Below are 143,259 nucleotides of genomic sequence, written 5' to 3' on the forward strand. Positions count from 1 at the left end.
AAATAAACCTACTTATTGTTTTTAAACGACTTCCAATACTTGTTTGTAGACATTTTTTTTGCACTCAGTCATCGTTGCCAAATGTTTATGCTTTCTTTTCTTAGCTCTTCCATGTTGTATGAAAGTTCTTCGTGCAGCATTGTGTTTCCCATTTCTTGTAGCTGCATAGCTTGAGGTTGTGGAAGTCCATGATTATTTAGTGATGAGACAATTCTTTTTAGCAGCTTTTCTAATTCGACCAACACCCTATTAGTAGTTTCTGTCTTTGAAATATTTACTGTAGACATGCCAAGCCTGTTTCTCAATTGGTAAACAATATCTTCCCCAAGATGTGGAAGGCTTGCTTGAAATAAATCATTTGCATCCACCACTTCACAGAAGAGAATCATTGTGACAAATAAGTTTCTAAGTTGCTGTGACGTCCATGGCTTCATGTCACTCTTTATCATTTCCTATTAAGCCCATTTCATTACATGCCTCCTTGAATGTATTATAGATTTTCCCATTCACTGTCATGAGATCTATGAAATTTGTTGGACCTCTGATATGGGAAAGTACTATATGAAGATAATACACATTCCTCGCCGATAGATGAACATATGATATGCGGCCAATACACTTCCGTCTTTTCCTTTGAAACCGGAATTTGTTTGTTGGATCTCACCACCAAAAAGAAGGCAATTTTGTATAAGTGAGTTGGCACGCATCTTCAAAACTATAATTTGTGAACATCCACTCTATCAGCATTGTTTTCTCAATTCCTAGTTGTTGCAGCACCTGACTGATGTCCAAATCACCTCGAAAAACCACGTTATTCATTAAAGGCATGTGCACAGTTAAATTTTGAACTGCTGGGTGTTTGTAGTGGATGCGGAATTCATATATTCTCCATACAGATTCATAGGCTGTGACATATCTGTAATCCAAATATGTTTTGATCTCATCGACAACCTCTGATTCAGTAGCTCAGAAGCATGTTCTCTTGCAAAGCTTTGCTGCAACAATGCCCTTACCCATCTGGACCTTTATTTATGTACTTGAATAAATATTTAATTGCTCTGGAACATTGCACCACTCAAGTTGATATGCGCCTCATATTTTAGCAATAGTCCCTTATTGTATGACACAACAAATTTATTGTCAAGTTTGACTCTGGATTTAACAACATTACCATCATTTCTCCTCCAATAAATTGCAAACCCATCCTCACTAATTGTTGTTTTTGAGTAGTTTCTTCTTGGAAAATGTTCAAAACATTTTTCATTCACCATGCAAGGTGCGTTTGCAGGGACCATGCATAATAAATTTAGAGACATCGTTATACAGATAAGGATCTTTTTGTGGATCTGGAACTTGAGCACAAATAATTTCATCAATATCTTTAACAGTTGGATACTTATCATCATGGCTCAACCAAATAATGATATGCACATGTGGCAATCCCCTCTTTTGAAATTCAATTGTATAAATTGCACCGACAACATTTCCAAAATAATTTCCTCTCTTAATGTCGTCCACGAACTCATTGAGTTCCACGTGAAATACTTACGAAATTATATCAGACCTTTCTTCTTTTTTCTGTCCTGGGATCATATTAAGTGCGCTCTGGATCTCAATCCAATTAACATTGCATGTAAAAGTGATGAAGAGATCGGGGTTACCATGAGATCTACATATTGCCATAGCATCATGGTAATTTTGTAGCATATATCATCATGGTAATTTTGTAGCATATATCACGGACTACTAGTAAAATTGGACGGCAAAAGAACACACTTTCCAACTGACTTTATTGCCACATCGCCTTTTAGAAATGCATCTTGAATGCCATTGTACATGTCAGACCTATAATGATTTTGTTGGTGCTTGTAACAAACATATCTCAGCCTCTCATCTTCTATAGATGTGAAAGCATCGACAATATATTGTTGGAATAGCCTCCCCCCTTTAATCAATAAACCTCTACCATGAACTCTTTGCTACAACGTGAAGGCGTAGTACTCCCTTCTGGTAACATGTCCCCGCTTCAATTTAGCTGTGTTTGAATCCGAATGATAAGGAATGTTTAGCCTATAATCGTCTTCTCCAAATAGAAATAGGAGAGGATATTGCAAAGCCATAAATGAAGGGTGGAGATCATCTATACGATTCAGATCTTGTGCTTAGTGGTCAACAATTATGTCTCTTTCGTTCTCTGTATCCCCAATGTCTCCAACCACTAAACCAATCATTTCTTGAAAGGACGATGAATTATACTACAGTCCATCACCACGTCATGTACTAGACAACACCAATGAAATACGGCATGTTTCCCCCTCTTTAAGCCTATCTCTCTCCATCCTAAAAGCCTTCACTAAAGGATTGACATCGTCAAACATTTTTATTAGGTTAGACACAATACTCTCGTCAAACCCATTACTCATCCCTGATCTTGTCACAACTGCTATTCGATTATAAGTTTCATTGGTGATGTAGTATATATATAGTTATGCAAATTGGGGGTCTCTAACCATGAATTGGAAGAAGTGATCCCATCAAATGATGATTCTGACCATTTATTTTGAATACGTACGGTCCCTGAGATTTGTTTATGTTTCTATCAATTTTCCCTCCTGTCGATGTAAATGGAAAGACAAAGTTGTATAATCTTATCTCGTCACGGAATAACCTTGATATTCTTCCACCATCATAAGCAAACAAAATAAAAAATTGACGAACGATGCCGTTTTGCCGCCCACTCAGACAAAAAAAGAAAGTGCACGAGTATAAGAAAGATGGGGCAACTCGCCACAAAAACGTCAGAATTCATCCGACTTTATATAAACTTTATATAAAAGTAATAGAAGATACTAAGAACAATGTTTCTATTTATATTGTATCTTTCAATTTATGGCATAATCGTTTGGCACATATAATTTTTAAATTATTGAAATATATGTCTCATCATGATTTAATTTCTTATAATAATGATGTTAAAGAGAAATGTGAGATATGCGTACAAGCCAAAATGACTAAGAAACCATCTCCAAAAGTAGAAAGAAATTTTGAAATACTTGAACTCATACATTCTGATATTTGTGAACTTAATAGTGTTTTAACAAGAGGAGGCAATAGGTATTTTATTATTTTCATTGATGATCTGTCAAGATATATGTATGTTTATTTGATGAAAACCAAGGATCAAGTATTTGATATGTTTAATTATTATAAAGCTATTGTTGAAAATCATAAGAAAAGGAAATCAAAGTCTTTCTTATTGATAAAGGTGGTGAGCACTTCCCAAATGAATTTTCTTCTTTTTGTGAAGAAAATGAAATGTGCATCAAACAAGTGCACCTTATACCCCACCATAAAATGGATTGGCATAAAGAAAAAATATAATTGTAGTTGATATGGTGAATGTCATGCTACTAAATGCAAAACTACCAATAAATTTATGGGGTGAAACGTTACTTACAGCTTGTCATATGCATAATAGAATACCTTTTAGGAAAAAAAAAAAAGTTTTGTCCATATGAAGTATGGAGAGGAAGGAAGCATAACCTTAGTTACATAAGAGTATGGGGCTATTTAGCTTTTAAAGAGTTCCTAATCCTAAAAGAACAAAGTTACGACTAAGAGCTTTAAAAAGTGTTTTTGTAAGGTATGCTGAAAATTCTAAAGCATACAGATTGTTAGATCTTGATTCAAATGTCATTATTGAATTAAGGAATGTTGAATTCATCGAGAATAGATTTCTTAATAATTCTAACATTGTTTCGAAATCTACAAGAACACAAGAAGCAAAATCCACTTCCACTAATATTTCTAATCATAAAAGAAAATCATCAAATCCTTTTAGTGTACCTAGGAGAAGTCAAAAAGGGTTAGAGAAGAAAAAAGTTTAGATTCTGATTTTGTATTTTCTCAAGCTATTGTCTTTCTTGTAGAATAAAATAGAAGTGAAGTGTTTAACTAAATACCCATTTTGTTACAAATAAAAGATGATCCTAAGATATTCTCTAAAACAATGGCTTCAAGAGATGCTGCATTCTGGAAGGAGACAATCAATGATGAAATGGAATCCATTTTATCAAATAATTAATACTTGGGCTTTAGTTGATTTGTCTTCTGGTTGTAAGCCTATAAAATGCAAATGGGTATTTAAAAGAAAATACAATACATATGGATCTGTACAAACTTTTAAGGCAAGGTTAGTGGCTAAGGGGTTTAAATAAAAGCAAGGTATTGATTACTTTGATATATATGCACCAGTTGCTAGAATAATATCCATTCATGTATTATTTGCTTTAGCTTCAATCTATAAGCTTTTTATACATCAAATGAACGTTAAAACAACCTTCTTAAATGGTTATTTGGATGAAGAGGTGTATGTGGATTAACCAGAGGGTTTCATTTTGCTAGGAAATGTGGAAAAGGTTTGCAGATTACTTAAGTCCTTATATGGACTGAAACAAGCACTAAAACAATGACATGAAAAGTTTGATTTTGTGATTTTATTTTGTGGTTTTCAGTATAATAATGCTGATAAATACATTTATATTAAGTTTAATAATGAATATGGTGTGATTATATGTCTCTATGTATATGATATGCTCATTATTGGTACTAATATGCAAGGCATAAATGAAATTAAGAAGTATCTAATTTCACACTATAAAAATGAAGGATTTAGGTAAAGTAGAGGTGTCAAAATAAAGAAGCATGGTGGGGTTACACCTTTTGTCAATGTCATTTTATAGAGAAGGTGCTTCAGAAATTCAAACATTTGAAATTCAAGGAAGCAAATATCTCATATGATGTATCATTTAAATTGATTGAAAATTCAGGAAGATCGATAGCCCAAATTGAGTATGCTAGTGCCATACGAAGCTTAATGTATGCAATGTATTGCACTAGACTAGATATTGTATTTGCGATTTGTAAACTTTCCAGATATACTAGTAATCTCGACATTGACCATTGGAAATGAATTAGTAAAGTTCTTGGATATATCCAAAGAACTATATATGAACGTTGATCTCTTTTATAATTCTTTTAATGCCGTGTTGTAATGATATACTGATGGTAGTTGGATAACTAGTGCTAACGACAACAAGTCTATACATCTGGTTAGGTGTTTATCTTGATTGGAGAGGCTATCTCTTAGGCTTCCAAAAAAACATGCATAACTCATTCCAACATGGAATCTGAGTCCATTGCTTTGGCAACAACAAGCAAAGAGGATGAATGGCTTAGAAATTTATTATTGGATATAACGTTGTGGCCATAACCAATGCCTGCAATCTCTTTACATTGTGAAATCGGTTGTAAAATCAGTTTTACTGGTATTGAATCGTTGTTAAATCAATAAATAAAATTAATATTTAATTTATAGATAAATAAAAAATTTAACTAATACCCGAAATCTCCAAAATGAGTACTCAAGTTAATTTTTTAATAGCGACTTTTATGAGAACCTAAGGTCTTATACTCAAGTTAATTTTTAACTAGTGGCTTTTATGAGAACCTAAGACCTTATTTCTAAGAGTCATGGTTGCAAAGTTCTTTCAATTTTTTTATGTGGGATGTTTGTGTGGGTTGAGAAATATTTTAAAAATACTATTAACGACCATTGAATTGGGACGCTGAAGTAAAAAATCATAACTTTTAACAGGGATAAGGGGGCCTGCAATGCATGGTTCTCGGAATTCCGAAAATAATTTTGATCACAACCCTTCATTTCAATCGTGTGATGAAGCAATGGACAACTCAACATAATAAAATTACTTTTTTGTCCACTGTTTTCACATTTTTTACATTTTTACTTTGTCCTTTTGACTTTTCTTCGACCTTTTTCGTGCTCCTCCAGTTCTCTTTTTTGTCCATGAGCTTAAGTTGATCTGCGCAGCATGGCTGTGACAACTTTGGCGACAAACACAATAACCATTCGATCTCAGACGAAATCAAGCTATAGAGATCTAAAACAGATGAAATCAAACTACAGAGATCAGGAGACGAGGTGTATCCGTTCGATCTCAGACGAAATAAAACTACAGAGATCTAAAACATACGAAATAAAACTACAGAGATCGGATATCTTAGCCTTCTTTTCTTATACTTGTATTTCCAGTCTCCACCATCGCCGCCAATCTAATGACCAGTCTTGGAGGGTGCAACTGGATACAAGAAAATTTTCAGAAGAGACGAGGGTAAGCGTGGAATGCCAAAACACCATATGATTGAATGAATGGATGAGATTTAAAACATTTTAAGAATTTTAGGAACCATGCATTGCAGGCCCCCTATCCCCTTTTACCAATGTGACTGATGCCATTGTTAAGTTTGTTTTAACCAGTTCAAATGTATGTGTGTGGAGTTCACCTTTTGAGCCTTCTTGGCTTACGGAATCTATAATGATAGATATTTTGTTGATGATTTGATAATAAATTACAGATTTTCTTTTTAAAAAAATCAAAACTTTTAACCAATAAAGCAACATGTATTTTGTTACTGTTATATTAAGTCGCCTAATCAGTATAATTTGGATACTGATTTAAATTTTAACATTGCCTTAAGGCCCTAAAAGCTAAAACTGTTCCTAAAAAGCTCTATAAAAAAAAAAAAATGTTCCTAAAAAGCATTTCCGTCAATTGAGCATCGTCACATTTTTCTCTTCACCCATATATGGATAAGAAAAATGTCAAGAGGAAAAAATCATTCCGAATGGGGTTTTAGGATGCTGCATCTTAGGGCACCCATCCCCATCGCAAAACCCTAATACCAGCATCAGTCTCGCAAAGTAGCTCAAGCAAAGCAGGTAATTCTCCTACAGCTCTCTCCCTCTCTCTCTCTCGCGAAGCTTAGCATATAAATTTTCTCAAATATGGAAGCCAAACTCTTGTTTTCTTCGCAAAAACCGCCATTGTTCACTTATAAACCTCTCTTTGTCTCATACCGTTCTCCTTTCGTTGACAAGCCCCAATCTTTTTTGAAATCCAATCTTTCGCTGGCAACAATTCACACCGAGAAGTCTGAATTTTGGGGCTCAAGTTTGGTTTCAAATCAGAAAACTGGTTTTGTGGAAAAATGGAGAAAATCCCATGTGCGTTTTGCTCCAATAAGAGCTGTTGTGAAGAGAAGGAAAGAGCTTCCATTCGACAACGTTATTCAAAGAGAAAAGAAGCTCAAATTGGTAATGAAGATAAGGAAGATTCTTTTAAGTCAACCCGATAAAATCATGACTCTCAGGCAGTTGGGTAGGTTCAGAAGGGAACTGGGTCTCACCAAAAAGCGTAGATTCATTGCTTTGTTGAGAAAATTCCCAGCTGTGTTTGAGATTGTAGAAGACGGTGCTTATTCATTGAAGTTTAAATTAACTCCCGAAGCAGAGGGGCTTTACTTGGAGGAGTTGAGAATTAGCAATGAACTAGAGGATTTGTTGGTTGTTAAGCTGAGGAAGTTGTTGATGATGTCAGAGGAGAAGCGGATTCTCTTGGAGAAAATTGCTCATCTCAAAACTGATTTTGGGCTTCCTTTTGAATTTCGTGATACAATCTGCAATAGGTACCCACAGTACTTTAGAGTTGTTCCAACAGGTCGTGGTCCGGCATTAGAACTAACTCACTGGGATCCTGAGCTTGCTATATCAGCAGCTGAGTTAGTGGAGGAGGATAATCGTGTTAAAGAGCTTGAAGAGAAAAACTTGATTATTGATAGACCATTGAAGTTCAATAGGGTGAAGTTACCTAAGGGTCTCAATCTTTCGAAGGGGGAGATGAGAAGGATTTGTGAGTTTAGAGACATGCCCTTTATATCCCCTTATTCAGATTTCTCAGGATTTAGATCAGGTACAAGGGAGAAGGAAAAACATGCTTGTGCTGTGATTCATGAGATTTTGAGCCTCACCATTGAGAAGAGGACCCTTGTGGATCATCTCACCCATTTTCGAGAGGAGTTCAGATTTTCTCAACAATTGAGGGGGATGGTTATACGACATCCTGATATGTTTTATGTGTCTTTGAAAGGGACCAGGAACTCAGTCTTCCTTAGGGAAGCTTATCGTGACGGCCAATTAATTGATAAGGATCGAATGTTGATTATCAAAGAGAAGCTTCGTTCTCTTGTTTCTGTTCCTAAATTCCCAAGGAGGGGTGTTCCAAGGATCGAATCTGATGCAGCTGATAGGACTGATGAGCAGGAGGATGAAAGTGGCGAGGAGGGAGAAGAATGGTCTGATATCGATAATTATGTGACTGGCGAGGATGACGACGACGATGATGAAGACGGGGATGATTGGAGTGATGAAGATGATGATTTGCCCCCAGATTTTAATGATGACGATGATAGAACTGTGAAGATAGGACTGAGCCAATCGACCAACAAGGCAGGTAGCACTGTGACAAAGGAAGAAAAGGTGCTTGTTCCTATGTATCCTGATGGTCGGCCTAGGGATCGTTGGTGAAACAGCTGATTTGCCTTACATTTGAAGGCTTCTATATGAGGATATCAACCCTGGAGGATTACAGAATTCTGATTTTCTTGGGTGGAAGAATGTACTTATTTACTTGCACGATTGGGCAGCCTTTTAGTAATGTCAGGTTCATACTTCTCCCAGAGTCCCAGAAGTGCTTGCCCCAAGTGTCAAAGATCAATCACACATTCTCTGTTGTCCTCACCTTTGTGTACAAGGTTTGGAAACTGGTTTCTCAAAATTATGAATCACTAAGCTGACAATAAGGGTGTGATGTATGCTTGTAGTCTGCTTGATGGCTTTGTTAATTATGAATCTTTTTTGGTAATGATTTATGCAACTATATATCATGTTCTTGACTGTTTTTCAACTGTCAAATGATTAGCCACATAAAAATATCTCCATATCCACTTGTGTTAAATCTGTTTGAAACTAGTTGTGAATATTATTTGTGAGAAGGTAAAGCCTGAAAAGAAAAAGGATTTGTAGTGGAATGATTTGGCTTACCTGATCCATCCATCCAGTCACAAGTGGCATTGTAGATCACATGCTTCAACTTGTGAGATATAGGAATATAGGAGATTAGGAATAATTGATGTTGCTTGGACAATGGGGGATATGGATATTGTTGAAATGCTGAACTTGTTTTGTTCCTCTGTTCTCTGTTGCTTGGATTTGGAAAACAACTTTCCAGGAATGTGAAGGGATCTGATAATGTGCCTAATGTCAAGTGCCACAGATATGAATCACTCTCTCTTTTTCACAAGTCCTTCACCCCTGCCTCTGCTTAATGGAAACGTACTTTTCTTGTTTATTACAATAACAAAAGGTTATTAAGCATAGGTGTTTTGGTCAGAGTCGGTCTATTTGTATTTTGATTCATTGTGATAATTCTGATCACCTTCTTTTTGTAATGCTTTAGGCTCTGGTTTAGTGAATACCACTACAGGCTTAAAGCTTAAATGTTGGGGCTCGATTTGAACATATTTTGGCCAACTTCAATTTGGTTCAATTGCACTGAAAATGTATTCTAACTCAATTCATTATTAATTTATTAAAACAATCAAATAATTTAAACAATAAGTCATAAATTCTTTGTTAGTAAATATTAGGGTATGGGGATTTCAACCCAGGACCTCCAAAACTAATTCGGACAAAGCAATTGAGCCAACCATGAATATGTGGTGGCAAAATATAATATTTGGTTTCTTAAGTATACCCCTAGTTTCATTTTCGTCTTTAAATTTTTTGTGCTCTTAATTTCGTCCTTCAACTATTGAAAGGTATCTATTTCGACCTTCAAGTGAGAGAGTAGTTGGAAAAATCCAATGTGACATCTATTTGGCATATCGGAGTAATCTTAGTTGGCAAACTTTGACAAACATGAATGATATTATTCCTAAAGTGCTTAAACTATACAACAAAATAGTTTAGAAATTTTGAAGAGTTAGATATTTTTTGGAGATTTTGTGACATGACTAGTCTAAAATTTAAGCCAAATGGAATGATATATATAAAACTTATGCCAACTGGGATGTCACATAAGATTTTTCTCATGTCGGAATCATTTGAGGAATGATTAGAGTACCTTTGAATAGTTGAAGGATGATTTTAAAGTAAAAAAAAAATTTAAGGACAAAAATGAAATCAATGGTATAATTGAGGGACCAAGTGTATATTTTTGCCAATATGTAGTGGATCCGGGCTTCGGGTCCTATTAGTACTAAGAGCACTCACAATGGTGAGTTTTTATTGGCCCATGGATGATAAAATTTTTAAATTTATTGAGGCATAGATCACATTTGGGATACAACAAAAACATTTTATTATCTCTTTTTTAGGAAAAATGACATAGATCCATAAAATTTGGTCTCCATAAGTTTCATAATCTATGTGGCATGCCAACTAAACATGCCACATAGATTTTTTTATTAAAACCCTAAAGATGAGGAGAGGTTTCTCGTCTCTTTATCATGATATTTTTTAGATTGTACTTTTTACTTTTACGATTTTTACTTTTTTGCTTCTCTCCTCCACACATTTTACTTTCTGACTCTATATTTTCATCCAGTGGTTATTACACTGTGTATTTGACAGTGGGCTCATAGTGTATTTAGCGCAATAGGTTATTACACTACGATTTTGATAGTGTATTTTTTCTTCGTTGGTTAATACACTATGCATTTGACAATGTATTTACCTCAGACAAGTATTACAGAGCGCAATTGACAATATATTTATACCAACAATATATTGTTTACCAAAGAAATCTTGTATTTTATGTCATTTTCACAACGTAATAAGCTTGATAAAGGATTACCATTATCACCAGAATTATAATTACATTGATAGTCATGATAATGCAATAATACACTGCAATGTTACATAACAAAAAGAGCACCCTCAAGCAAAGAAGCAAGATTGACACCCAAATCAAGACCCCAAAACTAGTCACCATCAAAAACCAACAAAAGAGCAACCAAATCACCCACTAAAAAATCAAGGACCAAACAAATAGAGGGAGCAAAACATGAAGCCCAACTCTTGAGATAAAATGAAAATCAAACCGACATCGGAACTAGTTGCTCCTCACCTAGGGGAGTCTGTTGGTGGTGTCGAATTGCCACACCGACACCGAAATTAGTTGGATCGGTGTTTTTTTTTCGAGGTTACTTGCGGCTTCACAATGGATTTCGGACAAAACTAGCGATGGTTGACAACGAATGGTGGCTAGGCTTTGCTCCTGGTAGCTGAACGCTTCTTTTGGCAAGAGCGGTGGTTCGATTGGTGACTGGACGAAGGAGATCCGTTGTTGCCGTGAGAGACGGAGAGAGGATGTTCTGGAGAGAGAGAAAGAGATAAGAGAGTAGATTTGTAGAAAGAGAAGATTAGGTTTTGTTTTAATATTTGATTTTTTGAAATTTGAAAATTTTGTTTATTTGAATTTTTGTTTTGTCATCACTCGACATGGCATGCCATGTCATTATGGAGAGTTTTTGGATACTAATTCTATGAATGACTATCACTACCGCTTTTTTAATGACTCAAGCAAGAGGGCATGGTATTTAGAATGCCCACTTGTTGGCTTTATAGGGCATCTCCAACCATAAGTTGGAAATTGGGGATGCAATTTAAATTTTGCATCCATGAATAGTTGTGTTTTAGGGGTTGGAAATTTTTTTGATTGCAATGGGGAGTTGTATAATGGAGATGCAATTTAATATTTAAGACTAAAGCCTAAATTGAAGGCCCATTGTAATTCCGGCCCAATACTATTTATACTTGTTAAATATATATATGAATTGTCTAAAAAATAATATCAAAAAATTACTTATTTAATATTTTCAATTTTTTCCGCTTAAATGAATTGGAATGTATGAAAATTTTATTTTCATCCCGTCCATTTTGTATCCCGGCTAAAAAATTTTCGCCTTGTTTATACTATTTCGCATGACTATTTCGCGGAGGTCTAGTATTTCCTCCTCATCTTTTTCGAAGACATTTTCGGATGAACCGACATCTCTTCTATCGTATTGTGGACGATGTTGTCGCTCGTAACGATTATTTTCATCAGAAAAGAGATGCTCTGGGGGTTCTTGGCTTGTCATCACTCCAAAAGGTCACAGCTACAATTTTTACTCCTTTGGCTTTTTCTTTCTCGCGGAGGCATAAGGACAATATTAGGAGCATTAACCTCCTCTGAAAATTGATGTTCACCAGTGAACTCCAAAGGAGGATCATCATTGAGTAGGAGGCTCTGGAAAGATTCATCATACCTAACCGGATCCATCTGCAATAGAATGTTGTTTCACAGAATCTTAAATATGTCAAACTCTCATACACCCAAATGTGGGTTTCAAATTTTTAATACAAACTCCAATAATCAATTACTCTCACTAATTATTCCAAAGAGATGTTTAGTAATTAGTAGCAGAGCAATATAATCAAGCATTCTACAACAATAATTCAATTGGTCACAACTACAAAACAAAGAAAATAAGAGGTTGGTTGAATTCAACAATAACAGTCAAACAACACAAGAAAAGGTACATAATTTAGTGAAACCAACACCAGATTGAAGTCAAACCAATCCAAACGACACAATTAACTACTTAAAATCCTACTCATCCGTCAATCCATCAACAAAACTAGAAACCCATCAATCAAAACTGATCTAATCATGGACATGGAGCAAGTGAAACCCTAATCCCTCAAATATTCATTGAGCCACTCCCAGTCCCAGTTCAGCAAAGAAAGATGTAAACAAATGCCTAAAAACTCAGCATATCCTAAGCCCTATTTCGCAAACTAACTTTTAATCAACAAAATCTTGAACAAAACCTGAAAGAACTAGTATACAATGATCGATTCATACCTGATTCGAAGCTTGAGTTTGGTGAAAATCGCAAGCTAAAACCCCGAATGCCCATCGCAGTGTAGTTGAGGATTTTCAGAGAAAAGAAGGTAATAGATCGATTACAATCTCAAATACAAGACGATTAAACATAGAAAACTTGAAATCCATACCGAAATCGAGGCAAACCAACTTGGAATGGAAGCTTCAAGACGGTGACGACAGATATGTGTTCAACGGAGAAGAGACAAAGAAACGGTTGAAGACAACCCGCGTATTTTCCATCTCAGGGAAAAGAGGTGGAAATTTGGCACCTGAAGCCCGCGAATTGCATAATGCAACCCCATTTACAACCTGGGTTGGAGCCCTATTTTTTGGGATTGGGTTTGTATAATGGTAGTTGAGCCTTTTACAACCCCATTTGCAACCTAAGGCTCCTCAATTTGGATAGATAAACCTTATCCACAGAAATCCACAATGCACAGCACTTTCTTCCTCTGGCATGTTGTTTTTGAGAGCAGAAAAAAATGGTACCCGCTATTTCTTCAAGGCTTCACCTTCTTCACTTGATCTCCAAACTGTCATAATTCATCAATGGACAAACTGTGTCCTCTTCTTCTTCAAACTCCACTAACCCTTCACCCAAAACCAAGAACCACTTCCCCCACTTGTTCTTTCTCTCTTAATCTCACTCATGCCTCTCTTGACAATATCCCAGTCTCCATTGACATACCAGCCTCTTCCTCTCCTCTTCCCTCTTCAATACATGGGTTTTATGAGATTAAGACTCTGGATTCACTGAAAGCAAAGCATGCCCAAATGGTCAAGGTGTCCAAATCAGCTTCCATGGCCAAGGATTTGATCACTTATTACTTACAATTTGGCGATGTCAAATCTGCTGGGGTTGTTTTCTTGGTAGGTTTAGTGAGGAATTATGCTGTGTGGAGTTCTTTCTTGGAGGAGCTTGAGAGTACTGGGGGTGACCCACATGATGTTCTCGAGGTTTTCGGTGAGTTAAATAGTAAAGGAGTGGTGTTTGATAGTAAAGTGATTACAGTGATCTTGAAAATTTGTACAGTTGTGATGGATTTGTGGTTGGGATTGGAAATTCATGCTATGCTGATGAAGAGAGGATTTGATATGGATGTCTATTTGAAGTCTGCATTGATATATTTCTATTGGAGGTGTCGGGGTGTGGAGTGTGCCAATAAGGTATTTCATGAAATGCCACATCCAGAGGATCTCTTGTGGAATGAGACAATCATGTTAAACTTGAAGAGTGAGAGATGGGTGAAGGCTTTTGAACTCTTTCGAGGAATGCAGTTTTCATACGCGAAACCCAACGGTGGGACAATTGTGAAAATGCTACAGGCTTGTGGGAAAGTGCAAGCTCTCAAAGAAGGAAAGCAGATACATGGGTATGTTTTAAAAGTTGGATTGGAATCAAATACAAGGGTATGTAGTTCCTTGATTAGCATGTACTCTAGAAATGACAAAATTGAACTATCCAGGAGAGTTTTTGATTCAATGAATGATTGTAACTTATCTTCATGGAACTCAATTATCACAAGTTATGCTGCGCTTGGTTATCTGAATGATGCTTGGAATCTCTTCCAGCAAATGGAATTTTCCGATGCAAAACCTGACATAATAACTTGGAATTGCCTATTGTCAGGCCATGCTCTTCTTGGCTTGTACAAAGAGGTCTTGATCCTATTCCATAGAATGCAATCTATCGGCTTTAGTCCAAATTCAAGCTCTATTACCAGCGCTCTTCAAGCTGTCATCGAATTGGGGCTCTCAAACTATGGGAAAGAAATTCACGGGTATGTGATAAGGAAGGGGCTTGACTATGATGTATATGTTGGAACATCTTTGGTGGACATGTATGTGAAGAACAATGTTTTGGAGAATGCCCGTTCATATTTTGATTCGATGCCGAATAGGAACATATTTGCTTGGAATTCCTTAATATCAGGGTATGTGATTAAAGGCCTTTTTGATGATGCTAAAGTTTTATTGAATCAGATGGAAGAGAAAGGAATTGAACCTGATTCAGTGACATGGAATGTTCTTGTTTCGGGGTATTCAGTATGGGGCCATACCGAGGAAGCTTTGGCTGTGATTGATCACATGAAAATTGTAGGATGTACCCCTAGCGTGATCTCATGGACCGCTCTAATATCAGGCTGTTCACAGAGAGGAAAATACAAGGATTCTCTTGAGTTTTTCATTCAAATGCAACAGGAAGGTGTAAAGCCTAACTGTGCCACAATATCCAGCTTACTTCAAACTTGTGGTGGTTTATCATTGCTACGAAAAGGTGAGGAGATACACTGCCTCAGCCTGAAAAGTGCTTTCCTTGAAGATGTATATGTTTCCACTGCAGTTGTTGACATGTACATTAACTCGGGCAATTTAGGAAGTGCCCTCAAGGTTTTCGAGCAGACTAGGAACAAGACAGTAGCCTCTTGGAACTGTATGATCATGGGGTTTGCCACTTATAATCTCGGGAAAGAGTCCATTTCTCTTTTTGATGAAATGCTTGAAACAGGTATCTTTCCTGATACTATAACCTTCACTGCTGTTCTCTCTGGCTGCAAGAACTCAGGTTTAGTAGAGGAGGGATGGAAATACTTTGACAGTATGAGCAGACAGTACAATATAAGGCCAACAATTCAGCATTACACTTGCATGGTCGATCTTCTCGGAAGAGCTGGTTATCTTGATGAAGCATGGGATTTCATTCAAAAAATGCCAATAAATCCAGATTCTACCATTTGGAGTTCTTTCCTTGGATCCTGCAAAACACACCAGAATGTGGATTTAGGGGAGATTGCTGCAAAGAAGCTTTTTGAATTAGAACCATATGATTCTTCCAATTATGTTTTGATGATGAACTTATACGCCATGTCAAACAGATGGGAAGACAGAGAGCGTCTAAAAGATATTATGGATGTTCGAGGGGTGAAAGTCGGACATGTGTGGAGCTGGATAGAAATTGGTCAGACGGTTCATTTGTTCTCTGGAGAAGAGAAACCCCATCAAGATGAAGCGGAGGTATTTTTTGAGTTATACCAGTTGGTATCTGAGATGAAAAAACTCGGTTATGTTCCTCATATCAAGTGTGTATATCAAAATATTGATGACATAGAGAAGGAGAAGTTTTTACTGAGCCACACTGAGAAACTAGCGATTACTTATGGACTGATCAAGACAAAAAGTAGCGAGCCTATCAGAGTGATCAAGAACACAAGAATGTGTTCTGACTGTCACACAGCAGCAAAATACATGTCCCTAGTGCGAAGCCGTGAGATTTTCGTAAGGGATGGCGCTCGGTTTCATCATTTCAAGGATGGGAAGTGTTCCTGCAATGACTACTGGTAATGGCATTGAGTCTTGTCTTTTTTATTAGTAGTGTCCTCAAAAATCTCGCGAAGATGAGTATAAGAAAGTCCGCAGAGGGAAGACTGCAGCAGTCAGCAGAGTGAATTTTCGTCAGCATTGAAAAAGAATTTGCAAAGATGACTAAGAAAGCATGACCAAGAAAGTCCGGTACATTGAGATTTTATAGTTAACATACCCCATTTGCAGGAGTTGATATTATGAACAGGTTTTTGTTTCTCCGCACAGTTATAATTGGTCAGGGGCATGAGTATTTGCGGAAAATTTGTTAACAGTTCATCCGGGCTCACTACGTGCTTCAGACATTTTAGAGCCTGTGTTGCCACGGCTTAGGTACTGGACATTCATCTAAACGGATTTATATTCCTGATCCAAATCTGGCTCCTGATTGTCAATTTTTGGTTATGTAATTCAGGTCTCTCACAAATTCTTCCAACTTAGCTTAAAACGATAAAATTTCGAACAAAATTTGATCTTTTGACATCATTTTTCTACGAAACGCTAAATCGGCTTTACCCTAATGCCTCAAGGGACACACAAGATTTTATAATTGCATGACCAAGAAAGTCCGGTACACACGAGATTTTATAGTTAACATACCCCATTTGCAGGAGCTGAGATTATGAACAGGTTTTTGTTTCTCCGCACAGTTATAATTGATCGGGCATGAGTATTTGCGGAAAATTTGTTAACAGTTCATGCAGGCTCACTACGTGCTTCAGATTCCTAGCCAGAAAGGACATTTTAGAGCCTGTGTTGCCACGGCTTGGGTACTGGACATTCATCTAAACGGATTTATATTCCTGATCCAAATCTGGCTCCTGATTGTCATTTTTTGGTTACGTAAGCTCTCTCACAAATTCTTCCAACTTAGCTTAATGATATCATTTTTCTACGAAGCGCTTCGTAAATCTTCTTTACCCTAATGCCTCAAGGGCCACACAATATAAACTTTCACAGGAAATAATAAACGCGTCATCCAACAAGTATTGTCACTTCACATCATCCTCATTATCCTTGCATATAGATACAAGCAACAACTATAACTACGAGAAGAAATTCTTGAGTACAAAGTCAACCGCTCATTGAAATTAATATTTACAGAGACATGACCATGACTGAATACATTATACCAGGACCGGCAACCCAGCAATGTAACAATAAGAGAGGAGCAATGTACCAATAAGAGAAGTACGATCGTTTTTGTGTAGATTAAAACTTCACAGAACTATGTCTAACAACCCCATCTCCCGGATACAGGATACAGAAAACAAGGGAATCCAAGCAATATTGACGAGGGGCAAAACAAACATGAAAAAGCAGAAAGGAAGAGAGAGGGCCTCCATGATGAAGAAAAGCAAGGCCTACACCATATCCAAAACTCCTGAGACTATGAAGGGCTTCTCCTACAAAACTCTACACAGATTCTGGAATCTAGAATATTAGATGATATAACCCTAGTACACATACACCCATCCCTAATCAGTATCCAGTGATGGGTTCGGTCTGATCCTGCACTGCCATCCTCTCCGATACATCAGCCAACGATTTGAGATTGCACCTGATGAGAGCTTCAACAAAGGAACATGTCTCATCCTTGGTGTTTCCATCTGGTATATCCACCACAAATGATTCAACTACTAGGGTTCCTGGTCTTCCATCAATAACCTCAGGATGGACAGTGATAATGGAAGAATAGTTCTGCCAAATCAATAAACAAACAAAAAAGATTGGGATTAGTGACTGTAAAAGTTATCAACATGACAAAGTAAAATATGTCTGGCATATCCTCTTTTGATAGAACAACCTTTTAGGGCACAACTGAACTCCAGTATGAGGAAGCCAACACATGTATGTTTTAATTATTCTTATAAATATTGATAAATCTTCTATTTCCTTCAATATGTCTAATCAAGATATAGGTATAAATCCCATAAGACCTCAACTGTACTTACTGCTGCCCTTAACAGGTCAAGGTTCAATGATCCCAAACGAAACTCAAACACCAAACTAAGGGAGGAAAGAGGAGCATTGCAACATTATCACTCAACAGATCAAGATTATAGAAATAAGAAAAACAAAAGTTAAAAAACAAAAACCCGAGGACACACAAGATGTCATCATACTTTAAACATTTTCCCACACTGCCAAAAATTTTATAACATACGACTGTCGAGGAACTTTCAACATACACAAACACTAAACAAAAAGCATATGGAAACATGCTAAAATACTTGCCAACTTCAATGCAACTCATCACTTAAAAAAATTTCCAAATTTGGATACAAATTCTTATATGTATATCCAATGGTTGGATCAAACAAACCATGAAACAAGTGATCTGGCAAACTTCTATTTTTATCTATGCATCTATACAAAGGAAACACATGGAATCAAAACAAGGTTAGAGAACAATTATACAGTAAATTTGTTCCACGGTAGAAGCTCATCATTCCATGAGAAATCATATTAGAAGGGCAGATGTATGCCAATGTGGCCCGTGTTTATGCAAAAGCAGTCTCCTGTGCCAGTTCATGATAACATATACAAGCACAGTACATAATGCAGTGATTGCAAATTTGCAATCATATATCAGCATTCAGAAGCCAAGATAGAATCATACCCTTAGCCTGTGATCCCCGCCTACTATTTTGATACCAAGAATATGTTCTTCATCATTGAGAAGTTCCAATCTCTCTGTGCTCGTTGTAGCGGGAAGTCCTGACTTGACATTGACTTCTCTAACACTCCCAATTCCAAGGTCGCCCTGCATAACACATCTGCTAACAAATGGCTTGTACTTCTGTGGCTGATCAAATCGCCTTACCAATGACCAAACCTGACCCAAGAAATGGAAACAGACACAAATATTAAGATAACTCGAGGCAAAACTCACAACAATTTTTTTAAGCTGTTAAAGAGAATTTCTGCTAATAATTGTTCACCCTCAGGTGTTCATGGAATTAGAGCTTTCATGTGCCATATAAAGTTACAAAATCAAAATTGCTATTCGCTTTTGCTTCCTTCTCCATCATTTCCCCAGAAATTAAACAGAGGATAGGTTACAGAAAAAGATAAGCCAAATTTGAGACAAATCAAATACTTCATGCCTCTAGAATCATCTTCACCCTTGCCTAAAGGAGGGATGAAGATGATGATTACATATCATACTGCAATACAAAAAGCCGATCTATAGTTGTATATTACTGTACCTTCTTTTGATAACCAATTGCTTTCGTATCGCCAAATTTCACTAGAATCAACCATCAAAACTTCAAATTTATGAGAACCCACAAAGCAATTCCCAAAAAGGTCAAAAAAATTATCGAAATTCGATTCGAAATAAACAAGAAAATTAAGAAAAAACACAAGTCAAACGAAAAGATCAGATCGAGCTGAAATACAGATCGGTAAACAAATTGATCGGCCGGGTCGACCACAGAAATAGAGGAAAAGAAAACGGACTCACCAGATGAACAGGAGCCTTAACATGCTTGACCAGAACCGAAGTGCACTGATTGTTGTCTCTGAGCTGGTGACTGTGGTGGCTCCGTATGTACTGAGACTCCATTGCAGCGTACGTATCAGCAGTGTTCATTTCAAGGCGATTTCTCTCTCTCTCTCTCGCTCTCTCTCTCTTGTTCGTCTGGAAAAGGCAGGTAATGGATAAGCTCTGGTTTTTACTGAAGCAAAGTATGACCTTACCTTTAATAAAGAATCCATGAAACAACCGACAATTCCATTTTTATATTCTGTTAAAAGTAGGATCAGACGGACCTTGTCTTCCAAAATTCGATAATAATTAAGCTTCTTAACCTTGTTTATGGAGATTAATGTAAAAGTTACACGTGGTTGTGATTCCTTATTGTCACCGTCCACTTACTGGTGTTGATGTTTTTGTCTCTGCAACAGCGGCAGCCCAATGGCCTTTTTCTTGCCTAAGTCAAAGCATGTTAAAGGTCCAAGTGGGGTTGGATGATAAGATACTCTAGCAATTCAATTAATTTGGCCCGCGGGCCCGGTCCGAGCCTAAAATTACATCAGGCCTAGGTTCTATTTCTAGGACCGGATTCGACCCGAAACCGGACACCTCAGGTCAATTTTGGGTTGATTCGAGCCCGAGACCCGACCAACTGCATCATACATTATCTATATATACATATGTCTACTGTGTGTTACACACATTGTGTACTGCATGTATATATATGTGTGTATGTATATATATGCGGTGATGCTAAACATACATAACACATGTGGCACCCACACTTGATAAGGCAATTTCAAATATAATTAAAAAAGAAAAAAAAAGAAAAAAGGGCATGTACTTTTCTCTCACATATTTTTGTTTTTGTTTTTCTTAACCGAAACTTCAAAACATTTTATCTCTCAAAATACATATTAGATTCCAAAAACATTACATATTCGGAATGAACATGTAAAACCTTTTTCAATAAGATCCATTGTCGATATGTTTCGCTTGATGATTCTTAATTACATTGTTCTCGTGAACAATGTAATAAGATCTGGAACAATTAAAACATGAACATTTATTACATTGTTTCAATCTCTTCTTACATTGTTTCAGCTTCTCAATATATTGCTTAAACATTTTATTACATTATTTCAATCTTGTATCACACCGTTCATTCTTAATTACATTATTTTCGTGAACTGTGTAAGGATCTAGAACAACCCAAAATTGACCCTTTTGTAAGGATCTAGAACAACCCTTTTGTAAACTTTTTCCATACATAGTGGATTGTTTCAAAAGTTTGTCGCTATATAGACTCGAGGTTTTCTCCCTTTTGGGTTTTCTTGTAATAATTGTGGTGTTCTATTATTGTTTGTTATTCTGCACATTTTCTTATTATTGATTAACAATCTTTGTGAGCACACAAACTTTCAATAATAAAATCATCTTTTTTATTTATCAATCATCAAGTCACTCAAGACTAGCAATACAAATAACCGTTATAAAAAAACTATCATAGCATTAAGAGCATTCCCAACATCTCCTTATTATACTTTCTATCCTTATATCTAAAGAACATATCAAAAAATAATGATGCAATAGTTTCCCTATCATTATTTAACTCTCTACTTTATTCCCTATATCTTATTTCCTTCCTTAGGTTGAGCAAGTCAAAAAAGCGCTCTTTATATGTGTCAAATTACATTTTACACCTCATAAAATTGACACGTTAGCCCTTAGCAGGGGTAGAGAACGCGTGAAATCATTTGCAAGATACGAGAACTCTTCTTCTCTAGAGCTTTTGTCTACTCTCTATGGGTGTCGAATTGAAGAAATCAACACCTACAGCTCTCCTCCACTAGTTTCTTGCCTTTGTCTCATATCTAAGACTCTTGAAATCATCTGATTTAAAGGTATTTTGTCGAAACATAATATCTAGGGTTCAATGTTCTTGATTTGGTTTTGATTTTGGCTGAATTATTTTGATTTTACAGAGATATAAATTTTCAATTTTGACAAATGTTCAATCTGATAGAAAATATAAGAAATCTTTAGAGAAATCTTCAGATGATTATCACCAAGTTCATCATTTTATTCATATAATGTCCCTTTTATAGGAACCAAATAGTATGTGAAGAGTCATCTACATTTATGATATAATTTAATACATGTAATGTATAAATACATCCACATTCTTTGTATCTATCACGTACATTCATCATAACACTCCCCCTTGGATGTCTGTGTGATAATGACAAGGTGCCTTGTTAAAACCTTGCTTAGGAAAAACCCAGTGGGAAAAAACCTAGGCGAAGGAAAAAGAGTACAACTATTTTATAAATCATAATTCACACATTGAACATCCTACCTTGTCAATCTTATTAGGAGAGACATGTAGGATATAAATTGATCAAGGAAGAAACACGTTGATGCAATGCGCTCCCCCTGATGGAAAAATCATTCTGATCTTTTGTTGAGGTGTCTCATCCCTATGCCATGGACTAACTTCTGAAAAGTTGATTTTGGTAGAGCCTTAGTGAAAAGATCTGCTAGGTTGTCTTGGGAACGAATTTGCTTGACTTGGACTTGTCGACTTTCTTGGAGTTCATGCGTGTAGAAGAATTTTGGTGATATGCGCTTAATGTTGTCGCCCTTGATGAATCCATCATTAATTTGTGCTATACAGGCGGCATTATCATCATACAAGATTGTCGGTTCCTTCATTGTTGAAGTAAGACTACATGTGCTGCGGATATGATGGATTAATGATCTTAACCATACACATTCTCTACTGGCTTCATGGAGGGCAAGAATCTCTGCATGGTTGGAAGAAGTTGCAACCATAGTCTGCTTATTTCCATGAGATAGCAGCATTACAACAAGTGAATACATATCCAGTTTGTGAACGACCTTGGTGTGGATCAGAAAGATATCTAGAGTCTGCATATCCAATAAGATTTGGATCATTCATGGAATCTCTTGAATAAAATAAACCCATATCTGTTGTCCCACGGAGATATCGCAATATATGTTTTACTCCATTCCAATGTCGGCGTGTTGGCGCTGAACTATATCTTGCCAATAAATTTACTGAGAATGCGATATCTGGCCTAGTACATTGAGCTAAATAGAGTAAAGCGCCAAAGGCACTAAGATATGGTACTTCAGGACCAAGGATCTCTTCGTTATCTTCTCTAGGACGGTATGGATCTTTCTTAATATCCAAAGAACGTACTACCATTGGAGTGCTCAATGGGTATGCCTTATCCATAAAGAATCGTTTTAGAATTTTTTCGGTATAGTTTGATTGATGAACCAGAATGCCATCGGGATAATGCTCAAGTTGTAAGCCAAGACAATATCTGGTTTTCCCGAGATCCTTCATTTCAAATTCACTTTTTAGATATGCAGCGGTCTTGATGATCTCTTCACGAGTTCCAATTAAGTTCATGTCATCAACATACACTGCCACTATCGCGAAGCCGAAATTCGACTTCTTTATGAAAACACATGGGCATTTAGCATCATTAATATAACCTTCCCTAGTTAAACACTTACTAAGACGATTGTACCACATTCGCCTAGACTGCTTTAGTCCATATAAAGAGCGTCTTAACTTGATGGAATACAAATTTTGTGATTGTGCAACTGTTGTTGGCACATCAAGCCCTTCTGGGACATTCATATAGATGTCAGCATCTAACATTCCATATAAGTATGTAGTAACAACATCCATAAGACGTATGTCGAGCTTTTTCGAAACTGCAAGACTTATCAAATAACGAAATGTAATCACATCCATTACGGGGGAATATGTTTCTTCATAATCAATTCCAAGTCTTTGAGAAAAACCTTGAGCAACAAGACGCGCCTTATATCTTTCAATTTCATTTTTCTCGTTGTGTTTTCTTGTGAATACCCATTTGTAACCAATGGGTTTTACATCACGTGGTGTTTGAACAATGGGTCCAAACACCCCCCGTTTTTCTAAAGAGCTTAATTCAGCTTGGATTGCGTCTTTCCACTTTGGCCAATCAATTCTCTGTTTACATTCTTTAACAGAGCGTGGATCAAATTTTTCATCACTCTTCACAATTTCTGCAGCTACTGCGAAGGAAAAAAATATCATCGATGATTATCTCACTACGTTCCCACAATTCAGCCGCGTATGCGAAATTGATTGAAATTTCCACGTTTTTAGGTACCTTCGCCTCTTCAGGGGCATTATTATTTTCATGGTGAATTGTGGGTTGGGAGTGAATTTCGTTTTCAATTGTCTCACCAAGAGCATTTATAGAACATGCTTTTATTTTTCGCTTCCTAGGAGTTGAATCCTTTGAACCGAGAGGTCTACCACGCTTAAGTCGTGCAACCGAGGATTCATTGGCTGCAACACTGGTTGATCCAACAGGTATATCAATCTTTGCGGGTGTATTTTCAACAGGTATATATGACCTTGTCACTTTAGTTGTATCAGCAAATGCATCCGACATCTGATTCGCAATTTGTTGAAGCTGGACAATCCTTTGTACTTTAATTTCTCTCTGTTTTGTGGGTGGATCAAGATAAGACATAGTGGATGTATTCCACGATAATTCATGTCGTTCAATAGAAACACTTTTTTCTCCCCCTAATGACGGGAAAATTGTCTCATCAAAGTGACAATCCGCAAAACGAGCGGTAAAAAATCACCCGTTAAAGGTTTAAGATATCGAATAATCATTGGTGAATTAAAACCAATGTAAATCCCTAATCGATGTTGTGGCCCCATTTTTGTACGTTGTGGAGGTGTAATGGGTACATAAACACCACAACCGTACACTCATAAATGTGAAAGATTGGGTGGACGACCAAATACCAGTTGTATGGGGGAGTACTGGTTATTTGTAATGGGTCGAAATCGAACTAATGATGATGCATGTAAGATGGCATGCCCCCAAGCAGAAACAGGTAACTTAGTACGCATTAAAAGAGTACGAGTGATGTATTGAAGACGCTTAATAAAAGCTTCTGCTAACCCATTTTGGGTATGTACATAGGGTACCGGGTGCTCGACAGTGATCCCAAGGGACATGCAGTAGTCATCAAAAGTTGGAGAAGTGAATTCACCAGCATTATCAATGCGTATTGATTTAATGGGATGATCTTGGAAATGTGCACGCAATTGGATAATTTGAGTAAGAAGTCGTGCGAATACAACATTTCGAGTTGATAATAGGCAAACATGGGACCATCTTGTAGATGCATCTACTAGCACCATAAAATATCGAAATGGGCCACTAGCAGGTTGGATCGGTCCACAAATGTCCCCTTGTATTCTTTGTAAAAAAATAGGGGATTCAAAATCTATTTTTTGGTGAGAAGGTCTCACGACTAATTTCCCTTGTGAGCAAGCAGAGCAGGGATACTTGTTGGTTAAGCTGGAATGTTGAGGTTGCAAAGGATGTCCAAATGAGTTGGAAATGATGCGATGCATCATAGTAGGCCCTGGATGGCGAAGACGGTCATGCCAAAGCATGAAAGTAGTCGAGTCAACTTGCTTTTTATGTAAAATGGCATGTGTTTCGACTATTTGGATTGTTGTATAATACAACCGGGAAGATAAAGCATGAAGCTTTTCTAATATATGTCTGTGGGCATTAATATCAGATGTAATGCAAAGAAACTCCACATGATTTACGTCTCGAGTTTCGAGGTGGTATCCATTTCGACGAATATCGCGGAAGCTTAATAGGTTCCTTTTGGATTTTGGTGCAAACAATGCATCAGGAATGGATAGTTGAGTCCCATTAGGCAATAGTAAGAAAGCTTTGCCACAGCCTTCAATAAGATTGCCAGAACCCAAAATGGTGTCGATCTTTGTGTTGGTATGAACAAGGTCTACAAAATATTTTGGGGTCTTGAAGGATTGTGTGTGTAGTAGCACTGTCGACAAGGCAAATGTCTACACCAAATTTATCGAGACGGAGACTTGTGGGAGATACGTCCATACCTTCTAAAACATAAAATAAGACTAATTAAGCAATAACAAAGGACAATAAGAAAGTTGAAGGAAAGATAGGTTTAATTTGTAGAAATGAGAACAAATAAATGAAAATAATTTGTAAAGTAAGAATATAGTAAATATGAAAATATTAATAATTTATTAAGATCTTTGAATACATCAGTTATTCATAAGATTTATTAAATATTAAAGGCCTTGGATATGATAGAAATTCAAAATTAGTCAAATTCATTGCACATAGCATCAGTGTCCTCAAAATAGGTGAGTGCATCAAACTGAGGTGCATTCACAGGACCAATAGAAGTGGTAGTAGCTGGGGGCATGCATTGACCAAATCCATGGGACCCAAAGGAGTATTGTCTATTGGGAATTTGTTTCAACAACTTTCTTTTTGCTTCGGAGAGAGGCTTGGTAAAGATCCACCAAGTGCTTGGGTGTGCGGCAAACACGTCCCCAATGCCCAGTTGATCCACAACGATAACAAGTATTGTTGGCATGTCCAGTAGGAGCCTTTTTCTTGGAAATTTGTCCCTTGTTGTGTTTGAGGAATTTCCCTTTCCGGGGGCACATGGGATGATTTTTGTTGTAAGTGCGTCGACCCTTTAGTCGAGCTTTGTCGGAGCCCTTTCTAGGAACTGTTGCAGCATTTGCTTCTGGAATCGGTGTGGTTCCAGTTGGGCGAGATTCATGGTTGCGTATGAGGAGCTCATTGTTTTGTTCAGCCAAGAGGAGGCAGGAGATGAGTTCAGAATATTTCTTGAAACCACGCTCTCGATATTGTTGTGACAAAATGGCATTGATGCATGAAAAGTGCTGAATGTTTTTTACAATTTATCTGCCTCAGTGATCTTTTCTCCACAAAGTAGCAAGGTGGAGGTTATCTTGTGGAGAGCAGAATTATACTCATGAACGGATTTGAAATCCTGCAGGCGCAAGTGAATCCAGTCATGGCGGGCCTTTGGAAGAGTGACGGTTTTCTGATGATCATATCTTTCTTTGAGATTGTTCCAAAATATCAACGGGTCTTTCACCGTGAGATATTCAGTTTTGAGCCCTTCATCGACATGACATCGTAGGAAAATCAAAGCCTTTGCCCGGTCCATTGTAGATGCATTGTTTGCATCTGTAATGGTCTCAGCGAGACCCATAGCCTCCAAGTTGATTTCAGCATCACTAACCCAAGAAAGGTAGTTTTTTTCGGAGATGTCAAGAGCGACAAATTCAAGCTTCGTAAGGTTTGCCATTTTCTTGAAAAAAAATAGGCATATTTGAGCTCATGAAAATTTGTCAAATATGATGAGAGGTAGAGGGACTTCAGGTCCTTATCTCATAAACAAACATATATTATAATAAAAAGAAAGAACAGAGTTGCATATGATAATCAAAAGAGTTCCAATTGATGTGGGCACAACAGCATTCAACAAACGAAAGTGGATAGGATAAAAAAATAAAAAAATAAAAAAACCTAAGGCTTACCTATTTCTGAACGCATCCATTTGTAATTTAATTGTTTATTTATGCACAAAAAAAAATCTTGTAAAGAGTTCCTATGCAAACGAGAATAATCCAGTCTCTGCTAACACAATAACTCAAGTATGTAGTAGACGAAGATTGAAGCATATATATATAAGCAATATCTAATGACAATTTCTGGGTACATTATTTGGTGAAACAGAGACCTTTACTAGTCTATTGTCTCCTTCTCTTTAGGTTGTTTTCGGGTCCTAAAATTTTTGATTACTTGGACTTGTGAAACATTTTTTGAATTTAATTTTTTATGCATTTGTTCATCGCTACCACGAATTGGTTTGCGAATAGGTGTGGCTTTAGCTGTATAAATGTTTATTGTTTGAGTTAATTGTTAGAAGTACCTTGGCTTTAACAAACTGATGTTTATTTTCAATAATTTTATAGACAATTACAACTCCATGCAATTTTCAAAGGTGACATGTTCGGTTAAGTAGGAGTGTTATGTTGAGGAAGCTCGTCTCATTCACTTGATTAGTAGGTGGATGTTCAACAATATGCATCTTTTAAATATTATATTTTCGTTTAAGTAGTCAAGAATCTATTGTCTATTTGACATGATTATTAAATCGATATTCAACAATATTTAACACATTGCAGACCTGTGTCTGTGTCAAGCTTGACACACTAGCTTCATTAATAACATTTGAACTAAGTAGACTTCTGAACAAGCACAAACAAAGTGTATGAATTGTAGTTTTGTGGACAAATTGAGCCTAAAGCTTTCATTATTTAATGTTATGTATTCAACTCTGTAGCTACAAAAATAGTATGGACTACAGTTTCTTAAAGAGCTTAGGAGTGGCAGTTTTTTAATGAATTGAAGAAAATTTTCCTTATGAACTTTTGTGTAGATTGTCTGACTATATCAATGTGACATTTTATGTTCGCGTGTCTATATTTATTTCTTTTTGTTTGCAAGGGACATCAATATAGATACTCAAATGCATGACAAAAGCATGGAAAAGCCAAAAATAATAAATGCATAAAATTATACAGTAGCGGAAGACCTTATTCTAATCTTGGTTGGGGAGAATACTAGTGAAGATGTCGTGATTGGAACTGATCAAGCAAAAGAACAGTATTGAAAAGGCCAATTGGTAAGAAGGCTGGAAATGAGCGACTAAAGAACAAAAAAATAAATGTGGAAGATAACAGAGAGTCTCAAATGAGCATTAATTTTGAGAAGTCACAAGAATTGATGTAGAAGTTTCATGATCAGAAGATGGATGTCATCATTCAGGATAGCCAAAAAATGGATGAGTATCTACAATTGAAGAGAGAAAAGCTTGAGCTTGATCGGGAGCATAAAGAGGAGAAGGTTATGACTATTGACATGTCTAACTTGAATGAGATGCAGCGCAAATACATTGAAATGAAGAAATGAAAGATCTTCGAAAAAACATTACAAGTAGTTGCTACTTGCCGCCGGACCTGCAATTTGGACTTGTATTAATTTAAGTTTTATGTACACTTATTTTAAATTTCTATGGACAAGTAGATGCCCTTCTTTTAGGATTTTGTTTGAAACATTTTGTTTATATCTAGATTAACTATATATTGTTGACTTGTGTTCATGAATGGCTTTGCATTTATTTGGACAAGTTTTATTTTTGTTTTTATAATTTTTCTTTGGGATTTTAAGTTCATATAGGATGGGTTTGGCATATGTGGTGGAAGAGGCACATGAGCCATATGTTATTGGAGTAGGTGAAGTAGAAACTACAAGTGCATTATGATCGAAACTTACCTAAATTCGAGATATGTAGATACAAGGACAACAAAATGATAATGCAGTGGGAAATACAAATACGATGTCATTTCATTGAAACGAAATTCAAGATAACACTAATTAAATATATCCATCATATGACACCCTTAATCTAGTACTCAACATTTTCATGCCTCCCCCATAGATGCTCAATTAAGTCTGCCTGAAGACAACGATGTTGAGTCTTATCTATTAACTTCTAATGTCCCTTAATGAACTGGTCATAATCAAAATCTTTATGCTCACAAGCCAATGATATATCAGAAACTTTTCAAATAAATAATAGCTACCTTTCTTTAGTGACTTGTATAGACCACACTCGTCTTCTATAATCATTTTATGTATTATAACACATGCCTTCATGATATTCTTCATTGTTGCTATCTTGAAAAACCTGCAAGGTTGACGAATGATATGAAAATGTGCTTGGAGAACTCTGAAAGCACATTCGACATCTTTTCTTGTAGACTCTTGAGCTTTTGCATAATTTTGTGTCTTTTGAGTTGGTGGCAAATGGATTAATTTTACAATTGTTGACCATTGAGGGTAGATACCATCTGTCAGATAATAGCTCATATCATATTGATGATAAAATTCACTGACAGAGCACGACCATTATTAAGATCTGTAAAGACAGGAGAACGTTTATGTCATTGAGTAAGCCTAGAAGGCCAAACAAAGAATGTCATATCCAAAGTTCATGTGAAGCTACTGCCTCTAATATCACTGTTGCATCACCACAATGGTTGGAATAGTGACCTTTCCGTCCACTTGGACAATTATTCCATGTCTAGTGCATACAATCGATGCTGCCAAGCATTCCTTGGAATCCACGCTCCTCATGTAGTTGAAGTAACCTAGCTATATCGTTGGAAGTAGGCGATCTTAAGTATTGATCATCGAAAAATAATAATCATTGCCTTAACAAATTTTTTTCATGGCCTCATTTGCTATGCTCTCTGCAAGCCGAATATATTAATCCATCGTATCACTAGAAACTCCATAGCAAAACATTTTGAGCGCTGCAATAACTTTTTGTAATGAAGATAAGTCATCTGTGCGTGTAGCATTTCGAGATTGCACAAAGTAGTCATCATAAGACCCAACAACATCATGGATGCGAAGAAATAATTTCCGACTCATGTGAAATCGTCTTCGAAATAGCCTGTGAGGAAATGTTGGAGTTGGGGAGAAATAATCACGCACCAAGTTTTCATAGCCCATCTTACAATCACGATCAATGTATTCATGATCGATAACATAACCTCGACGTGCTTTAACGAGTAAACCATTTTGAAGAACCGCCTCTTGTTCAGTACAGTCAAGCAATAGATATTGATGTCTTCTTTGAAAAATTAAAACATTGTGATATTAGAATAAGAATAGGAGATGGAATGAAGTATGTTGTAATCCGATGAAATGAATATGAAAAACAACATCATCTTACGTAGAGACAAATGCACTTTTGAATTTTGAAATTTAAAAATTGGAAATTTGAAAATAAAGTTTAAACCTATCAATATAAATTTTTATTTTCAATTTATTTTCATATAATAGAATAGTCCTATGCACTATAGAATAGGGATAGAGATGAAAAAACTGCTGGGAATGCTAGGGGTGTGCATCGGTCGGTCGGTTTGGTTATTGACATGTTTTTAACCTAACCAAATTTTTTCGGTTAATTTCATCCATTTAACCGAACCAATATTTTTTAGAGGGTTAACCATCGGTTCGGTTAACCTAAAATTTTGGTTTGGATTTCGGTCGGTTCGGTTAATTCCAAATATTTTGAGCCAAAGTCATGTTACTAATTTAGCATATAATATGATTTATAATGTCAAGAGTTTAGGATTTATAATTTTAGGGTTTAAATTTATAACTATATTATAGTTAATAGGGTTTAGGGTTTACATTCATAAGGTTTTGTAGGGTTTAGGGTTCCCATTTAAAAAAAACAAAAGGTTTAAGGTTTTATAGTGTTAAGAGTCTAGGGTTTATATTATTAGAGTATGATTTTATAGGTTTAGTGTTTTATTGGTTAAGGTTTAAGTTTATAACATGACTATAGTTATATAGTTAATAGGATTTACATTCATAAGGTTTTATAGGGTTTAGGGTTCCCATTTAAAAAAAAACAAAAGGTTTAAGGTTTTATAGTGTTAGAGTTTAGGGTTTATATTATTAGAGTATAATTTTATAGGTTTAGTGTTTTATCGGTTAGGGTTTAAGTTTATAACATGACTATAGTTATATAGTTAATAGGGTTTAGGGTTTACATTCACAAGGTTTTATATGGTTTAGGGTTCCCATTTTAAAAAAACAAAAGGTTTAATGTTTTATAGTGTTAGAGTTTAGGGTTTATATTATTAGAGTATAGTTTTACAGGTTTAGTGTTTTATTAGTTAGGGTTTAAGTTTATAATATGACTATAGTTATATAGTTAATAGGGTTTAGGGTTTACATTCATAAGGTTTTATAGGGTTTAGGGTTCCCGTTTAAAAAAAAAACAAAAGGTTTAAGGTTTTATATTGTTGGGACCTTTAACCTTAGAATTTAGGGTTTAATGGTTTTTATAGTATTTGTTTTGTCATATTATTAATTTCATTATCATATTTAATCTTGATAAATATAAATATATAATATATTGAAGGTGTTACATTACATGGTAAGTTACTAAGTTGGTACTTGGTAACATGAATTAATACTTATTAATTGATGGATATTATATTTATTTTGAATTTTTTATATAAGTATTAATAGATTTTTTTAGAAGAATACAAGTATTAAATTATTAATATGTGGAAAATTAATAACATAATTATATATATTATATATTTATATAATATGCTATATTTTCGGTTCGGTTCGGTTAATTTGGTTAATTTTTTATGTTAACCGAACCATTAACCGAAAACCGAAACACTCACAAACCTTTAACCGAACCGTCCGATTGGTTAACATTAACCGGTAAATTTGATTAACGGTCGGTCGATCCGGTTCGGTTAATCGGTTAAAACCGAATTGTGCACAGCCCTAGGGAATGCTCTCAGCAGCGCCATATAGAAAGTGTGTTGAATCTGTACCTTATCATAGACAAATAAAATTAAAAGGATTTGTCTAGTAGTAAAAGTAATGGACCCGAAGGCAGGCCCAACAAATTGAAGTGGGCTGTATGAATCCATCCCATGATTGACACTGCCGAGTGGGCAAGTGACACATTGCGTTGCGGCAGAGACAAGAGTGCATTCGGTTTCGGTGGTGGGTGGCGTAAACTTTTATGGAGAATCTTTGTTGTGGGCAGGGGCTGAGGGGCGTGTCGTGTGTTTTGAATTGGCGGCAAACAGGACGCAATGTGGAGATTGCTGGCACTCTTTCCTTCATGCAACCACACATTTGGCTTCAGACTTCGCAGCTTCTCCCTAATCACCGAAACACCTTTAACCACCCTCACCCCCACCCCGTCATTTTTCAATAAAATTAAAAAAGATAGGCTGCAGGGGCAATTAGTAATTCACAATATGCATAGCTCATTCTCCACGTGAAGAGATTCCCTGGTGCCTGCTGGTGATTCCCATTTCCCACTCGTATAAATTCACCAAAACCCAGATCCCATTCCAACCCCACACACACAAACACACAGATCAGCTCTCTCTCTCACTCAAACTGCAAGCTCATTTCTTTTTGCTGTTTGTATGATCGATCGGAGAATGAGAGTTTTTCCTGCTACCAGCGCAAGCTGTGTGAAGAGATTTACATCCAGGATTATGTCTTTTCGAAGATTTTAAGGTATTTTTTTTAATATGATTTCAAGCTTCTCCCTTTCACATTTCATTTTCATTTTTTGTGTTTCTTCTTGATGTCTCTGTTAAGTCCACCTGGGGCACATGCCTCAATCTCGATATATGCTACTAAATAATAAAAATTTTATATAGTTTTACATTTTTATTAATTCAAAATTAAAATTTAAAATAATAGATGCTGATCTTGTCACTGTGTGTGTTCTCTAATTTGTTTTCCTCCGACGAGAGAATTTTCTAGGATTAAAAGCATTGATACTAACGTTTCAGTTAACAGAGTTCATATAGCTTTCAATCTCTTAACAATGTTTGTACGGAAATTCCAAGATTAAACAGTTTAATTCTTCTTGTTTTTATCTTTTTTCTGTTTTCTTTCTTTGGTATCTTTTGATGATTCCAACGGTTGTTTGCTCATGAAAAGTCAAACCATACAGAAGCTCAATCTAGACCTTGAAAGTAGAAACCAAGGCTTCTTTTGGCAATTAGTCACCATATTTTATAGTTTTTTTTTTTAAAATGGGAGAGGGGATTCGAACCTTAGTCACCAAGGTGATACACACCATCCTTATCACTCTAATTAGTGACTCGGGTGTTGTCATTTTACAGTGAAACGTTGATTCTAATGGGATCACAAGATCAAGTGTTTCAGAACATTATTATATTTCTCACTTGAAACAATCAAACTCCAATATTAAGTACCAAATACTCATCTAATTTCACAACTAATCAACTAGGTTTTTCAATAATTACACACTAATGGAAACTATGAGGCATGATGGCAAAAAACCTAACCATAGGAGAACCCTGCCAATGAGGCCTCTACGTACTAAAACAAAAGGTACCAAGACAAACTTTCTGATTTTCCAAGGACATACTTAGAAGGAAGTTTGTTAAATGCTGCAATTTCCCAAGAAAATTTGGGGAGATGACAATTTTCTGAGTTGGTTCTCATCGCCAACACTTTATCTGTCTTTATACTAGTATGAAGACAATTTCATGGTCTTGAGCCATAGATACGGAAGACATATTCCCCAACATTACAATGCAGATTTGTCTGCAAATGAAATTAAAATGTCCCAAACACCCTTAACAGTTCAAAGAGACCGGATAGAAATGGCATCCCAATGTTCTCTACGTTGTTATCTAACAAGAACAGCATTGTTAACTCCACACAGTAGCTTTATAAAATCCGTCACCATGCCTTCTTTTTGGTTTCAAGAGATCAAACACACACACACACAACCACCCCAACACAGTTTTAGCACTATATTTCTGCATTTCAAGAGATGTATTACAACTAACCCAGTTCGTCTTGTCATCCCATCCAAGGTGGTCCAGAGTCGGCTCTAACGAATTCCCTTGCATTTTGTTGGTGTGCGTCGATGGCATGCACTTCGGTGACCATTCCAACATCTCCTCTTGCCTCGACAGCGAAAGATTTCTTCAAAGAGCACAACAATGGCCTTCACCGATCAAACTCTGCCAAAGACTTGCTCAACAAAGCCAGTCTCCGAAGGTCTTATTCAGATAACCACCTCTGCTATTCCGTTAACCGCATAAGAGCTACATCAACACAGCCAAAGCTAAAGAATAGCCGATCAGTTGGGATTTTCCCCTTCCAAATATCCGACTCCATAATCCCAACATCACTTCGGTCGTTCTTGTTTGACCCCAAAGAAAGCAAAGACATGATTGTAGTAGAAAAGGATGATAGGAATATGGTCGATGACTCTGTGGAAAGCAATGAAGAGGAAGAAGAGCTAAAGAGAGCAAACTGGGTAGAGAGACTAATGGAGATTAGAAGGCACTGGAGGAATAGGAAGCAGAAAGAGATTGTTCATGGAGAGACGTATTGTGACGACGAGGAAAGTGTTGATCGCTGTGATTTTTCTAATGATGACGAGGGTTGTCAATTGGATTATAACTCAGACGAAGAAGAAGAAGAAGAAGTGACATATGATCGCGAATCATTTTCAAAATTTTTGGTTGAAGTACCATGGTCTGATACGAAGCTCTTCTCTAAGCTGGCCTTCCTGTGCAACATGGCTTACGTTATCCCAGAGATCAAGGTACGCCTTTTAGATGCAGTATAATTTCCTGGCCAAAGATCCATTTCTTTTGATTGTCATATGACGTCCCTCACTGGCACAAGTGCCTCACTGCAATAAAATTGACAGAAAAAAAATGAGAAAACACAAAAGATTATAATCTGCAGACACAAATGGTTAGCTATAGTTCTAGTTTAGATATAAATGGTTAGCTATAGTTTTCTTCTTGATCTTTTTTTAGTTTTCAACTGAAAAAAAAATACTAGAAATGAAAAAGTAATTAGGTCAAACAATATGCAGGAAGAGGATTTGAGGAGATACTATGGCCTACAATTTATAACATCTTCATTGGAAAAGAAAGCAGAGGCGGCAGCTATCAAGGCCAAACTCGAGCAAGACTCTACACATGTACCTGTTACTTCCACACAACATGCAGAATCCAGCTCAGGAAAAAATGACTCTGGACAGAAGCATGTAATCCATCCAACTTTGGCATATGAGATTGCTGCTTCAGCTGCATCTTATGTCCAGACACATAAGAAAGACCTTAAGGAGGATGAGAGCACAGATTCATGTAGAAACAGAGGCCAACTGGAAGAGAGAGAGGGCTCACGAGCTTATAAGAATTCAGAGGTGGCTGCTTATATGGCGGCATCAACAATGACAGCAGTGGTTGCAGCAGGGGAGAAGGAAAAGCAGAAAGCAGCAAAGGACCTTCAATCTCTTCACTCTTCGCCTTGTGAATGGTTTATTTGTGATGATTCAAGCACATATACTCGCTGCTTTGTGATCCAGGTTATTTCTTGGTCCTTCATTCCTGATAGAATTTTCCCTCTCTGATAATTTGATGCCGATAGAGATATTTGACACCCTTAATGTTCATGGCATTAGGGATCAGACTCGCTCGCGTCCTGGCAGGCAAACCTCTTCTTTGAACCCACTAAATTCGAGGTAAGCATTATTGCATTCTAATTGATACTTCATTACCTGACAAAGATATGTACCAGACCTTGGAAGTTAAAAGAAAGACCAGAACCATTGAGGATCAAACATATGTCTTTCTGCAGGAAACAGATGTGCTTGTCCATAGAGGAATCTACGAAGCCGCAAAGGGAATATATGAGCAGTTCATGCCAGCAATAGTTGACCATGTTAAAAGATATGGGGAACGAGCCAAGCTCCAATTTACTGGTCATTCTCTGGGCGGTAGTCTTTCACTTCTAGTCAATTTGATGCTACTGACCAGAAAAGCAGTGAAGCCCTCCACTCTTAGGCCGGTGGTCACTTTTGGGTCGCCGTTTGTGTTTTGTGGAGGCCGCAAGATACTGAATGATTTGGGGTTGGATGAGAGCCATATTCATTGTGTGACGCTGCATCGGGACATCGTGCCCAGAGCTTTCTCCTGCAATTACCACAACCATGTTGCCACACTACTTAAACGCTTGAATGGGCCCTTCCGGTCACACCCTTGCCTAGTTAAACATGTGAGTATCGTCATGATCACAATCTTATTTTCTACCATCTGAACCATCAATTTACTGTTGACATATATACGTTTGCAGAAAATGTTGTATACTCCACTGGGGAAAATATTCATTCTACAACCGGATGAGAGATCATCTCCTCCACACCCTCTACTCCCTCGAGGGACTGCTTTCTATGCATTAGATAAGGCCTCTCCATCAGTACTAAAGGCATTCCTCAATTGTCCGCATCCGCTGGAAACCCTGAGCAATCCAACAGCTTATGGTTCAGAAGGAACAATTCTTAGAGACCATGACTCAAGTAATTATCTGAAGGCAATGAATGGAGTTCTAAGGCAATACACAAAGCCGGTAGCATCAAGGGCAAGAAAACAGCGCAACCAGTTGTGGCCATTGTTAACTTCGCCTTCGCCGCATTCATGGAGTCATGAGAATAACATAGAGAACAGCACATTACAAAACAAGGAGGTAATGACTGGCGTGTGAAATCCCATCGAAATACAAAGGATGTATATAATATAAGAGATGGAAATCAATGATTTTATTTCATTTCATTTCTTTTGTTCCCTACCTCTCTAGTACGAAAAGTAAATGCAAAAGTTTTCACTCATTTCTGTACCTGTGTTTTCTTATCACAGACCAATCTTACTAATAAAATATCAATTGTGCAAAAAGATTTCACCATGTTTGAACCATACCCTCAAGAGCATGCCGAAGTATTCCTGTTACTAGATTTGGTTCTAACTTCACATAAATAAATAGACCTTTTGTAAGCACCTAGCTACGTAGGACGGTAGAAGTCGTCTAGAACTAGACTTGACTTACTTCTAAAGGCTATGTGCTAATTGCACCAAGAGCCCTTTACTAGTCAGTTGTCCGGTGGACAGCTGAGTCTGGTTCACCTTACCTCTAAAAGCTTGTACATACATCCACTAGATCGCTTACAAAAGCCAGTACTAAGAAAAGTAGCGGACATCATGACATAAGTAGAGCACCGGTGAATCCAGATCCTGAACAAATTCAGGAGTTCTAATACTGATTGTAGATGATGGACATAGACTTGTGCTAAATGTGGCATTTAAAGGAAAAATTTCAGTAACAGGCAGGCAATGGAGTTTGCCAATGGGTAGAATCGGGCGTTAGCAACTGCAAATGTCCTTAGGGTGACCAATAATCAAATAAGGAAGAAACTTAGGACAGAGGAGATGCCACGATGAGCCAGAATCCTAGAACCTGTTGGTTAATAATTATATTCTCCCCATTGAACCCAACCAACCACTGCAATTTAGTTGCTGAAAGCAAGGTTTGGCTGGTGGGTTGTAGAATAAGGAAAATGTATGCAGTTTTAAGATAACCAGTTTACGTAAATTAACATGAGCATGTCTTTGTGTAGTTTTAGGATCTGTTGGGAGGAGGAAAAGGCTTGGAAGTTCAATCAAAATTCTAAAGACCAGAGATGGATAGTTGACTCAATTCCATCATTTGTTTTTTGGTTAACTTGGAAGAGAGAGAATCAATAGACAATAGTTACCCTCCACAGCCAAATTCTTGTGTATTTTATGTGCTGTATTGAAGATTCTAAGAGTAGGCGGGTTGCATAAAAAGCACTTCTTGTTTTTTGCATGATGCTGTCCCAGAAATTAGATATGGAGAAAACCAATGAAAGAAATGCAGCACAATAATAAGAAAAACATGAGTCAAAATGCAAAATTTTAAAAAAAAAAAAAAAGAGATAAAAAAAAGGTTGAGATGACAACATGTACGTTGCTTCAATCGTTGTTGTAAACAAGAAAAGGTAAGAAAGTAGAATCTGAAGCTCAATCAAGAACAGAGGGGAAATGAGGAAAATAAACCAGGTGTTCATATTACAGAGTTATAAACAATAATGACATATCAGTAGTTCAGAGAGAAACCTTAAGTATCAATGAGTGGATCAATTTGGTATGAGAGTAAATGTGCGTTCCCTGAAATGATATAATCATTTCATCCTCAGTCAAAAAAAATACTTTCATCCTCAGTCAAACCTACATTTTTCCCTGAAATGACATAATCATCCCCCACAAAGTCCAGGCATATGAGAGTAAATGTGCGTGGATGCGCAGAAGTGCATGGACATGAAAATATGAGTGTACAAGAGAGAAAAAGAAGAGGGGAGAGCATGGGGATTACAGCAGTGGAGTAAAACCTATGTCAAGGCTTATGGATTAAGAAGACTAGCTCAAAAACCAACTCATGTGCTCAGGAACATTAATCCTTAATTCCTCACCCCCAAACTCCCGGCTCCAACTATATTATTCCCCTGTTAAGAACAAAATAGCTTCCAAACCAAAACCCTCATATCTGCGTCACAATACCAGCTACTTCTCTTTTTGTAAAAAAAAAAAAAACAGAATGAGAGAGAATGTAATAAAGGGCTCCAAGGGGATGCAACCTACACATCACACACGGATTTCCGATACTTAAAAACAACAAGGTCAAAGCTGGTCAGGGTTACCTTTAATGTACAATGCTAACAAAACTAGTGCTTGCACTTAGCGCAACAGGAAAGGTTGCCTGCCTACAAATGGGACAAGCAAAAGGCAACGGATCATCATTGTTCTACATCCCGCCATCCTCATCATCCCCTTCCATAGCCAAATTTCTCTTCCTTGCCTTCTCTGCTTCCTCCCACGCGTTCTCCAACTTACATCAAGACTCGTATTCCCCTCAATCAAGCATAAACTTGCATGAATAACCAGTATTTTCTTACAAATGTTTGGATGATAATCAATACTAGCTGGCACTCTAATGTAGCTGAAGCTCTGAGAGGACCATGTGTCCCACCAAAATTTTCACGAGCAATCATTTGCTCTATTAAAAACCAGCCTTGTGATATCAGTATACCCATAAATCCATTTACACAACGTTTCATCGTCAGAGTTTTGGAATTTCTCTTTCAAAGACTCCTCCGCATTTTTGAGAGCTCTTTCTCACATAGTCCGGGCATCTCTTGAGAAATCAGTCTTAATTTCAAGAGTTGCAGTATCTCTGATATCATGTTGACCTCAATATCCTTCAAAGATTCAAATAGGAAGATTGACTTGTCAGATTTTTCATTTGCATCTGTGGATGTAAAGCTCTTAGACGGTCCGCTGGAAAAGTATAGTCTGTTGTCAGGTTTTGGAGGCGTTTTTTGAGTGTGCAACAGGGTGCTTTCAAATTTTGAATACTCTTCGTCTCCGTCTTCATCAAAAGTTGTTTTTCTGATGTTCTTGTTTTTTGATTTCTTCTTAAAAAAAGCTGCAAACTGCAAATAGAATGAAGTAAACATATTGTTGCAAATTGCAATAAAAAGGCCAATGGATATATACTCAAACATTCAGGTTTATCTTTTCTTTTGCCTAAGGTTATGAGAAATCACAAAAACTAATGAAAGTTTACAAACCCATCATGCTAGCTATATATTTCTAACCTTCTCATTATACGCACAGATTTCAATTGAAAAACTTTCCTACATTGAAACCAAGCCAAAAACCAATCATAAATCATGTTAACATAATTTGAAGATGATAGAGCTGTGATTCTAAAGAAGTATGCAACAAAGGCTGCACGTGGCAACACCTGAATGGAGACACTCGTCTTATTTTTATTGATTGTTACTTTTTTCTGTTGAGTGTCATGTGTGTGGTTTTTAGGGAGGTGGCTGGCAGAGCAGGAGCTATTCTAGACTTTTGTGGATTTCTCTGGACAGAGATTGGGAGGTTCCTAGTTCCCTCGAAGAAACTAGGGTTTATCTATCTTGCTTTGTTATTTCTCTTGTTGCTACTTTCTTGGGCTACTTTGTATTAGACTATTGTAACAGACAGTTTATTGAAGAAATACTATCAGTAGACTTACATTCTCTAAATCTATTCAGTTGATTGGGTGAGATTGTGCTTGTATCTATCATTGGTATCAGAGCAATCGTTCCTGGCTATGGTAAAGTCGAGGATGGAGGGGCGAACAGACGAATTAGAAAAAGACGTTGGTGGGTTGAAAACCACTGTGGTGGAGCTCAAATCTGGTATGGAAACTTTGAAGTCTTACATGGCAGAGATGAAAGATTTGTTGAAGGTAAGGGTCCGGGAGGACAGAGGAAAGGCGCCGATGGACGGTGACTCATCTCACGCTCCTGTTGAAGTTACCCAACCTGACAGAAACGTTTCCGTGGAAGGAGACCCATATCGACGCCGCTTAGAACTTCCAGTCTTTAACGGGGAGGATCCCTTAGGTTGGCTTTTTCGCTAGATGCTTGATGAGGAGAAGGTCGCAGCAGCGGTGGTGTGTCTTGAAGGAAAAGCTTTGGGATGGTTTCAGTGGATGGAAGTGAGGTCTCCGGTCAGTCGGCTTTTCGTACCACAGTGTTATGGCGATTTCAAAACTCTCAGGTGGGCAGTGACCACGAACATTTGGCTGCCCAGAAGTAGATTACAATGGTGGCGGAGTTCAGGGAAAGGTTCGAGCAAATTGCAGCCCCTTTACATGATATCTGTGAGGAGATGCTCGATGGGCTTTTCATGAATGGGCTCAAAGAGGATATCAAGGCCGAAGTGAAGTTAAGCCCACCTCTCACATTTTTTGGACTGATGGAATTGGCCCAAAGGGTTGAGGAAAGGAATGAGGCCCTTTTTCGAGCCCACAAAATCTCTTCCACATCCATTATTTCGCGGTCCACTTCTCTGTCTGGCTCTCGATCTATCTCCACCCCTAGTAGTTTTGGTCGTCCACCTGATGTGGCTTGCTCTCTCTCTGACCCCAGGGTACTATCACGTGAAACCAAATCCTTACCTCCTTCTACAGTGGGAGTTAAATGCAACACTTACCGCCGTTTGTCAGATACAAAAGCTCAACATCGCCGTGAGAAGGGATTTTTCTTCCGATGTGACGAAAAATTTTACCAGGACATGTTTGTAAGAACAAGGTCCTCCAAGTGCTTATTGTAGCGGATGAATCTAAAGATCTTGATGATCCGGCGGGGGACACCACTCCAGAGGTGGCGCATAACCAGGATGAGAATGTTGGAAAGAGTAATATTGAGATTTCGATGAACTCCATTATAGGAGTAGCGGCCAACAACAACACCTTGAAAGTCCATGGAATTCTCACCGGTCGGGAGGTGATTGTGCAAATTGATAGTGGCTCATCACACAGTTTTATCTCATCCGATGTGGTACAGCTATTGGGAATGCAGGTAGACATTTGGAGGAAATTTACAATGCAGGTTGGGAATGGAGTTTCTGTAAAAGAGGCAGGGGTCTGTCAAAGTGATTTATTAGAAATACAGGGAGTTCGGTTGAGAGAGTCCTTTCATGTGTTGGATCTGGGAAGTGCTGATTTGGTCTTGGGTGTGGCTTGGCTACAGAAGTTGGGGGACTTTGCTTCTAATTCTCAGACATTGACAATGAAATTTATTCTGAATGGACAGCTAGTGACTTGGCAGGGAGACCCGACATTGTCAAAGATTGTAATCTCGTTAAAATCCATGTTGAAGCTGCTGAAAAGTAAGGATGTACGTTTTCTTATTGAATTTGGTAGGGCTGTTACTGGTACGGTTACCGTTACCAAACACGGAATACCGTTACCATACCAATTCTTTCGGTAACTCAAAAAATGTTACCGTTACCGTTACCGGAAGAGTCGGTATACCGATGGTCGGTATACCGATGGTCGGTATACCGATCGATCGGTAATGGTAAGTCGGTAATTGGTAAATTTACCAATTCTTAAACTTATTTAAAAAAGAGAAAGAAAAAAAAATGCATCAAGTAGCATTGTGCTTAATAGTCATTGTATGAAACTACAACACTTTCATCTTGCCTACAATACCAATAATAAAAAAGATAAATTAATGAGAAGGATCATTGTGCTACATGTGAATAAGAGAAAATACCTATCAATCGGAGAAAAAAAGAAAGGAAAATTCACATAACATTATTCCAACAATCTATAACGGAAAATCTTTCATTTCATTAATTTATAATATTTTTAGTATCCGAAGTGTTTTAAACTCCATAGCATGAAAGCTAGAAGAAACAAGATAAATAAAGATAAAAGACCATAATGGAAATGGAGAAGAAAAGCATGTAATCAATACCAACAAAGCATTTTGTTATGTAGCAAACGCTGCTTTAAAGTTAATGAAATTGCTACGAGTGATATATAAATGATAACCCTAAAAATAATCAATGGTCTAGATTAAATTAGATCAATCTAATGGTCATAATTAAATAAATCTAAAACTAAAAATAATATTAATATATATTTAATATATATGTCGGTAATCGGGAAATTTACCGGTTTTGAACTTTGCTTACCGTTACCGTTACCGAAATCATCGGTAAATTTACCGTACCGAACAATTGGTAACGGTATACCAATCTTCTGCTATTTTCGGTAACCAATTGATCGGTAATGGTATACCAATGGATAATTTACCATACCAGTAACAACCCTAGAATTTGGGGCTTGTTATCTGCAACCCCAGCAGGATGTTGCAACCCAAATGGATCAATTCAATCCGAGCTTGCCTCCCATCATGGAAGATTTGTTGACTGAATTTTCAGCTGTTTTCACACCTCGCCCAGATTTACCCATTCAGAGGCCACAAGATCACGCTATTCGCCTTCGAGAAGGTGCTAACCCACCCAACATTCGCCCTTATAGATATCCGTATTATCAAAAGACAGAAATCGAGAATATTGTTAAAGAGATGTGATAACACATATTTATGCACATTTTGCATCCCTTATTCCTATACTTTGCACTAGTTTCCTTTGTGAAATTGGTTATTTTGATGTGTTTTGTGTAAGTTTTGAAGGAATACATCCCTAACGGTGATTGAGAGCTAAAGAGACAAAAATATGGTGAAATGAGAAAAGATGAATATGTTCATAATTTTGAAGCCAAGTCAGGTTCCAAAACAGATTCGTCAACTTCACTTGACATACCAATTAAGAGAGAGCAATAAGATAAAATCAACATGCCATTGTTTTATCTTAGACATCGTCATTTGAGAATTAAGAAGTACAGATGAAGGTTGCAGCAATACATGATTGTTAGTGGTGGATAGCTTTCCCTTGACTCTTTCTCTTATAAGAATCAAAAAACGTTTTCTACTTCTTACTGATTATTCTGAGTTCGTCATTTAGCTCGAGTCAAAATACTGTTTAGCTCGAGTCACAACTAGATTTGATTTGCAATTATATTCCAATCCTCTGCGGGAGATACCCTTGCTTCTCACTATACTCAACAACCTTTTTCTTTAGTTGCAAGGATTAAATTGAGTTATTTTTCAGCACCTATTTTGGTGTTCAAGAATAGCTAAACAAGATGTTGGCAGCAGGTATAATTAAGCCCAGTATCAGTCCATACTCGAGTCCAGTGCTGTTGGTGAAAAATAAAGACGGGGGTTGGCACATGTGTGTTGATTATAGAGCGCTGAACAAGCTGATCATACTCGATAAGTTCCCCATTCCTGTCATCGATGAGCTTTTGGATGAACTCAATGGTGCAGCTGTTTTCTCAAAGTTGGACCTAAAATCCGAATATCACCAAATACGTGTTCGAGATAAGGATACAAAAAAGACAGCTTTCCGAACCCATGAAGGCCACTACGAATTTTTAGTCATGCCATTCAGCTTGACCAATGCACCATCCACTTTCCAATCTTTGATGAACGAGATATTCAAGCCTTTTTTGCGCAAGTTTACTCTTGTTTTTTTTTTATGATATTCTGCAAGGATTTCAAGACACATATTCAGCACCTTCGCAGCACTTTTGAAGTTCTTGATCAGAATGCTTTAGTGGTGAACCACAAAAAAATGTGCCCTTGCTCAACGTCGAGTCGAATACTTGGGAAATTTCATTTCGGCTAAGGGTGTTGAAGCAGACCCTTCTAAGATCCACAGTATGCTCACTTGGCCCGTGCCTACTACTATTAAATCCTTGAGGGGGTTTCTCGATTTAATTGGCTATTACCGACGTTTTGTTTGCAACTATGGACATTTGGCAGCTCCATTAACAGCATTACTGAAGAAGAATTCTTTTAGTTGGAATCACTTGGCCCAGTCAGCTTTTAAGACTCCCAAGAAAGCCATGGTAAGTGTCCCTGTACTAGCCTTACCTGATTTTACTAAGTCTTTCATTATCGAAATAGATGCCTCTGGAACAGGTGTAGGGGCGGTCCTTATGCAGAAAGGACATCCTATAGCATTCTTCAGTCAAGTTCTTTCACCTCGAGCTCAAGCTAAATCAGTTGACGAACGCGAGCTCATGGCGATTGTGTTTGCGACTCTTATATGGTGCCACTACCTCCTAGGGCGTCGTTTCACTGTATGCACTGATCAAAGGAGTCTTAAATTTTTGTTGGATCAGCGATTGGTGCATGAGTGTCAGTAAAAATGAATTACTAAATTGATTGGATTTGCTTTTGACATACAATATCGCACGGGCGCTGGGAACAAGGTGGCAGATGCTTTATCTCGTCGGGATGAGGTCCATTCAAGTCGATCCAGCGGAGGTTCTGGTTCTTCTTCTTCATTGAATTATCCCACTCAGTTGGTAGCCCTTTCAATTACTTCATGCCCTGCCTTAAACGATCTGCAAGAAGAAGTACTCAATGATCCTAGGTTGCGAGAGATTATACAGTGCCTCACTTTAGATCCCAGCAGCAAATTTCCTTATTCATGGAAAGGTGGTTGTTTATTGTTTCACGGTAGGTTTGTGATTCTCAAATCGTCCCCACGTATTCCAGTCTTGTTAAAGGAATTTCACTCTACTCCTATGGCGGGTCATTCTGGTTTCTTGCGCACTTTAAAAAGGTTATCACATGTTTTCTACTAGTCAGGGATGAATGCTGATGTCAAATAGTTTGTGGCCTACTGTGAAACGTGCTAGCGGCACAAATACTCCACCCTTTGTCCACAAGGATTACTGCAGCCTCTACCGATCCCAAAGGCTTTAAGTGAGGACTTGTCTATGGATTTTGTTGGAGGGCTGCCACGAGTTTAAGGCCTGGATACCGTTCTGGTTGTGGTAGATCGCTTTACCAAATATGCCCATTTTTTGTTGGGTCATCCGTATTCAGCCAAAGAGGTAGCCACATTATTTTTACAAGAAGTGGTGCATTTGCATGGTTTCCCTCATACTATTGTATCTGACAAAGATCGTGTTTTTGTGAGCCAATTTTGGTTTGAGTTACTCAAACTATCTGGCACTACTCTTAAAATGAGCACGGCATATCATCCGGAGACTGATGGGCAAACTGAGGTAGTTAATCGTTGTATGGAGGAATATTTGAGATGTTTTGCAAGTAGCCATCCATGGCAATGGACTAAGTGGGTACCTTGGGCTGAGTTTTGGTACAATACCACCTTTCACCGTTCTGCGGGTATGACACCCTTTTAGGCCCTTTATGGTCGCCCACCTCCCACTCTCCTCAAGGCTACTAATGAACCCTCACTGGTGGAGGAAGTAAATGTGTTATTTCGTGATAGGGATGCAATGCTGGATCAACTACATAGCAATTTGTCCAAAGCCCAAAATAGGATGAAGCAATATATGGATGGAAAGCGACGCGATGTATCTTTCCAGGTTGGTGAGCAAGTATTTCTGAAGCTACAACCCTATAAATTTCGCTCCTTGGCACAATATCCATACCACAAACTTAGCCCAAGATTCTATGGCCCTTTCATTATTCTGAAGAAAATTGGTGAGGTGGCCTATCACCTTGACCTGCCTGCCCACTCGGCTATACACCCTGTTTTCCATGTCTCTCAGTTACGGCGTGTTTTATCTCCAGGAGTCATCAGCCAACCTTTACCCACATCTCTGACTGTCGAGCTAGAATTACCTTTGGTTCCATCATCTATTAAACAGGTCCGCAGGTTAATTAATGGTTAGAGTGAGGTTCTCATCCAGTGGCAGGACACTCCTGATTGTGATAGTACATGGGAATCTTATGCTACTATTGAATCCTAGTTTCCGTCTTTCAACCTTGAGGACAAGGTTGCCCATTTGGGAGGGAGTAATGATAGAGCTGTGATTCTAAAGAAGTATGCAACAAAGACTGCACGTGGCAACACCTGAATAGAGGCACTTGTCTTATTTTTATTGATTGTTACTTTTTTCTGTTGAGTGTCGCGTGTGTGGTTTTTAGGGAGGTGGCTGGCAAAGCAGGAGCTATTCTGGACTTTTGTGGATTTCTCTGGACAGAGATTGGGAGGTTCCTAGTTCCCTTGAAGAAACTAGGGTTTTATCCTTCTTGCTTTGTTATTTCTCTTGTTGCTACTTTCTTGGGCTGCTTTGTATTAGACTATTGTAACAGACAGTTTATTGAAGAAATACTATCAATAGTCTTACATTCTCTGAATCTATTCTGTTGATTGGGTGAGAATGTGCTTGTATCTATCAGAAGATAATACTTGCAAACTATTATTGTTTGGTGGCACCCTTTGGAAAAAAATTCCCCAATGTTTTCTTCTTTTTTTTTTTGAATTTCTGGGAAAGGGATTTGAAGCTTGAGCTAACAGGTCAATGGTAACAACACCCTTTTCTTTCTTCATAATGCTAGCTAGCCCATAGATCAGGTTACAAATTGATTTTTCTTGATAACGTGGAACCCAACCAGCTGCCCACCGGATAACTGGCTGATAAACCCTAGGCCACATGGAAGACCCCGTAACCCCATGGATGAGTTAAGACGTGGGCCGAGATACAGATCAGCCAGGCCCTTGACAAATGTGCATAAGGGTCAAAAGTCAGAGCATGACCTAGATAATTTGACCAGCTCCTCACCAACAGCAGTTGAGCGCACAACACCAAGAAAGTACCAGTAGTGATTTAGTAGTTCCAGTGTTCATTAGTAGTACCGGTGTTCACGTTTTCTTTCATTAATATATATTAGGGGGAAACTTATGTATTTTTGGGGCATCTAGAATTAAAAACCTAGTTATTTTCCCTGTTTTAATTTTTGTTTGTAAAGTACTCATTTATGAAGCTTCAGTAGAAAGAAAGACAACGTATGCTAACCTTTATCCCATAAGGGCTTTCCATGAAACTAAGTTTGTATGTATTTGTACAAAAACTGTGAAGTAGGCAACCTTGGCCAGGAAACTGAGGAACTCCAAGGTTTCCTTTCTTTGCACTGCAACAAAAAGAAAAGGTTGATTAAAACAAATGAAATGCAACAACTACAACAGAAGGCTCACTCCAACATTTTCATGTTTCCCTTAATCACTAAATACTGTTCAAAGCAAAAGACCGTAGTTATCAAAATGCATGACATTAACCTTTCACTTGACAAAGTACTTAGTAAAAACATATTCACTTGCTTATCAAAAAAAAGCATATTCACTTCAAAATTAATAATGTGTTCTTAATTATGCATATAACAATCTACTTTCAAGAACGGTTAATATAATGTCAATGTATATAAGAATCTACTTCGTTAGATTGATATGCACCGTTTTGCTATTCACTCCTTCACGACATCGTTTTGGTCTTACTAAACGTTACTGTTTCTATTCTTTTATTACCGTTATTAGTTACATCTTTTCATTATTTTATTAATTCTTTGAATCAAGATAACCGTTGGTCATCTTTCAACTTAAGGCTCCTCTTGCCTTGTACGCTGTAATGTATGTTTTCATGAATACGAAGATATCTCTTCTTCCCATCTCTGTATTTCTCTCTTCCTCAATCTTTCTTGATTCAAAGAACTAATAAAATAATGAAATGATGTAACTAATAACGGTAATAAAAGAATAGAAACAGTAACGTTTAGTAAGACCAAAACGATGTCGTGAAGGAGTGAATAGCAAAACGGTGGGTATCAATCTAACACCATGGTCACCAAAAGCCAAGTATAAGACAAATAAAAACATTCTTACCTTCAGAGAGAAGAGCAGAACGAACATGAGTTTATGATCCTGCTGCGGAGGAAGAGAGTGGAGAGGGAAGATTACATTGCCTATGTAGAAAGCAAACACCGTCCCGGTTGAAAATGTAAATCATGCGAGCATTGCTCCGGGGCGATGAACTGATCTATGATCCTCCAAACAACTGTATTCTTTTTTGAATTTTCACGAATCAAATTCAATATGAATATCACGAAACCTGAGATGCAAAAATTGGAAAACTATCAAAATCATGAAGAAAAGGATTTTCAAAGTACGGAACCAAATCGAGTGATCGGAGGATTGATATTGTAAAAGAGTACACTTTGGCTGCTGAGAAAATACACAGATTGAATAGAGAATGATAACTTGAAGGGGTTTCTACGATACGTAGCACAAAATAAAGGAGTAAAGAGCGCACCACAATTTTTCCTGAGCTTTCTGGGCAACCAAACAAAGGATGGAAGGTTGGTTAATCGAAATGCGTTCATCATCTATGGGATTTTGGGAGAGAAAAACAAGTTACGACGTCGTGTTAGAGGGGGTCTGAACTTACATGTAAAATTCTATAAGTTTTTTTTATTTTTTATTATTACTTTTTTTTCGGGCTGACAAGTATTTTAAATTTTCTTTTAAAAAATCCTATCTAAAATTCATATCAGAATAAAAATAAGGTTTAATTGGTGATAAGTGTTAAAAGAAAAGTTCACAACCCTAAAATAAACATCTAATGGACATCTTATAAGCTCATGGGTTTTCTTGACGAGGGTAAAACACATTTTTAAGTTGTGAGTATTGAAAGGCTGTGGCGGAAGCACGCCTAACTAAGAGGGTCAGTTGATCTACATCAAAAAGTGTAAGAAAAATAGAGCAAGTCGAATAACAAGAGATCCACCGGTGGAATTAATCTTCTTGTATAATAGGATCGCCCAGGTCTCGGATACGGTACTAGACTGGATCCAAAATATCCATAGCACAACTACCTCAATAATTCGCAAGAGTAAGCTTCCGTATCACCAAGATTAGAATATTCGTAAGAGAAGAGAAAAAGACCAAGAGTAGTCGATTTTTCGGTGTATCTCTCTATCTCCCTACACCCCCTATTCATAGTGGAGAGATTGAGAGTCCTACTAGAACTCTTAGAAGAGTTCTAGTTTATTCAGAACTGAGTTTCCAATATCTATAAGAATTGGAGTAGTCTAAATTAACCTTACTAGCAAGTGTATTAGTCGGCGACTACAGCACAATGATAAGCAAGGGTCGAATCCACAGGGACGGTGTTATATCTAATCCAAATGTATATTTGTATGTACGTATGGACAATGCAAACAAAAGTAAAGTTCAACTCAAGATTGTTTGGTTGGGTAATTAAACTAAGACAAGCAAATAGCAAAGTGTTTTTGGTATTTTCTTAGAATAAGGATGCAACTAATGCAAATGAGATGAATGAGATGAACACCAAGGTTTTGGAATCCCCCTTGGGAAATGACTTGCAATGACACAAATTCACACACATATTTGCTAATTCGGGCATAACGAATCCGTACCTAAGTCGGTTTTAGCGCACTTAAGCCAAATCTCCCTAAAATCGATTATTAGCCATCTTATTGGTCTAGGTCAGATATTCCTAAATACATTCTAGCCATCTTATTGGTCTAAACATGCATAGGAATTCATGGAGTTCTATGGAGATTAGAATTCATACAAATTGTCACCTAATTAAAGGGAGACACATTCATAATCAAGTGTTTCAAGAAGCATAATCTACTTGACATATTATTGTCTAAGCAAATTCTCCAAACAATTTCATCCAAAAACCTAAAGTGTTGGGCAAACACCACAAGCATGAAGAAATTGCAATCAAACATAGATGACGGATCGAGTTTAACACAAGAGGGGGGGTGAATTGTGTCCCCAAATTCCAATTGGAATCCCTTTTTCAATTTAAACAAATTAATGGCAATTAACAAGTAGCACACAAATTTGGACTCTAATGATTTTCCTAATCAATATTCAATCCAATGCAAAATGTGATACAATATAGTGAATGACCAAATATCAAATAATCAAGAATTGCACAAAACAGATTTTCAAGCAACACACTGCACACAGATTTTTCAACTCAGATTTTACCTATCAAATGATGTCGAAATGCAACGAAATTTTATATGCAATGTCACAACACCTTAATAAATTTCAGATCAAAATTCAAAGTTTAAGGCAGTCTGCTAATCTCGGACAGATTAGGGTTTTGAAAATCCTGCAGTTTGAAACAAGTAGTAAATATAAACAAGTAAACAAAGAAATCAACACAGCGATTTATAGTAGTTCGGAGACCCTTCTCCTACGTCTACTACCTAGATTCACCAACCTAGGATTTTCCCAACTCCACTAAGGTGTGGTTTTAAGAGACCCACAAAACTCCTTACACCAAGGGTTTCTAAGAACTCCCTCAAACTTCAATGTTTACAATTTCCCCTAACAAAGGGAATTTCTCAATGGGATTTTCAGCCAAGGTTCTCACAGGTTACCTCAAAGGTATTTGGTGTGGAACTCTCAAGATTACAGCAACACTCTCAAAGATAGGATTTTAAGAACAAGAGAGGTTTAGATTGTAAGTAAACAAAGCCTAAAGGATATAGGAACTTCCCTTTTGCAAAAGCAAGAGTAGTGAGAAGTCCTTGATTGTAGAGGCTTGTATTGGAGAAGATTGTTGTAGCAAATAGCAAGAAAGCTTGATGATTGATGAACTTGATAGCAAGAGGTTTCTCTCAAGGATAATTTTCAATTTGCTTCTCCAAGTTGTATGAAAGGGAAGATCCTCTTTTAAAGACAATTCTCTCCTATGCTTGCAGCCATTGGATCAAACTTCAAGAGTTGATCTCTACCATCCATTGCAGCTCCTAATCTTGGTCATTGATGATTTGAGCAAACAAATCTCCACCATAGAGCATATAGACGTTGGAAGCTTGAGAGAAGTCAAGTTGTACCTTTCTTCCATAAGTGTTGTCACAAGCACAACCCTTTGATCAATGTATGTCTTCAAATCTTGACCATTCAAACTCTCTTTAATTCTCAACCATGGATGTAGATTGTACTATGCCATCTTGTCCCTTCATTTTGAATCAAAGACTTCAAAAGTGATCTCTTAGTCAAGGATCTTGTTTGATTGCACCAACCTAACTTTCTTGGTAGCACATGTCTTGAGTGAAAATGTCAAGGATCTTGTTTGATTGCACCAATCCTAACTTTCTTGGTAGCACATGTCTTGAGTGAAAATGTCAAGAATCTTGTTTGATTGCACCAATCCTAACTTTCTTGGTAGCACATGTCTTGAGTGAAAATGTCAAACAAGAATATATCACTAATGATAGAGAGGACAAGGTTTGTTCCACATGTTTGAAAAGAGTTGTATCTCCATGAAGACCACAACCAATAGCCTCAATGTTGGATTCATTCAACTTGATTAAATGCCTTAGTGGAAAGTTGGCAAATATAGGATTTTTCATAGTTTCCTAGAGCTCCAAGCTCATTCTTAGAAACAGGACTTCGACCACTCTTGAACATACTGAATTCTGAGTCATATGAGACCACAATGATGATTAACCTACAAGGAAATAGGAGGTAGAACTCCCCAATTGCATGTAAGCTCAAAGAGCTTCATATAGAGCGCATAGGTTAATTACATTAAAAAACAACCCAGAAAATTCATATTACTGCATGATAAATCATTTTATATGTATTAGAATGTTCATGTAAAATTTCATAACAATCGGAAATCGTTTGGTCACTCAACCAAGCAATTAGATCACTAATAGTGAAACCGATAAATTCTAAGTGTAAATTCAAAGTCATTTTGCAAACTCAGTGTAAATGACCTTTTCTCTTGAACTTTACTAAATCAAATATGTTCATAGTGATGAAACTAAGATGCACACGAAATTTCATTTAAATCGGAGTTCATTTGGTTCACCACGTTCACAAAGAACACATATGCACAAAATTAGGTAAAACCTAGTTTTGGCGGAATTTAAGCATATGACCAAATATATATGTGATGCACTTAATTTCTCATGATTATAGTCCTAGAACATCTATTAAGCCTTCATGTGCATGTGGTTCAAGTTTCAAGTCATTTGGACCTAAGTTGTTTAAGATATGATAATTGGAAAATTGATGCTCTAACTTAGTCCATGTATGTTTGTTTTCAAAACTTAATTTCCAGCACTATCTCAAAAATATATAGTCATTTAAATTCAATTCATATAAATCAAATATTGCTTTAATGTTTCATTATCATTTATAATTGATTTAATATCATCAAAATTAGACATATAGGACCATAGGTCCAACAATAGAAACACAATATTTATACCAAAATCAACTCATATATATGTAAATCAAGTCATAAACAAAGTCATCAAACCCAAGGCTTCAACCTAGCCTTGGCAAAAGAGGTTTAGTTACACATAATGAGAGAAAAACACAAGAGGAGAGATGAGAAAATCATGAATAAACGCAATTAGTTGAGTAAATCCAAGTTGAGCTGAAGAATCTCTCCTCCTAGCTCCAAGAGTAGCCTTCCCCCTCTGGTTTCGCTCTCCAGAAAATCAGTTTTCGGTCCAAAAGTTCCCTGCGGCTCGGGCAATTCGCGAATTAAAACATCCCAGAAAATTGCTTTGTACGCCTAGGCGCGTTGAATTCACGCCTAGGCGCACCATGCCTAGGAGCACGCCTAGGCGCACCATGCCTAGGAGCACGCCTAGGCGCAATCCTAGGCGTGCACCACTTCAATTTCAAGTCCATCTCTCTGGACTGGGCGTGCAGGAGTGATTCTGGGCGTGCACAAATATTGCGCCCAGGCGTGGAATGATTCCAAAATCTTCATACGACATCCGATTTGCACAATTTTAGTGTCTACGGAAAGCTTGAGATGTCTAGTTTTCAATGCCTTTTATTTCGCCCGATTCCGATAACGTGACAAAAAGTTATAAGTATTTGAACACACGAAGGTCGGTGGATATTTTCTTCAATTCAGCCCTTTTTCCGTCGCTTTTCATCCAAACCGCAATCAACCAATCAAAATACAAATCAACGCATAAATACACTCATTATTTATCAAAAGGAAGCTTAAGAGGGGGAGATTTCTACCAAAAACAATAGATATTATCATACCTATCAAATACCCCACACTTAAACCTTACTTGTCCTCAAGTAAAACTAAACTAAGTACATCTACCAACTAACATCCTAACTCACTAATGCAGGAATCGCGATTGCATTTAGCGTATGCAACAAGCCTTTAAACCCCTAGGTGTCCCTAGTGGAGGAGTTTTGTCTCCTGAGGGCTTACAAGAACGACACCCACAAACGTTTCAAGATAACTCAAATCAAACATATGGGAGGGAAATCTCTAGAATCGAAACAACATACATCAATGCCATCCAATCAAAAAGATGTGGAGACCCCACACTTCATCCAAACCATATACTCAGTGAAGATTATCCTTCTACTCTATTCCTTCATCTACATTAAGTGCGTGCAAAGAAGAAATGTATAAATATTTGGCTTCCACGAGTTCATAGGCGCCAAACATAGTCACATTCCAAGAATTCCAAGAACAGTCAAGTAGTAATACCAAGGCACTTTTATTTATATACATACTTCTCTTCTTCTTCTTCTTCTTTTTTATATGTTTTTTTTTATTTTCATCTTACTAGGACTGTGCAATGCTCACTCCTTTAAGCTTTCTAGTCAACCCATGTAATGAGTTCTCAACCAATGACTCCCAACCAGTTGGTTTAGGGCATTATGTGATAAAGCACACCTTGGATCAATCACTCGAGTTGAAAAGGCTTCGAAGTTAAGCTAGCCTAGTATGTTCATCATGATTGCCTCACCTTTTTACACGAAACTCGAGTTGGTTAGACAAGAGCCCCGGTTACTCAGCAAGATCACAAGAGCGGAACATGCTTTTAATCATCATCATTCTATTATTATTATTATTTTTTTTAACATGCATGTAATTAACTAGTGCCAAGAATATCACTAACATGGTGTTCTAGATCATCTTAGAGAAAGTCCACATTCAACATCTATTCACCCAAGTCATACCCCACAGGCACACATTCTCGTGCAAGTGAATTCAAGTGATTATCCAATAGAGTAGACGTCAAGCATATAGAAGGATAAGATGGGTTCCACAAACCAAGATCAGTTGCATTTCAGTATAGCTCTCAATTCAACAGAAAACTCCCATAAATATGCAAGATTCAAGCACTGAAAATTTTCAATTTTTTCAAATTTTTTTTTTTTTTAAAAAAAAAAATTCAGCTACTACAAAAATCATGAGAAATTTCACACAAGATAATCCATATGCAGTCCACCACCCCATACTTTAAAGAATGCATTGTCCTCAATGCAAAACATAACAATGTAATAATGCACTAAAAAGAGGACAAGCTGAAACAATACAACCTGGGGGTTGGAGTCATGCATCGCGTGGACTGGTGTACTGGCCTAGCCACAATTCTTCAATGACTTCATGAACCCTTTCTTGCATATGAACCCTTTTTTTTTTTTAAACACACACACACGCCTAGGCGTGTATAATGTGCGCCTAGGCGTGCACAATACGCGCCTAGGCGTGGTCTGGCTGTAAACATAATGCCCAGAAATTTAAACTTTCCTGCAGCCAGATTCCAACACATTCAAACTAACATCCACACAAGATTTTGTCAATAAAAATGGAATAATGAAGAACAAAAGGATACACAAAAGGATATACTTCATTGGGTTGCCTCCCAAGTAGCGCTAAGTTTAATGTCTTCAGCCAGACGTAGTTGTACCTACAAAATCAACCATATATGCATCAACACTTAACAATTTAAGCAAACTCTCACCCCAAACTTTAAGAACATGCATGGTCATCAATGCAAATAAATAAAGGGAGGGAGAAAGCCTAAACACAACACTTGTTTTAGATAAGGAGAGAGACAACCTGATTTGGAGAAATCACCACAAGCCTCAACACCTTCACAACAATTCTTGGGAAACAAATCAAGGAGGATGGTGCACAGGATACTTTCCATTCAGAATCCCCGAAACATTTGACCCACAGAATTCAAGTTGGCGAGCCACAAATTTCCACCCTTTTTCTATCTTAGAATTCGCTATCATGAAAGTACCATGGATAGACAATTTCAATGTCTCAAAAGGAGCACTCACTTTACCTCTCAACATTGTTTTGGATCGTGCCTTTTTCAACTTCCTTGCTCTTGTCCGCACGCCTTTCAAGGTTGGAGATAGTTTGCTAGTAACAAGGGAAGTAGCCACGAGCTCGTTGGATATTGGCGATGATGGGGTCTTTTTGCCTTCATTGCTATCACCAACCACATATTCCACAACCTCATCACTTGAAGCCGTTTTTGTCAATAAATTCACTCTCTCATGGCCTACCATATCAACATGAAGGCATTCTCTAATGACATCCGGACTCTTCATAGCCTTAAAGATTTTGAACTCAATGGTCTTGTCAAAGACTGTCATTGTGAGCATGCCCTTTTCCACATCTATAATGGTCTTTGTGGTAGCCATAAAACCGCGGCCTAGAATGAGTGGTACATCTCTTCTCGGATTAGGTTCACCCTCCATATCAAGCACCAGAAAATCCACCGGAATAACAAACTCACCCACCTTTACCAAAACATCTTCAACTAACCCAAAAGGATGCACTAAAGAGCGATCAGCTAGTTGGAGAGTGACTGAAGTTGGTTTCAACTCACCTATCTTCAAAGTAGTGTAGACAGAATAAGGCATGATATTTACACTTGCACCAAGATCCATCAAGACCTTTTCAATTTCTTTCTCTCCAATAATACAAGGAATGGTAAAGCTACCCGGATCTTTTAATTTGGGCGGGAGCTTCTTTTGTAAAATAGCACTCGTTTCTTCGGAGAGAAATACTTCTTCATGATCACCTATCTTCCTTTTGTTAGTGCACAACTCCTTCAAAAATTTTGCATATGCGGGAATAGACTTAATTGCCTCCATGAGTGGAATATTAATCTCCACTTTCTTCAAAACTTCAAAAATATCCCGATTATACTTGCTTTTCTTAGCCGGTGCAAGACGAGATGGAAAAGGCACTCTTGGAACAACCTCTTCTACTTCCGGCGTTTCCTTCTCAACATGAGGTATGGTGGGAGCACTCGATTCCACCACTATAGGCTCATCATGACTCTCACCTTCAAGCCCTTGATATTCAATCTTGTTATCCACCTTTTTCCCACTTCGCAAAACAGTAATAGCATTAACATCTTCATGCTGCTTAGGATTTACCTCAGGTTGACTTGGAAGCTTTCCCGGCTGTCTTTCACTCAAGGCATGAGCAAGTTGTCCTACTTGCATTTCAAGCTTTGCGATGGACTGAGTATTACTAGAAACAGTTTGTTGCAACTGAGTCATTGAATTGCTCATCTCCGCTTGGGAATGCTGCATTGTGACTTGTGATTGAGCAAGTTGGGTGATAAGGTCCTCCATAGCAGACTTCTTTCCATCTTGAGAAGAAAGTGCATGTGATGGAGTTTGCCAAGGTCTAGGCCTTTGGTTGAAATTGTGGGGTGAAGCATAGGAGAAATTGGGGTGATTCTTCCATCCTGGGTTATATGTGTGAGAGAATGGATCATTCTGCTGCCTATGAAAAGATTGAACTGCATTAGCCTCAGCTTCAGGAAATGTTCCACTTCTAGAACATACACGAGTAGGATGATCGGTTCCTCCACAAATGCCACAAGGCTCCAAATTTCTGCTCAGTAAAGTCACTACTGCATCCAATTTCCTAGCCACAGATGCCATCTCTGAATTTGAAGCACTAGCCTCATAAACCATATGTCTAGGAGCATCAAGATCACGATTATCCCATTGTGAGGAATTTGCCACCACAGTCTCAATAATTTCATTGGCCTCAGTCGGTTCCTTAGCCATAATATTTCCTCCAGCAGCAGCATCTAACCTATGGCGGCATTCATCAGCCAGATATTGGTAAAAGTATGATATAATCTGCCATGGCAAGAATTAATGATGTGGGCAACCAATCAATAGAGTTTTATATCGTTCCCAAGCCTGAAAGAGTGGTTCTCCCTTGTTCTGCCTGAAATGGAAAATCTGATCTCTAAGCCTCTGTGTCCTTGACTGAGTATCGAACTTCTGAATAAACTTAGCAGAGAGTTGATCCCAAGAAGTGATAGAATTTGGTGGCAAAGTCTTGAACCAGATCTTAGCACTTTCCTTAAGAGAAAAAGGAAATAGCTTCAACCGTATGAACTCTTCAGATATGCCCTGGATTTTTTGAGTGCCACAAATCTCCAGAAAATCATCAATGTGATCGCTAGCATCTTGATTTTCCGCTCCTGAAAAAGATGGAAGCATGTTAATCACGTGGCATTTAAGCTCATAAGAGAGGTTTGGCGGAATGGTAGGAAAGACGATGCACGATTGTCTAGTAGAGAATTGTGGCATAGAGTAATCCATGATGGTGACAGGAGCATTTGCATTGTTGGCATTATTGCCAACTTCCTCACGATTTTCAGCCATGCTCGCCTGTTCAGAATGTTCTCCCAAAGTATTGTCACTAGATGAACTAGAGCTGGATGTAGGAGAGATAGACCGAGTGGAAGATTGCTTCTCAAGGGGGTCCTTGTCTCTCTTGTTCCTTCGTGCACGTTCCAAGTCTAGATCAACAGGAAGAATTTTTGTATCTTGAGAACGCCTTCCTTGCATGAACTACAAACAAGAAGGAATAGTATAAGGATCACTAATTGTCTAGTAAGTAAGAACTAAACTAAGTATGTAAGTATCTATGTATATAAACAAGAATGGATCAAATATAAGCAACCGTCCCCGGCAACGGCGCCATAAACTTGTTGGGTCTAAATTAACCTTACTAGCAAGTGTACTAGTCGGCGACTACAGCACAATGATAAGCAAGGGTCGAATCCACAGGGGCGGTGTTATATCTAATCCAAATGTATATTTGTATGTACGTATGGACAATGCAAACAAAAGTAAAGTTCAACTCAAGATTGTTTGGTTGGGTAATTAAACTAAGACAAGCAAATAGCAAAGTGTTTTTTGTATTTTCTTAGAATAAGGATGCAACTAATGCAAATGAGATGAATGAGATGAACACCAAGGCTTTGGAATCCCCCTTGGGAAATGACTTGCAATGACACAAATTCACACATATATTTGCTAATTCGGGCATAACGAATCCGTACCTAAGTCGGTTTTAGCGCACTTAAGCCAAATCTCCCTAAAATCGATTACTAGCCATCTTATTGGTCTAGGTCAGATATTCCTAAATACATTCTAGCCATCTTATTGGTCTAAACATGCATAGGAATTCATGGAGTTCTATGGAGATTAGAATTCATACAAATTGTCACCTAATTAAAGGGAGACACATTCATAATCAAGTGTTTCAAGAAGCATAATCTACTTGACATATTATTGTCTAAGCAAATTCTCCAAACAATTTCATCCAAAAACCTAAAGTGTTGGCCAAACACCACAAGCATGAAGAAATTGCAATCAAACATAGAAACACAAGATTTATACCCAAATCAACTCATATATATGTAAATCAAGTCATCAACAAAGTCATCAAACCCAAGGCTTCAACCTAGCCTTGGCAAAAGAGGTTTAGTTACACATAATGAGAGAAAAACACAAGAGGAGAGATGAGAAAATCATGAATAAACCCAATTAGTTGAGTAAATCCAAGTTGAGCTGAAGAATCTCTCCTCCTAGCTCCAAGAGTAGCCTTCCCCCTCTGGTTTCGCTCTCCAGAAAATCAGTTTTCGGTCCAAAAGTTCCCTGCGGCTCGGGCAATTCGCGAATTAAAACATCCTAGAAAATTGCTTTGTGCGGCTAGGCGCGTTGAATTCATGCCTAGGCGCACCATGCCTAGGCGCACGCCTAGGCGCTATCCTAGGTGTGCACCACTTCAATTTCAAGTCCATCTCTCTGGACTGGGCGTGCAGGAGTGATTCTGGGCGTGCACAAATATTGCGCATAGGCGTGGAATGATTCCAAAATCTCCATACGATGTCCGATTTGCACGATTTTAGCGTCTACGGAAAGCTTGAGATGTCTAGTTTCCAATGCCTTTTATTTCGCTCGATTCCGATAACGTGACAAAAAGTTATAAGTATTTGAACACATGAAGGTCGGTGGATATTTTCTTCAATTCAGCCCTTTTTCCGTCGCTTTTCATCCAAACCACAATCAACCTATCAAAATACAAATCAACGCATAAATACACTCATTATTTATCAAAAGGAAGCTTAAGAGGGGGAGATTTCTACCAAAAACAATAGATATTATCATACCTATCAGTCATGTCGGTGATGAGAGTTTTATTTGGCTTCATTTTTTGTCGCCTGGAAGCCTCATCTGATGGACTATTGGAGGATGCTTCCTTCCAGAGAGATTAATACCACTCTGAGGCCACTATCTTTGTAGTCACTGTAACTGTCCATCAAGAGAGTCCGAGATGCTAGTACCTGATTGGTCATACACAGCAACTCTTTCCTCGGCTCCCTCGAGTGCTACACGAGTGAAATATGCAAACACTTGCGACTTGATAGCAGTATGTCATCGATACGAGATGTCATATTTGTTCACTTCAATATCCTATTTGGTCAGGTGACTAGAGAGTTCAAGCTTGTTTAGTATACTTCACATTGGGAAAGTAGTCACGACCAAATAGAATGACCCTGAAAGTGGGTCGTAACTTTTGAGCAGTAGTTACCAAGGCTAGGGTAAACTTTTCCAACTGACTGTAGCATGTTTCAGCATCGAGTAGGCTTTTGCTAACATAATATATTGAATGTTGTTTTCTTTTCTTTTCTCTTACCAAAACTACGCTTATGGCAGTTTTGGAGGTCGCCAAGTAGATAAACATTACCGCTCCTTCTTTGGGTTTGGAAAGAAGTGGGGGTGAAGTCAAATAGCTCTTTAGTTGTTATAAAGTAGCTTCACACTCAAGAGTCCAGTTGAAGTTTTTCGTCTTCCTTATTGTGTTGAAGAATAGTGCGCATTTGTTAGATGATAGCGAGATAAACTGACTGAGAGCTGCCACTCATTCCGTTAGTCGCTGGACGTCCTTTATGCAAGTTGGCGAAGGGCTATCGAGAATGGATCCTTTTAGTCTGGATCGGCTTTTATCCCATGTTGTGTCACATATAACCCAAGAATTTCTTTGAGGCTACTCCAAAAGACATTTGGTGGGGTTCAACTTCATGTTGTATTTGATTATTAAGTCAAACGCTTGTTGTAGGTGTTTCAAATGTTGCTCGACGATAAGAGATCTATGAGCATATAGTTGATGTAGACTTCCATCGTGTCCCCTAATAAGTCGGAGAACATTTTGTTGACTAATCATTGATAGGTAGCTCTTGCATTTTTTAAACCGAAAGACATTAATTTATAACCAAAAATATCTCTCTCGGATATAAAGGTCATCTTCTCCTGATCATCTGGATGCATGAGGATCTGGTTGTAATCGAAGAAGACATCCATCAAGCTGAGTAGTTCGTGTCCCGCAGTGGCGTCGACCATCAAGTCGATGTGCAGGGGAGGGAAAGAATCTTTGGGGCAAGCTTTGTTATCTATGTAGATATGCCGCTTGTCATTTTTCTTCTTTACTACAAGAACGTTGGTCAGTCAGTTTAGGTAATGAACTTCTCGGACTAACCTGTCGGCGAGTAACCTCTGAACTTCTTTGTTCACGAGTCAATTGCTTTCCGGAGCAAACTTCCTCCTTTTTCTGTTTGACTGGTTGATAGGGTTTAGGGTTTATTTGATACTGTTTGACCGTATTTATTTATAGCTCACAACAAATCAACATTGAATCTTCATCCAACCAGTTCAACATTGAAAACCTCGACTCTTTGTAGGTGCTCAAACTACAATGATGAAAATGGTGAGGTAGGCCATCAGCAATTTGCAAGACATGTAGGCAAAAGACAATCGATAAAACCTTAGCGTCGGTTGGGTGCCAGCCAAAACAACTCCGACGGTCAAGTCAGTAAAGGCGGAAGCCAAAAAGAAAGCTATAATGGATGCAAATGTGTGTAAGTGTGACTATGGAAGGAGGTATAGCGGAGAGTGTTTAGAAAGAAAGAATGGAGAAGAATTCAATAGGCTGAAGAGAGTGTAGTATTTGAGTGTATTTAAATCGACCACATTCTTTTGGGAGAAGAGAGAGTTTATATAGATAATGAACGTCACGCCACGTGAAGTCAGATCTCAAGGATGGTGTGTAATGAATATTTTGAGAGTGGCGTGTGTTAGAAATGTGAACTGATAAGATTGGTAACAAACCAAGGTTTAATACCGAAGAAAAGTCAATGATTGGTCAAACACTAAGGTTGACTCTAATAATTGTGGCTAAGGCGAATGATTAAGGCGAGTTGAAAAGACAAGTTTGGGCGACAAGTTGCTTGATATGAGAATGATGCAGACAGGTGTCGAGTCATGCACGTGATGCAAACAGTAAAAGTATAGGGCACAATTGTCATACATGTGGCGGTCCATGGGTCCACTCTTGAATAATATTGTTTTTTTTTTTTTTTGAAAAGGTCAAAAGACCCAGACTCTTGAATAACTTGAGATGATCATAATGCACTTGATACATAAAGCATGGGCCTTGGACCATATTAGTCAAAGAGTCAGATAGGCTTAAGAGTCATACCTACAAAAAATGGGTCTGAAAATTTTTGACCACTACTCTTAAACCTGGACAACTTAATAACGCTACGGTTTTAAAAACTATACCTTTTCAACATTTTACACCAGTTGTCTATATGTGCATTATGGCATTTACAATAGGAGAGTGACAATTTTTATCTTTTTAATTGGATCTTATTTTCCTTTTACTAACAACATAAAAAGTGAAAAATCAGGATGTGTGATAATTAGCATCCCTATTTGGATTGACCTCAAAATAAAAGATTTTACTTTGAAATCTAGAGAAATTGAATCTCACTCAGTTAGATTTTTATCTTCCACTTACAGCATACATTTAAAACATAAATAATAAATTGATTAAAAAAAATAAAAGTATAACCAAAAGACATGATCTGTGATGATGGGTGTGTAAATCTAGTTTACTTCAAGTGCCTTCTTTTTCTCGAGAGCAATCATTTTCAACCCCAGAAAAACAACACTCAGCATACTCGCATTATCACTTGAAACAAATAGCAAAACATTAAATTCAATAATGACATTACATTCAAATCCAAGAAAAAAAAGGTTAAATAGAAGTCACATGAAGGGAGTTGTTCCAAACCTGCCGAAGTATACACATCATCGCAACAAAATAAAGACTGAAAATGTACTTGCTAACTAACATTAACATTAACCCGCGATTTCAGTACTCGAGGATATACCCAACATGAAACGACACCACAAGCCAGAAGATAAATTACAAAATGTCCATGAAGCAAAATCTCATTAGGAAGAAATACATCCACAGATTGATTAGCGAGCTTAGTACTCCCATTTCCGCATCTCCATTCCATCAGGAGGGCTTCCCTCTACCTTCTTCGCCCCAACTTCTTTCCAATTAGTTGACAGCACCGTCCCATTGGACTCCACCTGCAATACATAACACAAGCAAAAAGATTTAGCATGTAGAGATAATATATGATCCTACATTCTACCCAATTTGTGCACTTGTCATCCATTCGATATTGAGATCAAGTATCATCTAGAAACCTAATTAATTACATCTGGATTGTGGCAGAACGTATGGGCATTTAACATCCAGATGAAGATAGAAGTCTTACAAAAGATTTTCTCATTGCTTTTCTAGTGTCCTCGTCAGCATCTTGATATATGTCACGGAAAAATTTGTTCAAGGCAGCATCACCATCTAGTTTTTCTTCCTTTTCCTGAAACTCAAAATGACAATTATGTAAATCAACAATTAAAAGCCCAAGATATGTAGGTACATACAGTAATAACGATAAGAGATGATATGCACCTCCTTCTTCACTTCAGCCTCAAGTTTATCCCAATCTGTTTGCTTTGGCTTTGAGGATGGGTATGTAGGCCTTTGAGATACATCAACTGTCAAATGTCACCAGAATCAAGAATATCAAAAAAAGAAACAAAGGAGCAAACAAACCAGATTATTCAATAAGTAGTGACGTCAGCTACCAATTGTTCGTGCAGGCCCACAACATACAACTAGTTTCGAGTGAATTGTATATTCCCGATCCCAAAATGACACAGATGACAGATCCCCAGAATAATTTTTGTTGCTTAAAATAAAAGGCTAAAAGCATATCATGCTATCAAATACACAAATCTTGGACAGCACATATAGACCAGAAGTTTCAGAACACAAAACGTGCACTTTAACTACTGAAAGTGCATCCCACATTCAAGCTAAACAATGGTAAAGTACTCAGCTCGCCAATCTCTGAGACAAACAATTCAACAAACAACCGAGCCTTTTAAAGGTGCATTTGACTAAATGACCTTTTTTGAGTGGCTCCAATGAATCAATTACTTTTTCTAAGCAACTCATTTCAAGTCTCAACTATCAATTACTTTTTAATGATTATATAGAGAGATGGAGTATATGAAAGATATAGATAGATAGCAGGAGTAGAACCCCAATGTTAGTAAACCACACAAATATAGTAAACCACACAAATAAGAAGCACATCAACCCACCTGATGATACATTTACTTTTCGCGCAACTGTGCTTTCCTTGGTGAATTCAAGTGATGACCAGTGTATGGGCTCAGCTTTTGCAAGGCGGATTTCAATTTTGGTAGACAATACTTCAAACTTGCACTTGTCAGGAATTATCTGTTTGCAAACAAGGAAACACCAATATTAAAAACAGACATTTAGAAAAACTGTAAGGAATAACATATGCATGTGTTCTAAAGAATAAATATAACTAATCATCATGATCAAAAGCCGTACTACCAAATACTTTGACAAAAGGAACTACACAAGCTTAAGCAAAAGGACATTCACACTTTTACTCAAAACTCACCTTATTAATTTTTATTTTTGTTTTCTGTGAAAGTTCTAAAACTTAAATGTTAAACAACGCCCATGCAAAAAACTTCAGCAGCGGAGCCGGGGTAAAGAGTACATATGCAGCCTCAGTCTCCATTGAAGAGAGGCTGCTTCTGTGGTTTAAACCTGTGACCTAATTGTGGTACAGTGAAGCCGGGTTGACCCTTCAAATCTAAACATGCATAAATCCTACTTTTCGCAATGCCTAACTAGCAATTCAATTTGTAATATTTTCAAAATAGAGTTATTCGAAAAGAAGAATCTCATGCAACACCTTTCCAAATAAACGGGGTTGAAAATGGTAAGCATCTTCACCAGGGATCTCAATGCTAACACTTAACTGCAGTACAACAACATAGAAATTAATTAATAATTCATATGAAAATTGAAGTAAATAAGATTTACAAATGAATAAAGAAGGCATTTGATTCGTGTGCATCATACTATTTGCTCCCCATAGTCAATAGTAACACAATTGGCAGGTACTTTCTTTGCAAATATGGTCACAACCACTTCCTCTGCTTTCTGGTAGAATTCATGCCTGCATTTTTTTTCCCGACAGATTAGTTACATGCTAAGGGCATACTCTACATTCAATAACAAATTCTTAAGAGGCCAAAGAATGACGCTTGAACCTATCACCTACAGTGCCAAAAACTAAAACCTCCATATTAGACTACTAATTCAGACATTGCAAAGACCTGGAAACGGAGAAGTTCCACTAACCTGTATTTTGGCTTAGCAGGTGCTACCACCGAGTGATTGGGAAAGTCATCTGCTGTCTGAACATCTTTTGGAGATACGACATGTTTCGTGGCTTTCTCCAGTAACTGGTTTGGTAGAGTACCTATTTCCTCTGAACAAATATGCCAAATCCAATATTAATGATACTCTAGATGAAATTTCTTATAAAATTCATAAACAACACAGAGTTCTGCCCTAATGGAGATAAATAACTAAATAAATCACCTCACTACTAAAAAGGTTTAAATTATTAAATAACAACCTTATTAAGACAGTGGAGGCAAACATACAAAATTTGCATACATACCAGCAATTCGTTTATCACACTCTTTGATCAGATTAGTGAATCTTGAATCTTCAGGAGACAAAGTAGCACCTGCTTCCAATGCAGCTTTAGCGGTCTGATACTCCTCAAGCTTCATGCATGCATTGCTGCAACCATAAGGGGAAAATATGCAGCAAACCAAACACAATAAAGATCAAGTCGTGTTTTGAGAAACTGGAAAAGAAATAGCTTTCTGATAAAGTTACACAATTCAAAAGAAAAGAGCTATGCATAGCACTGCAACAAATAATCCACAGAAAAGACACGGCCTTAAAAGAACATTTACCACACAAATCCTTTTCTAATACAAGTAAATCCTCCTGTACAGAGGATATGTAGAGTGACTTGAAGAAAAAAGATTCAGGAACTGGAAAAGCAGAGTTCCCATTACTCCACACGTAGAGTGCACCAAAATTTTCTCCGTCTGGGTATTTACAAGGAATGTAAAAGTATTTAGAAAATATAGCATCCTATTGCAGAAACAAAGTTCTTAAAATTTGTTTTGTAACAAAAGGAATAACACAACCATGTTTTCTAGCGCTAGCCATGGTTGTGCATAACTCTTCCTTCTATTAAAGGAGAGGTAACGTCCACCGGAAAAGCATTATAAGATGTTCTGCAGATTGGGTAACACAACAACATAGTATTAACAATTTCAATCAGAATTGATAGATATGATGAACCATTAGTTCGAATGCTGCTGTTGTATCCATGTGAAGTTGATTTAAAACAAAAAATAGACATCCACATCTTCTTATATGAATCAGAACAAAAGAATATGCAGTGCCTTATACTCACCCTTTCCTCAAGTAAGCTTTGGCCATGGAAGGGTCCAATTCTATAGCTCTGTTAGCATCAGCAACAGCCTCTACATATCAGAAAAAAGAAAGATCATCAGCCTCAATTTCTATATAATCAGAAGAACAAATTACAATGAAATATCTCGCAAAAACAAAAACCAAACGAAGAAAACACAATAAAAGAGTCCAATTGAAGTCATAATATATCAAATAATTAGATATCCAAAAAACGCCCAAATAATGTCCAGAACACCAAACTAGCCCAAATTACTGATGTACTAATGATCACAGTCACAGTATTTTTCACAACAAAAAAAATTCATATAATCGTCATTATATGATAATAAAATCAGTAAAAGACGTGATTTCTTTATTTTTTATTTTTTTGCTTTTAGACTAGATTTTTCTCTAACAGGCATTCATGCGAATCCTCAAAAAAAAAAATTATGTTTTCCTTTGTAATTACCTTACTCAAAATTCTCCAAAAACAAACAACAAAAGAGAAACCAAGAAGTAACGCTAAGCTAAGCACGAAAAAGAATAAGATAAATAAACGGAGAAAGACGCAAACCAGTAAAATTGTTGAGTTTGATATTGGCCTGAGCACGGTCGGCGAAGAGCTCGGCGCTATTAGGGTTGATATCGATGGCCTGTGAGTAGATTTCGACGGCAAGCTCGAAGTGGTCGTCGATGAAGGCCTCCTTCGCTTTCTTCTCAAGATCAGACGCCATCGGAGAAGACGCAACCAAGGGAGAGAAGTCTCTAGAAATTACAAAGAAGGAACTCAAAAAGGAGATAAAAATAATTGTGAGAAACCCGAGCTAATACAGTTGACTTGACTTGTTTCGGGTTTTATACAACACATAGAGGTATACCGACCAATGCCAAATCCGAATTCCATTATGCTGAAGTTGAATAAACTATTTAGTTTCGAGAATTTTAAAAAAAAAAATTCTAATTTTGAGAGGCAATTCCGAGTTTTCCGACCTTTTGCATATTCTTTCCTTCCCATTGTTGGGAAAGAAATAAGAAAAAAAAGGGAATAGTAAGAAAAAGAATCAAATCTCACACTTTGCTTCACTTGGGACTCTACCATAATTAGAACTTTATGTTGATACTATTCAATAAAAACCTCAATTAGTAAATGTTGAGTTGTGAAGAATTCAATGGTTCGTATGAATCTTGTGTAATTGTATTGATGATATGAGTCAATCATATATACATGTACATGTGAAGAGTTTCCTTAACACACATGGAAACTAAATCACGGTAATGAAGGAATAATTACAATGAATATTACATAGAATAAATCAAGAGATATCCGTATCAAGGTGTGATAACTGCACCACCTTGATTGTCTCTGTTAACAATAGAATTGTCTCTATCATGCCCCCGCAAGCGTAGCGGTCTTGGTAGGACACGAAGCTTGAACCGATGATCAAGAAAAAGTTTGCGAGCAAGTGGCTTGGTAAGAGAATCAATAAGTTGATCCGCAGAATGCACATGAGAAACCCGAAGAGTGCGTTGGGCCACCTGGTCTCGTACAAAATGAAAATCAAGTGCTATATGCTTCATACGAGAGTGAAACACTGGATTAGAACACAAATAAGCGGCGCCAACATTGTCACAATAAACTATAGGCGGCTTGGGCAGAGAAAGATCAAGTTCAGTGAGCAGATGAGTGAGCCGGTTAAGTTCAGCTGTTGCGGAGGCTATGGCCCGATATTCAGCTTTAGTGGAGGACCGGGCAACAGTAGTTTGTTTCTTGGAGCTCCAACTGATCGGGTGAGTCCCAAATGCTTGAAGGGCTAGAGAGTTGGTTTTGGAGAGAAACAACCCATAGTGAGGAGTACCTTGAAGATAACATAGTACCCGTTTTACCGCAATCCAATGTTGAGCAGTGGGTCGATGCATGAACCGTGCCAATTTGTTGACTGCATATGAGATATCCGGGCGGGTGAGTGACAAATATTGAAGAGAGCCGAGGACCCGACGATATTCAATAGGATCGTGAGGAGAGGATCCATCAGTTAGACACAAAGACTCAGATGAGGACATAGGAGTAGAGACTACTTTAGCTTGATGCATGTGAGCTTTGGCAAGAATATCCAGTGTGTATTTTTGTTGCGTGAGGAGCAGACCGTGAGAAGTTCTTTGTGCTTCAATGCCCAAGAAATAATGAAGGTCTCCAAGGTCTTAAGAGAGAACCTGTGGGAGAGGAGCTTGATAACAGCTTGAATCGCAGTTGGACTAGTGCCTGTGAGGATGATATCATCCACATAAACAAGTAAATACAGGATGTAGGTGGACTTGTGGCAAATAAAGAGGGATGCATCACACTAGGAATTCGTAAAGCCGTTGGCAAGCAAGAATGTCCGAAGTTCAGTATACCAAGCACGAGGCGCTTGTTTGAGTCCATAAATGGCCTTGTGTAATTTGCAGACACGGTGTGGAAACTGAGAACTAATAAATCCTTGGGGTTGCTGCGTATAAACATCATCAGTAAGAGTGCCCTGCAAAAAGGCATTGTTAACATCTAATTGCTTCAAGGACCAACCATGTGATACTGCAATACTAAGGACTAAACGTATGGTGGCAGGTTTAACAACCGGGCTAAAAGTTTCATGGAAATCAATGCCTGGACGTTGATGAAAACCCTTGGCCACAAGCCGAGCCTTGTAGCGGGCAATTGAACCATCAAGGTTCTTCTTAACTTTGTACACCTATTTATTACCAACAATATTTTTTGTGTGTGTAGGTGGGACGAGGGACCAAGTCTTATTTCGGATGAGGGCTTGAAATTCATCAGACATGGCATTGCGCCAGCTGGCAGACTTGGCAGCTTGATTGAAAGTGGTAGGTTCTGAATCAGTAGGGACAGTAGAGCTAGTGAGAGAGGTTTGGAGAGAGAAAGGTTTTTTTGGTTTGTAAATATTATTCTGAGCTCGAGTTACCATACGTGGTGGTGAGAGTTGGGGTGATGGTTGAGTAGAGATGATGGGTTCAAGACGGTGTGGTGTGGGTGTAGGTGAGGTGTTGGAAGTTAGGAAAGTGCTTACCTGTGGAGTGTCCGAGCTGGCAGCATCCTGGTGCATGTGAGGAGTAGGAGAATCCATAGAGAATGACGAACTACGAGTGAGTGGCACGGTAGATGAATTGGGCAGAAGCGGATCAAGAGGAGAGGAGGAATTAATATTGTGAGGAACTAGAATTGGAGATGTATCATTGGATATGGTAGTAGGAGTGGTGATGGAGTCTGAGGTCGGATGACGTGGAAAGAATTGGTGAAGGTGTGGTGAAGACTTGTGGTGTACGGTAGAGGATTGTTTGGTAAATGGAAATATGCTTTCTACAAAGACAACATGCCTAGAGATAAAGACTTGGTTCTTGGATGGGTCATAGCAGTAGTAAGCATGATTAGGAATAGAGTACCCAAGGAATATGCATGGTCTTGAACGGGGTTCGAGTTTGTGTTTGGTGTAGGGACGAAGCCATGGGTAGCATAAACAACCAAAAACTTTTAAATTCCCATAGCTTGGATGATGATTGAAAAGCCTGTGATAGGGTGTATCAAAATGAAGAACAGAGCTGGGCATCCTATTGATGAGATAGGTGGCAGTCTGAAAGGCACAAAGCCAAAATTGCAAGGGTATGAATGCTTGGTGGAGAAGGGTAAGACCAGTTTCAACAATATGACGATGTTTTCGCTCAGCGGAACCCACATGTTCAGGCGTGTATGGAGGTGATGTGAGATGTTGAATTCCATATTTACTGAGAATGGGAGTGAGACCTTGATATTCTCCACCACCATCTGTATAGACAGTCTTTATCTGAGTGGAGAAAAAAATTTCAATTAAGGTTTTGAATTTGTCAAAAATTGTGGAAACATCCAATTTCAACTTAAGAGGGTAAAACCAAGTGTATTTTGTAAAATAATCTACAAAGATAATATAATACCAAAATCCACCAAATGAAGACACAGGCGCAGGACCCCAAACATCCGAATAAATAAATTGAAAAGGCTTTTCACATTTAATTGAAGAAGTTGTGAATGAAAGCTTGTGGCTTTTATTACAAAGACAAGAATTGCAACTAGATGAATGTAGATCAGAAAACGGAATCAAGTAATGGGAAGACAATTTTTTTTGAATTAAAGTAGATGGATGTCCGAGACGTTGATGCCATAGTTGGGATGTTGTAGCAAGATGAACAGATGGGGTGAACGATGTGGAATTGGAATTGGACCATTCATACAAATTGTTCCTACTCCGGCCGGGCGCCAAGGATGCCCCCGTACTCAAGTCCTTCACAAGAAAGTAATCAGGAAAAAATTCAATAAAGGTATGATTTTGGCGACAAAATTGAGAAACAGAAACAAGATTTCTTTTGATGTACGGTGCACACAAAATATTGTTGAGTGTAAATGTAGTTGCGGGTGACTGAAGTGTTGAAGAACCAATATGAGAGATAGGGATACTGTTACCATTGCCAACCATTACGCTTTCGTCACCAGTATAGTCAGACGGCATGGTAAGATTTTGAAGATCAGATGTTATGTGATGAGTAGCCCCAGAATCAGGAACCCCAATTGTTTGATGATGAATTCTGGTCGCCATCTAGATAGTTGGCTTGGGGCTGCCAGCTTGAGTGAGCAGACGACTTTGGCTTGGATCGACAAGTTTTTGCTGTATGTCCCGGTTTGTCACACAACTGGCATACCACTCGGGATTGGCCAGAATAACTGTTTGGGCGCCGTGGAGAGGAAAAAGATTGATTAGTAGATGAACCCGAGTAAGACTGATTACCTTGTGTATGGTTGCCTTTCTAAGGATTTTGTCCATAGCGAGAAGGTTCTGGTGGCCAGAAAAATATTGGAAATTGCCACCATGGTAGCCACCTCGATTGTTCCTCCCACCACGAGGCTTAAAGTTGCCTCTTTTGGATGCGAAATTGGCTGTCACTTGAATATCATCACTAGCCTTGTCATTGGGCTTTTGAACAAGTTCCTCATCTATCATCTTGTCAAACAAATCTTCAAATGTGATTGGAGTGTCACGAATGCGAACCGCAGTCGTTAGTTCCTTGAACTCACCACTCAGACCATTGACAGTGTGAGCCATTATTTCACCATCACTTAAAGAGTGGCCAATTTGAGCTAAGTCTTCAACTAAGCCTTTGATGCGATTCATATATTCAGGCACCGTATTTGCATACCTAGTAGTACCAGTCGATCTTGGCGAAGCCATAGTTGGCAATTTGGTTAAGAGTCTGGACACACCAGGGATCCATCAACATATCCGATGAGACAGTATCCAAATAGGAGATTGGTCATCTGAGACTTCCAGGAGGAATAGTTTCCACCATCTTTGTTAAGCTTGAATTGTATTTGAGATGAAGCATTGAGGGAGATTAAGTTTCCAATAAGAGGAGTAGAGAGTCCGGACATTGAAGAGTTGGTGATTATAGTAGGAATACCAGTATTGCTGTGAGAAGTTTCTGACCCAGACTTGGGTGAGGAAGGGCTGGACATCTTGAAGGTGAGATAGAAAGAGTTAAAGGAGGTAGAGAAGAAAAAAAAAGGAAGAAGATAGGATGGGCTGTTCTAGACAGCAACCTCTGATACCATGAAGAATTCAATGGTTCGTATGAATCTTGTGTAATTGTATTGATGATATGAGTCAATCATATATACATGTACATGTGAAGAGTTTCATTAACACTAACACACATAGAAACTAAATCACGGTAATGAAGGAATAATTACAATGAATATTACATAGAATAAATCAAGAGATATTCGTATCAAGGTGTGATAACTGCACCACCTTGATTGTCTCTGTTAACAACAGAATTGTCTCTATCAAGTTAAATTTTGTCTTAATTGGGATGGCAGTTTCGTAAAGTTATTCGATATATAAATAAATATTGTGTTTTAGGTCTTTTGTAACATAATCTCATATTGTTTTATCTCTTGTGAATGGCTACCAAGTCGTAGAGAGAACATTTTAAATTTCCAATTGTACTTTGATTCTCCTTGAAAGTAGTAAAATCTCTGCAGCTTCATTGATGCAGACACATTGCCGAATTACGTAAATTTTGTGTCTGTTAATTTCCGCGCTCTTAATTCTATTGTTTGCATCATTCTAACCATAACAACTAGTATCAAAGCTTGGTAAAAGCTTGCTTGGGAGATATGGCTGGAGAAGATGTAAAGGTTTTTGAGGATGAAAAATTTGATAGCACATATTTTGGGTATTGGAGAATGCAGATAGATGATTACTTGTATATGAAGAAGCTACACCTTCCTATATTGGGGAAGAAGCCTGTTGACATGAAAGAGGAAGAAATGGGTACTACTGGATCAATAGGTGCTGGGTGTTACTAGATTAACACTATCAAGGTCAGTTGCACACACGTAGCGAAGGAAAAATCAACCACGGAGTTGATAGAGGCTTTGTTTGGTATGTACAAAAAGCTTTCAGCTAACAATAAAGTGCATTTGATAAAAAATTATTCAACTGGAAAATGGCAAAAGGTATGTCTATCACGAAGTATCTAAACTAATTTAATACTATCGTAATGAATGGTCATCAGTTGAGATGAGATTCGTGTGTTGATCTTGTTGGCTTCATTTGTGTTGATCTTGTTGGCTTCATTGCCAAATTCTTGAGAAGGCATTAGAACTGCGATTAGTAATTTCACAGGAAAGTCCAACTTAAAAAATGATGATATTATGGATCTAATCCTTGATGAAAATGTGCGCATAAAAGATTTTTGTGAGACTTGCAATTCAGGTTCAATTCTGCCTACAGTCTTGATAATCGAAGGAGAGAACAATACAAGAACACTAGCCAGGATAGATCAAATTCCAAAGGTAGAGGCAGAAATAAGTCCAAAAATATGCAACAAGCTACTTGTTGGAACAGTGGTAAGTCATGCCACTTCAAAATAAATAGCAAAGCGATAAAGAAAGCTAATGATGATTTAGCTAATGTTGTAGCTGATGAACAGCAAGATACTATGTTTCTTGCTGTATTCATTTTATCTGGTGAATGAGTTTTGGATTCTGGTGCCTCTTTTCATACCACTTCGCACCGTTAATTGAGGAAAAATTATGTAGCAAGAAACTACGACAAGGTGTATTTGACTGATGAGGGAGCTTTGAATGTGGTGAGCGTTAGGGATGTGTGTATTTCATTGTCGAACAAGTCGGTGTGGACTTTACAAAAAGTTAGACATATTCCTGAGCTGGAGAAAGATATGATCTATGTGAGACAACTTAATGATAGTGGTCATTCGATAGTGTTCTTGGTTACCACCTAGAAGGTTACAAGAGGAACAATGGTCTTAGCACTTGGCCATAAGATCGGGACATTAAAACATGATTACAAGGTCAAATAATATGGTTGCTATTGTTGAAGCTGACAAAAAAGTACAGTTATGGCATCGTAGGGTTTGGCATATGAGTTAGAGAGGTATGAAAGTACTCTTAATGGAGAAGTTACTAGATTTGAAATCAGTAGAATTTGATTTGTGCCAGATTTCCACAAGCACAAAAGCTAGAACTTGTGCACACAGATGTGTAGGGTCCCATGCCAGTTGCATCTCTTAGGGCTCAAAGTACTACGTGGCTTTCATCGATGACTCCAGCAGAAAGGTTTGAATTTACTGTGTGAAGAAAAATAAGATGTGTTTATAATGTTCAAGAAGTGGAAGGGCATGGTAGAGACTAAAATAGATTTGAAGTTGAATGCGTGAATTCTGACATTGGAGGAGAGTATATTGATGGTTACTTCAATGAATATTGTGCAGCAAACAGTGTCATGGCGGAGAAGACCATCTCAGCAACATTGAAACAAAATGATGTTGTATAACAAATGAACCAAACCATCAATGAACGAGCCAAAAGCATAAGATTGCACACCAGGCTACCAAAGACAGTTTGGGCATATGCAATCATGCTACAGTTTACTTCATTAACTACGTACCGTCAGTTCATTTGAAAAGCAAACTGGAAGAGGAGATTTTTAGCTAAAAGGAGATAAACTTTCTCACCTTAAGGTATTTGGATATTTATCTTACATTCACATTGATTCTGATGCACGTAGCAAGCTGGATGCCAAGCCAAAAAATTATTTATTCGCTGGTTATGGGAATGGGTGATTTGGATACCGTTTTATGGGATGAGCAAAATAGAAAGGTGATCAGAAGCAGGAATGTGATATTTTAATGAGAAAGTGATGTATTTAGAAGAGTGTGTGTGATGGTTGAGGCAAAGACAAAACCACTATACCAGGCTGAAACTATTGATTTGGATGAATTTGCTACTATTTCAGGGTAGAGCATTAGGCAAAATCGCTGGTGAGAGTTGAAGTATGTTTTAATTGGGAGGGCAATTTCATAAATCACTTGGGATATAAATAGATGTTGTGTTTTAGGTCTTTTATAACCTAATCTCATGTTGTTCTCTCTCTTTTGAACGACTACCAATTCGTAAAGAGAGCATTTAATCGTGTCCTAAAAGTAGTAAAATCTCTGCAGCTCCATAGACGTAGACACATTGTTGAACCACATAAATCTTCTGTCTGTTAATTTTCACGCTTTTAATTCTGTTGTTTGCATTTTTCTAAACATAACTATAAAATATTAATGGCGAGATATAAATTGACTATTATTATCTAAAAATTATCATTGATGAACATAAAAATCAATTTACCAAGTTATAGGTAAATCAATCATATTTTTTCTCCAATGCCATGTAAAGATTTTTATTTCAATTAATTCATGTACTAATATATTTTAGCGGTCAAAATCGATACTTACAAAATTTTTTGTACCAAAATTGACTTACACATGTTAGTTGACATGTTGCCAAACGAGCTCCATAATTCGCAAAAGATGGTCAATCTCCTGGTGACACGTGGCGGGGGGCAGGGAATTTTTATAGTAACGTTTATTCATTTCATAGGTTTTTGATTGGTTGCTGACCTAAAATTAGGAATTAGTTCCTAAAAATTAGGGTTGACCAAGATTTAGTGTCCAAAAGGCTTCAAATTAGGGAATTGTGGTCTTAATGAATAATTTCTTTTTAAAAAGTGGTTTGTTGAGTTACAACCAATATTTTAGCAAGATTATGTTATAGAGTGTCCTGGAGAAACGAGAGTCCGATAGCTGAACATTCCTGATTTCTCTTAAATTTGTTTCTAGCTAAAACATGGCGCCATGAAACTCAAGCATGATGCCGAAGACTAGCAAAGTGAAGACTGTCATGACTTCCAAGAGAGCCTATATCCTCCTTGAAGAAGAAGCATGATCAGTGAGATGTCCCCATTATCTCTATTTTTAGGAAAAGGTTGTGGTTATGAAGCCCACTAACCCAGTCACTCCAACAAGCAACGAGAAAGTGGTTTTACCACGATCCACATGATATCCCTGTAGGACCTAAGCCACATAAGAGGGAGTGAATTGTGTCCCCAATCCCAAATAGGAATCCTCTTTTCAAAAACGTCACACAAAATAAAAATAGACAAGATTTGGTCTCTAACGGTGTACCCTCATTGGATTCATGTACTTGATCTCACGACAATATGTATAAAAGAATAAGAATACACGTATGAATAAAGATAGTCAATTGGACCAGATTATATCAAGAGAGCAAATAATTAATCTTAATGATGTATAACAAATAAGAATCAATGCAAATATATATATGGACAGAGAACGTAAATATAAACAATGGCACCAATCTGGTCTCTCTAAGACAAAATAGTGTTCAGCAATCAATCCCTAGTAACAAATATAGTTATAGTATACAATTCAATTTGAACAAATATGAAGTATGTTTATAGTATACAATTCAATTTGAACTAGTATGTGCAGTTCAACCAAACAATAAGACAATTAAATATGTAAAGTTATAAAAGGTTGAAGGAAAGAGAGATTCAAACAGTGTTTAGAGTGGTTTGGATACTTCCCTACGCCCTCCTACTCCACTACCCAGACAACACCTGTCTAGGCTTTCAAATCCACTATATCACATGCTTTCCAAACTCGGCACAAACTTGTACACCAAGGGAGTTTCCCGAATAAGGTTACAATTTTAGACTCAAAGCTTCCTGATGTAGGTGCAGATAGTTGTGGCATTATTGATGCTATTAATGATATTGGTTTGTCTTACATGGAGGCATTGAATAGTAAGAAATAGGACAAAAAGGGATGTTGGACGTGAAGTGTTGATGGATGTGATGATACTGGGCTGTAAGGAGTTTTTTTTATTTTTTCTATTATTTAGTTTATTTTCTTATTTTTGAGACTTGGATATTTATGTCTTTTATTGGGGTTTTTAGGGTTATTACAACGACCTATTTAATGTTTTGGATTTAGTCATTGAAAGATTATTATTGAGTTTATGATATAAAATAACGGCTGCTTAATGCGTGAGCTGAATACCTATAATTCTGGCTTGTTGTGTAAGCTAGGCTTATAGAAGAGTTGATTTCTTGTTTGTATATTGGAATTCTGTGTTAATAATCTCACGCTACATCAGTTCCACTCAAGTGTATAGATATAAGATAGTGTAATGGAACTCTCAATCTTTTTCTCTATCACTCACGGGTTGGATAGGTAGAATGAAGTGTAGGAGTTTTTCAAGAAAATAATAAATAAGAAAAAATATTACAAGTGCTCATAAATAGAGATAAGAAAGATAATAAGGCTTTTGCTTTGCAAAGAATTCAACTAGCTCTTTTCTTGTATCTTTTCTTGTGTCGAGCAGCTCCTTATATAGGCCAAGAAAAATCACATATTCCAATCACGTTGCCATGATTTTAGGAGTTAAAAAGTTGGCACATGCTAGACTTGATGAAGGGTCATGAAGGGTCGCCCTCTCCATTTGTTCTTGTAGGTGTTAGGAGGTTCGCCGTTGCGTCACATAAAGAGGATGTTACTAAAGCCCAACAAGTAAATACTCATTAAGTCCATAGAAGCCCATATTGACTTACCAAGTACAACTCGTTGCAATATAGCTCATTATCTTCTGAGTAGTCCTAGCCTATAACAGCTATATGTATAGACACCGATTAGTGTCTGATATGTCACTTCTATGTTTCCAACCGTTGTAACTTTACCTTCTTAGTTGTATATATTACACGTTGTAATTGCTATTCAAGTAATGAAAATCAATTCATCAAAATATCTTATGGTATCGGAGTTACTTGACTCAGACGAGTTAGCTTCCGATTCGACCATGTCGACTAATATTTCCGTTGACATAGTTACTATTATTGGTACTGGGTCAAGCACCGCTGTTCATGCCATATCAACAATTTCACTAAAACTGCTTTTTACAAATTTTCTTCTTGACGTCTTCATTTTTCCCCTTTGCTGCTTGCATATGGTCTTCTGGGTCATGTTGATGGCTCAAAACCATCCCCACCTAAACCAAGTGATACCAGTTCTAGCAGTTCTACTGGTACTACAGATCTTGCCTATGAAACATGGCAGTTTCAAGATCAATTCATTCTCTATGCACTTGTTGCCTTTATTGATGGCACGGTTCTTCCTTTTATTGGTGAAGTTACCACTAGCAAAGCTGCGTGGGACAGAGCTCATCAGTTATATGTAAATAGTTCTCAGTCTCGAGTTCTTCAGTTGAAATCTCAACTATCTCGATGTCAAAAAGGGGCAAATTTATCTCTGAATACCTACAAGATGTTAAGGTTCTTGCAGATGAGTTGGCTTTGGTCGATCATCCTGTATCCTCTGATGATGTTACTTTGTATATTCTTGATGGCCTAGGTGAAGATTTCATCGGTATTGTTGGGTCTATCAAAACTAGATAAACATCATTTTCCTATGAGGAGCTCAAGGATGTTCTTGTTGCCTAGGAGGGGTTTATAAATCGTTTTGCTATGGTTCAGTCTCCAACTGTTGCCATTGCAAACTACCATCAGAAAAATCCTGGTTCTTCAAATTCTTCTTCTGGTAGGGGTAATTCCTCTGCTTCATGGCATGACAATAGATAATCACCGCACTGGAATGGCTCCACACCACCTCACTCTAGAGGTCGTGGCCATGGTCCGTCGCGTGCTATATGTCAGTTGTGCGATAAATCAGGCCATCCAGCTAACAAATGTAGAAAGTTTAAAGTTTTTGCAAACCATTATACTCCTCCTCCTAACTACACTCCCACTACCAACTATGCTGCTTCTACTGCACATTCCTCACAAGCCTCTACACGATCAACTCAGTCGTGGCTGCTAGATTTTGGGGCAAGTCACAACATGACCCGTGACCTTGAAATTTATCTATTATTTTCGAATATGATGGCGGGGATGCAGTTCATGTTGGCGATGGCACAAGTTTGAGAATCACACACATTGGTACCACTCACTTACACACAAAAACACGTCCACTCACCATTATGAATACTTTGTATATTCCTCTTCTTTAAAAAAATCTCGTATCTATACATGAACTTACTAAAACTAATAATGTCACTGTTGAATTTTACTCTTTTTATTGTGTGATTAAGGATCGATCTTTGGGACAAGTGATGGCTTTTGATTGATTCATTGATGGGCTCTACCACTTTGAACCACAACAGATATCATGTTTTGCTACCAACACTTCTTAGCAAGGCCTTAAAACTACTGTATTTGGGTGGCATCAACGCCTTGGGCGCCCTTCATTAAAGTTTTTTACGACTCTTTTCAATTCTATCTCTATACCGTGTACTCAAACACTGTCTACTTCATCTTTATAGTGTTATTCTTGTCCAGTAAATAAAATGCACAAACAACCTTTTGGTCCTCTACTATTATGAGTGATTCACCTTTACATATTATTTACAGTGATGTTTGGGGACCAGCCCCAACTACCTCCATCGATGGTTATTGCGATTATGTTGTGTTTGTTGATGATACACGTTATTCTTGGTTTTTCCTACTGGTTCAAAAATCTAATATCTACTCTGTTTTTCTATAGTTCAAGAAACTTGTGGAGACTGTTTCAAGATCACATTAGAACCTTATATGCTGATAATAGAGGTGAGTTTTAGAAGCTCAAATCTTTCTTCTCCAAACATGAATTAGCTGGATGTAGTCACCCCTACATACCCCCAACATATTGCTTTGGTAGAATGCAGGTATCGACATCTTGGTGAAACTACCCATACTCTCTTACATTCTGCACAATTACCTCATACCTTTTGGTCGTTTGCATACCAAACTGCCTATTACCTTATCAATCGTCTACCCATTCATCCCAATTCTTCTATTTCTCCTTTCTAATTACTATTCAAACAAGTCCCTAATTATCTTAAGCTTCGTGTGTTTTGTTGTAGCTGCTTTCCTTGGTTGCGTCCATATACCACAAACAAACTTGAACCCCGTTTTACACCTTGTATTTTTGTTGGCTATTCCACCTCTCAAAGCTCTTATAAATGCTTTGAACCCCGAACATCTCGTGTCTATCTTTCTCGTTATGTTCTTTTTGATCAACTCACGTTTCCTTCACATACAGAACCTACCTCGTTACTCCCTAGTACCCCTTCTACTTCTTCTCACACTTCCACCTCTGCTTTACAATAATTTTATGTTCGGCCTCCTCCCACTGCTCCTTTACCAATACTTTCCACCATTGATCCTTCTCCTTCTCTAGTAGTCTTTGCTGCCTCTTTTGACCCATCTCATGTTTCACCTCCTGAGGTTCTTGCCTCTTCTCTTTCATCATCCTTGCCACGTTCGCGCATGGTAACTCGTTCCATGAATAATATTTTTAAACCAAAATCCTTTCATCTGAGCACAGTTCATCCTCTCCCTTCTTCCACTGCGCCCCATTATGTTATAACTACATTAAAACATCCCCTCTGGAAAACAGCCATGCAACAAGAGTATGATGCCTTACTACATCATAATACTTGGACCTTAGTCCCTCCATCTCCCACAGCTAGACCTATTGGGTCTAAATGGGTGTTCAAACTCAAACAGAATGTTGATGGTTCAGTGGCACGATACAAAGCCCGTTTGGTTGCACAAGGCTTTGCTCAACGGCCTAATATTGACTATGCGAACACTTTTAGTCTTGTTATCAAACCTGTTACGATTCAAGCAGTGCTTACGATTGTTGTTGCTCACGGTTGGTATTTACACCAACTCGATGTTAACAACGCTTTTCTTTATGGTACCTTATAAGAAACTATTTATATGCGTCAACCTAAAGGTTTTGAGGATAAGACTCATCCTGACTATGTTTGCAAGCTTCACAAGTCTCTTTATGGCCTTAAACAGGCCCGTAGAGCCTAGTACAACGCTCTCAGTGCTTGTCTGAAGACACTCAGGTTCAAAAATTCCTTAGTCGATCCTTCTCTTTTTATTCTTTGTGAAGATGTTCATATAATGTATTTGCTTATTTATGTTGATGACTTAATCTTTACTTGTTCTAATAATCTGCTTCTTCACATGATTACTACTACGTTGGCATCAAAATTTTCTCAAAGATCTTATTGACTTAACTTAGTTTCTGGGTATTGAAGTTTCTTCTTGTGCTAATGGGTTATTCTTGTCTCAATGCAAGTACATTCGAGATATCCTGGACCGTGCTGACATGACTGGTGCTAAAGCTGTCCATACTCCTCTACCTTCTCGCCTTATCGTTAGTGTCTCTGATGGCGCTCCCCTTCCTGATCCCACTTTCTACCGTCAACTAATAGGAAGTCTGCAGTACTTAAAGCTTCACACGCCCGGATATTTGCTTTGTTGTTAACAAGTTAGCTCAATTTATGAGTAAACCTACTAACATCCATTGGGCCTTACTCAAACATGTCCTCCGCTATCTCAAAGGGACATTTGATATTGGTCTTACGATATCCAAATCCACCAATTTTTATTGTCATGCCTACACTGACTCTGACTGGGCTGGAGACCCAGTTGATAGTTCTTCCACTTCTGCATATATTGTGTTTCTTGGCTCCAACCCTATTTCCTGGCGGTCTCAAAAACAGCGTGCCATTGCTCGATCTTCTACTGAGGCGAAATACTGCACACGCCCTTGCTTCCACGGCTTCTGAGGTCATATGAATCAAACATATGCTGCGTGATCTCTATGTACCTATGTCTGATATACCCCTTATACACTGTGATAATCAAGGTGCTACCAATCTCAACTTAAACCCAATTCTGCATTCCCATGTGAAGCACATTAAGGTTGATTTGCACTTTGTTGGCTCGATTGTGCATGCTAGTGTGATTCGTGTCCAATACATCTCTACCAATGCTCAACTGGCTAATCTTTTAACCAAGTCCTTACCTCGTTCGAAGTTTCATTTTCTGCGTTCCAAGATTGGTCTCGCCACTGGGCTCTCCATCTTGAGGGAGAGTAATGAGGATGTTACTAAAGCCCAACAAGTAAATACTCATAAAGCCTATAGAAGCCCAGATTGACTTATCAAGTACAACTTGTTGCAATATAGCTTATTATATTTTGAGTAGTCCTAGCCTATAACAGCTATATGTACAGACACTGATCAATGTCTGATAGGTCACTTCTATGTTTCCAATCGTTGTAGCTTTACCTTCTTAGTTGCATATATTACATGTTGTAATTGTTATTCAAATAAAGAAAATCAATTCATCAAAATCTCTTTTCACAGCCCTATCTGCTTCTGACGTGTAGATCGTCTAGAAAATTATAACCACAATTTTATACCTCTTTCTTAGCAATCGTTTTCCGTTGTTTTTGTTTACTTTTCAGTTAATTAGACCTTAGAAATTGTTTTGAAGTAAATGGTGATTTTTAATCCAAAAAAGATCAAAATGGGAGCCAAAATTTAATGTTCAAGTCAGTTCATTTTCGAAGAACACTAGAATTTCACAAACTGAACTGGGTGTTCTGCCATATACCATTGAAAAGATAAGTAAGTCTAGTTTTGGGAACAATTTTTGGTTTGTGATTATGAGTTCTCTATGAAAAGTTATTATAATTTGAATATTAGCTGCTCAGTCTAGAAAATAAAAAATTACGGGTTCATACTTGGCGATAGTGATGTGAGATATTTAGAAGTGCATGGACGAATTTTCAAGTGAAATCTTATGGGATAAAAGATAATAAGCTTAAGTGTATTTTGTCAAATTTCAAGTAAAATATTTTAAAGGTTACAAATTAAATAAATATATTTTGAAAAATATTTTAAAGGTTATAAATTTGATTTATTATTTATTATGTATGATTCTAAATAGAAAATATTTAAAAGGAGTTTAAATCAAATAAAAATATTATAGTTTGATTAAAGTTTTCGTAGAGTTGTGTAAATAAAAATAAACTAGTTTTTGGAACATTTGGAATCATGCGAAATTGGTAAATTTATGCATCAAATTATTTGTCGGATTGATCGCCTGGTTGATTGGTTTGTTGGATCGGTATCGCTTTTGTTGTCAGTTGTTTTTTTATATTAGCCAAATGTTGTGGTTGAATTACTTTGCAATGGTCGTATTAGCTATACACTACCATGAGACATCATGATTGTTTGTTTTTCACCCTCTTATTTCATTCATACCCACATGATGATACGAGATATTTTTAGATTCGTTGTCCCTCTTTACAATGCATAATAGGTGGCATAGCCTCTAATAAGTATTTTTAGACTATTATGTGCATGTGTTTGTGATGATTGATTGTAACATATATATGTATACTTATATATGCATTGCTAGTAGTTGTTGTGCGGCATGATCATATGTATGTATTTTTTTTGGCTCATACTTATCATTGTTGATTCGATAGGTTTTCGTCTTATTTCAGTATAATTATTCTACGTATTATAGTATCTTGTTTTGTTATTTGCTCAATAGATATCCAAGCTCTTGTCGGGTATGTATCTATAATGGGCTTTGTAGCTCATCTCTTTCTTGTTTACAACCAACACACTATGGAGAGATCGTGATGGACATGGATACTAGGATCCAGTAAGGTTAGGGTTCGCTTAGCATTAGGATTTGTTTCGAGTTTTCGTTAGACTTATTTATGATTTGTCTTCATTTTGAATAAAAAATTCAACAGTTTGAAGATTTTTGCGTGATAAATGTAATTGAGGTTATTTTAGATATTTTGATGATCTCTTTTGGGACGGGGTGTTATAGGAATGGTGTAGATAATAGAAATAAACTCTATAGGGAGATTTCTCTTATAAAATAGTTTCATTCCAAAAAAAACAGAAAATATTTCCTATATTATATTTTAGAAAAGTTTCCTTTCAACAATTTTCAGAACATGTCTTGATTAAATTGAGGGTAAATTTTGTTACATACATACATATGATTGGTGATTCTTATTCCTAATGAAAGCTAAGATCTATGGCTACAATTCATATGCTGACTAATTTTTCTCAGTAAATCATTTAATGAGAAACAGTACATGTGTCAATTCAAGATTGAAAAAGCTTCCTTCAAAAAAGGAAACAGGCTTTTAGGTTAAAAAATGAGATTTTGATTCATATATAAGGAGAACGCTTGCACCAAGGAAGGGGGACTTGAGAGAAGAAAAGGAAAAGAGGGTCCGCCATAAGATAGATTCAAACCAAGGAGAGATGAGTTTAAGGGAAGAAAGACTACTACCACAGTTTCTTTTGAGGATTCCCTCCAAAAACTTCATCCTTAGATCAAAGAAAGTAAACCCTGACTATAATTATCTATGAATGTAACAAAGTACTTGTAATGAGCATGCGAAACAAAATGATAGATCTCACAAGTATCACAATGAATAAGCTCAAAATAGTGTGTTGTTCGAGTTCATGAGTTGGAAAATACAAATTTTATTTTAAAATGTTTGCAAGTGGTACAATCAAATTGAAGATCATCAAGAGAATATAAGTTTTGGTCACGTAGAAAACAAGAATTTAACAAAATACCTAAGAATTGGTGGCCAAGACACCTATGCACCCTTGATTGTTGTCTAACAACATTACAAGCAACAAAAATAGATAGAAAAATAAGGAGCGATGATAGAAGTGTTGTGTAGAGGAAGATTCATCCCTTTTTAGGTCACTTCAAGAACAATCGTCCCATTTTAGGCTCTTTTCACCATCTTCTTAGACTATTGATTCTTCACAACACATCAAATATGAGAAAAATAAATATTACAATTATTTTTAACTAATTGACCAAGAAAAAAAAAGATTGGTAAACAAGCGAAAAACACATAAACACATCAATTAACCGGGGGACTCCAAAGCAATTACAGCTTAGGTGGATTCCTATTGTATCGAAGCATATGCTGAATCTAGGATGTATAGAAGTGTTGACTGAGGTTGGGTAAATTCTTTGTAATCTTCATTCATTATAGTAGATTGTTTCGAAGGTTTACGTATACTCGAGTTTTTTCCCATAAAAATTATGGTGTTTGATCTTTGTTTATTATTTTATAATTTTTCCTAAAATATTGATTAACTAGTGTGTAAGTACATGTTTTCAAAATGTATCAGGCAATTAAGTTGCAATAACTTATAAATGAATGATCTTTTGAACTTCAAATTCACATTATCTCGTGTGAGGACCGAAGTGGGATTGTTTTGCAATGTTCCAATTCATTTTCTTCATTTTGTATGCTTGTGAACAAACTCTTGCTAATGAAGGAAAAAATGTTTCATCAAATTGATAATATGCAAACATAACTTTGAAAATATCACCAGTTAATGGCTCAAGATATGAAATGATGGAAAGTGAATCAAAACAGATTTCAATGCCAATGTAGTATTGTGGTCCCATTTTTTTGTGCATTTAAGAGGTGAAATAGATACATAAACAATACAACTAAAAACACATAAGATACTTGGTTTATAACCAAGTACCATTTGCAAAATGTGAATATTCATGACCAGCAAATGTGCAACTGGGTGCTCAACATCAATTCCTAATGACAAACAATATAATCATTAAATGTCTAGGAAGTAAATTCACCAACATTATTCATTCGAATTGAATTATTGGGATAGTTTGAAAATTGTGCATGTAGACAAATGATTTGAGCTATTATTCTAGTAAAAACGACATTAATAGTAGAGAGAAAGCGTACATGCGACGACCTAGATAACACATCAATTAAGACCACAAAAGTAACGAGATGGTCCAAATGCGGAATGAATAGGACCACGTATGTCCCCATGTATACACTATAAGACACTTGCCGATTCTACATTAACTTTTAATCTAGAAGGTCTTGAGATTAGTTTTTCGATCCATTTTATATTTGTACGACATAAATTCGAAGATAGTAAATTTCTTAGTACAAATTTTTGGCTTGAAAGTCAAAAAGTAATGTACATACAATCCACATAATTTTCACCTTAATATGGTATCAATTTTTGCAAATATCCTTAACACTAAGTAAATTTCTTTTTAAGTTGAGAGAAACAATACGTCCTCATTGGAGATTTTTATTCCTCTAGAAAAATATTACTAATTCTTTCAGAGCCTTTAATTAATTTGGAGGTGCCAGAAATAATATCATCATTAGCTTCAAGTAATGTTAAGTGTAAAAAAAAAAAATCTTAATTTTAAGGGTATGTTGTTTTATTCCCAAACAATCATCTTCCACATTTATATTGTTCAATACAACAGTGTGATCCATAATTCTACGACATTAAAAAGTAAATTTAAATTAAATAAATTATTTAATAGTATGCTCAATTCAGTAGATCATGCATATTATAAACTAAAAACTCTTAATATTTATTTCAAAACAAGATTATGATATTCATAATTACTTAATAATCAAAGCATTCAACTTGCTAAATTCAAGTTTTAAGTTATTTCAAACAAACAAATTAAAATACAACTTGCAAATGTAAATATTTATTGCATTGCATGCACACTAAGGTGATGGTGATCACTCATTATTTTCCTTAAAATTTTATTTTTAATTGGACATCAAGTGCATAAAACATTGTCGCTACCTGGGCCTCCATGATAGAAGCCAGGAAAATTGTTATTGCCGCGAATACCACTAGGATTGATATCAATGTCGTAGCATTCAGATTTGGTCACTTTGGGAGTAAGGTTTGCAGGAGAAGTCCAAGTAGAACAACGACGATAATCTCCAAGAATCTTTAGTTCATCGAAGTAACTTGCTTTGCGATAACCCTCTCGTGGAAAGTGTCGAGAGCCCATCCCCAATGTGGGCTTATTGTGGGATCTTTCGTTGCTTACAACGCCACCCCATTCCACATGAGTGCCTCCTCCTTTCAAATGTGTAAATAATTCTTCTCACCAAAACCCCACCTTTATGCCATCAACTTCAAGCCACCAATGTCCTGAATAGCCATTCTTTTTTTAAAAAAAAAAAAAAAAACATTGCATTAATCCTGCTATTGTTTCATAAAAAAAAATTTTACCCCAAAACAAAATTTATTTATTTAATTACCATCCAGATACTCGCAAGCATATCATATTGTTCACCACCATAAGATGATACTTCATCGAAGGTAGTTCCGGGGGCTATACCACCACCGTACAACATAAATCCATCACATTGTTCTGAACGATAGTAGCATGTTTTTCGACAAGAACTATTCTATAAATGAGATTAAAAGTCAAATTAATAACTACAAATAAAATTTAATGTACAAAACAAGTTCAATAGCATCTACTAGCTAGAACTGTATAGAATAACCAACAAGAGGTGACTTGGTTGTCAATCGGTTGGGTTAGGTATTTGTGTGCCCAAGACTCGATTCCAATGAGAAGCATATTTCTCAGTGGTATTTCAAAACCAAAAAAAAAAAAAAAACTATATAGAGTAGAAAGTTGAGCATGAACTTACAGTCCAAGAAATAAAAAATTTAGTATCTTGATCTTTATCATAAAGCCATGGATACACCTAATTTGAAGACAATGAAATATTTTATAAATTTTTGTTGGATAACTTATGATAATAGAATAAATTAATTTATTAGGGGGAGGAAAAAAAACTAACATGCCATCCAACTTCAATGGCGTCAAAATCCACAGGTGATCTTGATATGATACGAATGCGAGCCGTGCTATACCCAATGGTGTCCCTGTCGATGGATGGCTTCCACACGTTTATACGTGCCTCTGCCACGTATATCTTACTTTATGCTTGATAAGTGGCGATGGCAACCTATAGGCTATAACCATGGATGCAAAACAAAAATAGTGAAAATATTATTTAACTAATATATCTAAATTTTATTAGAAGTATAAATTAAATGACCTAAAGTACCTTATAATATGTTGTTGAATCAAGTTGATCATAAAAAAATTGTCCCTTCCTTTTGGATTCGGACAAAAAATTTGCTCTGGTAATATCAACAACTGTGGTTTGCTTTATGGGAACAGTTTCTTTGGGGCATTTAGTATGATTTTTCAGCCAAATTTGTGTCGATTTGTCAGTGCCTCTTTTCAATTGATCTTTCTGTATTTTTTCAAATTGTGTAGGCGTCCTCTGCGAATTAGATAAACAAATAATGGTAAGTAATATCTAGATACTCAAAAAATAAAATAAAAAATAAAAAAACTGATAATTAAAGAAGGATGATATCTTTTGAGCTTTTTGTGTTATGATCAAGCTTTCAATTAATCAATACTATCAAAATATGGATCATACTTGAGACCCTCAAAATATCCCTATTTAATGTGGAATATTAGATGTGAACTGTGCCCTACTCACACATATTTGAGGGTTTTTTGGGGGTCACAAAATGAGATGTAGCATTGTCCATCAAATATTGAAATCAAAAGGCAAAAAAATAATAATAATATATATATAAGAACATAAATTACCTCTACAATCAGAGGTTTGTTGATCTTCTTTACTGCCGTAGCTATATCTTCATAGTTTAGAGCTGAAACAAGAGTATTAGTAAGAAGGATGAATGCCAACAAAGAAAAAACTAGAAACCTCATTGCTTGCAGGGTCATGAAATTAGAGGTAAGTAATTAAGGTGAGGATAGTTAACATTGATTATATTGTCTATATATATATGTAATCTTTTAAAACCAAGAAAAAGTTAAGAGAGCTGCATAAAAAAGTGTCGAATGTGAGACAAAAATATGAAATTAAAACTTCGAATACATCTACAGATGATAATTCATTAATTTAAATGACTTGTCTCCACCTCCACATACTTATTATCCAAATTTTAATTTTCTCAGGGAACTTTGCTCTGGTGTCTTTACTTTATTTTTGTGTCTTTTTTTGCTTGTATATATATCATTCATTGCATTCAAAAAATATATATATATATATATATTATGGTTCTAATACGAACTTCTAGTATTCTCCTGACTTGTCTCCACCTCCAAATATTTTTCTTGATGTCAAAACGTGAAGTATTGGTGTAATTGTCCACTTTTGTGTCTTATTTTATTCTAACTGTCTAGTATTTATTGGACATAAAAGAGAGTAATACCAAATTCTATCAACACGCATCATATGATGCATACGTGAGTCGTGACGCCATTACAAGATATGAGTCTTTTAGCTTTTTCTTTGTTGATATTTTCCACCAAATTCTATCAACACACATCATATGATGCATGCATGACGCCATTACAAGATACGAGACTTTTAGGTCATGTTTGGTATCACTCTTACTTTTAGTTCTTTTTTTTAATTTTCAAAAAATAAAAAATAAAAATAAAAAACAGTGTTTGTTTGTATTTTTTGTTTTGGTTTTTATGGAAACTACAATAGGTTTTCCAAAATTTTAGAAACAAAAAAAAAAAAATTTCAAACGTTTTTAAAACAACATACATACACGACGACTATCTTTCTCTATCGCACGACATCGTGCCGACCTTTTTCTCTCATTTTTCTCGTTCTAGGGAACATATTTAGGCCTTGACATTGGGCCGAGCCGAAAATTTAGGGCCCAAGCCCGGATTGACCATTCAGACTTCTGGCCGAGCTTGAGACAAAAAAGGCAACCCAACCTGGGCAAGGCCAAGATAAATTGGGCTTATCGGACGGGCTTCGAACACATGTCAATCCAGGTTCGGGCTTCGTCAATCTTGGGTTGGGCTTCGGTTTCTGGTCATTGTTCGGGCCTGGCTCAATCTCGGGCCAGGTTTTGATCTTGAGCAAGGTTTCTATCCTGGGCCTGACATCAGTGCCAAGTTAGTCCAGGCGGGGCTCAGTCCTGGGTTAGGCTTCGGTCCTAGGTCAGTTCCATGCCGGGCTTCGGTCCCGGGTTAGTGTCGGGTTAGGCTTCAGTCTTGGGTCAATTTTGGGTTCGAGTTTTTTCTAGCCCTGTCCCTGGCCATGTTTCTGTTTCGGACCAGTCTCAAGATAGGCATTAGTCTCAAGTTGGGACTCAATCTCGAGTTAATTCGATCTCGGGTCAGCCCGATCATTGTTTGGACTTCAGGCCTGCGCCATTGTTCGTGGCTTCGAGCTAGGGCTGTGCAAATGAAACAGAATCCGGACCAAAACCAAAAACCGGGCCGATCAATTCGGTTTCGTTCGATTAATTGACTTATTTAGTCAAACAATCTAAATAACCGTTTCAAACCAAGTTTTGGCGGTCTGGTCCGCGGTTTGGGAAATTCATAACCAGATATTAATCGGACCATACTGTAGACATATATATAAAATTATAATTATGAATTATTTTGTTTAATATTTAATATATTAATATATATGTCTATTAATGTATATTATTAATATCACTTATCAACCGTTGATTTGAATAGTTATGTATTGAGTATTCCATTTCCACCATTAGATTAAACACTTAAAACATAACCTAAAAACCTCAAAATCAAAATCTTTTTCATTTTCTGGATTTCACTCACTCAACCGGCAACCCTAATTTTAGAATTCGGACTTTCAGTTCATCACTTCATCGTAGCCCTGCAGGAGACTAACTCACTCAATCCAAGTTTAAGACTTTCCAAGATTTTGTTCATCGCAACCTCGCAAGAGTGCATGACTGCCATCTTCGAGTGACATACTTCTAGTATTCAGCACGCAGGACTATCTTCTTCGAGTCTTCCATCAAGAATGCCCTTCCATAGTTCTAGTGTTCCACTTCTAGTATTCAGCCAGCACAGCCCTTCATTGTCAGTCTCTACACTCTTAAGCCCGAGTTTTGACTTCTAAGTTCTGACCTCTCCCTCTCTAGCAATTAGGTATAGTACTCTTAGTGATGTTGATTTCGAACCTTAGGCTTAGATTTTGCTTAATTCTAATTTCAAAGTGCTTTTGTTTTATTATGCAATGTTTTATGCACTGGTAGTGTTGTAGTAGTTTTATGGAGTGTTTGAAATACTTTTATGCACTGACATTAGTTTTATTATGTAGTGTTTTATGCACTGGCAGTACTGCAGTAGTTTTATGCAGTGTTTGAAATACTTTTATGCACTGGCAGTAGTTTTATGTAGTGTTTGATGCAATGTTTCATGATGACTAGTATGGGGGAGAATCAAGAGATTAGTTCCCAAACTCCATCCACTCCAACTTTGTGATTTTCATGAATTTTTATGCAAGGATCAGCAATGTATTGTAGTTAGTAAGTAATTTTATAGTTATACTATTGGATAAAAATCAAGGATCAGGGATCAATATAATTCTTGATTTTGGCATCCTTGATCCTTCCCCCCTCTCCAAATCATGTGCCTCATATTACTGATTTTGTTACAATGGCTTGTTATAGTTGAAATGGAAAGAAAAAACATCTTTAGCAGGTTGCAAACTGTAGAGTTAGAGTTGCTTGTTCACAGAGATGAGAATTGCTTGCCCTAAACCAGTAACTGAACCGAAACCGATCCGGATAGTTTGGTTAATCGTAGTTAACGGTTTTGAACTGATTTTGGATTCATAAAATACAAAACTATACTTTTAAGATTGGTTATGCTTTGACCCTAATGGTCCGGTTAACCGGACCGTGCACAACCCTAGTTCGGGCTTCGGGCTTGGGTCATTGTTCGGGCTTCGAGCCCGGGTCGGTCTTAGGTCAAGCTTCGAGCCTAGGTCATTGTTCGGGCGTCGAGGGCCATTTGGTGTCCCCTACTCATAAATAGTTGAAGAGCACTGACTATTTCTGTGAATCAAGAGCAGATGTTCATGACATCTCACATGATAATCTCATCTTGAAACAAATTTATGTCTTCATTTCTGTTTCAGATATGCAACCAAACAAGTTCTCAAATTTCATCTTGAATCAAATTTAATTTTATGCTTCTTTCTTAGCAATCGTTTTACGCTGTTTTTGTTTGATTTTCAGATAATTAGACCTTAGAAATTATTTTGAAGTAAATGATGATTTTTAATCCAAAAAAGATCAAGTTGGGAGCCGAAATTTAATGTTAACGTCAATTCATTTTTGAAGAACACCAACAATTTCATAAACTGAACTGGGTGTTGTGTCATATACCATTGAAAAGATAAGTAAGTCTTCAGGAACTTTTTTTGGTTTGTGATTATGAGCTCTTTATGAAAAGTTATTGTAATTTGAATATCAGCTGAGCAAATCAATAATTACGATATCATAATTGGCGATGTTGATGTGAGATATTTAGCAGCGCATGAACAAATTTTCAAGTCAAATCTTCTGGGATAAAAGATAATAAGCTTAAGTGTATTGCGTCAAAATTCCGAGTAAAAATTTTGAGGCAATCGTCCTATGTGCCGTGAAGTCAACCCAAATTCCAGACTTGGACAAATTTGACCTTCAAGGCTTATTGTTAAGGAAACACAATTCTAGAAGTCTTTTGGAAGGAAACTTTCTTCTTGACTTTGAAGCTGATATACAGATCTTTCCAACGCCATATTGCTCGTTCAATTCAGAGAAGACTTGGCTAACAAATTTGTACAGAGAGTACAAGAATTCCAATTTGATTAGGAATATTCCTTACGAGGAAGACTATTGCGATTTCGAGTTTGTATTTAATAAGAAAACCTAAGGTTTCCATGACAGCAATTGTAAAACTAAAACACCAAATTTTAGTAAGGGGGCATAATTGAGTGGAGGAAACTAATAATTTAAGGAACCGGAGGGATAAATTGAAATTTCTTAAAAATACCTAAATATCTAAATACTAGTTTTATACCCATTCTTACCAAAATCTCTCGTACGCTCTTTACAGACCCTAAAATAATCGACCTTCCTTTATTGAAGAATCAACATCATGTAAACGGCATAGGGACACCATTGGAAGGGCACGGAGAACCATTTATTGCCACCGACCATAGAGAGGTAAACTAGTTTCATCTTTCTCTCTCTAGGGTTGATAAGAAGGGTAGTTTTCTTATGGGAATTTTGATTCTATTGGCAAGTCAGGAACACCTAGAAGACTAGTGGGGTCACCGGAGTTGTTAATATGAGGGTTAGTATCACCAGAGACTTGAACTAGGTAAGCCCTCTTCTTCGTTTTCTCTCTCTATATGTACGGTCAACAATGGCCTTTTTGATTTGTGTTGTTGTGAGCTTGCCAGTGATTTCAGATGCAAGAAAGATGATCAGAGTTGGATGGAATAGGGCTTGTCGGTCGCACGACCCCAAAGGCTGTGCACACCTCACGGTGGTTAGAGTGGAACTTAGGCCACGCTGCCAACTTTTGGGAGGTTGCCGGCTGCTCCCGTGCTCGAGCTGTGTCAATCTTTTTCGATATTTCTGACAGTTTCACAACATAAGCAACAGCTTTCTGCTGCTCTCCCAAATCTCTGTAGCAATTCGGTTTTGTTGCTCATCACAAAGTGTTATAGCCATCCCTATGTGTTTCGAATTTCCCAGCTAGAACATGTTATCAATGGTGTCCACATGGGGCCATGGGCTGGCACGAATTTATTTTTCATGTGTTGTTGTCATTGTTTCTTAGACACATGAAAATGCGTATACAATGTGAGAAGAGCTAAACCTTGCTTATAAGCCACTTCACCGGATACAAAGTTTTTAGTCTTGAAATGGTGAGCTCTGCATCTTTGATGAAATCCCACATCGATAAAGAAAGGAAGGAGCGGCTAGCAAATAAGAAGTTCCCACAACCTAACACAATATGACCGGTTTTTTGAGCCTAAGCGAGGACATTGGGATTGTGCAAACTGGTGCAAGGAAATCACGTGTGTTTAGTAGATGCTTTAATCATACTTATTGTCATCTTTAATGCTTTAATGATGTGGTTCTCTAAATTTTTTCTAAGCTTTTGATAGTATTTCTAAGGAGATATCGATAAACTTAATGATTTTCTGATCGGTACGAATATACAAGGATCGATTTCTGACTTGATTACTAGAACCAAGAACAATTCCACAGTACGAACACCTTTTTGTGTTTGCTTGTAAACTTGAGTTCTCCAAATCAAAAGTATGAAATCAACATAGAGTTCTCTCTGTATCGTTTTCTTCTTTTTTTAAGAGAAAAGGACGTCAGTTGCTATTTTGTAATTGACGCAAGGAGGTTACCAGCAATTGTCTCCAAGACAACTACTCAATAACCCATCTATGGGCCTATGTGTTGGGTTGGGTCAAGCCCTCATGTGCGGCCCATATCCAAGTCCCAATTTCTAACATCTCCCACTCGCCTATGTAGGGCTGGACCCCTTTTAATGTAAATTTCAAATTTGTACAAGCAAATTCATACAAATGAATGGACCGTGCGACCTGAAGTACACGAACAATGGGAGCTCCAATATAGATACCTTCCATAGGCCATAGAGGAGAGATCAACCTCTTTGAGAAATTATTAATCTTGAATATGTACTTACATATATACCCCAAGTATTTTCAGTTACACATGATTGAGTATTATCCAATCCCTCACGAATTCTATACGCAATCCATCCTTACAATTATAAGTATTCTAAATCAAATCAAACTCTTTCGAATGAGATGATTGTGGCCGGTGAATACTAGTAACCAGTGTAAAGTCAACAAATACTTTTTCTTTTCGTCCTCATATCAATCAAATTTGAATCAACATGCTTTCCTAGGAGTGTTCTTTTATGTCGAATCTTTCCGTGACTATAGGTCACACTCTTAAAGTAACAAACATTAATTCATCACATCTTGATGTAGGCTATTGGACAGTTTCATGTATATTGATGTAGGCTATACTAGTTGTGCTTCTGGATCAGAACAAACACGGTCTAGGTATTCCACCTCGATAGTGACGTGGATTAGAATATTTTATATATTTTGGAATATTGCGTCTATTTATTAAAATACTAGAATAGAGATGTCTTTAATTAAAACTCTTTGTCTAGGTTTTTGATTAAGGGAATACTTGTGTTTAAAGTTTCCTAATTTCAGGTTTTAAGGAAGCTCCTTAAAATTAGGTTGTGTGATTGAAGTCTACTTAGGAAACTTGGATATGAGAAGATTTGAAGTCTAAGACGACTAGGATTCCTTGAAACATAGCACCGAAGTTAGTGCACAAATACATAGCAGATTCTTTCAAGCTTCAAAGTTTCTTTTCATATGTTTTTCTGGTTGAAGAAGAGCCTTGGCGTGAGACAGCTCTTGGTGGAGTGGATTACTTGTTGGTGGAGTACAAGACAACCTCTTCTCAACTTGAAGGCTTTGGTGGTGGCCAAAGTTTGAGCAGCTAACGGACTTACTGCGTCTAGGAAACATACGCTGAATAGTTGATGTACTAAGGTATCTTAGGGTTAGATCCTTTGTAATCTTTATTCACATGTGGATTATTTCCGAGGTTGGTCGCTTGATAGACTCGAGATTTTTTTCCTGTTGGGTTTTCCTTGTGATTACTGTGTATTGATTATTGTTTACTTATTTTGCACGTTCCATAATATTTGACTAACGATTCTTGAACAAGAACATACTCAACAGGTTGAAGACTATATAAGGAAAGACTTGCTACTAGCTAGGGTTTTGCTTAACATGTTGAAGACTACATATAGTTTATACAAGACTGATTGTTATAAGAAGCTTGAGCACAAATATAGAGTCGATTTCCTTTGGTTATTTGAAGTTGTCTTTCATATGTTTTCTCGTTAGAGAAGAGTGTTGGTGTGAGACAATTCTTGGTGGAGTGAATCACTTATTGGTGGACAATCAAACAACGTCTTCTCACTGAAGTCTTTGGAAGTTGCCAAAGCACGTGCATCTAATAGACTTGCTACTATTGTTGAAACATACACTGAATAATTGATGTACTAAGGTGTTTTCGTTTTAAAACCATTGCAATATTTATCCTCATGGTGGATTGTTACCAAGATTGGTCGCTTGATAGATTCGAGATTTTTCTCTGTTGGGTTTTCTTCGTTATTTTCGTATGTTGTTGATTATTTTTTTTATTCCGCACGTTTTCGTATTACTTGACTAACAGTTCTTGGATTATATCATACTCTTAGACTTGACAACACCATATCGGAATAAACACAAATTATATGTGCATGCTCATGTAGGGTGTCAATTCCAAATAATATGTTATTGTTTATGTAAAGTACTCTATCTTGGATAAGAGGTGAAAATAGGACTCGGCCCTATAATTTGAAAGAAGAAAGGAAGTAATCAGCCAATATGAGACTTCCTAAACTTTCTTGCTTTGTAACTTTGAAATAGTCTTAAAATGAGATCTGAAAATGATTCAAACGATAAGGATTTGTATATTTGTGTAAAATGCATGAGAGGTTTGTTTTCATTTGATTGATTCTTGAAATAAAAAAAATTTGAGCTCGGAAAAATATTCAATTATATATGTTCTAAATGTGAGGTACTGAGTCCCGCAATTTGATAGTCTGATCCAACAATTGAGATTTTGAATCTCGTTAAAATTTATGGGCGGCATATCAAAAAACTCATATATATATATATATATATATTTTGAGGGTTGTTGAAAGACTTTTAATAAGTTATTACGAACAAAATTTTGTCAAGTAAAGAGATAAATCTTACTTTTAATAAGTTATTATTGCATTGCCTGAACAGTTGGGCGGCCACACTCTTTATTTCATCATACGGTCAAAAGTTGAATAAGTTCTTAATGGACCATATCAAAGGATGCTTTTTGATCCAATGACTATGGTGGTGACAAGACATTATTTGCAAGAGACATTTTGGAGGCCAAGATAAAGAAACGACTACATTTTTTAAGGTTCTTGATTTGTTTGTATCTTTGATCAAATGGACACAATTGGGAGATGCAATGAATGATCAAGATCAGATTTTAGAAGATCCAACTGTGGAGATTAGAAGAGAATTGTGAATCAAAAGAGGAGTTCTTCCTCTTTCAACATTTGGGGAAGTCAAATTATATTGAAGAAATCCTTTGCTCTCAGCTTTCAAGTTACTTTTTGCCATTGAATAGAAGCTACTTTGATCATATTGATATGTATATTGTGTTTGTCTAGCTTGCTAAGTTAGAATTTGAATGATTAAATTGATTAGCATAATCACATAGAGACCAAATTTTGATTGTGTTGTGATATTTAGTGTATACATGTGTTTAATTTAAAAAGTGGTTCCTATTAGAATTCAGAGACATAATTCATCTCCCCTCTTGTGTGAGCCTAGGTTCCTCAATTGATATCAGAGGAAGGTAAGCTAAAATTAAGTTTAACCACCTTATCTATGGCTTATACAAGTTTGCATGTTGAGGCCGAATGCCTCTCTATAGATAGTCCACCTATTTTTTATGGTGACTAACCATTTTGGAATAATAGGATGAGAACATTCATTAAATCTAAAGGCATAGATGTATGGAAGATAGTAAGGGATGGTCCTCATTGTCCTAGTAGGGGTAGAGATGAATGGACAAATAAGGACATGGAATTAAAGTGCTTAAATACTTATGCTATTAATCTCTTTCACATTGCTTTTAGCAGGTACGGAGTTGACCACATTTTCGGATGTACAACTGTAAAACAAATTTAGGAAATGATAGAAAGAAAGTATTAAGGGTCAAATGGTGATATGTGCCTAGTGACGAAAGTGGAGAAGACCTGTAATGATGAAGAGATAGAAATCAAGGCCAAAATTTGTTTGGTGGCAAAGGAAGAAGAGTCGTCATCCACTCCGGATGATATGGTAAATAATTCTACACCTCCCCACTTATGATGAATTGAGTAATATGTATGATGAATTATGTGATGCTCATTGCGCTTTAATTTCTAAATACAAGAACGTTGAAAAATAAATATCTAGGCTTGTTAAAAGCAAGAAATCACATGTGAATGAGATTAGTGACTTGAATGCCAAGTATATTGATCTTAATACTAAACATGATCACATGTGATGTTCAATTGATGTATTGGTGAAGAAAATGAAGATCTTAGAAAGAAATTGAGTATGCATGCCTCTAGCACTGAAAGAAAAATATAGGATATTAGAAATTCAACTTTCTAAGTTTTCTGTGAGTTTTATAGAGCTTGATGAGTTGCTTGCCTCTCAAAGGCACTATCTTGACAAGAATAGACTTGGATTTGTGTTGGAGTTTTTACCCTTTCTTATAGTGATAGGTTGAGTGCTCAAGTGTTGCAGATTAATTGCTTGTTTTATCTGTGTGAATGTGCTTTCTATGTGCAGTGATGTATCCTGAGATAGCCTACTATACTGGATAGTTTCAAGTAACTTGATGTAGGTTTGGATAAGATTTCACACGGGTCAAGTATTCCAGCTCATCGGTAATGGATTATTTATTACATGGGCTTTTGCGACTTTTGTTGAAGACTAGTTTCGAGTTGTCTTTTATTAGAAACTCTTTGTCTAGGTTTGGTTTGAAGGAATACTTGTCTTTTATGTTTTCTAGTTTCTGGTTTAAGGAAACTTCTTTTAATTAGGTTGGGCGATTGATTCCAACTTAGGAAAGTAGAATCATGAGAGATTTGAAGTCTTAGGCAATTATGGTTCCTGAAAAGATATATATACTTGTTGTCCAAGACTCTCAAGACTACCGATGTGTGTGCTCAAAATACAAGACAACTTCCTTCAAAGCTTTGGAGTTTATTCATTTCATGAGTTTGTAATTGTTGAAGAAGAGGCCTGGCATGAGACAGCTCTTGGTGGAATGTGTTACTTGTTGGTGGTGTACCTGACAGCATCTTCTCAACATTGATACTTTGGTTGTGACCAGAGTTTGTCTAGCTAACGTACTTGCTGGGTTTTAGAAAACGTACACTGAATAGTTGATGTACCAAGGTATCTTAGGATAGATCCTGTGTAATCTTTATTCACATAGTGGATTATTTTCATGGTTGGTCACTTGATAGACTCAAGATTTTTCCCTGCTGGGTTTTTCTCGTTATTCTGGTGTGTTTTGATTGTTGTTTATTTATTTTGCAAGTTCCATTAGTTTGACTAACTGTTCTTGAACAAGAATGAACTTTCAATATGATCCAAGGAAACTTTGAGTGGTGTAGGTACCATGGCCAAGCCTTCAAAAGGCAAGGCCAAGCGACCTCACCCCACAAGTGAGACTAGTACCTCTAGGGAAACAGATGCTAGACCAAGGAGAATTCACCTTAGGAGGTTATGGGTGTCAAAGGGTTTGTGTGATTTGGATGTGAAAGCATATGTGAAGAATTCTTTCAATATTAATGCATATGCAATTGTGACCACGAACCCTAAAGGATCCAAGATTTGGATACCTAAAGTGTCATGGTAACACTTTGATTAGATATGCTTAAACTCAAATCCAAGTCATACACATGGCATTTGTATAGTAAGTGCTCAAGACATATAATTGGAGATGTTTCTTGCTTATACACTCTTGTAAAAGAAGATTGGTGGAATGTCATCTTAGGGGACGATTTGAAAAGGTATGATCCTAGACATGGATCCAAAGGAAAATCTTTATCTGTTTATTGAAAATGTTGATGCCTTGTATTTCAAAGTGTTGAATGTTATTTAAATGATAATGTTTTTGAAGATGCTAAATATTTAATTAAACTTGTCCTGTGATAATGTTACCATGATAGGTCTTAGGAATGAATATGCATACATGATTGATATTGAATTCATAAATCGATCAAGAATTTCCTTGTCTCCATCATAAGATAGCTCATGGGAGAATTAAAAAATGTGAGGAGAGGAATCCCGAAGTTGGTTCGAAAAGGGATATGTTCCCCAGGCTAGATTGGAGCCTTAACAAAAAAGTAGTCATTTTTCCAGTCTTTTATGGAAGGCTCAGAGGGAGGAGCCTCAAATGGCTATTAGTACTGAAAGTAATAAAGTCTGAACTTTTGTGGATGATCAAGAATTTTGGGTCAAAAAAGCAGAAAAAATGCCAAAAATGCCAAAGAAAATATTGATTGTCGGAGGATAAGGAATCTAACCCTGGGCTTTAAGGAATGGAGAAAAACAACAAACTTCCCCTAATTCGATCGGAGAGGATGTTCGTCGGTCTGAATACAACGACAAGGCCAGGTGATATCATACTCCCTTTGAATATTCTTGATCCTGTGGTCATCTAGACCGTAGCCCAAAAGACAATCCGACTCGATATCCTTTTCTCGATAGGACCCCCAACTTGTTTATTGGAAGGAACCCAGTTTGAAGAAGTTATTTCGAGATGGGCAACCCAAAGAGCAGCAGCACCACTAATATCGTCCCATGGAGAGTCAATAATGTTCACCTCGCAACTAGTACCAGATATAGTTCTTTTATGAGAAGAGGAGGTTGAACCCGGGGATCCACCTCAGAAAGTGGTTGAGGTGAAAGAATCAGAATCTGAAGACATAATTAAAGAAGTGAAGAAAAAACTGACGTGAAGAATGAGGAAGAGTGGCTTGGATTGAAAAGAGGATGGCTCGCTCGGAATAAGAGTAGCTCGCTCAGGAATTTGAGAGGTGAAAGACAAGTGAAAATGTGTAGTATTACCGACCCTCTATTTATGCTTGGAGAATCAGAAAAAATTAACGGTCCAAGATAAAGCAACTCTTCATGTTCCCCCCATTTGGATGGTGAATACGAATCGAGGGGGGCTATTATACGTGAGAAGAAGCCTTGATACGATTTTTGGGGGACATATGATATTACCAAACTAACCCCACCAATTATACATGAACACATGACACTTCGAAACAAGCCAGGCAAAGGTGAAGAGGTACCTCGGGACCAACTGAGGTGCCTTCCCCGGTACTATAAAGAAAAGTATACCTAAACTGAATAGCTCGGTACTGACCGAGGTACATCATCAATACCCCATCGATGTAGGTTTGCTTTATCCTACCGAGATGGGTTCAACCTATTCGATCGAGGTAAACACGACTCTGATGAATTAATGTCCCAATAGGACATTAACTCTTGACAGAGTTTGACTCCATTTGGGGAGGAATGTGGGTGGGATATACCCTCCAGAGAATTCTCATAGAAGCCAATGCGAAAGAGTCTTATGAAAGACTCTAGGTAACACAAGAGGGGGGGTGAATTGTTTTACCCTTTAAAAATATGTCAAATTTGAGTTTAAACCTGCTGATTTCAGATTACTTTAAATCTTATAGAAACTTGATATTAGTGAATATAAGCTTGAGGTCTAGGTTAGTTCAAGTAGGAATCAAGTACTAGAATTAAATACAACAAGCACACACACAAATAAATTAGTAAAGAGTAGGGTAAGAGAGTGCAAACAGATTTATAGTGGTTCGGCTTTGTATAGTCCTACATCCACTCCTCAAGGCTCCTCCATGAGATTTTGAATCCACTATTATTTGCTTGTTGAAGAGCCAAGCCTCTGTCTTTACACCAGCTGTTGTTTAAAGTGCCAACTTCACTTTACAATGACTGTTTTGGCTTACCAAGTGCCAGCCTCACTTTCTTGTGATTTTGTAAGCTAACCACAAACACTTAGACTCTTAATTGTGTGTACAAAGTGACCCTATAATGATCAAGGAGTGTACAATGAAGCTTGAGTATTTTCTGAGTAAGAATGAAGGCTTGAATGCTTGTAAAACTCTCAGAGAATTGGAATGAAGTTCTGTATTTTTCTATGAAGTATGTATGAGCATTTATATGCACTAGAATTCCTAAATATGTCCGTTGCATTGAGCTATACCTTTTTGACCTTTAAAGCTTTGTGATATGAAAGATTTCAGCTCCCATTTATTTCTTTTGCAGCTGTCTTTTACTTCTTGTCTTCTCCATTTATTTCTTCTTCTTATCTCTTCAATAATTTAAACAACTTATGTCATCTCTTTTATTTCTTTTACAGCCAACTTTGACTTCTTATCTCTTTCACCTACTTCATTGCTTTTCTTTTCAACAATTGCAGCTATCTTTAACTCTTTGATCATGTGATGTCTGTAGGTGCAAGAAAAGTCTTCATAATTTAATTTTTAGCATGCTTTGCTAGCTGTTATTTCAAATCAGCTGCTAATCTTTCTTTTCTGCATTCATTCATTGAATTTCAGCAAGCTTTGACTTTATAGGATGACAACTTGTGATATGCTAACTTGTGTAAGAGTAGCAAAGGTCAAAACAACAAGACAATTCATAGTGAAATCTGGAACCTGAAACTTAGTGACTTGTAAGCTTGATTAAAAGCTTCATGTCTTGATCTTTGTTAGCCTTGAAAATTAAAGCATTAAAGGATAGAAACAAGTTCAGAATATAATTAAGAATGCATAGCAAACATAGAACACATATTTTGATCAACATATAGAATGCACACTTCATCATCAAAACTCATATCATAACATTCTCCCCCTTTTCATTTTGCAATTTCTTTACTAGTTTTGAAAATTCAGTTAAGGCCTCATTTTTATGTGCTAAAAATAGAACCCATGTAAATCTTGTATAGTCATCAACTAGAACAAAAGCATAAGATTTTCCACCAAGACTTTTTACTCTACTAGGACCAAAAAGGTCCAAATGCAATAGTTGTAATGGCCTTGAAGTAGAAACTACATCTTTAGGTTTAAAAGAGCTTTTCACTTGCTTGCCTCTTGTGCAAGTATCACAGACACCATTATTGACAAAATTCAGATTTGGAACTCCTTTAACTAGCCCTTTTTTAGTCAATTTAGCTAAGGTGCTCATACCTATATGTCCAAGTCTTCTATGCCAATTTTCAATTACTAATTCAGATGCAACTAAGCATTTTACAGAACTTGCATGTAACATTTCCAAGTCAATTTTATAAACGTTACCTTTTCTGAAACCAGTTAGGGCAGTGACATTTTCAACACTTGTTATAAGACATTTTTTCTTAGAAAAACACACATTAAGATCTCTATCTGTTAATTTACTAATACTTAATAGATTGTAAGATAAACCATCTACCAAGAGCACATTTTCAATGCAAAATGAAGAGAGATTACCTATAGACCCTATACCTAGGATCTTACCCTTTGCATTGTCTCCAAAAGTTACATATCCTCCATTTTCTTTCATTGTGAAGGATGAAAACAATTTTGGATTTCCAGTCATATGTCTAGAACACCCGCTGTCCAGAAACCATTCACAAGCTTTAAGGCTTGATTTTAGACAAACCTGCAGAGAATTTGTGTTCATTTAGGTACCCACACTTCGTGGGGTCCTTGTTGGTTAGTATCAACAACATATGTTCCTTTAGGAACCCAAATTTGGACAATTTTTTTATTTGTAGTTCTTGACCTGAATCTGGAATTTTTAATTACTGAGCTGGTGGAGGCATTAAAATCAAATTTGCTTCTTTCTAATAATGTTTCCTTCAATTTAGTAGGATTGTATCCTATCCCTGTTTTATCTAGGTATGGTTTTTGCATAGATAGGATGTTATCAAGCTTGTCTGAACTAGCATAGAATTTTTTAAAAGATTCTTCTAAGCATTTGTTCTTTTCTTTTAGACATCTAAGTTCTTCTAGCAAATCTGAATTATCAGGCATAATAATGTCCTTAAAATTTTTCAGCTCCTCTAGTTCTATATTTAAGTTGTTAAGCTTGCTTTGTAATTTACTTATTTCTTCTAGACATGCTTTCTCTTTATCTTTCAAGCTAGCATTTTCCTTTTTCAAATTCTTGTTTACAAAGATAAGTTTTTCATTCTGATTGCACATTTCCTGGAAAGATTTAAATAATTCATCAACAGAAATATCATCATAATCAGAGTCCAAATCAGATTCACTAACCTCTGCAGCAGAATGAACTTCTTCCTTAGCCACTAGGCAAAAGTTTGCCCTGATATCTTCATTATCAGATTGGTCTGACTCTGAAGAATCTGGATCCCAAGTAGATTTAAGTGCTTTCTTATCTTCTTTCTTCTTATCTCTGTAGTGTGCTCTTTTCTTCCTTGGACATTCATTTTTAACATGTCCTGCTTTGCCACAATTAAAGCAAACAACTTCATCAATTGTTTTACCTTTTTCATTTCTTTTGCTTCTGTTAGGAAACTTCTTCCTGTACTTCATAAATTTTTTGAAATTTTTAACCAACAAAGCTGTATCAGTATCACTATCATCTTCACTATCTTCGTGGGAACTTTGTACAACAAGTGCAGTAGTTCTTTTCTTACTGTCCTCTTCTTCCTCCACTTCTCTATCCTTCAATTTTAGCTCATGAGTCATTAGAGAACCAATGAGTTCCTCAAGAGGTAATGTCTTCAAGTTCTTTGATTCTTGAATTGCTGTCACCTTGGCATCCCACTTTTTAGGTAGAGATCTTAGGATCTTTTGTACTTGATCTGCATCTGAAAACACTTTACCAAGAGCAGTTAAATCATTTACTAAACCAGTAAGCCTTCCATACATATCAGATATTGACTCATGAGGTTTCATTTTGAACAACTCATACTTATGAACAAGAATATTTATTTTAGAGTCCTTAACTTGACTTGTCCCTTCATGCTTAATTTCAAATTTCTTCCATATATCTCTTGCTGTTACACATGTAGAAATATGATTATATTCTTGTCTACTTAGTCCACAGTGTAATATGTTTTTAGCTTTTGCATTATAGGACACTAAATTCTTGTCATTTTCACTCCATTCACTTCTAGGTTTATCAATCTCTGATTCTTCTTCACCTTTCTTGATCTGCTTTGTTGGTTTATATGGTCCATTTGCTACAATTTCCCATAACTCAATGTCATTTGATTGTAGAAAAATCTTCATTCTATTTTTCCAAAAAGCATAGTCTTTTCCTTTAAAGAATGGTGGTTTATTGATTGACATTCCAAACTCTTCAGCCATCTAATTCTCTAGAATGTTAGTTCTTATGAGAATTTAAAACCTTGCTCCGATACCAATTGAAAGACTCTAGGTAACACAAGAGGGGGGTGAATTGTTTTACCCTTTAAAAATATGTCAAATTTGAGTTTAAACCTGCTGATTTCATATTACTTTAAATCTTATAGAAACTTGATATTAGTGAATATAAGCTTGAGGTCTAGGTTAGTTCAAGTAGGAATCAAGTACTAGAATTAAATACAACAAGCACACACACAAAAAAATTAGTAAAGAGTAGGGTAAGAGAGTGCAAACAGATTTATAGTGGTTCGGCTTTGTATAGTCCTACATCCACTCCTCAAGGCTCCTCCTTGAGATTTTGAATCCATTATTATTTGCTTGTTGAAGAGCCAAGCCTCTCTCTTTACACCAGCTGTTGTTTAAAGTGCCAACTTCACTTTACAATGGCTGTTTTGGCTTACCAAGTGCCAGCCTCACTTTCTTGTGATTTTGTAAGCTAACCACAAACACTTAGACTCTTAATTGTGTGTACAAAGTGACCCTATAATGATCAAGGAGTGTACAATGAAGCTTGAGTATTTTCTAAGTAAGAATGAAGGCTTGAATGCTTGTAAAACTCTCAGAGAATTGGAATGAAGTTCTGTGTTTTTATATGAAGTATGTATGAGCATTTATATGCACTAGAATTCCTAAATATGTCCGTTGCATTGAGCTATACCTTTTTGACCTTTAAAGCTTTGTGATATGAAAGATTTCAGCTCCCATTTATTTCTTTTGCAGCTGTCTTTTACTTCTTGTCTTCTCCATTTATTTCTTCTTCTTATCTCTTCAATAATTCAAACAACTTATGTCATCTCTTTTATTTCTTTTACAGCCACCTTTGACTTCTTATCTCTTTCACCTACTTCATTGCTTTTCTTTTCAACAATTGCAGCTATCTTTAACTCTTTGATCATGTGATGTCTGTAGGTGCAAGAAAAGTCTTCATAATTTAATTTTTAGCATGCTTTGCTAGCTGTTATTTCAAATCAGCTGCTAATCTTTCTTTTCTGCATTCATTCATTGAATTTCAGCAAGCTTTGACTTTATAGGATGACAACTTGTGATATGCTAACTTGTGTAAGAGTAGCAAAGGTCAAAACAACAAGACAATTCATAGTGAAATCTGGAACCTGAAACTTAGTGACTTGTAAGCTTGATTAAAAGCTTCATGTCTTGATCTTTGTTAGCCTTGAAAATTAAAGCATTAAATGATAGAAACAAGTTCAGAATATAATTAAGAATGCATAGCAAACATAGAAACATATTTTGATCAACATATAGAATGCACACTTCATCATCAAAACTCATATCATAACATCTTATTCCTACTACAAAAAGAACACTTCAACTCATATAAAAGGGGGACCTCAAGCATCAGGTAAACATGCTAATTCCTACACTCAAAATTATTTAGTGAGCAAGGAGCAGAGCCACGAGCAATGAGCCTTCCTCCCTAGTTAAGTTCAACACTGACTTGAGCATCAGAGAGATCCCCCAAGTACACTCTCGAAGCCCTACCATAACTTATGTTTGCTCCCCGTGCTGGAAATAAGGAAAATACTTACCAATAAGGAAGGAATTCAACTACTCCAACTCAGTTGACTTGGGTGATCCGTTTGACAAGTACGCCCTATTTTCGACATCATCAACACAGAATTTACCCTAATTCGGACTCAATTTGAGATCTTACATCCATCAATATTCCACTATGATTTTTCTTAATGCTTACAAGTAGAGTTTACAAGAGTATTTTTTCTCTCTCTCGTGCCTTTCCTTCACCATCTTTTACAACTCTTTCAAGAATAACGTAAACCTATTTTTTTGTTTTGTTTTGTTTTACAACTTAAATCACGACAGATTGTAATACCGCTCAAGTGGTGTGCATCCCACTCTAACATTCACCCTCTCGAGTTCAAATGGAGTTTTCGACATCTCCCGCTGCTTGAGCGGTGTCCTGTTCTGCTCTGGCGGTTTGTTTTTGGACAACTTCATGAATCAGACCAGCGCCACACCGCTCAAGCGTCTATTGTGGAGTCTTATATTGCCTACCACAACACCTCATTTCATATAGATTTGTCTATTTCTTAAATGAGAAAATAACTTATGGAGTGGCCCAAAGAAATATTATTATTATTTTATTTTTAGTTTAAAGCTGACACAGGAATTGTAATGGCGTCATGGCGCGCGTCATACAATGTGTAGATAGAATTTAGTAGGACTTCTTTTTCACTCATTATTTTCTTAATTTTTTTTTTATTTTTGATACTATTAATTGAACATCAAATGCATGAAATATGGTCACCGGGGCCTCCATAATAGAAGCCAGGAAAATTGTCATTGCCAGAAAAGATTTCAATGTCGTAACATTGAGGATTGGTCACGTCTTTTGTAAGGTTATTCCCTGGAGAAGTCCAAATATTTTCATCGTCATTATCTAGACGGATTTTTAGTCCATCGAAGTAACTTGCTTTTGTATAACCTTCTGTAGGAAAGTGTCCGGACCCCATTTCGATTCTCGAGTGCCTATTGCTATTGTCGGATTTGCTTACGAGGCCACCCCAATCCACAACACTACCCCCATCTTCCAGATGTGGGAAAAAGTCTTTTCGCCAAAAACCCACCCTCTTTCCTTCAACTTCAAGCCACCAATTTTTTGTCCTTTTATTCTTATTACAAAAGTAAAATAAGTGCATTAAATATTTTACTGTTGTATAAAAAAAAATACCTAAAACAAAATTATTAATTTAATTAATTACCTTCGAGATACTCGCGATCATATCATATTGGTGACTGCCATAAGTTGATACATGATCAAATGGGGCTCCTGGGACTTTACCATCACCGTAAATCTTAAATCCCTCACGACCTCCAACTGAACGATAGTAGTGTTTTGTTCGATACGCATCATTCTGTATATATATATATGAGAATAAAATATTAAGATAAAATTTACAAATAAAAAAGTATAGATGAATTGTCACATACGCATCAACTTTACGCATTCGAAATCAATGATTCTAATAAACCACAACAAAAGTAGGGGCCGTACATTTATTGTGGGACCCGTCACATCTATGATTGAGAAACATATGCGTAAAGTTTGTGCGTATGTGAGAATTCCTCGTATATTAGCATCTAATAGAACTTTATGGAGTACGAGTGAAGCATGAACTTACAGTCCAAGAAACAAAAAATCTAGTAGTTTGATCTTCACCATTAAGCGATGAGTTTACCTTATTTGAAAAGAATGAAATATTTTAGAAATTTTTGCTAGATAACTTATCATAATTTAATAAATTAATTTACTAGGGTCGTCAGGGAAAAACTAACAAGCCATCCAACTTCAATGGCGTCAAAATTATCTACTGATGGTCCTGATATGATACGAATACGAGCTGTGCTATATCCAATAATGTTCCTCTCGACCGATGGATTCCATAGGTTTATACGTGCTTGTGCTCCATATATCTTATTTTCTGGTTGATAAATGGCGAGTGCAACCTATAACGATAAATGCAAAACTTAAACAGTAAAAATATTATTTAAATAATTTTTTAAAACTTTATTTAAAATATAAACTAATTGTCTGAAAGTACCTTATAACCATCTGAATTTAGTTGATTAAAATGAAAGTGTGGTTTCCTTTCAAATTCGGACACAAAATTTGCTCTCATAGAATCAGCAACTGTGGTCTCCGTAATGGGAATAGTTTCTTTGGGAAACTTTGTCCGGTTTCTCAGCGAAGTTTGCGACTCTTTGTCACTTCTTTTTAATTGATCTTTCTGTATTTTTTGTAATTGTATAGGCACCCTCTTGAGAATTAGATAAACAAATATTGTTAGGTAATATCTAGATACTTAAAAATTATTATCAAAAAAGAGAGTGAATAAGCATTAACTTATCGAAAATGACATGTAGCCCATGGGGAGCTCAACAGATTTATTCTATTGATTGAATCAATTGAATTATTTTATTTTCACTCTTTTATCTCAGAATTCATTGTCCAAAATTTATTGTTTTAATATAGATTCTATTGTTTTTTAAAGCACAGTATAGAATTTATTGTTTTAGTTCTAAATTCATTTGTTATTGAAATTCCATTGAAAAAAATAATGGGATTAAGAAATTCCATTGAAAAAAACAATGGAATTAAGATTTATCTGATAAAAATTATCTACAATAGATCTTATTAGAAAGAATTTTATGTGTTGATTCTGAATATGCAATTTTTTTTAAATCTAACATGTATTTTGAGAGTTAAAACATTTAAAATTTCGTTTAAGAGACGTGGGCTACCTAGCATTACTGTTAACTTATTAGTTTTTTTCTCTAATATATAAATTCAGTGTTTACTTAGAAGAATGAATAAAAAAATGGTAACTTTTTTCATCAATACAGTGGATGATATCTCGATCTATTTGAGCCTTTTGTGTTATGCTCAAACTTTCAATTAATTAGTACAATCAAATTTTGAAATCGAAAAGAAAATGATAAAGAACCTTAATTACCTCTACAATCAGAGGTTTGTTGATCTTCTTTACTGCCATAGCCATATCTTCATAGTTTAGAGCTGAAACAAGAATATTAGTAAGAAGGATGAATGCAAACAAAGAAAAAATTAGGAACCTCATCGCTTGCAGTGTCATGAATTAGAGGTAAACAATTAAGGAGAAGATAATTAACCTTAATTATATTGTCTATATATATATATATAGTATTTCAAAACTAAGAAAAAGTTAAGAGAGTTGCATAAAAAAAAGTGTCAATTGTTAGACAAAAAATGAGCTTAGAATACACCCACAGATGGATAATTCATTATAATCCATAGACACCGTATTATCGTACCATCCAAAAGGCAAAACGATAAAATAAAAAAAAAAAAGTTTGGTAAATGTCGAGGAGGGTTTGGAAAAATTAGTTACAACTATTCTATGCAAAATGCCTTGTCTCCACCTCTACACACTTATTATCTATATTTCAATTTTTTTAGGTAACTTTACTTTTGTGTCTTTACATGTGATGGATTTTCAGTTATGTTCTCATAGACTTATGTAACAGATCTTAAACTTTTGAGGTAAAGACTCGAATGATGATAATGATGATTTTGTTCATTGGATACAAAAACAACAATACTTTAGTTCCACTAAGAACTTCTATCATATTTTTCTTGTTGTCAACAAGTGAAACTCTTGGTGCAATTGTCCACTTTTGTGTGTTGTTTTAATATTTCAATTGTCTAGCATTGATTGGACAAAAAGGGAGTACTATTAAATACTATCTAAACACCATATGATGTTACCATGAAGCCAATATGCCATCATAGGCTATGAGGCTTAACAGTTTTATGTTGGGATTATTTCCTAAAAATATGATGTATACGATGATAGTTAATGATAGGTCATGGACAGATTTCTAAATAAAATCTCGATATAAGAAAAGTGCATATCTTAGCTAGAGTGCATCTATTTGAAATTGCATCCATAGTTCATATTGTATCATATGAATATTAGATTGAATATTATTTTTAGTCATAGAGTGGCGATAAAGAATAATATTTCAGGAGTCTCAACATATTTCTTGTGGAGTCTTCTTAGTAGTCTATTAAAAACATCTTTTCCTATCTTAAGGAAGTTTGACAAAATTCTCCATATCACAATGATTAATGGGAATGACTCACAAGAATAGGATTTGTATAACAAATATTATAGGTGATGATTATTTACACTCCTCATTTTCCCATTGACACCCCATTTCCCCCAACCACCAAACATGCCCTTATCCCATTTGTCCCCTCACTGCCATCTTCTTCTTCACCATCGATCACAGAATGGAACAACACTAGCAGAGATTACACTCCCAGGTACGCGATCGACCATCACCACCATCATTGCTTTTCAGTTCATGTTTGCCATGAGAGGTCATGAAGTGAAGCTTTTGTGAGAGAGAGTGGAGTATGATTGTGATTATGTCGAAGTTGTCTTTCGTCATTCTGTTGCTGCGCTTCTATTTGATTTTTGAGTTTTTTGTTTGGGGTTTCCTTCAGTTACTGGTGGAGGATTTGATCTGTATGCCTTGCCTTTCGGCCTTCCCCTCTCAAATTGTAATGCCCTTACCTCACTTACAGTGAAAGAAGGCTACACAGTAGGCTAAGAGAAGCGAAGCAACTAGTTTACTTGCTTGAAAAGGTGCGGCTAGTCAGGAGTCGAACAGAAGCATGAGTTGAGTGGTGAGCTAAAGAAGGGTAGCGAAACTAGGAACGGAGTTGGCTTGTTAGAACGGTGGTGGTGCAAGGGCGTGTTTGGTGATTGGAGGAAATGGGGTGTCAATGGGAAAATGAGGAGTGTAAATAGTCCCCATCATATTATATAGTTTTAAGGTTTAAGTTTACCAAAGACAAACCTAGGGTAAATTTTTTTTGTTAAGATATACGTAAGCCTTGTAAGATGATGAATGGAAAAACAATAAATCTCGGGGTTTTGATTTAGATGATAAGAATAATATTTTACATAATCAAAATTAACGATAGAGTTGTCTTAGGTCCAAAATCCTAAAAAGGCTTTGGAACTCTTAGTGGTATGGGCCGCGGGGTCTTGAGAGGCAAGGAAAGGCCACGGTCCCCTTGCCATAGAATAGGAGTCTTAATCCTAATTAGAGTAGGAGTTCTAAATTGAATCGGCGTATGAGTTCTCATTGGAATTAGAGTAGGAATACTCAACCAGATTGGAGTATGAGTTCTTGATAACTCTAAGAGTGCATACATTTTATACCTCTATTTCTTAGTTTTTTTTTTACATTTTTTTGGAGTAAAACTTGTTCATTTTATGTTTCTTTTATTTAATTGGATCCTAGAGATGGATACGGAGTAGATTGATAGTCTTTATTCCAAAAATATCATAATTAGAACAGGAATTTACTGTTCAAGTCAGTCCGCTTTCGAAGAGTACCAAAAATTCTACAGACTGGACTAGGTTTCGTGCTATATATCATTGGAAATATAAGGAATTTTAGTTTCTGAAACATTTTGCGATATTGATGTAAGAAATTTGGAAGCCCCGCAGAGGAATTTTCAAGTGAAAAAATTGATGGCATGTATGTTGTAAATTTCAAGTGAATAATTGTCGTACATTATATTGTTTCAAAATTACAGTCAAAATGCCGAGCCAATCGTCCTATGTGTACCAGTGAAGGATACGTGATGAGGAGAGAAGGAAGTAGGAGGCTGGCTAGCTTGACTTTTGGTTGTAAAAGGAAAGAAAAGATGTGAATGAAAGTAGGAAACATAGCTGGAAATTGGAGTTGGCTGCAAGTTCTTAAATTAAAGGAAGTTTTTGTGGACAATATTAAAGGGAGTCCTATAGCATAATTGAAGGGTAGTTGGAGAGCCATATTCTCTCTACCTTTTATTTTTGTTCTTGTTTCATGGATATTTCATTCTTAATCTTCTTGTGTTCTAATAACATGAGTAGCTAAACTTTTTAACTAGGATGTGATCGATGTAGCCTAGCATGATAATTGCAAGTTGATTCAATTTTAAAAGTATTCAATTATAGTTTATTGATTCTTGTTTTTCTATCTCCATGATTATAAGTTTATTGTATGTTTGATTGCTTGCTTGATTACTATTCAAACTTGTATATAAACTAATTCAGTGAAGGCCAAGGAACACACCATAGTCACATGTCTTAGTGAAATTGAAATTGAAAAAAAATTAATTGTCAAAGACTTGGGCCACGATTTAGAAGATTCGTTGGTTGTGATGTTCTTATGATTTTAATGGATCATTAATTTTGGGTTAACAATTGCGATCAAGCAGTATTAATATATTTCTTAGTGATACGTGTTTGCATTGTGACCGAACAAACCAATATAATCGAGAAAGAATCAACCCTTGAATTGGAACTGATATTGTATGATTGATATTTGTTGCTTGTAGTTAGATTGTGTGGTGAAATTACTACTCTAGTTTCAGCTGCATACATTCATATCCTAATTTCAAAATATGAGAAGTTAGGTGACTGAGGAAAGAAGTATATCTTCATAAGATACTCTAAGACTTTCAAAGGATTTGTCTAGGGAACAATGAAGATGGAGGAGTTAATGAAATTGAGTCACAAAATGTCGCTTTTCTACAAAAAGAGTATTCTAGCCGAGGAGAGGTTTTGAAGGATTTTCACTATTATAAAGTTTAAAACCTTAATGATGGCGCAATTGATTATCTAATTGAGGATATTGATGATACATCTCATCCTCTATCTTAGAGACAATGGGAGTGACAGGGGCGGATCTAAAAAATGAATTTAAGGGCGCTTGATTAGTGGTGGATTTAGACATTTATAAGAGGGGCGCCGAAGGTTAAAAGAGGTTCAGGAGCAGTGCTCTTGAAATTTTTTTATGACATTTACTGATAAGTGACCGAAAATAAGAAAATATCGATATAGTTATCAAATTAAGTAAATAGCTATATAATTATTAAATTACATATCAAAATCTATATATTAAAAAGCGATCGGGAATAAACTATCATTTAAGTTGTGTTAGAAGATTTTTCATTAAATACAAATAATCTATCATCTATCATTAGTAGCAATTGATATATGTTCTCTTTATAAGTGTGTATCAATCAACACGTATAATTTCTAAATTAACCATACGTATTATATAGTTATTAAAATATAAATAAATGGATTTAATTTGAGATTTGGGTATTTAGTAGCTAGTATACATGGTCATTTTTTTTTTCCACAATTTGAGGGTCGGCTTGAGCCCACCCTCCTAGCGACACATTAGATGAATTTACTCTAATGGAGTAAAACCATTTGGAATCTATACCTCCAAAGAGTGTACATGAACTTGATTCTTAAGCGTCGTTTTGAGATTAAATGAGAGACATTCATGATCTCTCCATTGGATTATGAGAGGACAATATCAGTTCAAATGATTCTTTCTGGTCCAAATCCAATGGTTGGAACTTTGGAGCAAAAAAATTGAGGCTATGAACGCAAACCATGTTGGGAATTTGGTTGAGCTTCCCAAACCAAAAAGCTATTGAGAACACATTGATTCTCAAAATCAAGAGATTTCCTATGGAACCATAGAACAATACAAGATACGATTGGTGGCAAGAGGCCAAGCACAAGCATCACTACCACCACAAAGCAGTAAGAAGATGGTCCTAACAAAGAAATTGAACAAAGAAGTTTTGCTCATGTGCGTTTTCCTTTCCTTAAGCTCTCCCGACCAGCCGGGAGAAATCTTGGGTGAAATCCTAGAACAGTACTTGAAACATGTTAAAATTAACCTTTCTTAATTTGTTACATGTGATCAGACAGATACCAACATGCGCAAAGTTCATTAAGGATTTGTCCGCCATGAAAGGGAAGCACCATGACTGCATTCATTCTTCACTCATGAAGCTTTCCCTAAACTTACGCATATCAATTCAAAACAAGTGAAACAGTCGCACACGTATTCAAGGTTACATACAAGCTCTTCCTACATATATATATATTACATACACTTTTTGGTCCACATAGGAGAATTCTTGTATATATATATATATATATATATTCAAAGTTGAAAACCATATGTATGTCCTTTTATTTTATAAATGCATTTAAAGGATATTCAATGCATCTTTGGCAAAGCTTATAACCTACTTATAAGCTTGCTTATAAGTTGAGAGCATAAGCTCTAAGCTCCAAAAAAATAAGCTCCAACTTAAAATTTATTTTGGAGTTTATATTTGTTTTCTTTTTTCTTCTTCTTTTTTATTAAGATAACATTATATATGATATATAAATTAATTTTTTTTATATAAAGATATCTTGTAATTTGTATCCAAATATAAAAGTATATTAATAATAAAAAAATTACCAAAAAATTACCAAGAAAGTAAAAAATCATAAAATAACAACCACAAAGAGTTATTAGTTCTTAATGTGTTGTGTAGTTTTTATTTTATTTTTTTTACACCTTATAAGCTAACGTTAGTCCACCAAATACCTAACAGTTTAGTACACAGCTTATAAGGTAGCTTTTTTTTATACAGGCAATGTTTGGTGCAGCGGGCTGCACAGCGGACTCGCTACACCAAACAGCCTATAACCGTTAGGTGGTACCGCCCTCCCAGAATAAGCTCTCTTCTGGGCTTTTATTTTTTTAATGTGAGACCAACATGGGAAGTATTTTTTATTTTTCATGTGGGATCCACGTGGATCCCACATGTTTAAAATTAATTTTTTATTTTAAAATGGTGGGACCCACTTGCATTATATTTAAATTATATTTATATTAAATTCTTAAATTAAGTACAAAATGTACTAATATTGTATTTAATTCTTAATAAATATTAAAATAAATCAATAACAATAATAAATTACTAATTCTTATAATATTTTATATTTATCCATTTATAATTATTATAATTATCTATATTAAATTACATTTATTCATTTATATATTCATACTATATATATTATATTACAATTTAAATATTAAGTTAAAGTAATTATAATTTTTACTTAATAAATTATACTTATAAATTAATAATAATACAACTAAATATATTTTATACAACCTAACTGCTAACAACCGTTAACAACTTCACCATACACCTCGAACTTTATTTCAGAAATTTAAGCTCAATTTTTTTTTCACAGCTTAACAATTAGCGTTGAAAATCAACACAACCACTCTACCAAACACACACCTTATAAACTAGCTTTGTTTTTTTAGCAAATAAGCTCTACCAAAAGGAGCTTCATAGTAGTAATGCATATATAATCATCCATTTCACTTCAAAACAATTCAAGGAGGCATAGAAGCAAGTAAAACAATTCAGTTTTAAACCTCTGAAACTTGTGCTCCCCATTCTTCAGTTGGTCGGAAGCAACAGCCCGATTGGATTGCACTTCTGAGCCGCTGCCAAAATGGCACATCTCTTACACGAAGAATGGGGGGTTCTTCTTCCAATAATTATTATATGCACAAAAAAGTCTGACTCGGATTATTTTTGGATAAGAAGAAAAAATTGATGTTGGGATTATTTAACAAAATTGATAGTGGATAATAATTGTGATATTTAACAAAATTGATGCGTTTGGTATATATTTAATCACTCTGGTTACTTTAGAGTCTACATTTGATGTTAGAGAAAAAAAATATTGATCTTGTTTCATTGCTTCTGAAAATTATTTTGAGTAATAATAAGTGGAAAGAACAATTAACAAGCTATTTGCACTAGAAATGATACTCACACCTAGTGATGCAAGGTAATTTGGGTCCCATACTTTGCAAAGAACAACCAATCTCCAACTGATAAGTGGCAAGGGAATGAAATTTTTATTTCTAATATTTGTTTATTTTATAGATTTTTGATCGATACTTGTTATTGCAAGAAATACTTGCAACTCAATACCGACGGGTTTATCCCAATCGCAAGTGTACGTGCCGACTGACAGTAAAATAGTTAATGAGGTCGAATCCACGAGAACTGTATTAATTACCAACTATAACTACTAACAATAGGGTAAATTAAATATCAGACACTTCTAATATTAACTAGCAATAAAATTGAACTAAATATCAATGGATGAAAAACCTAGCTTGGGTTTGGCTTGCCAACTACCTCCACCTATACACACAGATTAATATGCAATCACACAATTTAAAAGTTTAACAATGTTAATTGAAAGGCCTCGGTCCAGCTGCAGTCAATTAGATTTCCCTAAACAACGATCCTAACTTTGGTCCAGTTGCAAGATCTTTTCTTATCAACGGAGTCTTGGTTGGTCTATCCTAAAAATTTCCTTAGACAAGCATAAGCACTAGGAAATCGACAGTTGCACAATCTAGGATAATGGTCTATTACCCAATCAATTATGTCCTATGTTCCCAAAACTTGGATCTTACGCAAGTTCTTGTTACTTTGTCAAACACCGGGTCATGGTCAGCCGAATATGTTTAACTAACAATTCCTAAAATTATAATGTTGATCAGGCATGCATAACAATAGGAAATAAGCAATCAATCCAGAGAACAAAGAATTAAACTTAGTCTGATTATCAATCAAATCTGTACACAAGGTTTGTGGTAAAAGAATTACCAAACCCTAGCTAGAAAAGAGTTTAGCTGCACATGCTCATAATTAAAATCATATAACTACTCATAGACAATGTTCAAATTAATAGAAGAATTGAAATCTGCCGAAGGAATTGAACTGTCAAGCGTGATGTCTTCTCTCTTCTCCTTCTTGCCGTCAAACTCTCTCCAATATTCAGTCTGTAATCGTGCAGCCAAAAAGTTGTCTTCAACTAGGCATATCACTGCTTATATAGTGCTTAGCAAGCCCTAAACTGGCCCAATTGTCCTTGTCACATCAGCAACTTAATCACACAAGTCTGATTCCCGTGATCCGCGGCAGCAACAGGTTACAAAACAGGTCACAATTCCCGTCCAATGCCAGCTTTATCCTCTAGTAATACCTGTTCATAAAAATAACAATGTGGGCAGTATTTTTGCACTAAACATTATAGAAAAATAGTAATTTTAAGCACATAAAACTAGGTGTATTTTACACCCAACAAAATCCCCCAAACTTCAACCTTGCTTGTCCTCAAGCAAGCAATCAAGAAAAAGTTTAAACTATTTAAGCATCAATTGAAAAACTGCAATCAAGAATTGGCAGCACAAGTACTGTCTCATTATTTCAATGCAACGTTGATGTCTTGTAGAAAATTGCACCACCTTAACTCTGCTCACAACCACCTTAGTTTACACAATTATTCTCACACACCCTCACCAAGGTACACACATAATATATAGAAGAAAATTTTCACTCAAGTGTATAAGGGTGGTGTTTACTCTCTTATGAATTCATAACCTGCAGCCATATGCTCACATGTCCACCATTCTTACTTCACACTAAACTTTTCATTCAATGAATCAGAAGGACTTTATTGGGGGCAAGAAATTTGGCTAAGGAAGGCTAAAAAATGCACAAAATAAATATAAATTGGATTCAAACTAAAGTCATTATAATCCAATCACAATTAAGTTCAATGCAACAAGGATAAACTGCAGGGAATAGCATAGGATAGATAAAGGTCTGGTTTAACAAAATATGTGATGATCATGCCATATATCACAGTCTCAAAAATAGGCATCCATCATAAGACTAATCCTAACTCCATCTAACCATCCCAACATAATTAAGTACTAAAAAAAACTCCCCTACTCCGAAACAACAAGTCAGTATGTCAGCAAACTAGCCTGAACATCAGCACACAACCACAGAACATCAGGGTAGGCTCCCATCATGAATCAAATCAAACATCTTCCTCTGTTGAGCTTCAAATCGCTGCAGTGCCTCCTTCATCTCATGCATATGGGTTCCAATACTCATTTGAAGTGACTCAACTGTTGATTCAAGATGCTTCAACCGGGTTATCACCTGCCCCTGCAAGCTCCCAACTTGCTCAACCTCGACACCCAAATCAGTCACTTTCTCCTCAACAGCTTCCAACCTTTCGTCTAAACTACCACAACCTTCACCATCATTCCCTTCTTCAGTATTATGCACCCGAGACTCCTCAGCTGTCCCAGAAGTTTTCGGTGCTGCCTAGCAAGCTGCACCTCACTTCTATCAAACCAAAACCTGTTAAGAGGTGCTTTCCTTTTCTCCTGAACATCACCCAACTCCTTTTCCACACTTTCAGCAAGACACAAAGTAGTAATCAGCACCCTAAATGGCAGCACCTGACCAGGTTTATTATCCTCTTTCACTATAACAATGTGATCATATATAGTACTTGCCATGCAAAAATCCAAATCACAGATAATGGCATACATCAAATAGCAAGATTTTGCATTGACAGTGGAAAGATGAGTCACAGGTATCACATTCCTGGTCACTATATGAGCTAACAATCTATAAGGCTGCATCAAATCTACAAATAAAATAACATTTTTATTCGGCTCATCACTACTGTTCCCAGTCAAAGTTTCCACCACAATTCTCCAATCAGGCCACACAGTATCAACATTCGAGGTTCCAAAATCCCTAAATTTAAAGCTAGGTTTCTTCAATGGTTTTGGTAAGCTCAAAACAGATGAAACCCTCCTTGGGTTGAAAAAGAATTGCTTACCTCGGACATATGCCATACAATGGTTATCATTGACTATTAAATTGACGTAAAACTCATATACCAGTTGTCGAATAGCCACACCTGGAACACTGGTGATGCCTAGCCATCCCCTCTCCTTCAATTTGTAATACCAGTTAACCCGCTGGAAGTGCTCCACCACAACATGGCGTTCCACATGCAAAGCCCTCTTCGACCACACTTCCTCACACTCGATCTGCACCTCAGGGGATATGAATCGGTCAAAACTTTCTTCTTCTTCCACAGGGACATCCGCACTCTCAACCACCCTTCCCTTCTTCTTGCTTGCTAACTCCTTCTTCCTCTTTGCACTTCTTGTAGCCATAGGTGAACTCGGTATTGTTGCCAAAGTAAAAAAAAACAACCCAAATTTATTTTTTTCTGTGCGGTAATCTACCCCTCTTTTGGGTGAAAAAGGTAAAAAGCTAGGGATTTGCGGTTGTAGGCAATGGACACCAACCTTACTCCGTATATATTTATCTCTTTTTTTTTTTTTTTTGGGACATGGGTCACCGCTTATTCGTATACGCCTCAAGCCACACTTAGGACTCAAAGAGGCTGCAAAGTCCCCAGAACTCTACTTATACACCTCTCCCTATGTTCAAACCTGCCTCCTTTCAACACCACACTCCAACTCCTCACCTCATCAACAGCCTTCCAAACACCTCAAACAACTATCCCATGATGGATTCTATTTTTATGACTTATGACACAAGCATAATACATCACAAAGATGGGAAGGTCTACTGCAAAAGAAGAATATTCATTCAAAGGAATGGGAACAGAGGTAAGGTTCAAGGTAGGCCAAAATTGACAAATAATGCCTTCATCACTTTCAAAGAACAAAAACATAGTATTTACTTCAGATGGTCTAATGCAAGTTCTAGCTATACAAAGTCATAAAATTCATAGCACACAAAATTTCTGCAGGCTCCTCACAAGCTAATTGGTGATGCAAATAATATGTAAACTAAGCAGACATTTATTGCAAAAGATCATGCAAAGAATCACACCATCAGTCTCAAAAGCACTTCATAACAATTAAGCACAAGTACGCCAATTCTTTTCTCAAAATAATTTCAAAAACTTTTTCAAAAATTTTCAAAAAATTTTCAGCATAAGCAAATTCCCTCTCCCCCAAACTTGAAGTTGACATTGCTCTCAATGTTTAAAAAGAAAACAAAAAGAAAATTTGCTATGACAAAAAGAAAGAACAAAATTAAGTGATGGGAAGGAAGAGAGACTTAGCTGATTTAAGTGGTCAAAATTGTGCTCCTCTTCCATATGGGTTACCTCCCATGAAGTGCTAAATTTATTGTCTTCAGCTAGACATAGCCTTATATTCGGTCAGAGAGCAATAGAGTGGAGATATACCACTTCATCCACAGGAACTTGTACATTCTCCCAATAAGGCGTCACTCGATGGCCATTAACCTTGAATGTTTGATCAGAGTCTTGATATTTTGACTTTAATGGACCATGAGGTAACACAGCTTGTATCACATACGAACCATGCCACTTTGATTTGAGCTTTCCCATAAAAAGTTTCAAACGAGATTTATACACTAACACCTTCTGCCCACCAGAAATTTGTTTTCGCACAAGCTTCTTGTCATAGTACCTCTTGGCTCGCTCCTTAGATAACTTTGCATTCTTATAGGCCTCATGCCGCAATTCTTCAAGCTCATTTAGTTGCAAGCGACACCTATCTCCAGCTTTGACAACATCTTTCATATGCGGATTCAATCGCCTTTGTGCCTCTCCAGTGGGCTTTGCATCATTCTCCAATAAAATCTGGTGCATACACCTAGTTGGGCTAATCCCCTTTTATGTCAGCGATGGTCCACCCAAGAGTTGTCTTATGCTTCCTCAAAATTCGGATAAACTTTTCTTCCTCCCTCAAACTTAGATTGGCAGCTACTATCACCGGTACAGTGTTGTTATCACCCAAGTAAATGTAGTTCAAGTGACTAGGTAACTACTTCAGCTCCAAATTAGGTGCTTTAGTTGTTGAGGGAACAAGAGATGCATTAGTAGGCATCAGTTGCTCAAAAGGATGAGTAGTCTTACCACCATAGGACCGGTTCAATTGGAATGCTTGGATAGCCTCATCTATTCGGTCATCATTCTCCAAGACTCCTTCAGAAATTGTGTTCTCATTCAAACCATACGCCACCACTACTTCAACTGGATCAATACTGGTAACCTGAAACACCCCACTCGCAAGATCATGTGTAGTATCAATATTAAAACAATCACTATGATCATTATGAGATTTAAGTGCATCAAACACAGGAAATTTCAATTCTTTGTCATTCACCTGCATAGTTACAGTCCCCTTTTTCACACTAATATTCATGTCAGCAGTAACCATAAAAGGTCGTCCAAGAATGATAGGTAAAGATGAGGATCTAGGACTATCCTCCATATCCAGCACAACAAAATCAGCAGGCAAGATTAAATCATTCACAGTTACCAAGACATCTTCTAAAATCCCTTTAGGTCTTTTGACACTACAGTCAGCCAACTGCAAAATTATAGAAGTCTCTTGGAGCTCTCCCAACCCAAGTTTTTCATAGACAGAATAAGGCAACAAATTAATACTTGCCCCTAAGTCTAACAGTGCCTTTTCAAAAAATTGATTTCCCACTTTACATGGAATGGTAAAATTACCAGGATCTTTAAGCTTTGGTGGGAGTTTATTTAACAACACAGCACTAACTTCTTCTTTCAAAGCAATTTTTTCATGTGCAGCAAATTTTCTCTTTTGAGTACAACATTCTTTAAGAAATTTAGCATAAGAAGGAATTTGTTTAATAGCATCAAGCAATGGAATATTAATTTCCACCTTACGTAATTTCTCAAAAATATCTAATGCTTTAGAATCAGTTTTCTTTTTGGCAAACCTTTGTGAGAAAGGTGGAGGATCTCTTTCCCATTCCTGTGTCTCCACTGGTGTAGTTTTGCGGCCTATTTGTACCCTGTCTGGAGCTTTGCTGCAATTTGTAGACTCTGTTCGTAGCTGCTCTGTCATGAGAATTTGCTTGCCACTTCGGAGAGTTGTTACAGCTTTCAATTGCTCTGGTTGCCCAGCTGGGTTATTCAAGGGCTGTGAAGGTAACTCTCCCTTCTTTCTTTCACTCATCTCCTTAGCCATTTGTCCCACTTGGGTCTCTAACTTTTGAATGGCTTGAGTTGTTTGTTGCATGAATTGCATCATTGTGGTCTCTAAGTCACTCCTCTTTGCTGGTTGCTGTGCAGGAGCTGTTGTTTCAGCTGTAGTTTGTTCATTCCTCCATGAGAAATTTGGGTGAGTACGCCATGGGTAAGCTTGATTTCTCATGTTGAAATTTCCTTGCCCCAAGTAATTGGCTTGTTCTTGGTCCGTCATAGAAGTCAATAGACAGGCTTCAGTCACATGATCATTATTTGAACAGATAGCACACACAGTAACTGGCTTTGTTGGCACCGAAGCTTTCATATTCATTCCCTTCATGGCTTCAACAATCATGTCAATTTTTCGATTGATATTTCTCATCTCAGCTTGTACCATAGTGTCAGCACTTATTTCGTACATGCCTTACTTCCTTGTTGAGCTTCTACCCCGTGTAGAAAATTGTTGAGAATCTTCGCTCAATTCTTCGAATAGCTCCATCGCTTCCTCACTACTTTTCCGCATCAACACTCCATTACAAGCTGAATCAACCTTCATCCTATTAATCTCATTCAACCCTTCATAAAAGTGTAGCACAACATCATCCTTATGCAGATTATGAGTTGGGCAACGAGTTAAGCGGCTCTTGAAATCTTTCCAAGCCTCATAGAATAAATCACCATCTTTTTGCGGAAAATTTTGAACTTCTCGCACCAGCTGCTTGGTTCTATGAGCTGGAAAAAATTCCCTTAAGAACTTAGTTGCCATCTGCTCCTATGTGCCAATAGTTCCTGCTTCAATAGAGTTGTACCACATCTTGGCTCCTCCTCTAAGAGTGAAAGGGAAGAGTACCAGTTTCAGATTATCAGTAGATATCCCTGTCATGTGTTGAGTACGACAAAGATTGGTAAAATCCTTCAGATGTTGGTGTGGATCTTCATTAAACCGCCCCTCATAATGTGGTACAGAATTCCGCAATTGAGGTGATAGGCTGACATTAGCTGCTCCCGTAGGTTGATATGTAATACATGATGGCTGGGCAATGTTCTGCGGGATGTATCTGTTCATCATGGGTATCCGTGCTTTACCCTCTGCATTTCCAGTGCCACCAGCAACTTGAATCTCTCGATTAGGTGGATTTGCAGCCATGTTGTTTCTTTGTCTTAATGCTCTAGCTGTTCTCTCAATCTCTGGGTCAAATTCTTCTAATGTCTGATTTTGAGAACGAGTGTTGACCATGTAATTTAAAATACAATTCTGGACCTGCACAAGAAAATTATTTATTATTATTTTTTTTAAGTGAGTTTCAGTAGGCAAAATAAACTAAATAAATACACACTATTGTCGTAAGAAACAACTGATAATAAACTTAACAGTCCCCGACAACGGCGCCAAAAACTTTATCGATACTTTTTATTGCAAGAAATACTTGCAACTCAATACCGACGGGTTTATCCCAATCGCAAGTGTACGTGCCGACTGACAGTAAAATAGTGAATGGGGTCGAATCCACGAGAACTGTATTAATTAGCAACTATAACTACTAACAATAGAGTAAATTAAATATCAGACACTTCTAATATTAACTAGCAATAAAATTGAACTAAATATCAATGGATGAAAAACCTAGCTTGGGTTTGGCTTGCCAACTACCTCCACCTATGCACACAGATTAATATGCAATCACACAATTTAAAAGTTTAACAATGTCAATTGAAAGGCCTTGGTCCAGCTGCAGTCAATTAGAGTTCCCTAAACAACGATCCTGACTTTGGTCCAGTTGCAAGATCTTTTCTTATCAAATGAGTCTTGGTTGGTCTATCCTAAGAATTTCCTTAGACAAGCATAAGCACTAGGAAATCGACAGTTGCAAAATCTAGGATAATGGTCTATGACCCAATCAATTATGTCCTATGTTCCCAAAACTTGGATCTTACGCAAGTTCTTGTTACTTTGTCAAACACCGGGTCATGGTCAGCCGAATATGTTTAACTAACAATTCCTAAAATTATGATGTTGATCAGGCATGCATAACAATAGGAAATAAGCAATCAATCCAGAGAACAAAGAATTAAACTTAGTCTGATTATCAATCAAATCTGTGCACAAGGTTTATGGTAGAAGAATTACCAAACCCTAGCTAGAAAAGAGTTTAGCTGCACATGCTCATAATTAAAAATCATATAACTTCTCATAGACAATGTTCAAATTAATAGAGGAATTGAAATCTGCCGAAGGAATTGAACTGTCAAGCGTGATGTCTTCTCTCTTCTCCTTCTTGCCGTCAAACTCTCTCCAATATTTAGTCTGTAATCGTGCAGCCAAAAAGTTGTCTTCAACTAGGCATATCGATGCTTATATAGTGCTTAGCAAGCCCTAAACTGGCCCAATTGTCCTTGCCACATCAGCAACTTAATCACACAAGTCTGGTTCCCGCGGCCGCAACAGGTTGCGAAACTGGTCACAAATCCCATCCAATGCCAGCTTTATCCTCCAGTAATACATGTTCATAAAAATAACAATATGAGCAATATTTTTGCACTAAACATCATAGAAAAATAGTAATTTTAAGCCCATAAAACTAGGCGTATTTTACACCCAACAATTTTCTGGTGATTATTGACCTAAAATCCAGGGATTAGTTGCTGGAGATCAAGAGTGTCTGGAAAAATCAATCCCAAAGGTTACAATTGAGCAAATTATTGTTATTCTCTTTCAAATTAGTTTGTTAAAGGAGAACAGGGATTGCAGCATTATTATCTCAAAGGAAGTCCAGGAGAAGTAGGAGTTTGTTAGCCTATGTCCCTGAGCTCTCTCAAACACGTTTCCAACTGCTATACGACACTAAGAGACCAAGATCATGTTCGTTCTATACCCCGAAGAAGAAGGAATTGTTCCCACAACCTTTCGTGCATGAGTATCAACAAAATGGCGACTGTTAGTCATGTTTCCACAATTTCAAGCATGAAGCCTGAAAACCAAGAAAGTGGAGCGTACCACAGCCTCCTAGAGTGCCCACATCCACCCAAAAGAATTAGCAAGACTAGAGAGATGTTGTCATCATCCCCATTTCTAGGAGTTGGTTGCGGATATTGAGAATTCTGACCCAACAACCTAAGCAATAAGAAAATTAGCAGTTCCCCGTGACTTCCCATATTTTTTCATGTCAAGAACATGCCTAAAGAACAAGAGTTGAAGACTATCATGGTCACCATGAAGACTATAAAAAAAAGAGCAGTCTACAATCACCTTACATCAAACACAGACTCTACGTCTACATAACTTTAATATTTTCTTAGGCAATGACTCCGATCACTTATATTTTCAATTAGCATGGCTCCGACCAACTAGTTTCTAGCATAGCCCTATACTTTTCAGAGCCCTCGTGGCAGTAACCCTTGCGACTATGTTTAGTTTTAACTTGTAAAACACACCAAACACATTCTAGGATGTATTCCTAATTCAAAGAAATTCCTAACGCATTTCAAAAATGTGTTGTGTTTCGTTTCGTTTCGTTTCAATAGGAGCTCCATCACTTTGGTCTTAGTATTCTATCTCTTATTTTTCTCACTTGAGACATTTCAAATTTTAAGTGTTTTTCTCGGAAGACAACCTTAAACCAACAGCCCTGTGTTCTTAATCTGCACATAGCTTGTTTGGTGAACATGTCAGATTTGGTGCAAACCCTTATCAAAAATCTTTGAATTGATAGCAAATCTTGACACACATGAACACACACCCTATCCATAACGCAAAAACTTCTATCCCCAACTACCATAATCATGACATCTTCTGTCCAACATAGAAGATCGCCAGCACAAGCACATCAAACTTTACGAGAAAAATCCTAAAACCCCTACTAGATAATATTAATCGAGCAACAAACTTTCAAAGTAAATATACTAATCACCGAAGTTACAAGGACGTTACCATGTGCATATAATTATCCCCTTAGACATTGTACCCCTAACTTTTTACTCGAATTCACGACCATCTAATCCTAGCAGAGCCTTCCCGTGCCTCAAAATCCACCAAGTCTTCAACCCTCATATCCATAAGATCCCCTTGCTCATAATCTACAAAATCTTTACTGATATAAGGGTGTGTTTGGTTGAGCGTGTGCCTACTTGCATCGATAGTGGCACACGCTCAACCTCGTCAAGCCACCAAACACAGAAGATACGGTGGCGATTTCAGCTGAAATGCTCACAATTTGAGAGTATTTTTCATCCGCTATGTCATATTCCCATCCCTACCCTTCCGACCATCTCCGTTTGCTACAATTTCTCCTCATACGGCAGATTAAGAAACAAGCAAAAAATTTACAAAATAGATAATTTCTCCACGAACCTTTCCATTTCCCAAAAGCTTTTTCATTCTCATCATACGAACAAACCCCTGTCGAAGATCCCTATCAAATTGTAGAAAGAAAAGAGGAAAAAAGAATAACCTACCCATGCTCTCTATTCCTCATCTGAATGAAGATCGGACCAGTTGGATTCCTGCAAATTGTATAAGAAAAGGAGGAAAAATAGAAGAATCCACCCACGATATCTGTTCCTCATCTGTTGAAGATCTGACATCCCTGTCAAATTCTAGAAAGAAAAGATAACCTACCCAATACCCAAAAACTCTATCCTATTTCCATTTTCTTAATTGTAGAAATTAAAGAAAATAAGGTAAAAAGTGCTTATTAATTGTAGAGTTTATATCGGGTTGGGTTTATATTAGGCTTTCTTTTTCTTTAGGCTTTTATTAGATTATGTAATGAAAACCCAATATAAACTCTGCATACAATTATTTTATTTTAATTTTATGATTATTGAAAAATAAAATTAACGTATGAGAGTTTGTATTTTACTGCACCAAATATCAATTTAGAAATTTAAGGTGCAATTATTAGAGGTTGAGAATTACAATATGGAAATAAGTTAAAATATTTTTTTCTAACATTTAATCATGAATTTTAGTATTAGAAGGACAAAATTTAGGTAATTTGTTAAATATGCGTAATGCCCTTATAGGTAATTTTACATCATATACTCTATGTCTAATTAGCATATTTTATAGTTGCACCAAACGTCTGATCAGCGTATACTCTAGCATATATTGATAGCGTATACTCTAACATACACTCTGTCATCCATACTCTCTATCAAACGCACCCTAAGTATGTAGATATTACCGTAAAGTTGTCCTCTTGACCTCGTTTATTGATTGAGAATATCTGAAATACGAGTTGTCAAACATGTGCCTTCCTCGCATTTTACCCGCGGCATGCCAACAACTCTAAACTTATCGTAGCTATGATTACTTCATAATGTCTCAACACTCAAGCTAAAATCAATAACTACATGATACAAAAGGAGCTATAGTTGTTGCTTACAAACTCCACACTTGGGGTCATTTAGTACGTCATGTATTTACAGTGTAATCTAAATCGCATTATATTATGTCATATGGTCCATACTTAGTGGTAATTGGATTACTAGTAAAGTGGGTGTACTTAAAAATAGGTAATATGAATTTTTTGAATATAGGGGAAGGGGATGGGGGAGGCTCGAACTCGAGACCTCTATGAGCTTCCACCCACATGAGTGTCATCTGAGCTACTCATGTTTCTCGATTTAATTTGATATTTTGGTTACATTTGTTTGAATCATTACACAAAAAGAAAAGTATCGTACAAACACTCTAATCGAATCTATAGCTGCTACCTTCCCGAGCAATATTATATTCATCTTCATGCTTCCAAACTATATGTGATGACGAGCAGAATCAGATAATTTGACTTCTCAATTCGTGCGTGCGTGTTAATCAGACAAAGGATCAAGTAAGTTGTTCTTCTCTACACGTGTAACAAAAGTGAGCTAAAGTTTCCCCGAGGTGTTTCTTATGGGAGCCACTCCGATGCTCAAGTTAGTTCTGTAATGAAGCGAATTTAGAGAGATTGCTCGGGATACAAAGCTTTCTGTTTTTAAGTGAGTAGAAAAATTAAGTTTTTTTTACCTAAATGAGAGTTCCCCTTTTATATATTCCTTGAATAACTGCTACTTTGCGGTTATAACCGCTCTTTGAAGATCATGGGAGCTATAAGCACGCTCCGTATTTATAGTCAGGGTGATTTACCAATCAACCTATCGTAACTCCTCAGGTACCGAGGAGACATGAACCGAGGTGACACCAACTATAGCCCAGGTGGTCCCCAGTATAGCTTCATGTGTTCTAGACACTTATTGATATTTTATTTGAGGGTATTTTGGTATCATCACATGCCCCTACTCTTTTTACTCGAGACGTTGAAACGGCTAAAGTGAGAGAGTATTACTGTCTATCGTTAAATGTTGGCGGCTCATTGCCGGAGACAAGATCTGGGGCCCAAATTGGGTGATTTGAAGGGTCTTGTTTCTCTGGCATTAGATATGATTTCCTCTCCTAGTATAAATAGCAAAGTAAAATTTCATTCTTTACTTCTTACTGTTGAAGATATCTTCCCGAGCAACTTATCTTTTTCTATATCGATCAAGATTTTCCTTATGTTTCCGAGTTAGTTTTTAAAATGTCTTCCTCGTTGTCTGACTCTAGTTCTTCCTCGTAAAATTCTGATAATTCTGCCGCCACGTCTTCAAACATTGAAATCACTCACCCTCATGGGGGTGATAGATTTTTTGTCAATGCTGAACCGATACGAGTGCAGTTCCATGTGGAACTCACTCCTCGGGATCTTCCTCCCCCTAATGCTCGAGTAGATGATGTAGATTCCGGGGAGAGTGAACCGACTTATCTCTCTTGTACTCACTCTCAAGAGCAAGTGGATGCCACTAGGGAGAAATATAAAATCCCTTGGCCATGTCTTCCTGTCGGTGCCAATGAATCCCCATTCAACCCAGGTTCCGGTGAATTTGCTATTTTTTACCGAGTATTACAAGCTGGTACTCGTGTTCCATTTCCTACTGTTTTAACATCATTTTTCCACAAGTTCAATTTGTCCCCAGCTATTATCACTCCTAATTCATGGAGATTTCTCGGGACTATTCTTTGTCTTATTAAGACTCATCATCTCGGTATCTCTTCTTTGGTTCTCCATCATCTTGGTAACTCGTCTATCAAATAGTGGAAATCAACTTATATGTTTGTCAAAGTACCGATAAAGGAAGGAGAACACCTTCCTTTTAGGACAACCTGGTCGGTACCCCTACTTGCATTCTTCAATTCTCCTCCAAAATTTTCAAAAACAAAAAAGAAACTTCTAGATGTCTAGATAGCTCTTCTTGGTCCTAATTCCAAGAAATCTTTGAAATTTTACCCTGATAACTTTTCTACTGCTTTCTTTTCATTGGAGTCACGTCGAGGTGTGCCTTGTTCTTTTCTCATCCATTTGTGTATGGTTATACTAATTAGTCTTATTTTGACTTGTGTTTCTCCATATGCATACATGGTCGAGTTTGACGAGTACCTATCTATGAACATGGAGGCGGATCCTAAGCCTCAAAGGAAAAGGAAAGCAAAGGCAACTACTGGCCCGAGGAAACAAGCTTGACCTAAAGATGGTCCTGGTGGTACCTCCCGAGCTGGAGCGACCAAGGAGACTCCAATTGTCGAGCAAGCTCTTCATGCCCCCTCGCTTGTTAGGACAAGGGTTGAAAAGACATATTCCATTCCTCCAACAACCCTTCATGAAACTACTCCTTTCTCAGGTATTCCTCCTCCGACTGGGGCCACTATTTTTCCACGGCCAGCTTCTGATCATCCCCGCATCATTACTGATGAAGATCAGGTTGTTCATGAGGTGAAATGGGGTGTCCAGGTTTTTGCCCAAGCTAAGGATCCCAGTGTCACGATCGAGATGGTCAAGCACATTCCCACTGCTACATATTTTAATAGAATCAAATCCTTATCAGCTATAGAGCACATCGATCAACTTAACTCTTTAATTATGCAGGTCAGTGACATTTACTTAGTGTTATTTTCTTAAACTAAGAGATTTTTCTAACTTTGTATTTATCCTGGATCAGGCCGTCACGCATCTGTTCATTCTTCCTGAGGGAATTTATCGGTTTCATTATGAGGAAACTGTAGCCAAGGAGAGAGCAGATACGGCCGAGGAAAAGGTACCTAAAATTAATGCCGATCTGGAGAAGGTGTTAACGAACCTGGAAGAGGAGAAATCTGGTCGAGCAGTTGAGAAGGCCAAGTGGGAGGAATGCAAGAAACTGTGGAGGAAGGATATTGATCAATATAAGGAATAGATCAAGGCTCTGGAGGACAGCATGTCGGGTGCTAAAAATGCTTATAAAGAAACTATCAAAGAGATAGGGGATTCAGTGGCTAAATTCAAAGAGTCTAAAGAATTCAAATTTGCTCTGAAGTTTGAAGGTTTCTTTGCGTACCGAGGAGCTATTAAAGCTTCAAGGAAACGCCTTATTTAGGCAGGCTTAGATCCTTTTATTCTTACCCCATTGTGTTCACCATTGGATGGTCGGGATGACACGGCGGAAACAAAGGACTAGGTCCGAGCTGTATATATTGAAGCTGAAGCAAAAAGAAAAGAAGTTGATGCCGCTGCCATTGATCCTTTGAGGAAAGAGAAGAAGAAGAAGGGTATGATGAGGATGTTTCTTCGACTCTTCCTGAGGAGAATGAACGGACCAAGCAAGGGGAACCTCCTCCAAAAGTCTTAGTTCCTCCGTCCAATGTTCCAGCCTCAACTGAAGAGAACGTTGATATCTTAGATTAACTACTTTGTCTGTCTAAAATTTCAAGCAATCGGTTTTTTTTTTTTAAATTTTTGAATTTGTAAGAACTATTTATCTGCCCTTTTCAACTTGTTATCTTTGATCTTTTTAAGTTGTTATCTCGGATCTTATCTGGTATTATTATACTTAGCTTATTTTTCATGAAGCTTTTTTCAATTTACCAAGAAAACTCTTATATTGGAGGAGCCTATCCTCGGGTGGTATCAAGTAAATTGCCCGAATCTCCCTTGTTATGGCCTTATTCTGGGATTGTCTGATCAATAGACTTTTCTTCCTAGGATTTGTCCAAGTTTTTTTTAAACTCAGGCTTATCTGAGTGTCTTGATTCTTATTCCCAAAAGGACTTCTCAGTTTGTGTGTTGGTTTCAGACTTGTTTAGTCTACCTATGCTTGGAAAATCTTTCAAGTATTTACACATTTACCAGAAGAAATCTTTTCGATACATTTTCCAAAATGAATTGTTCGTCCCTTCTCTACTTTTACTCTAAACTTCAAGTATTTTGGGATTATCTAACCAAGGTGATCCTTTGGTTTTTTCCCAACTCAAAATTTAAAAGAATTTTAACTGAGGAAATCTCTTTCCTTCTCGGATTTTTGGTTGAAACCCGAGCATTACATGTATATCTACTTGATTATAGCCTGGACAAGCTTTCAGTACTTAATACTTTAAAAAAGCGAAGAAACTGAACTTTCATTGAATTCATAAAAACTTAAGCAAAACAAACTAGGAAATGAAACAAATAAAATGGCTAGTCATATATTGACTTAAGCAAAATACTTGCAAAGATTATCAGCATTCCAGGGGGCTCATCTCCCCTGGTTTGTTCAGATATTCTATCTTGTAAGCTCCATCCTTTAGTACCTTGACAATCTGATATGGCCCTTCCCAGCTTTCTTCTAGCTTTTCAAGATGTTTCCCGATAGCTTCAACCTTCCTCAGGACCATATCTCCTAAGATAAAATTTATGGGCTTGACCCGTCGATTATGATATCGAGTTTTCCTCTGTTTATATGCAACTGTTCTGATCTTGGCTTCTTCACAGGATTTTTCTAGTAAATCAAGATTGTTAAGGAGCAATTCACTGTTTCCTTCCTCGGTGAAATTAAGCACACGATATGTTGGAGATCCTATCTCCACAGGAACTAGGGCTTCTGTTCCAAAAGATAACGAGAAAGGTTACTCTCACGTTGAAGTCCGAGAAGTTGTTCAGTAAGACCAGAGGACATGATGATGTTGTTCAACCCAAAGTCCTTTGGCCTTACCAAGTCTAAATTTCAAAACTTGCAAGATAGTACGGTTTGTCACCTCAGCTTGCCCATTTGCTTGTGGGTGGGCTACCGAGGTGATCCTGAGGTCGATGTCAAGCTCTGGGCTGAATTGCCTTATCATTCCTCTTACGAACTGCCTTTCATTGTCTACCACCAAAACCCGAGGAAGGCTAAAGCGGCATATGATGTTTTTCCAGATTAATTCTTTAATCTTGCCCTCAGTAATACTAGCGAAAGGTTCCGCTTCTACCCACTTTGTGAAATAATTGGTAGCAACCACCAAGAATTTGCGTTGCTCGATTGCCTGGGGAAAAGGACCGAGCAAATCTAAACCCCATTGAGCAAATGGGCATGAATTTTGAACTGGTGGCATCTCGATAGATGGAAGATGAGATGTATTTGAGTGCCTCTAACACCTATCACACTTCTACACCACTTCTAAAGCTTCTTTTTCCATTGTCGGCCAGTAGTAGTCGTATCTAAGTACTTTCTGAGTGAGCATTCTTCCCACATGGCTACCACATATACCTTCATGAACCTCCCTCAAGACATAATAGGCTTCTAGGGGTGGTAGACGTTTTAAATAAGGGTGTGTGAAAGATCTTCTGTATAATACCCCATCAATCACCGAATACCTCGCTGCTCAGGCTTTTATACTTTTGGCCTTATTGTGATCTGTTGGAAGAGTACCATCTGTTAGATAGCCCATGATCGGATCAATCCATGATGCTTCTAGATCAATGTCCATGACAAACTGATCTTCATTAATGCTCAGTTGAGGTAATACATCTATATGGACCGAGGTCACTTCTTTTTTCGAACAGGCGGAGGCAAATTTAGTAAGTACATCCGCTTTTGAATTCTCCTCCCTTAGAATCCTGTTAATCATAACCTTCGGGAAATCTTGTAACAAACTCTTAACTTTCACCAAATATTTCATCATATTTGGACCTTGAGCCTCATATTCTCCTTTTATTTACTCGTTAATGAGCTGAGAGTCATTGTAAATTTGGAGATTTTTCACTTCCAACTCTTTTGCGAGTTGTAATCTTGCCAACATGGTCTTATACTCAACTTCATTGTTAGATGCGTGAAAATCGAATTGAATAGCATGTTCCACTGATATGCCCCCCGACCGAGGAGGAGTATGCTTGCTCAACTATCTTCATGATTTGAGGAGCCATCCACATAAAGGTGCCATTGCGGATGTTCCTGCTTGGTTCTCACTTCAGGCGAACATTGACATTCAACAACAAAATTTGCCAAGGCTTGAGCTTTGATAGCTTGCCTTGGTTTGTAGAGTATATCAAATTCGCTCAACTCTATTGACCACTTTATCAACCTGTCAGAGGTATTTGGCCTCTAGAGAATACTCTTCAAGGGCTGGTCAATAAGTACTTCAATGGTGTGTGCGTGGAAATACGATCTTAGCTTTCGAGCTACAGTGATCAAAGCAAAGGCTAGCCGTTCTGCTCGGTCGTATCTGGTTTATGCCTCCAACATTCACTACTAGAAATTCACGCAAAACCAACCGCTAGATCGGTTGGAAATCAGGGAAAAATCGGTTGGAATCTTATTTTCCAAACGATTTCCAACCGATATATATCCGTTAGTAAAAACCTCGTTGGAAATTTTGTTCCAACCATTTTTCTAATCGTTTGGTAATTTCCAACCAATATTTTCGTTGCAAAAATTTTACATTCCATTGGAATATTTTTTTGTAGGCACGGAAATTATTTCGTTGGAAATATTTTTTCCAATCGTTTTAGAATCGGTTGGTAGTGATACCCAAAATCAATTTCAAATATTTTATATTTGGTGGGAATTATTTCCCCACAGTAATACTACCAACCGATATTTTTGTTGGTAATTATTCATATTAAAAAATTATTGTACCAACCGAAAAAACGATTGCAAAACAAGAAATGAGATACCGCACAATCGGCAGGTAGAGATACGTACCAACCGAAATAGCTGTTGGTAATGTTATAATAAAATAAAAAATAAAATTTAATTATACTTTATACCACCTGTATAAAAAACTCTTCCAAAACAGATAATTGACAATTCTAAAACCACTTCAGATAGAATTTCATCAAATAATTCAGTATATCAAATAGTATTATCATAAGATTAATTAAATAACTTAATTATTGACAGAACAGAACTTCGATGGTTTTTCTGGGGTGGTGATGGACGAGTCAACGGCAAGTGATGATGACTGCTGATGTGATATTTAAGACCCGCTAAAAATATAGCGATTCCAAACCCAAATTATACTCGCAAGTGCATAAATCAGTTGTAGTATAGAAGTAGCCAGTACGAGTGTCGTATCCACAAGGACTGAATGTCAAATATCTACAATTCAAACTCTTCCTAATTATCGGTGGAAACAAAATGAATAAGAATTAACACAAGTAGACAAATACTAGGGATCCGATTTCACCAACTCTATTGTATTTAAATTATTTAGCCAATAATTATCATTTCATTCATGCATGTAAAAGATCAAGTCCTCTAATTTATGTAATAGTCATGGACATCTGACTTACCACGTCTATTCTTAATTGCAACCATCCATGGGCATGTGGATTGGCTAGGACAATCAAGAACGCATTAGGACATATGATAACTTATGTAGCGATCACAAAGATCCTAGCATATGACATTTATGTCTAAGTAACTCCAGTGTTAACTGTAAGAAGCTGGGCTCAAATTGGACATGGGCATATGCCTCAATTTGCATCATGGTAATCAACCCTAGATGGTAGCTAAATATCAGGATTTAATTATCAATAAATAATAGCTAATTAACACTTGACATAGCATAAAAAAAAACTAACAATTAATCAAACCAAATTTATTTAGATACAATAGAGTGGATCCATCGTCACCCTAGTAAGAAGATTAGTTCCTCATACTAGGTTTACACAACCAGCAATTAATCTCACGAAATTCTAGAAAGAATATGTGAGAGAATTGTTGTAAAAGAGAAAATAAAACTCAAGAACTCACTCTCTGCTTTTATCTCTCCTCTTGCTCTTTGTTTCTCCAGAAAAATCTTCCTCCTCGAATTGTCTCGGTGTCTCAATTTATAGTAGTGAAAATCCACTGGTGAGATGGAGAATACTGATGATAGTCTTCACATGATTCCTTTCAGTACCGTATTTTGAAGACTTTTGGACGAAAGTTGAGGTGCAATATTAATGCATACATGAAAACCAAATCAATAGATCATTTATTGATGTCAGACAATTACATACATATACATATATGTATAACACTATTACGTGGACTTTTGGTACCCAATGTATACATACATATACACACAACTATATATATAGACTAATATATATATATATATATATATGGACTTTCGGTACATATGCAGATGGTAATAAATGATGTGAGGTAAGCATATATACATATGTATATATATTTATCTACATGATAGGATGATTAAATAGAATGGTGATATGTAAATATACAGATGATGCAAGTGGTTTATTTTACACTTAGTATGATGACACATGGTTGAACAGAACTAGGCTTCATATGGTATGTTTATAGAATAAGACCTGAACTGAAAAATGGGTTATAAGTTTTTGGCCCTAAAAATATAGAAATAAATATAAAGTGATTAAAAACGATATTTGTACTTTAATTATGTAATAATCACTTCAAGCCCTAATTGTATGACAAATGTCCATGATAAATTATCAATTAAAGTGTACATTTGAACATTTATCACAATCCCCAACCAGCTTACTGCCAGTCCCTAGTAATTCAAGTGTTCAGAAAATTCATGTCATAGACGTAAATAATCCAATTATCTCGTTAGTATGAATATATTCAAGAATCCACCAACCACTATCACTAGAACAAATCATTCTAACTAAATCTCAAACCACCCATTCTATCTTAGCGTGAGGTGAAGTGTGTAGCGAATTTAGCATAAATATGTGGCTTTAATTTAATCTTAACACAAACACTGCAATATCACAAGAATCATCAGACTCAATGAATAATTAATATCAAGGGATTTTATTTATTGACTCTCCTTTCTTTTCTTTTGTTTTTTTTAATAATTTATTATATATATTTTTTAATGTGACATGTGCAATGCTCAATCTTATTAAGCTTTCTAATTGACCCTTGTAACAAGCGTTCAACCAATGACTCTCAATCCAGTTGGCTCGGGGCATTAGGTGTAAAGACACCCCAACGGGTTTAATAACTCGAGTCAAAAAGGCTACAAAACTTCGCTTGTCACATAGGTTGATGTCTTGATTTTTCTACCTTTTTACGCGAACACTCACTGCTTACTGAGGCAAGAGACCCGGTTACTCAGCAGAGAAACTCATAGACACTCCTGTTATTTATAATTACTCTTTTTTTTAAATATGAATATATACATGTATCCCAAGATATTAATATTCAAAGAATTCCAAATCAACTCAAGAAAATCACAATATTCATAATTAATCTCAAATATTGTACCCCACAAATACGTAATTCTGTGCAATTGATCCAATTATTAAACAGAATAGGTGAGACAAAACTAAAGTCAGAAAAATCCACAAGTGATTATGGGTTTTCAACTCAAATTATTTTCCACACTTCAGAGATATTCTGACCAATTCAGAAATATGGTAGAAACATGACTTCCAAATCACAAATAATTTTTATTTTAGTGTAAAATAACTAAACTGCATAGATATTTAACAAACAAACGGTTCTAAGACTCAATATTCCCAAGGCACCACAAACAAACGGAATTTGTCTCAACACCAAGATCTTTGAGACTGGATGCTAGGTTACTATCAACCTAACTAAAGAGATGTACCCCGTAGCAAAGGGTAAAAGCCTAATAAGGCCTTGCAATAGGTTGTCATTCTCTAAGAGTTTCTGGTCAGCTCAATGGAACCCAAGCCAAAGTCAACAGTCCTTTGTATCTCCACTTTGGGGCTTTACAATTATGGACATTTTGTCCAGTCCATGCTTAGGACTCCCAAATACCTTATCGGTGGTTGTTTCCTGGACAAACTACTAATTACTTAGTTGGTTGAGTTGGCATCCCTCCAAGAGATCAACTACAAGTGTTTCAAGTTTGCACCTAAGGTAGCACAACACTTGCCTCCTCTAGCTACAATTTTTAAAAAAAAAAATTTTTTTTAGTTTTTTTTTAACAATTAATCATTTCCTCCCCCACTTAAAATTTCGCATTGTCCTCAACGGGAAAAGAAAGAACTAAATATGAAAAGTAAATATGCGAAGTTGTGGTTTAGAGAAATACAACCTGATACAAAAAAAATTCTAACCGTTGGATTGCTATGCTTTCAATTCCATAGCATATCCATGAGCACGGTCAACATGTGCTCCAGCCTTTGTTGTCCAACCTCTAGTGTTTGTAGTCCTATCTCTAGTCGGGCTATCTCGAAACTCATGCGATCTAGTTGTGGAAACGCTGCAACTGTTGATAAGGAATCGCCAGGTAGTGATGTTGAGGGGTCTTCTTGGGTCTGCTTCTTTCTAGCAGAAGATGTTTTCCAATGGTTAATGCTTTGACGCCATGTCTTTTTTTCCAACATGGTGACCTGATATTCGGAAGATGTTTGACACCAAAGAGGCAAATACTTTTGAACAAAAGCAACCTTGTGATAAGCCGTGGTTAAAATAACTTTCCCACCTTTGTTAGCTTCTTCTCGACAAAAGTTTGGCTTTGAAAATTGTGGCCAGATAGATTTTACCAATGTCAAACCAATGCCCTTTATTCATAAAGTATAAAATGGATAAGAATTTTCTCCGTCGTTCTTGCTCATGGCCAATAGGACACAGATTTTTCCTGATAGCATCATCCAGCAACCACATCTTTGATGGCAAGTAGGCTCGACATGTAGCGTTGTTGTGTTATTCCTCTTTCCTCCACACATCATCAATCATTCCTACTTTGATGCAAAGATCGGTTGTCGAAATCCAATGGTCTCATCATATGCTGGTGGATACTCTAAGCAAAAACATAGTTCTACTGTTGTGAATTGAACTTTCACACCAGCAATAATAACTTGGTAAACCGCTCACTTCGTGGTAGCTCGATAAGAGTGTGATAGAAAGAGCGAATGATTTGAGGATACACCAGTAATTTATCTTCTGGATCTGGATTTACTAGAAACAACAAGGAATGCTCCCTTAGGTAGTGCATCGCCCATCTGTTGATGACTTCTCGCTGTATCGTTTTATCAATTCTACACTCAGGAATGATTTCAGCTTCGTTGAACAATGCAAGCCTGGACTGCAATTTTGATGTGATGGTGCGTGGGCGTCTCGGCATATTTCCTGATCTTTGTTAGAGAGAAAAAACACACTCCAAAAAAAATGATTTGAGATGAAGATGAATCGAGAATAATAAAGGAAAACGTACTGCAAATATGAAAGAAATTTGGGGTGTCTGTCACATCACCAGTTTATTTACTGTCACGCTCCGCTGTTCATTTCCACGCTCAATGAGGACCAATGTACTTTTGTTTTTCAAATAGATAATAATAATATTAACTAAAAAAAATGGGAAAGAAATATGGGTTGCCTCCCATAAGTGTTGTATTTATTGTCTACGCAAGACGGAGTGTTCCCAACACTCAATTACCTGGGTCTTGGAGAGTAATGTTGGACACTGTTGTGTCATAATTAGCTTCCAAATAAGGTTTGAGGGATGACCGTTAACCTTGAACTCATTTCTCGTCTCCAAGTTTTTAATGTCAACAGCTCCATGGGGATCTACTCGAACAACTTGAAATAGGCCATATCATCTTGAACGTAACTTCCCTGGAAAAGGTTTGAGACGAAAGTTAAACAAAAGTACCTTTTGACCAGGAGAAAATTCTTTCATTGTGATGTGCTGATCATGGTATCTCTTGGTCTTTTCCTTGTAAATCCTCGCGTTTTCGTATGCCTCGTCACGTAGCTCGTAAAGTTCATTGAGCTGCAGTTTCCTCTTCTCACCAGCTGCATCTTAATCAAAATTCAACCTTTTTATTGCCCAAAATGCCTTATGCTCGAGCTCCACAGGAAGATGGCAAGCCTTGCCAAAAATCAAACGATATGGAGACATGCCAATTGGAGTTTTATATGCAGTGCGATATGCCCAAAGAGCATCATTCAATTTTATACTCCAATCAGTTCTTTTGATATTCACTGTCTTCTCCAAAATTCTTCTAATTTCTCGGTTAGAAATCTCAGCTTGTCCACTGGTTTAGGATGATAAGCAATGGCAATCTTATGCGTGATATTATACTTGGCAAGAAGTGTAGACACACTCCTGTTCAAAAAATGCTTCCCTTCATCACTGATTATAGCACGTGGAGTGCCATATCTAGGAAATATTACACCCTGAAGTAACTGGATTACCACCTCACTTTTGTTGGTTGGGCTTGCAACAGCTTCAACCCATTTGGACACGTAGTCTACTGCCACTAGTATATATTCATTCCTATGAGACTTGGGAAATGGTCCCATGAAATCTATTCTCCAAACATCAAAGATTTCAACCACCAAAATATTGTTGAGTGGCATTTCATTCATACGAGAAATGTTGCCAAGTTTCTGGCAATTTTCACAGGTGGAACAGAAAATGTGGGCATCCTTGTGAAGAGTTGGCCAATAGAACCCTGATTGTAAAATCTTTGCAGAAGTTCTCTGGGTACCAAAGTGACCACCACAAGCGAATGTATGGCAGAATTGTAAAATACTCCGTTGTTCGTCCTGTGGCACACACCTCCGAATGATTTGATCAACACAATGCTTGTATAAGTAAGGCTCGTCCCAGAAATAATGCTTGGCTGTGGAGAAAAATTCTTCCTTTGTTGGTGAGTCCAGTTTTTGGGAATAACACCTTTTGCAAGGTAATTGGCAATATCAGCATACCCAGGTATCTCAATTTGTATGGAGAAAAACTGTTCATCTGGAAAAGTTTCATTCAATGGAAGCTCCGTCTTCTCACCATCATTTGCTTGAACAATACGAGAAAGATGATCTGCTACAACATTTTCTGCTCCTTTTTTATCTCTTATCTCCAAATCAAATTCTTGGAGTAATAACACCCAGTGAATCAATCTCGGCTTTGAATCTTTTTTAGACAACAAATATTTGAGAACCACATGATCACTATAGGCAATCACCTTGGATCCAATATGGTATGATCGGAATTTCTCCAATGTAAAACTACTTCCAACAGTTCTTTTTCTATTGTTGAGTAATTAAGTTAGGCATCATTGAGAATACGACTTGCAGAATAAATGACATGTGGTAGCTTGTCGACTCTTTGCCCCAACACTGCTCCAATTGCATAGTCACTGGCATCACACATGAGCTCGAATGGTAAACTCCAATCTGGTGCCATCATGATAGTGCAGATGTAAGTAATTGCTTCAATTTGTTGAATGCTTGCAAACACTCGTCATCAAAGTGGAAAGTGGCAACCTTGGAGAGCAAATTGCACACTGGCCTGGAAATCTTCGAGAAGTCTTTGATAAAACGGCGATAGAACCCTACATGTCCGAGAAAAGATCGCACACCTCTTACAGAAGTGGGAGGTGGCAATCTAGAAATAACTTCAATTTTTGCTTTGTCAACAGCAAACCCCTTCTCGGAAATAAGATGACCAAGAACAATACCTTCGAGAACCATAAAATGGCATTTCTCCCAATTAAGCACCAAATTAGTCTTCTGGCATCTCTCCAGAACCAAGGCAAGATTGCATAGGCAGGTATCAAAAGATGATCCAAACACGGAGAAATCATCCATAAATACTTCAATGATGTGGCCCACCATGTCACAGAATATACTTGTCATGCACCGTTGAAACGTAGCTGGTGCGTTGCAAAGCCCAAATGGCATTCTTCTGTATGCAAATGTCCCAAAAGGACATGTGAAAGTTGTTTTCTCTTGATCCTCCAGTGCTATCACAATTTGATTATAGCCAGAGTAACCATCAAGAAAGTAATAATGGGAATGGCCTGCCAGTCTTTCCAACACCTGATCAAGAAATGGTAAAGGAAAGTGATCTTTTCTTGTGGCAATATTCAGCTTCCGATAATCAATACAAACACGCCACCTTGTCTGTTTTCTTGTTGGAATGAGCTCATTAGTAATCCTCGTGATTCCCGATTTCTTGGGAACCACTTGAACAGGACTGACCCATTGGCTATCGAAAATAGGATAGATGACTCCTACATCCAACAATTTCAATATTTCAGATCAAACTACCTCCTTCATCGATGGATTGAGGTGTCTTTGTGCTTCACGTGAGGATTTTGAATCATCTTCAAGTAAAATTCGGTGCATGCACATAGTAGGACTTATGCCTTTGATGTCAGCAATGGACCACCCAATAACACTTTTGTATTATCGTAGCACCCGCAAGAGACTTTCTTCCTCCGAATCAGTGAGATTAGCGGCTACAATAACAGGTAACACTTCTTCAACACCAAGATAAACATACTTCAAATGCTCCAGAAGTTGCTTCAAATCTAACTTTGGTAGAGATTCAATAGAAGGAACCACTTTCGGAAGTGGAGGATCGAGAGCTTCAAATGTACGGATCCACCAATGATTCACTGGTTGTTGTGCTTGTAAGTATGCACAAAATTCTATAGCTTCACCATCTTCTTCAACTTGCAGTTCAGAAAATGCAAGGCAAGTTGTCAAATGGTCAGTAGATTGATGCTCCAAAAATGAATCATAAATTGAGCCATCAAAAGCTTAAATGCTGAAAACACTCCCCTATATCTGAAGGATGTCGAGTAGCTTCAAACAGATTAAATTCCATCATTTGTCCTTGCACAGTCATCGACAAACAACCCTTTTGTACATCCATAATAGTTCCTGCAATGGCTAAGAAATGCCTCCCCAAAATAATTGGGATGTTTCTATCTTCCTCCATCTCAAGGATAATAAAATCTGCTGGAAGGAGAAATTTGTCATTTTTGATAAGAACATCTTCTATGATACCTCGTGGAAATTCTATTGACCGATCCTCCAATTACAAAGTGATTGAAGTTGGTTGTAATTTCTTTAAGAGACCAAGTTGCACAAAAACAGAATATGGCATCAGATTGATGCTAGCACCCAGGTCTAGAAAAGCTTTCTCGAAAGAAACTTGCCCAACAGCACAAGGGATAGTAAAACTATATGGATCCTTTAGCTTTGGTGGTATCTTCTTGTTTAGAATGGCACTGCATTGTTCAGACAACATAACCTTCTCGTATGGTGCTAGTTTCTTCTTTCTGGTGTAGACATCTTTTAGAAATGTTGCATAGGAAGGAATTTGTTGAATTGCATCAAGGAGAGGAATGTTGATCTCCACTTTTTTTAATATATCCATTATTCACCGCATCTGGTCAGTCTTCTTCTCATTCACCAACCGGCTAGGGAAAGGCACATGAGATTCATTCATTTTATGCTTGGATAAGTCGGTCGGCTTGGGTTGAATTTCATCATCAGGCTTTTGTTCACCAGTTTTTATTTTCTTTTTGGCCTTTTCATCATCATTCTCTAAAAATTCCACAATTGTTCCGCGTCCGGTGGTAATAGCATTGATTTGTTCCGTGCCTTTTGGATTGACTTATGGTTTACTCGACAATCTGCCCAGCTCCCTTTCATTTAGTCGCTCAGCAATTTGACCAACTTGAACTTCAAATTTCTGAATAGATCCATATATGTTACTGAATTATTGGTCGTACCTACTATTTGACGGATCGAGTTTAACACAAGAGGGGGGGTGAATTGTGTCCCCAAATTCCGATTGGAATCCCTTTTTAAATTTAAACAAATTAATGACAATTAACACATAGCACACAAATTTGGACTCTAATGATTATCCTAATCAATATTCAATCCAATGCAAGATGTGATACAATATAGTGAATGACCAAATATCAAATAATCAAGATTTGCACAAAACAGATTTTCAAACAACACACTGCACACAGATTTTTCAACTCAGGTTTCACCTATCAAATGATGTCGAAATGCAACAAAATTTTATATGCAATGTCACAACACCTTAATAAACACTATATCAAAATTTCAGATTAAAATTCAAAGTTTAAGTAAGTCTGCTAATCTCGGACAGATTAGGGTTTTGAAAATCCTGCAGTTTGAAACAAGTAGTAAATATAAACAAGTAAACAAAGAAATCAACACAGCGATTTATAGTAGTTCGGAGACCCTTCTCCTACGTCTACTACCTAGATTCACCAACCTAGGATTTTCCCAACTCCACTAAGGTGTGGTTTTAAGAGACCCACAAAACTCCTTACACCAAGGGTTTCTAAGAACTCCCTCAAACTTCAATGTTTACAATTTCCCTTAACAAAGGGAATTTCTCAATGGGATTTTCAGGCAAGGTTCTCACAGGTTACCTCAAAGGTATTTGGTGTGGAACTCTCAAGATTACAGCAACACTCTCAAAGATAGGATTTTAAGAACAAGAGAGGTTTAGATTGTAAGCAAACAAAGCCTAAAGGATATAGGAACTTCCCTTTTGCAAAAGCAAGAGTAGTGAGAAGTCCTTGATTGTAGAGGCTTGTAATGGAGAAGATTGTTGTA

The 143,259-nt window shown here is 36.9% G+C and overlaps 7 protein-coding genes, 1 non-coding gene and 1 pseudogene across 9 annotated transcripts; 4 read left to right on the forward strand and 5 right to left on the reverse strand.

Moving 5' to 3' along the window:
- Nucleotides 1-6,630: 6,630 nt before the first annotated feature.
- LOC119982146 (protein WHAT'S THIS FACTOR 1 homolog, chloroplastic) lies at nt 6,631-8,813 on the forward strand. The gene has a single exon (XM_038825355.1). The coding sequence runs from the start codon at nt 6,866-6,868 to the stop codon at nt 8,441-8,443; it is 1,578 nt and encodes a 525-aa protein (XP_038681283.1). The 5' UTR covers nt 6,631-6,865; the 3' UTR covers nt 8,444-8,813.
- A 4,458-nt stretch (nt 8,814-13,271) lies between these two features.
- LOC119982147 (pentatricopeptide repeat-containing protein At4g01030, mitochondrial) lies at nt 13,272-16,694 on the forward strand. Its single transcript, XM_038825356.1, has one exon. The coding sequence runs from the start codon at nt 13,401-13,403 to the stop codon at nt 16,191-16,193; it is 2,793 nt and encodes a 930-aa protein (XP_038681284.1). The 5' UTR covers nt 13,272-13,400; the 3' UTR covers nt 16,194-16,694.
- Nucleotides 16,695-17,196: 502 nt separating this feature from the next.
- LOC119982149 (abscisic acid receptor PYL9) lies at nt 17,197-19,895 on the reverse strand. Its single transcript, XM_038825357.1, has 3 exons — nt 19,681-19,895; nt 18,835-19,050; nt 17,197-17,912 (listed from the first exon to the last, which is right to left on the reverse strand). The coding sequence occupies exons 1-3, from the start codon at nt 19,807-19,809 to the stop codon at nt 17,694-17,696; spliced, it is 564 nt and encodes a 187-aa protein (XP_038681285.1). The 5' UTR covers nt 19,810-19,895; the 3' UTR covers nt 17,197-17,693.
- Nucleotides 19,896-32,182: 12,287 nt separating this feature from the next.
- Nucleotides 32,183-39,189, forward strand: LOC119982110 (phospholipase A1 PLIP1, chloroplastic). 2 transcript variants are annotated; one of them, XM_038825317.1, is made up of 6 exons: nt 32,183-32,771; nt 34,112-34,851; nt 35,131-35,625; nt 35,722-35,781; nt 35,898-36,314; nt 36,393-39,189. In XM_038825317.1, the coding sequence occupies exons 2-6, from the start codon at nt 34,165-34,167 to the stop codon at nt 36,798-36,800; spliced, it is 2,067 nt and encodes a 688-aa protein (XP_038681245.1). In that variant the 5' UTR covers nt 32,183-32,771; nt 34,112-34,164; the 3' UTR covers nt 36,801-39,189. The 2 variants fall into 2 exon arrangements, with proteins under 2 accessions (XP_038681245.1, XP_038681244.1); XM_038825316.1 differs by lacking the exon at nt 32,183-32,771 and having other exon boundaries at nt 33,750-34,851.
- On the reverse strand, nt 38,824-39,624 carry LOC119981849 (annotated as a pseudogene).
- A 17,675-nt stretch (nt 39,625-57,299) lies between these two features.
- LOC119983228 lies at nt 57,300-57,406 on the forward strand. The gene has a single exon (XR_005464576.1). It is a non-coding gene; the product is annotated as a small nucleolar RNA R71 (small nucleolar RNA).
- Nucleotides 57,407-62,471: 5,065 nt separating this feature from the next.
- On the reverse strand, nt 62,472-67,077 carry LOC119981914 (protein SGT1 homolog B-like). Its single transcript, XM_038825052.1, has 10 exons — nt 66,772-67,077; nt 66,199-66,268; nt 65,383-65,507; nt 65,058-65,187; nt 64,776-64,872; nt 64,606-64,671; nt 63,974-64,112; nt 63,276-63,361; nt 63,079-63,183; nt 62,472-62,887 (listed from the first exon to the last, which is right to left on the reverse strand). Exons 1-10 carry the CDS (start codon nt 66,929-66,931, stop codon nt 62,780-62,782), a joined length of 1,086 nt encoding a protein of 361 aa, XP_038680980.1. The 5' UTR covers nt 66,932-67,077; the 3' UTR covers nt 62,472-62,779.
- A 19,395-nt stretch (nt 67,078-86,472) lies between these two features.
- LOC119981850 lies at nt 86,473-88,764 on the reverse strand. Its single transcript, XM_038824994.1, has 7 exons — nt 88,638-88,764; nt 87,995-88,056; nt 87,435-87,656; nt 87,165-87,299; nt 87,012-87,068; nt 86,613-86,762; nt 86,473-86,502 (listed from the first exon to the last, which is right to left on the reverse strand). The coding sequence occupies exons 1-7, from the start codon at nt 88,762-88,764 to the stop codon at nt 86,473-86,475; spliced, it is 783 nt and encodes a 260-aa protein (XP_038680922.1).
- Nucleotides 88,765-106,593: 17,829 nt separating this feature from the next.
- Nucleotides 106,594-108,960, reverse strand: LOC119981851. Its single transcript, XM_038824995.1, has 6 exons — nt 108,823-108,960; nt 107,911-108,126; nt 107,645-107,815; nt 107,491-107,547; nt 107,071-107,223; nt 106,594-106,980 (listed from the first exon to the last, which is right to left on the reverse strand). Exons 1-6 carry the CDS (start codon nt 108,958-108,960, stop codon nt 106,594-106,596), a joined length of 1,122 nt encoding a protein of 373 aa, XP_038680923.1.
- Between the last annotated feature and the right edge of the window lie 34,299 nt (nt 108,961-143,259).

This window comes from Tripterygium wilfordii, chromosome 17 (assembly GCF_013401445.1).
Source record: "Tripterygium wilfordii isolate XIE 37 chromosome 17, ASM1340144v1, whole genome shotgun sequence".
NCBI classification, from domain to species: Eukaryota; Viridiplantae; Streptophyta; class Magnoliopsida; order Celastrales; family Celastraceae; genus Tripterygium; species Tripterygium wilfordii.

Coding starts and splice junctions, on each gene's coding strand:
- LOC119982146 (XM_038825355.1), top strand. CDS start 6,866: ATGGAAGCCAAACTCTTGTTTTCTTCGCAAAAACCGCCATTGTTCACT.
- LOC119982147 (XM_038825356.1), top strand. CDS start 13,401: ATGGACAAACTGTGTCCTCTTCTTCTTCAAACTCCACTAACCCTTCAC.
- LOC119982149 (XM_038825357.1), bottom strand. CDS start 19,809: ATGAACACTGCTGATACGTACGCTGCAATGGAGTCTCAGTACATACGG. Junction 19,051..19,680: donor TTAAGGCTCCTGTTCATCTG/GTGAGTCCGTTT, acceptor TTCTTGGGTCAG/GTTTGGTCATTGGTAAGGCG. Junction 17,913..18,834: donor GCGGGGATCACAGGCTAAGG/GTATGATTCTAT, acceptor TTGATTTGGCAG/AACTATTCTTCCATTATCAC.
- LOC119982110 (XM_038825317.1), top strand. CDS start 34,165: ATGGCATGCACTTCGGTGACCATTCCAACATCTCCTCTTGCCTCGACA. Junction 34,852..35,130: donor ACGTTATCCCAGAGATCAAG/GTACGCCTTTTA, acceptor AACAATATGCAG/GAAGAGGATTTGAGGAGATA. Junction 35,626..35,721: donor CTCGCTGCTTTGTGATCCAG/GTTATTTCTTGG, acceptor TCATGGCATTAG/GGATCAGACTCGCTCGCGTC.
- LOC119981914 (XM_038825052.1), bottom strand. CDS start 66,931: ATGGCGTCTGATCTTGAGAAGAAAGCGAAGGAGGCCTTCATCGACGAC. Junction 65,508..66,198: donor AAAGCTTACTTGAGGAAAGG/GTGAGTATAAGG, acceptor TTATGGTTGCAG/CAATGCATGCATGAAGCTTG. Junction 64,113..64,605: donor AACCCCGTTTATTTGGAAAG/GTGTTGCATGAG, acceptor GTTTGCAAACAG/ATAATTCCTGACAAGTGCAA.
- LOC119981850 (XM_038824994.1), bottom strand. CDS start 88,764: ATGGCGTCATGCATGCATCATATGATGTGTGTTGATAGAATTTGGTGG. Junction 87,657..87,994: donor ACAAACCTCTGATTGTAGAG/GTAATTTATGTT, acceptor TCTAATTCGCAG/AGGACGCCTACACAATTTGA. Junction 87,300..87,434: donor ATTCAACAACATATTATAAG/GTACTTTAGGTC, acceptor GCATAAAGTAAG/ATATACGTGGCAGAGGCACG.
- LOC119981851 (XM_038824995.1), bottom strand. CDS start 108,960: ATGACACTGCAAGCGATGAGGTTCCTAATTTTTTCTTTGTTTGCATTC. Junction 107,548..107,644: donor CCATTGAAGTTGGATGGCTT/GTTAGTTTTTCC, acceptor TTTTCAAATAAG/GTAAACTCATCGCTTAATGG. Junction 107,224..107,490: donor GATTTTTTGTTTCTTGGACT/GTAAGTTCATGC, acceptor ATATATATACAG/AATGATGCGTATCGAACAAA.